Below are 138,567 nucleotides of genomic sequence, written 5' to 3' on the forward strand. Positions count from 1 at the left end.
AGATTTGGGGATGTGAAGTCTACGTCAAACGATTAATTTCAGACAAACTTCATCCAAAATCTGACAAATGTATCCTTGTGGGCTATCCAAAGGAAACAAAGGGGTATTACTTCTACAATACATCTGAGAACAAAGTGTTTGTTGCTCGAGATGGTGTCTTTTTGGAGAAAGATCACATTTCCAAAATGACAAGTGGGAGAAAAGTAGACCTCGAAGAAATTCGAGTCGAACAACAAACTCTAGAGAATGCTCAAGATGACATTCAGGATGAAACTCAGAGATCTTTAGAAGAATCTGGTGAGAATCATGGTCAATCTAGAAATGTTACCCCGCGTAGATCGCAAAGATATAGATCTCAACCGGAAAGGTACTTAGGTATTTTGACGAACGAGAGCTATGACGTTCTATTACTTGAAAGTGATGAACCTGCGACTTACAAGCAAGCTATGACGAGCCCTAGCTCCAAGCAATGGCAAGAAGCCATGCAATCTGAATTAGACTCCATGTCTGAAAACCAAGTATGGGATTTGGTCGATTTGCCAGATGGCTACCAAGCCATTGGAAGCAAATGGGTTTTCAAACTGAAAAAGGACAAGGATGGGAAACTTGAAGTTTTCAAAGCTAGATTGGTTGCGAAAGGTTACAGGCAAGTCCACGGTGTGGATTACGATGAAACCTTTTCACCAGTTGCAATGCTAAAGTCTATTCGAATAATGTTAGCAATCGCTGCATATTACGATTACGAAATATGGCAGATGGATGTCAAAACTGCTTTCTTAAACGGCGTTTTAACAGAAACTGTGTTTATGACACAGCCTGAAGGTTTTGAGGATCCAAAGAATGCTAAAAAAGGTATGCAAGCTAAAGAAGTCAATCTACGGATTGAAGCAGGCATCCAGGAGCTGGAATATACGTTTTGATGAAGCAGTCAGTGACTTTGGTTTCATCAAGAACGCGGACGAATCTTGTGTATACAAGAAGGTCAGTGGGAGCAAAATTGCTTTCCTAGTATTATATGTCGACGACATATTGCTTATCGGAAATGACATTCCTATGTTGAACTCTGTCAAGATTTGGCTTGGGAAATGTTTTTCGATGAAGGATCTAGGAGAAGCACAGTACATATTGGGCATCAAGATTTACAGAGATAGATCTAAAAAGATGATTGGACTTAGTCAAAGCACTTATATCAATAAGGTGCTTGATAGGTTCAAGATGGCGGACTCCAAGCGAGGCTACCTACCCATGTCTCATGGAATGACTCTAAGCAAGACTCAGTGCCCAAAAACACTTGATGAGCGTAGACGAATGAATGGGATTCCATATGCATCATTGATTGGTTCAATAATGTATGCTATGATATGTACACGCCCGGATGTTGCGTACGCACTCAGTGCTACGAGCAGATACCAGTCAGACCCAGGAGAGGCGCATTGGACTGCTGCCAAGAATATTCTGAAGTACCTGAAAAGGCACAAAGATGACTTCCTGGTCTATGGTGGAGATGATGAATTAATTGTTAAAGGCTATACGGACGCAAGTTTCCAAACCGACAAAGATGATTTCAGATCACAGTCTGGGTTTGTCTTCTGCCTCAACGGAGGAGCAGTAAGCTGGAAAAGTGCTAAGCAAAGCACCATTGCGGATTCTACAACTGAAGCGGAGTACATTGCTGCACATGAAGCAGCAAAGGAAGCTATATGGCTAAGGAAGTTCATAGGAGAACTTGGTGTAGTCCCCTCCATTAAAGGACCAATAGCCCTGTATTGTGATAATAACGGAGCTATTGCACAGGCAAAAGAGCCTAGACACCACCAGAGAGTCAAGCATGTACTTCGTAGATTTCACCTTCTACGAGAGTTCGTTGAAAGAAAAGAAGTCGAGATAAGCAAAATTGGAACTGATGACAACATATCAGATCCATTAACTAAACCTCTGCCGCAAGCGAAGCACAACTCGCACACTGCAGCTATGGGAATCAAGCATATTGGAGAATGGCTTTGATGTCTCTGTTTAATGTTTTAAAGTTTTAGAGTTTAAATCTTTGTAAAACATTATTGGTTAATCATTCACAATAAATGAAAGGAATTCATTTTTCCATTTAATTTGTGGTTTATTAAATGATGAGTCCCTTCAACTTGACGATATATTCAAGATAGACTGTCAGGACCAGTCCTGTGACTAAGAAATGTCTATCAAGTGAACTTGAATGTCAAAGGTTGAAAATGGTCCCTAGTCGGAGTTTTCTATAAAATTGGACGCATAGAAAACGTTAGACGATTAGAATGCAAGATGACTAGTAGTTCTGTTTCTTGAACTATGTGGACATGGCAATGTCATAATCATTTGCATAGATACTTACTTTGGGAAGACTAGTATCGGACAAGACCTATGAAACTTTACTGTAAGAGATGAAAGTCTGTCATAAGTAAATTTCATTAAATTATTAGACACTAAATCCTCAATACCTGAGTGATTTGAGATTACTTGTTTGAGAACTGGTTGCTTTGACGTTGACCAACCGTCGCACCGTAAAAGGAGGCTATAAAGGCAACGCTCAGGTAATCACCTATCAAACGAAGTCTAATCTCAAGATCGCAAGATTGGGATTGTCCTCCCATAAATCGGGATGAGATGCTTAAAAGTTGTACAAGGCCACTCGGAGAGCTAGAAACTGTGAAATGCATGGCCGTGCTCGGATGAATCATAGGCTATGATTATCTGTTTATTTGATCAGTTGAACTCTGAAACCGAGGAACACCTCTGGACATAATAAGGATGACAACTCTTACCTTATGTTCAAGAGCAAGCATCGAGCGACAAAGGAATTAGGAAATGCACACTTATCCCTAAGGACAAGTGGGAGACTGAAGGAAATATTGCCCTTGGTCCAAGTATGCATTCTATGTTAAGTCTAATAAATGCGGTTCAGTATTAATTAACAAGTTAATAATTCAGTGAGATCAAGTGAGCTGAATGCCTAGCTAGAGGCCGCTTCAGTTCAAGTGGAATTAATGATATTAATCCACAGCTTACTCTTGACTGAACCCGTAGGGTCACACAAATAGTACGTAAACGGATCAAGTATTTAATGGCATTAAATACTCCATCTATGAATATTCGGAACCGACGGATCTTGGTTTCAGTGGGAGCTAAGATCGTCACAGGCAAGAAATGAATACTCCGAAAACGATGATATTGCCGGAAACGGAAATATGGATCGTATCGGAAATATGAATATTATCCAAGTCGTAGATGTTGCCGGAAACGGAAACATGGTACGTATCGGAAAATATTATTGGAAATGGAAATATTACCAGAATCGGAAATATTGCCGGAAACGGAAATATTGTCAGAATCGGAAATATTACCGGAATCGGAAAATAATTCCGGAAACGGAAATATTAAATATTTGTTCGAAACGGAAATTAATTCCGGAATCGGAAATATTGAATATTGTTCGTATCGGAAATAGATTCCGGAAATGGAATTTTAATCGGAAGCGTATCGTACGAATTAGCATCGGACGAGGCCTGCCGGACGAAGGCCCAGCACGAAGCCAGGCCATCGCCCAGCAAGCACGCACGCCACAGCCCAGCGCGCACAAGGCCACGCATGCGTGGGCCGCGCTGCGTGGGCTGCTGCTCGCATGCGTGGGCAGCCCTTGTGGCTGCCGTGTGTGTGTGAGTTTGAGCTCATGCGAGATTCCTGAATCTGCAAGAGTCAGTGTATGATTAAATGTCTATTCCTATTGGATAAATTGATTAAGTAGAATTCATGTAGAATTCTAATTCCAATTAATTCGCATCCTACTAGGATTACGATTCCTTTTCCATAACTCTATAAATAAAGGCCTAGGGGTCATAATTTATACAACAAGTTTCAAAGTATTCAAAAGTGAGTTTTTTGAGAGAAAATTCAAACACCCATCTTGCCCCAAAAGTGCCGAATTTTCTGAGTACCTTAAGGGCGATTCTAGTTGGTCAATCTTAAGGCGGATCCGGACGTGCTGTGGACTTTCTACGGAGGGACGACACTTGGAGTCCTAAAAGACTTGTTCTTGTTCGGTTCGGGCGCAGCTAGGGAAGGCACGCAACAAAGAGTATGCATCTAAACTATGCTAAATGATTATGTGTAAATAATATGTTTCCTGGGTTAATGGTTGTTTCCGCATGATCTATGTAATGTCATATGTATCATAACCTAACACGCAAGGCCAAGCCCAGCCAAGGCCAAGGGCGCGCGCGCGAGAACACAGCAGCAATGGGCCGAGCGTTGTGCGCCTGCCGTGGGCCGCAAGGCTTGCGCGGGTGTACGGTGCTCGTGCAATGCTCGTGCGGGAATCCTAAAGCAATCGGGATTCGAAATATGATTAAATCCTAAAACTATTAGATAATGATTATTTGATAGAGTCCTAGCAGGATTCTAATTAAACTAATTAATATCCTAATAGGATTATAATTCCTTTTCCATACCTCTATAAATAAGTGCCTAGGGTCATAATTTATAGACACAATTGAAGTATTCAAAGGGTAAGTTTTTGAAAGAAAAATCAGCCATACACTTGCAAACACAATAGCCGAAATTCCTAGTAACCTTAAGGGCGATTATAGTTGGTCTAACTTAAGGCGGATCCGGACGTACTGTGGACTATCTACGGAGGGACGACATTTGGAGTCCTAAAGACTTGTTCTTGTTCTTGTTCGGTTCGGGCGCAGCTAGGGAGGGCACGCTACAAAGTGTATGCTCCTAAATTATGCTAAATGATTATGTGTAAATAATATGTTTCCTGGCATTACGGTTTTTCCGCATGATTTATGTTTTGTCATATGTATCATAACCTATCAGTGGTATCAGAGCCTCTTATTATTTTCATAATCTAAATTGCATGAACATGGTTAAATTATACAAATTTGCAAGAAATTAAAAGGGGTGATTAATTTTCGTAATTGTTAATTAATTGCAAATTGCGTTTATTTAATTATATGAACGCAGTTTTTCGGCAGAATATTCGTTACTCAACCAAATCGAGTGATTTTTGTGTCAATTTCGCATGTAAAAGGCATTCTAAAATTTTTACAAAAATATTCATTTTCGGCCGAACCAGAATTCTCAAATTCGAAGCCTAACTATGACTTTTCGGAGGTTTTAGTTTTTCGAACGCAAAAGTTTGTAAATTTAAGATGTTAAATTAAGTATTTGCGATTCTTGTTGATAAATCTTGAATTTTTTATTAACCTACTGTATATGTTTAACAAGTTTGAATGCCTAGCCTTGTTAATTATGCAATCTAATTTGTAATTATGATTAATTGTTGAAAATTGGAATAATTTAGAATTAATTTGATTTTCATAATTAATTAATAATTTAATTAGATACCTATGATTAAAAACCACCATAAAAATTGTAAATTTGTGTTAAATTTTAAATTTTTATGACCTAGACTTGAATCCATGTTAATCGGAAATCAATTAATTAATAAATTTTCGATTTTTCGCCCTAAAATTATGAAATTAATATGATTTATTAATTTGTCATTAATTTTGAAAATAAAATTTTTAATTTTTATGCGATTCGCTCATATAACTTGCACGCACAAAGCAATGGAAGCTACGTGTTACCCTTAAGGGGTGTTGTATAGTGCGGGCATGCGACGACGAGCAAGGGAGCTCGTCGCCCATGCGGTACGAATGGAGCGAGCAAGGCTATGGTGCACGAGCACAAGGCAGCAGCCCTGCCTTGTGTCGTGTGCTATGTGCGATGGGCGAGTGGGAAAGGGCGAGAGCAAGGCAGCGACAGTCGCGTGTGGGCAGCAGGCGAGCTGCGCCACGACGCAACTACCTCGCGCAACGTGCGAAGCCTCGCGCACAGCGAGCGCAAGCTCGAGTGCGACGAGCGCTACGCCCAGCGACGAATGCTCGCGCGCAGCGAGCGTTTGGTCGCAAGCTACGAGCACTGCCTCGAGCAGCGAGCGCAAGCTCGCGTGCGTCGAGGGCAGGCGCGCGCAGCGAGCCAGAGGCCAACAAACCTCGAGGCGCCTTGCGATGGTGTGCAGCGATGGATGTGTTTGGTTATGATACATATGACAATTCATAAATCATGCGGAAAAACCATAAAGCCAGGAAAACATATTATTTACACATAATCATTTAGCATAGTTTAGATGCATACTCTTTGTTGCGTGCCTTCCCTAGCTGCGCCCGAACCGAACAAGAACAAGTCTTTAGGACTCCAAGTGTCGTCCCTCCGTAGATAGTCCACAGCACGTCCGGATCCGCCTTAAGATTGACCAACTAGAATCGCCCTTAAGGTACTATTATTTTCGGCACTTTATAGGCAATTGTGTGACTGAATTTTGCTCTCAAAAACTCACTTTGAATACTTGAATTCTCGATGTAAATATGTGACCCTAGGCACTTATTTATAGAGTTTGTGGAAAGGAATTATAATCCTATTAGAATACAAATCTATTTAATTATAATCCTACTAGGACTCTAATTAAACAAACTTTATCTATTAGGATTAGATTTAATCATATTACGAATCCCGGTAGCCTAAGGATTCCGAGTAACACACACGAGTGGCGCACAAGCACCGCACACCCGCACGCAGGCCTTGCGGCCCACGCCGAGCGCACAGCGCAATGCCCACTGTCGCAGCCTTGTCCGCGCGCGCGCCCAAGCTTCGGCTGGGCCTGGCTTTTGCGCTGGGCCTGGTCGTATGCTTGGCGTGTGGTTGTTGCGCTTGGCTTGCTGGGCGATGGCCCGGCTTCGTGCTGGGCCTTCGTCTGGCAGGCCTCGTCCGATGCTAATTCGTACGATACGCTTTCGATTAAATTCTCGATTCCGAAATTCATTTCCGATACGAACAATATTTAATATTTCCGATTCCGGAATCAATTTCCGTTTCGAACAAATATTTAATATTTCCGTTTCCGGAATTATTTTCCGATTTCGATAATATTTCCGATTCTGACAATATTTCCGTTTCCGGCAATATTTCCAATTCCGGCAATATTTCCATTTCCAATAATATTTTCCGATACGTACCATGTTTCCGTTTCCGGCAACATCTACGACTTGGATAATATTTATATTTCCGATACGATCCATATTTCCGTTTCCGGCAATATCATCGTTTCCGGAGTATTCATTTCTTGCCTGTGACGATCTCAGCTCCCAGTGAAACCAAGATCCGTCGATTCCGAATATCCATAGATAGAGTATTTAATGCCATTAAATACTTGATCCGTTTACGTACTATTTGTGTGACCCTACGGGTTTAGTCAAGAGTAAGCTGTGGATTAATATCATTAATTCCACTTGAACTGAAGCGGCCTCTAGCTAGGCATTCAGCTCACTTGATCTCACTGAATTATTAACTTGTTAATTAATACTGAACCGCATTTATTAGACTTAACATTGAATGCATACTTGGACCAAGGGCATTATTTCCTTCAGGATGCGACGCAGCACATAGGCTGCGCGCACATGGCCAGCGATGGCTGCGTGCGTATGGCCTATGGCTGTGCGTTGCGTGGTGATGTTGCGTACCTTGTGTTACGATTAGATCGTTTTAAAAAATTTAATTTGAAATTTTCAGTTTATGTAATTTTAATTAATTTTAAAATTAAAAATTTAAATTGTTTTCTTGGATTTTAATTTTGAATATTATAATTATAATAAATTTCATTTATTCTAATTATTTTACTAAAATTAAAATCATGGAGCGGATTCATTTGTAAATTTATATGAGCTTTAAATTTTAATTAAATTTGTATGTTTCCGGTTAGAATAGAAATACATTTTTATGTTTAAAATTAGTAAAGCGTATGAATTTATTGGTTTTAGTGGGAGCATTTTTAGTCATAAACTCTTAATTAGGTCTACAAATCCCTTAAGGTTAAACAACTTGATTAGAATTAATAAGGACTGAATAATTGGTAGATTATTGGTGCCCTTGATTAATTGCTGCAAATATTTATGTGATGCATAACGTGTTTTACTAACCAGCTATGTGGGCCATTCATGATAATGAATGGGTGAATGGTATATATTGTATATGTACTATTTTGCAGGTTATGAAGTGACTAGTATGGCCCAAATAGGATAGAAAATATGGTCTGCGTACCATTAATTTGAATGTAATTGGTCTAAAGTACCAAAATTGTTTTTCAATTCAAATATGGTCTGCGTACCATCACATAGTTGTAATTAGTTTAATTATAGCTTATCCTATTTGAAGAAAATGGTGCCTCCCACGGAGATTTTCAAGACGGACTTTGAAGTTGAAGCTTCAAGATGAAGTCGGACCATACTAGATCACATTAATCTTATGCATGTTTTAAGTTATTTATTGCTTTTAAATATGTCTTAAATATGCATGAGATCAAAGCTTGATTATGTTGCATGATTAAGGATTTTAGTTCACTTAAAATCTAACCAACATAGTAAGAGCCTTAAGTTCCAAACTTAAAATTGAGTTAAAAAGTGCCATGCCAGAATAACACTTACTTGGATATCCTTTCTTCATCGATCTTAGTAATAGTTTTCCGCCATAGCGAGGTGTTACTTATCGATACTAAAGGGGTAAGGTACACAAATAATTGTGAGTACATGTTAGTTTTGGTGAAACTCAACGATATAAGTAAGGAGTCCTTTTATGTCGTGGCAAAATCGATAGGTTTACCTAATAAGTTCTTAGACGTGCCTATCAACCAAGAATAGTTTCTAGACTATTAGCAAATGGCTTTTGCTTACCTAAAAGATTTTAGAATTAAGTCTAAATACATAATGTGCTTAATTCTTCAATGGATTTTAGGATCTTGGAATCATTTTATTCACACCTGCCGGAACACATAATTTGAATAAAATGCTTAATGAACATTGAATTATGCATGTATGCTAGAATTGAAGTTTATTAAGAGAAACTGTGAATGATTATTTATTTGTTTATTCTTTTTCAATTTTAGTTTTAATTATGGCAAACAACAATTCATTCAACATTCGATCAATTCTCGAAAAGGAGAAGTTGAGCGGGAAAAACTTCCTTGACTGGCAAAGGAACTTGCAAATAGTTCTTATGCAGGAAGAAAAGGAGTATGTCCTGGAAGAGGCGATGCCCGAAGCCGCAGGCGAAGGGGTCACTCAAGCAGCCCTCAATCGTTGGATTGATGCCAACAAGGATGTGAAATGTCTAATGCTCGCCACCATGAGTGCAGATCTGCAAAAAACGTTCATCAACTCAGATGCTTTCACAATCATCAGTGAGTTGAAGAACATGTTCCAAGATCTGGCTCGAGTCGAAAGATTCGAGACTCATAGGCAAATTCTTGAGACCAAGCTTAAGAAAGGCGAGCCCGTAAGTCCACATGTTCTCAAAATGATTGGACTCATTGAGAATATGAGTCGGCTGGATCAGCAATTCTCTCAGGAAATGGCTGTAGCCACCATCCTCCATTCTCTTCATAGCGGGTATGATCAGTTCAAACTGAACTATAGTATGAATAGTCTGGACAAAACGCTCACTGAGCTTCACGGTATGCTGAAAACCGCTGAAAAGACGCTCAAAAGTGATAAGCAAGATGTGCTTAAGGTGCGTGGGGGCAAGTTCAAGAAATCTGGAAAGAAGAGGAATGCTAAGAAAGGTGGCAACAAGGCCAGCCAGACTGAGCAACCAGCTGGCGCCAAATCTGAAAAGAGGAAGGTCAGTCAACCCACTTCTGAATTCGAATGCTTCTACTGCAAGAAGAAGGGGCATTGAAAGAGAGATTGCTTGAAGCTAAAGGAAGATCAGAAGAACGGAACAGTCGTTCCATCTTCAGGTATTTTCGTTATAGACTGTACACTTGTTAATTCAACTTCTTGGGTATTAGATACAGGTTATGGCTCACACTTATGTTCCAATTCTCAGGGACTAAGAAGAAGTAGAAAGTTAAGCAAGGGTGAAGTCGACCTACGAGTGGGAAATGGAGCACGGATTGCTGCATTAGCTGTAGGAACTTATTATTTGTCGTTGCCCTCTGGGCTAGTTTTGGAACTGGAATAGTGTTTCCATGTTCCAAGCCTTACTAAAAACATCATTTCAGTTTCTTGCTTAGATGCTAAGGGATTTTCCTTTTTAATAAAAGACAATAGTTGTTCGTTTTATTTTAAAGAGATGTTTTATGGATCTGCTAGATTAGTCAATGGACTTTATTTATTAGATCACGACAAACAAGTTTATAACATAAATACCAAAAGGGCCAAAAAGGATGATTCAGATCTCGCCTATCTGTGGCATTGTCGATTAGGCCATATTAACTTGAAACGCATGGAAAGACTTCAAAAGGAAGGAATTCTAGAACCATTTGACTTAGAGGATTATGGTAAGTGCGAATCATGTTTACTTGGCAAAATGACAAAGCAACCTTTCTCTAAAGTTGGAGAAAGAGCAACTGACCTATTGGGTTTAATCCATACAGATGTATGTGGACCAATGAGTACAAATGCTAGAGGTGGTTTCAGCTACTTTATCACTTTCACTGATGACTTCAGTAGATATGGTTATGTCTACCTAATGAAGCATAAGTCTTAATCCTTTGATAAATTCAAGGAATTTCAGAGTGAAGTAGAGAATCAATTAGGCAAGAAGATTAAAGCACTGCGGTCTGATAGAGGCGGTGAATATCTGAGCTATGAATTTGATGACCATCTGAAAGAATGTGGAATTCTATCAGAATTGACTCCTCCTGGAACACCACAATGGAACGGTGTGTCGGAACGGAGGAACAGAACCTTGCTGGACATGGTCAGGTCAATGATGGGTTAGGCCGAACTTCCATTAGAATTTTGGGGACATGCACTAAATACAGCTGCACTCACTATAAATAGAGCTCCGTCTAAAGCTGTCGAAAAGACTCCATATGAGTTATGGTTTGGAAAGCCTCCAAAAGTGTCTTTTCTTAAGATTTGGGGATGTGAAGTATACGTCAAACGATTAATTTCAGACAAACTTCATCCAAAATCTGACAAATGTATCCTTGTGGGCTATCCAAAGGAAACAAAGGGGTATTACTTCTACAATACATCTGAGAACAAGGTGTTTGTTGCTCGAGATGGTGTCTTTTTGGAGAAAGATCACATTTCCAAAATGACAAGTGGGAGAAAAGTAGACCTCGAAGAAATTCGAGTCGAACAACAAACTCTAGAGAATACTCAAGATGACATTCAGGATGAAACTCAGAGATCTTTAGAAGTATCTAGTGAGGATCATGGTCAATCTAGATATGTAACCCAGCGTAGATCGCAGAGATATAGATCTCAACCGGAAAGGTACTTAGGTATTTTGACGAACGAGAGCTATGACGTTCTATTACTTGAAAGTGATGAACCTGCGACTTACAAACAAGCTATGACGAGCCCTAGCTCCAAGCAATGGCAAGAAGCCATGCAATCTGAATTAGACTCCATGTCAGAAAACCAAGTATGGGATTTGGTCGATTTTCCAGATGGCTACCAAGCCATTGGAAGCAAATGGGTTTTCAAACTGAAAAAGGACAAGGATGGGAAACTTGAAGTTTTCAAAGCTAGATTGGTTGCAAAAGGTTACAGGCAAGTCCACGGTGTGGATTACGATGAAACCTTTTCACCAGTTGCAATGCTAAAGTCTATTCGGATAATGTTAGCAATCGATGCATATTACGATTACGAAATATGGCAGATGGATGTCAAAACCGCTTTCTTAAACGGCGTTTAACAGAAACTGTGTTTATGACACAGCCTGAAGGTTTTGAGGATCCAAAGAATGCTAAAAAGGTATGCAAGCTAAAGAAATCAATCTACGGATTGAAGCAGGCATCCAGGAGCTGGAATATACATTTTCATGAAGCAGTCAGTGACTTTGGTTTCATCAAGAACGCAGACGAATCTTGTGTATACAAGAAGGTCAGTGGGAGCAAAATTGCTTTCCTAGTATTATATGTCGATGACATATTACTTATCGGAAATGACATTCCTATGTTGAACTCTGTCAAGATTTGGCTTGGGAAATGTTTTTCGATGAAGGATCTAGGAGAAGCACAGTACATATTGGGCATCAAGATTTACAGAGATATATCTAAAAAGATGATTGGACTTAGTCAAAGCACTTATATCAATAAGGTGCTTGATAGGTTCAAGATGGCAGACTCCAAGCGAGGCTACCTACCCACGTCTCATGGAATAACTCTAAGCAAGACTCAGTGCCCAAAAACACTTGATGAGCGCAGACTAATGAATGGGATTCCGTATGCATCATTGATTGGTTCAATTATGTATGCTATGATATGTACACGCCCGGATGTTGCGTACGCACTCAGTGCTACGAGCAGATACCAGTCAGACCCAGGAGAGGCACATTGGACTGCTGCCAAGAACATTTTGAAGTACCTGAAAAGGCACAAAGATGACTTCCTGGTCTATGGTGGAGATGACGAATTAATTGTTAAAGGCTATACGGACGCAAGTTTCCAAACCGACAAAGATGATTTCAGATCACAGTCTGGGTTTGTCTTCTGCCTCAACGGAGGTGCAGTAAGCTGGAAAAGTGCTAAGAAAAGCACCATTGCGGATTCTACAACTGAAGCGGAGTACATTGCTGTATATGAAGCAGCAAAGGAAGCTATATGGCTAAGGAAGTTCATAGGTGAACTTGGTGTAGTCCTCTCCATTAAAGGACCAATAGCCCTGTATTGTGATAATAACGGAGCTATTGCACAGGCAAAGGAGCCTAGACACCACCAAAGAGTCAAGCATGTACTTCGTAGATTTCACCTTCTACGAGAGTTCGTTGAAAGAAAAGAAATCGAGATAAGCAAGATAGGAACTGATGACAACATATCAGATCCATTGACTAAACCTCTGCCGCAGGCGAAGCACAACTCGCACACTGCAGCTATGGGAATCAAGCATATTGGAGAATGGCTTTGATGTCCTTATTTAATGTTTTAAAGTTTTAGAGTTTAAATCTTTGTAAAACATTATTGGTTAATCATTCACAATAAATGAATAGAATTCATTTTTTCATTTAATTTGTGGTTTATCAAATGATGAGTCCCTTCAATTTGACGATATATTCAAGATAGACTGTCAGGACCAGTCCTGTGACTAAGAAATGTCTATCAAGTGAACTTGAATGTCAAAAGTTGAAAATGGTCCCTGGTCGGAGTTTTCTATAAAATTGGACGCATAGAAAACATTAGACGACTAGAATGCAAGATGACTAGTAGTTCTGTTTCTTGAACTATGTGGACATGGCAATGTCATAATCATTTGCATAGATACTTACTTTGGGAAGACTAGTATCGGACAGACCTATGAAACTTTACTGTAAGAGATGAAAATCTGTCATAAGTAAATTTCATTAAAATTATTAGACACTAAATCCTCAATACCTGAGTGATTTTAGATTACTTGTTTGAGAACTGGTTGCTTTGACGTTGACCAACCGTCGCACCGTAAAAGGAGGCTATAAAGGCAACGCTCAGGTAATCACCTATCAAACGAAGTCTAATCTCAAGATCGCAAGATTGGGATTGTCCTCCCATAAATCGGGATGAGATGCTTAAAAGTTGTACAAGGCCACTAGGAGAGCTAGAAACTGTGAAATGCATGGCCGTGCTCGGATGAATCATAGGCTATGATTATCTGTTTATTTGATCAGTTGAACTCTGAAACCGAGAAACACCTCTGGACATAATAAGGATGACAACTCTTACCTTATGTTCAAGAGCAAGCATCGAGCGACAAAGGAATTAGGAAATGCACACTTGTCCCTAAGGACAAGTGGGAGACTGAAGGAAATAATGAGCTGAATGCCTAGCTAGAGGCCGCTTCAGTTCAAGTGGAATTAATGATATTAATCCACAGCTTACTCTTGACTGAACCCGTAGGGTCACACAAATAGTACGTAAACGGATCAAGTATTTAATGGCATTAAATACTCCATCTATGGATATTCGGAATCGACAGATCTTGGTTTCAGTGGGAGCTGAGATCGTCACAAGCAAGAAATGAATACTCCGGAAACGATGATATTGCCGGAAACGATGATATTGCCGGAAACGGAAATATGATCGCATCGGAAATATAAATATTATCCAAGTCGTAGATGTTGCCTGAAACGGAAACATGGTACGTATCGGAAATGGAAATATTGCCGGAATCGGAAATATTGCCGGAAACAGAAATATTGTCAGAATCGGAAATATTATCGGAATCGGAAAATAATTCCGGAAACGGAAATATTAAATATTTGTTCGAGACGGAAATTAATTCCGGAATCGGAAATATTAAATATTGTTCGGAAATGAATTTCGGAATCGGGAATTTAATCGGAAGCGTATCGTACGAATTAGCATCGGACGAGGCCCGCTAGACGAAGGCCCAGCACGAAGCCAGGCCATCGCCCAGCGAGCCACACGCACCATCGCACGCCAAGCCTCGACCAGGCCCAGCGCAAGGCCAGGCCCAGCCAAGGCCTGGGGCGCGCGCGCGAGAACACAACAGCAATGGGCCGAGCGCTGTGCGCCTGGCGTGGGCCGCAAGGCTTGCGCGGGTGTACGGTGCTCGTGCAATGCTCGTGCGGGAATCCTAAAGCAATCGGGATTTGAAATATGATTAAATCCTAAAACTATTAGATAATGATTATTTAATAGAGTCCTAGCAGGATTCTAATTAAACTAATTAATATCTTAATAGGATTATAATTCCTTTTCCATACCTCTATAAATAAGTGCCTAGGGTAATAATTTATAGACACAATTGAAGTATTCAAAGGTTAAGTTTTTGAAAGAAAAATCAGCCATACACTTGCAAACACAATAGCCGAAATTCCAAGTAACCTTAAGGGCGATTCTAGTTGGTCTAACTTGAGGCGGATCCGGACGTACTGTGGACTATCTACGGAGGGACGACATTTGGAGTCCTAAAGACTTGTTCTTGTTCGGTTCGGGCGCAGCTAGGGAGGGCACGCTACAAAGTGTATGCTCCTAAATTATGCTAAATGATTATGTGTAAATAATATGTTTCCGGGCATTAAGGTTTTTCCGCATGATTTATGTTTTGTCATATGTATCATAACCTATCGATTTGTTGGTGAACCTACTCCCTAGATTCCTTAGTATATTGATTCTTATTCGTTTAATTATCGTAGTAGTTTTAGCAAACCATCAAACCAACTCTTGTTCCCAATAGTCTAGTCTGATTGATTAATAGTAGAAAGAACACTGTTTCCCTGTGGATTCGATCCTGACTTCCCTTGCTACCTAGCTAGTGGACTTAGGTTATTTTTTATTAGGTGATACAACTTTAGCCTGTCACTCCTAGAATTTTGTACTATTTGGAACTTGTAGAATTTTGAACTTTTCCTTGAATTTTGTACTTTGTAGATATATAGTGACCCCACTGGTGACCTTGTACGGTCTTGTAGAAGAGTAGGCTAGGATGGCCTAGATGTTGTTGGTAGACTTTTTGAATATTGGCTTCGGCATGGATAGCTTAGGCGATGGTGTAGAACTTGTATTCCTGCTTCGGCATGGATAGCCTAGGCGTTGGGGTAGAATTTTCTTTTGAAGTAGAGGTCCCTGGCTAAACTTGTACTGCCACTGGGGATTTTTTGAACCTTGATTTTTGTACGGGCTAGTATAGGATAGCCCCTAATCTTGAATGTTGATAATTTTTTGTATTTCAAAAGCTTTAGCATGCCTCGTCATACCCGGAGGAAGCTCGTCGAACGTTCGGCAGTTCGAGCTGCTATGGAGGATGCTTCGGATGATGAAGCGGCGACAACGAATGTGCTGGAGCCAGGCATGGTACCGCGGAGAGCCCCTACCTTTGACGGCAATGGTTGACGGCCTTCGGATCTTGCATTTCGGCCGGAGTTTCATCTGTCCCAGCGGCCGCGCGCTGGTTTGGTAAGTCTAGCTTGTACTGTGCTTTGAATCTGTCTCTTGAATTTGTATAGATCTTGAACTGAACCACCCATTTGTAGGCTGACGGGGAGCCGATGCGCACATTTTGGTCTTTGAGGGATCTTTATAATGTTTTCCTGGCTGTCTATGACGATGCGGAGGCTCGAGCGATCTAGATGCAGACGGGTCTGGTTGATTTCTGGCATGCTTTAGGAGACGCTCAAGGGAGGACGGGCATCAAAGCCCAACTACAGGCCCTGCTAGAGCGGTGGTGGGATATCACCAACACTTTTCATATGGTGTGGGGGGAGATTACCATTACCCCTTTCGAGTTTGTTATGATTACATGCCTCCCCTTTTCTGAGAGGGAGGTGACTTCAACTCGAAGTTGACATGGCATTCGAATGAAACTCAATTCATGATATACAAATGAATACCATATGGTCCGGGGGGACATGGCATTTGAAAGAAACTCATTCGAATAATCATTAAATGTCTAATGATATGATCCAATTCATGATATACAAATGAATATTAGGTTCTTTAAACTTGTTATGACTACTAGTAAATTGAAGAATTGTTGTGATAAGTTATACGGAGTAGTTGTTTAGCTGTATTTGGAGTATATGTATGATGTATGTTCTTATACACTATAACCGTTAATTATTTTGTAAGTTGGATTTCGTCTCAACTTAAAGAGTTATATTCTTATAGATTTATATATATTGTGTAGTGTAGTGTTTACATATGGTTCTCGTTATATAAGTATTAATCATCTTTACGATGTTGTAATTCAGTAAATTAAAAATACTGACGTAGATTAATAACTTATTAATTAGAAATAGAATAAAAACATTAATTGATAATGGCTTGAAAAAATCCAGAAGGAAATTGAACCAACCCGAGACCTAACTGAAATCGAACTGGTAGTGAATTGATCCGAGTCAAAGTTGTTAGGTTATGATACATATGACAATTCATAAATCATGCGGAAAAACCATAAAGCCAGGAAAACATATTATTTACACATAATCATTTAGCATAGTTTAGATGCATACTCTTTGTTGCGTGCCTTCCCTAGCTGCGCCCGAACCGAACAAGAACAAGTCTTTAGGACTCCAAGTGTCGTCCCTCCGTAGATAGTCCACAACACGTCCGGATCCGCCTTAAGATTGACCAACTAGAATCGCCCTTAAGGCACTACTTATTTTCGGCTAAATGGGCAAGAGTTATGGCTGATTTTTCTGCTTAAAAATCCTAGCTTTGAATACTTGAAAACTTATGTATAAATAATGACCCTAGGCCTTTATTTATAGAGGTATGGAAAAGGAATTGGAATTCTATTAGGATACTAATTTATTTAATTAGAATCCTGCTAGGACTCTATTTAAATAAACTTTATCTAATAGGTTTAGGATTTAATCTTTTATCGAATCCCGATAGCTTTAGGATTCGCACACGAGCATCGCACGAGCACCGTACACCCGCGCAGGCCTTGCGGCCCACGCTGAGCGCACAGCGCTCGGCCCATGCTACTGTCCGCGCGCGCCCATGTCTTCGGCTGGGCCTGGCTTGCGCTGGGCCTGGTCGAGGCTTTGGCGTGTGTTGGTGATGCGTGTGGCTTGCTGGGCGATGGCCTGGCTTCGTGCTGGGCCTTCGTATAGCGAGCCTCGTCCGATGCTAATTCGTACGATACGCTTCCGATTAAATTCCCGATTCCGGAATTTATTTCCGATACGAACAATATTTAATATTTCCGATTCCGGAATTAATTTCCGTTTCGAACAAATATTTAATATTTCCGTTTCCGGAATTATTTTCCGATTCCGATAATATTTCCGATTCTGACAATATTTCCGTTTCCGGCAATATTTCCGATTCCGGCAATATTTCCATTTCCGATAATATTTTCCGATACGTACCATGTTTCCGTTTCCGGCAACATCTACGACTTGGATAATATTTATATTTCCGATACGATCCATATTTCCGTTTCCGGCAATATCATCGTTTCCGGAGTATTCATTTCTTGCCTGTGACGATCTCAGCTCCCACTGAAACCAAGATCCGTCGATTCCGAATATCCATAGATGGAGTATTTAATGCTATTAAATACTTGATCCGTTTACGTACTATTTGTGTGACCCTACGGGTTCAGTCAAGAGTAAGCTGTGGATTAATATCATTAATTCCACTTGAACTGAAGCGGCCTCTAGCTAGGCATTCAGCTCACTTGATCTCACTGAATTATTAACTTGTTAATTAATACTGAACCGCATTTATTAGACTTAACATAGAATGCATACTTGGACCAAGGGCATTATTTCCTTCAGTCTCCCACTTGTCCTTAAGGACAAGTGTGCATTTCCTAATTCCTTTGTCGCTCGATGCTTGCTCTTGAACATAAGGTAAGAGTTGTCATCCTTATTATGTCCAGAGGTGTTTCTCGGTTTCAGAGTTCAACTGATCAAATAAACAGATAATCATAGCCTATGATTCATCCGAGCACGGCCATGCATTTCACAGTTTCTAGCTCTCCGAGTGGCCTTGTACAACTTTTAAGCATCTCATCCCGATTTATGGGAGGACAATCCCAATCTTGCGATCTTGAGATTAGACTTCGTTTGATAGGTGATTACCTGAGCGTTGTCTTTATAGCCTCCTTTTACGGTGCGACGGTTGGTCAACGTCAAAGCAACCAGTTCTCAAACAAGTAATCTCAAATCACTCAGGTATTGAGGATTTAGTGTCTAATAATTTTAATGAAATTTACTTATGACAGATTTTCATCTCTTACAGTAAAGTTTCATAGGTCTTGTCCGATACTAGTCTTCCCAAAGTAAGTATCTATGCAAATGATTATGACATTGCCATGTCCACATAGTTCAAGAAACAGAACTACTAGTCATCTTGCATTCTAATCGTCTAACGTTTTCTATGCGTCCAATTTTATAGAAAACTCCGACTAGGGACCATTTTCAACCTTTGACATTCAAGTTCACTTGATAGACATTTCTTAGTCACAGGACTGGTCCTGACAGTCTATCTTGAATATATCGTCAAATTGAAGGGACTCATCATTTAATACTAAACCAAGATTAAATGGAATATGAAAATACATTTCATATATGATAAATGTTCAACCCTAATGTTCTACAGCCATGGGCCTCGAACCCATCCTTAAAACAGTTCATGGAATTCAAAGCTATGCTTGATTTCCAGTGCCACAATGTGAGTGTTGTTTCTCACTTGTTGCATAGGTTTAGTTATCATGCTTTGCCAATCTTAATATCTTTTCATCGAATGTTCTTCGAGATATGATGATAAGATCTTTTGAGTGTGTTTATTTTGTGATCTATTCCTTCTAGCTACAAGAGTAGTTCTACGCATTTTGCAATGAAGAACCATCAAGTCAGAAGACATATGATCTACCCAAGTTCGGTGAAGAACTCTTTAACATAAACAAACAACCCTGTTTTATTGCTTCTTAGGCAATAAGTACTTTTACTTCAACTGTTTAGGTTGCTAGTGATGCTTTGTTTGGATTTACTTATCCAAGCAGTTCACAGATATGTGGAAGACTTTCCAGTTGTATCTTAGAACATAGAAATTAATATTTAATTTCCCACGCAACAACTCATGGTCTCCAATCCATGTTGCCATTTCAAAACACGATGCTCTATAGCTCGTCCTTATCAATGGTTAACTCCGAAGGGTCTTTCTTGATCCTTTGCCAGTGTTTATGCGTGTAGCATCAATATTTCGCATATCTTTATTTCCTTGAATCAAGAACTATTCCTATGTACCTTTTCAAGTACCATAAGTATTCTTGATCTCAATCTAGTTGATCTTCACTTAGATCAATAGAGATTGGTATATGTTCGTCATGCATAAAGCCATACGATACGTTTTGGCGATCCTCAGATTATATCATACATGATAAATTCTTTTGCAGAATAATTCCCAATTGAATTCTATTCATGTAACTTTAGCTCATCTAGTTTCAGTAGATACTAAATCCAGCTAAATTCTTTGACATATAATATAGGTTAAGAATCTTACTTAGATCCTTTGATGTTTAACTTAGTAAATGCTTATACATAGTTCAAACATTCTTTACTTAGATTTATTCACATGGGTCGAATATCTCCAATGGAGTCTTTCGTGTTTGATTTAGTAAATGCCATTACTTAATCTAAAACATTAATATAAGATCTTTGTAAATAGATCTTAATACCCAGTATGTACTAAGTTTCGCCTTGGTCCATCATTGATGAATAATTTCAAATCTAAGTCATTAGTATTTGAATGTTATTTCACAATAGAGAGATATGTGTGTGATACACATAGGACCAATTAAGTTTTATGTACTCCCACTAAACTTCTTATATATCTATAAGAATCATGTACATTTTATGAAACTAAAATACTTATTAGCTTCACTAAAATATAGTTCTAATTCCCAATTGCTTGCTTAAATCTGTACTTAGATTTTATAAACTAGCTTTTCTTTTCAAGCATTTATTTGGATCCACAGATCCTATGACATACCATGTACATAGTTTCTTCCAACATTTGACTGAGGAAGATGTTTTGTCATCCAATTGCCATATGTACCAATATGCAATCATTGCTTGAATTATAGACTTAAGCATTACGATTTTGCATGAGGTTTCAACACAATCCACATCGTGAATTTGCTTGTAACCTTTAGCAACTAATCTAGCTTTGTGTGTGAACACAATTTCATGTTTGATGGTTTTTATCCTTAAAATAAACTTGCAACCAATAGGTGTGAAACTATTCTTGCAAATCAACAAAATTTCAATTTTGTCATCAAAACATTGAGTATGTTTTATGGCCTCTAACCATTTAAAACATTTGAGTCTATATATGGCCTCTAACCATTTTAGGGAATCTGGGTTTCGTCATAGCTTTCTTACAGGTCACAAACTCATTAATAGTTTGACTGCAAGTTGTAGGTTTCTTTACTATCTAATAGAAGAATTTCATAGTTTCAGTGACTTGAACTCTATGCCTACTTGGGTATAGAACATCAAACAATAGAATATCAATAGCCACTCGAAAGTCTTTTGAATATTCTGTTCTCCTTGAAGCACTTGTAAAGTCTTCTAAGAGATGTCTATTCTTTAAAAGCCACTTCTAAAGTCCTTAAAGAATAAGTTCGGATTTTCTGAAGCACTTCGAAAAGCCTCCTGAATGTCCGTTTATGTTTGTTGTTCGCCTCGAAGACTTTCGAGGTCTATTTTCTCCCACTTGTCATTTTGGAAACGAATCTCCAAAAGGACATTATTTCGAGCAAACAAACATTATGTTCTCAAAAATTCGTGGTAGAAACAATACCCTTGTGTCTCATTTGAATAAATCACAACGAAACATATATCTATACTTGGGCCTTAGTTTGTTGAATAACAAACACTAAGCTCCCACTGAGTTTATGAACTCTTTAGATATATTATGAAAAGATATTCTGAAATTACTTTTCAATAGCTTTGACGAATTTGGTTTAGTTTGGTGGTAGTTGAGCATTTTGTTTTAGAAATTATAGGAAAAGTCTTTATGATTCATCATTGATCGAATCAAGTATTAATCGACTTCGATCATTCCAACTTAGATATGCCATATCTTATGGAGCTAGATTGTGAATTTTATTTCACACAATCATTGATGATCATTCTTGACTTAAGTAATCATCAACATGATCTAACCTAGATCTTTATGATTTCTTGCCAAGTGGATTTTATACTTCTGAATCTTTGAACTAGCCAAACAGATTCAACTTATATCACATTTGAGTAAATAAACCTATATTCACTCAAATCCATGTGAAATAATAAAGTCATAAAACCTTTCTTTATCTTTGAACTCTATCGTCTAGGCGTTCTAACAATAGTTCATATTCTTTGTTACTTTCAACAAGTAAGACTAGTTGTCTTAAATTGATTTAGAAATCAATCAACTTTCAAAAGTCCATCAAAATAGAGCTTTTGAATGTTAACTTGTTGATATGGTCTAAGCAACAATGCCAAAGATTAGTGGAACTCAAATCAAGGGGTTGATTTGAACCTAGTAAAGTTCTTTAAAGAGTTGTTTGTTTTAATCAAGCATATTGACTCAACCCGTAATTGACCATTTCATTCAAATAAACAAACAAACAAGCATTGTTTTTGTTCTTCTGAATGTGAGTCTTTCTGTGTTTGAAGCAGAAATTTAGGTATGCTGATTATGGAACAAAATAGCCATTAAGTTCCAGCCTTTGAAAGGACTTAAAACAAACTAGATGACCCTACAAGTAATGTAGCATTGCCATGCTTCATTTCCCACTTGTAGGTCATTAGTGTATCCTAGCTTCCATTGTTTGAGTTATTACCGAAGTAAGAACCTCAAGCGGTATATGATACCAAGGAAGTTTGATTTCTAGGTCACTTCTCTTTAAACATAAACTTATAGGTAGAAACGGAATCGTAAATTCCTTTCATTTGTTCCTCATTTTCCTATTTCTTGTACCCTTTCTTATAGTCTTAAGAATTGAATTCTTTAGTGTTGACTTTTATACTTTGTTAGACATGTCCAATGTCACCCCAACAAGGTTCTTACCATTTAATTTATGTTGAATATTAAGTTTCAACTAGATGATCTTACCAGAAGCTTCTAAAGTTCTCTAAGCATCGATCTATTCGAATGTCTAGGGACTAGACTCATTCGAGAATTAAATGGACAAAGATATTAGGTTGTTTAACCATTGGTAAAGCTGAGCGTATTAAACTCAATGCTTTATGATCTCAAAACTACAGTGTATTTTGAATTCACAAGCACCAATTGGTTTGCCATTCGACTTTGATGTTCGAAAACAACCATAAAAGTCGCTATAAGAAACGTACATTTTAAATTGCTCACTTTCTCTCATTTCCGTGAATCGTTCTTGGATTCACTACCAATCGAGGAAATTTACTGTTACCTTTCTAAAAGGATTTACTGCAGTGCAAGATATTTAATTATAAACAATAATTAAAACATACATTGAAGCATGCAAAGTCTAAACATTTATCATGAATAATAACTTGAAAATGAAAGCAATCATGCAATTTAAACAAGTCATTAGCATTTTATTCGAATTATGTGTTCCGGCAGGTGTGAATAAAATGATTCCAAGATCCTAAAACCATTGAAGAATTAAGCACAGTTTGTCGACTCAATTCTAAAACATTTTAGGTAAGCAAAAGCCTTTTGCTAATAGTCTAGAAACTACTCTTGGTTGATAGGTACGTCTAAGAACTTATTAGGTAAACCTATCGATTTTGCCACGACATAAAAGGACTCCTTACTTATATCGTTGAGTTTCACCAAAACTAACATGTACTCACAATTATTTGTGTACCTTGCCCCTTTAGGACCAATAAGTAACACCTCGCTGAGCGAAAACTATTACTAGATTGATGTAAAGGATATCCAAGCAAGTGTATATTTTGGCATGGCACCTTTTAACTCAATTTTTAAGTTTGGAACTTAAGGCTCTTACTATGTTAGTTAGATTTTAAGTGAACTAAAATCCTTAATCATGCAACATAATCAAGCCACAATCTCATGCATAATTAAGACATATTTAAAGCAATAAATAACTTAAAGCATGCATAAGATAAATGTGATCTAGTATGGCCCGACTTCATCTTGAAGTTTTAACTTCAAAGTCCATCTTGAAAATCTCTGTGGGAGGCACCATTTTCTTCAAATAGGATAAGCTATAATTAAAACTAATTACAACTATTTGATGGTACGCAGACCATATTTGAATTGAAAAACAACTTTGGTTCTTTAGACCAATTACATTCAAATTAATGGTACGCAGACCATATTTTCTATCCTATTTGGGCCATACTAGTCACTTCATAACCTGCAAAACAGTACATATACAATATATACCATTCACCCATTCATTATCATGAATGGCCCACATAGCTGGTTAGTAAAACACATTATGCATCACATAAACATTTGCAGCAATTAATCAAGGGCACCAATAATCTACAAATTATTCAGTCCTTATTAATTCTAATCAAGTTGTTTTAACCTTAAGGATTTGTAGACCTACTCAAGAGTTTTATGACTAAAAGTGCTCCCACTTAAACCAATAAATTCATATGCTTTACTAATTTTAAACATAAAAATGTATTTCTAGTCTAACCGGAAACATACAAATTTAATTAAAATTTAAAGCTCATATAAATTTATAATTGAATCCACAAAGTTTAATTTAATTTCAGTCGTATTTAAATTAATTCATGATTTTAATTTTAGTAAAATAATTAGAATAAATAAAATTTATTATAATTACAATATTCAAAATTAAAATCCAAGAAAATAATTTAAATTATTAATTTTAAAATTAATTAAAATTACGTAAACTGAAATTTTCAAATTAAAATTTCAAAACGATCTAATCGTAACGCAACAACCCCACGCAACGCACGCCCATGGGCCATACGCACACAGCCATCGCTGGCCATGTGCGCGCAGCCCATGCGCTGCGTCGCATCGCTGCTGCTCACCATCGCAAGGCATCACGCGAGCTGGTGCTCGCTGCGCGCGCCAGCGCTAGACGCACGAGCATGCTGCCGCAGCCCATCGCTGGGCGCAGCGTTCGTCGCACGTCGCAACACGCAAGCTGCTTGCCATCGCTGGGCGCAGCGCTCTTCGCACGTCGCAACAAGCACGCTGCACGCCATCGCTGGGCGCAGCGCTCGTCGCACGCACAATAGCGCTCGCTGCGCGCGAGCGATCGATGCTGGGCGTAGCACTCGTGGCACGCGAGCTTGCGCTCGCTGCGCGCGAGGCTCCGCACGCTTGCGTGAGGCAGTGCTCGCTGTGGCGCAGCTCGCTTGCTGCCCACACGCGACTGCTTGTGCCTTGCTCTCGCCCTCGCCCATTCGCCCATTGCACACAGCCCACGACACAAGGCAGGGCTGCTGCCTTGTGCTCGTGCACCATGGCCTTGCTCATTGCATTCGTACCGCATGGGCGACGAGCTCCCTTGCTCGTCGTCACATGCCCGCACTATACAACACCCCTTAAGGGTAACACGTAGCGTCCATTGCTTTGTGCGTGCAAGTTATATGAGCGAATCGCATAAAAATTTAAAATTTATATTCAAAATTAATGACAAATTAATAAATAATATTAATTTCATAATTTTAGGGCGAAAAATCGAAAATTTATTATTCAATTGATTTCCGATTAACATGGATTCAAGTCTAGGTCATAAAAATTTAAAATTTAACATAAATTTACAATTTTTATGGTGGTTTTTAATCATAGGTATCTAATTAAATTATAATTAATTATGAAAATCAAATTAATTCTAAATTATTCTAATTTTCAACAAATTAATCATAATTACAAATTAGATTGCATAATTAACAAGGCTAGGCATTCAAACTTGTTAAACATATACAGTAGGTCAATCAAAAATTCAAGATTTATCAACAAGAATCGCAAATATTTAATTTAACATCTTAAATTTACGAAATTTTGCATTCGAAAAACTAAAACCTCCGAAAAGTCATAGTTAGGCTTCGAATTTGAGAATTCTGGGTTCGGCCGAAAAGTACTATTTTTGTCAAAATTTTAGAATGCCTTTTACATGCGGAATTGACACAAAAATCACTCGATTTGGATGAGTAACGAAGAAACTGCCGAAAAACTGCGTACGTATAATTAAATAAACGCAATTTGCAATTAATTAACAATTACGAAAATTAATCACCCTTTTAATTCTTGCAAATTTGTAATATTTAACCATGTTCATGCAATTTAGATTATGAAAATAATAAGAGGCTCGTGATACCACTGTTAGGTTATGATACATATGACAATTCATAAATCATGCGGAAAAACCATAAAGCCAGGAAAACATATTATTTACACATAATCATTTAGCATAGTTTAGATGCATACTCTTTGTTGCGTGCCTTCCCTAGCTGCGCCCGAACCGAACAAGAACAAGTCTTTCGGACTCCAAGTGTCGTCCCTCCGTAGATAGTCCACATCACGTCTGGATCCGCCTTAAGATTGACCAACTAGAATCGCCCTTAAGGCATTACTTATTTTCGGCTAAATGGGCAAGAGTTATGGCTGATTTTTCTGCTTAAAAATCCTAGCTTTGAATACTTGAAAACTTATGTATAAATAATGACCCTAGGCCTTTATTTATAGAGGTATGGAAAAGGAATTGGAATCCTATTAGGATACTAATTTATTTAAGTAGAATCCTGCTAGGACTCTATTTAAATAAACTTTATCTAATAGGTTTAGGATTTAATCTTTTATCGAATCCCGATAGCTTTAGGATTCGCACACGAGCATCGCACGAGCACCGTACACCCGCGCAGGCCTTGCGGCCCACGCTGAGCGCACAGCGCTCGGCCCATGCTACTGTCCGCGCGCGCCCATGGCTTCGGCTGGGCCTGGCTTGCGCTGGGCCTGGTCGAGGCTTTGGCGTGTGTTGGTGATGCGTGTGGCTTGCTGGGCGATGGTCTGGCTTCGTGCTGGGCCTTCGTATAGCGAGCCTCGTCCGATGCTAATTCGTACGATACGCTTCCGATTAAATTCCCGATTCCGGAATTTATTTCCGATACGAACAATATTTAATATTTCCGATTTCGGAATTAATTTCCATTTCGAACAAATATTTAATATTTCCGTTTCCGGAATTATTTTCCGATTCCGATAATATTTCCGATTCTGACAATATTTCCGTTTCCGGCAATATTTCCGATTCTGGTAATATTTCCATTTCCGATAATATTTTCCGATACGTACCATGTTTCCGTTTCCGGCAACATCTACGACTTGGATAATATTTATATTTCCGATACGATCCATATTTCCGTTTCCGGCAATATCATCGTTTCCGGAGTATTCATTTCTTGCCTGTGACGATCTCAGCTCCCACTGAAACCAAGATCCGTCGATTCCGAATATCCATAGATGGAGTATCTAATGCCATTAAATACTTGATCCGTTTACGTACTATTTGTGTGACCCTACGGGTTCAGTCAAGAGTAAGCTGTGGATTAATATCATTAATTCCACTTGAACTGAAGCGGCCTCTAGCTAGGCATTCAGCTCACTTGATCTCACTGAATTATTAACTTGTTAATTAATACTGAACCGCATTTATTAGACTTAACATAGAATGCATACTTGGACCAAGGGCATTATTTCCTTCAAAAGTCTACCCGATCCAAAGTTATCCGACCCGAGTTTGACCCGACCAAACCCGTTTAGAACCCGACAAGGGATCACCTGGTTCGTTTTTGACCTGAACCGAACTTGACCCCACCCGAAATTTACCCGAATCGGACAACAATTAACCCGAAATCGACCCGAAATAAATAGACCCGACACAAACCCGATCTGATCCCTAAAACTCTTGACCCGAATTGAACAGACCCGAACTATCATGGTCAACCCATAATCCATCTGGTGATCCGATTTGACACCTCTACCCAACTACAGAAGTGACAAGTCAAAAAAAAAAAAAAAAAAAAAAAAAAAGTGACAAGTCATAATCATAAGACTCCTTTCTTCGTCCATTTTAACAGTTGCACACTTGCACAGTCCTGCTAAAACCCCACGCAGAAGAAGAAAGAAAAATGGGGAAGAAGAAGAGCAGCCAAAACCCTAAACCCCAACAACAACAACAAGACGACCTACTTTCAACCTTAGGAGACTTCACCAAGAAAGAGAATTGGGACAAATTCTTCACTCTTCGAGGCGCAGATGATTCATTCGAATGGTATGCTGATTGGCCTCAGCTCAAACCTCCTCTTTTCTCTCTCCTCTCTCCATCATCATCTTCATCGTCTTCGTCGGAGAAGTTGCAGATTTTGGTTCCTGGTTGTGGCAACTCTAAACTCTCAGAGCATCTCTACGATGCCGGATTTCACGACATTACCAACCTCGATTTCTCTAAGGTTGTCATCTCCGAAATGCTTCGCAGAAATGTCAGAGACCGGCCTCGGATGCGGTGGCGTGTCATGGACATCACTTCTATGCAGGTACTAAATTCTACATTGTGGGGAGATTGGTTTCAGCAGAGGAAAATTAAAAAATGATGAGTTTAATCCGAAACGGAATTCAAGTGTATGTTCTTGGCGAAATGTTACTGATTGTATTTGAATTACTTGCCAATTAAAACGTTACTGATTTGCAAATGCAACTGAATTTGAAGTAATTGCCAATTGAAAACCGATTTCGTAATTTCAAATTTAGGCAAAATGTTACTGATATTGCAAATGCAACTGAATTTGATGTAATTGCCAATTGAATGTTATTGGTTTGCAAATGAAGCTGAATTTGAAGTAATTGCCAATTGAAATACGATTTTCGTAGTTTCAAAAGTGTGATTAGATAATCTTCCTCGGTTTGTACTGTAATAGGGAGCTTAATTAAGTTGTTTTTAGTAGTCCCGATTAGCTTTGGTGAATAATCCTTGACTTTCGGTGTTAAGTAGCTGTAATTGTGTTAACTCTTCTTTGGTACTTGTTAACAGTTAGCTGATGGGACTTTTGATGTCGTTCTGGATAAAGGGGGATTAGATGCATTGATGGAGCCAGAGTTTGGTTCGAAGCTGGGTGACCAATATCTATCAGAGGTGTTCTGGTATTCCATATAAGTATAATTTTCTCACACTTATTGCATGTGCTTCAAGATTCGTGGTGTCACTTTAAGCTATTTGGTTGATTTTCTGATGAGGCTTCTAATTTTAATTTCATAATTCAATTCTTGCTGTGGGTTTGACTATGAATTTGGCGTCTCATCAGGTGAAGAGGGTTTTAAAACCAGGAGGGAAGTTTATCTGTCTCACATTAGCGGAATCTCACGTCTTAGGTATTGATTTGTTAAGTTTCATTCGAGTGTGGTAACAAGCTTCTATTTTTAGTTTACACATGCTTAAAACCTTTTTCTGAAACCTGATGGTTGGCATTGTTCTCTCCTTTATTTCCTCAGGATTACTTTTCCCCAAATTTAGGATTGGGTGGAAAATAACTCTTCATTGCATACCTCAGAAACCGTCTAGTAAGCCTAGCCTTAATACATTCATGGTGGTGGCTGTAAAAGGCGACTCTTCGGTTGTGGATGAGATAGTGTCATCTTTTGACCAATCCTCAATTGACTGCAACAAAGAACAGGTAAAGTCCTAATTCTTTTCTATTGTTTACTCTCTGGTTATCTGTATCTATGGAGGAATTAGCTATTGTAATTTGTTACCAATAACAGGATGCATATCATATAGTTGTAGTTGTAGATCTGTGTAGTGGTCTAGAATACAGCTAATTACATTGGGTTGGTTTAGAGATAAATTGAGTTGGTTTGTCTTGGGAAGGTATTAATCTCAGCCCTCTCAGGTGTTGAGTAAAATGTAAGGAAATTCCTTTTCACTACTACAAAACGCGCCTTTTATGGACGCTTTTTTGAAGGTTTTTCGACGCCAAAAGGCGTCAAGAAATTTAGCCTCGACGCTTTCCCTAAGCGTCGAGAAAACGAAAGTCGAGAATATTCTCGACGCCTGGAGGCGTCGACTACTTCGACGCTTGTTGTCGACCACCTTTTATCTTCAGCGTCGACAACCTCGACGCTTTATACCGTCCAAATGTCTGATTCAAGCGTCCACAAGTTGTTTTCCCGCTTTGCCAACATTCTTCTATTTAAAGTCCTCGACGCCCACTGGCGTCCATGTTTTCTTCATGAGAAGTTTGATTTTTGGCGTCCCCAAGATTTTTCCTGCTTTGCCCATTATTTTCCTGTTTGATGTCTCGACACCTACAAGCGTCCAGAAATTTGAATTGGCGGGAATTTAATTCAAAATTAGCACGATAATACGACCCCAAAAAACGTCTAGATTTATTTGTATAATTAAGCTTTTTTTTCACCTATTCCTGTATCGCATATAGGCTCTTTTTATTCCACCTATTCCTGTATCATATCGCATATTTAATAAATATATAATAAAAAACTATTCAATAAAACATGAATTGTGAATACTTGGTCTTTAATTAACAATAAAATTAACTTACAAAAACTTAAGTAGTTGAAATTCATAATACGTACACGTATGTTTCAAACCAGAATCCAAACATACACGCATCTATATCACTAACCGAAATCTTAACCAAATAGTCTAAAACATCATAAATCAAACCCAAGAAAAACTAAAACTTAGAAAAACTAAAACTTAGATCGATGGCAGTAGCTCATATGAAGCTCAAGTGTCTTGGCCTTCATTTTGCTTTTGCACCTTATCACGTTGGACGACCTTCAAAGAAAAATACAAAATGTAATAAATACATAATAAGTCGGAAACCCAAACTACGAAGGAAATTAAATACAACATGAGGAGAATTTCCTACAAATTTTTGTTGTCTATACATCAAAATCTCTTAGAACATCACCTATTAATTACCTTTTCTTGTATTGGTTACTTATAAAGAGTTGTGTGTGTAAGTGTAGTGCAAATATTTTGTGTCAAGTATTTAAGGGGAGACTAGCTGCATATCTGAGCGTTTGATTAAACTAGTGTCCATTTCAGCTTCGTATATAAAGAAGTCACAAGTCCTATAGATGCATACATATAGATGCCTGAGCAATTAGAGAGTATTAGGCATACATATTAATCGTCAACAATTTAGCTTTGACCAATTAGAGAGAGTATTAGGCATACATATAGATGACTGAGCAAGCTAACTCATCTGATGTAAGTACCGAAAAAAATAAAAATTGCAGATCTACTCTTTTAATTTCCAAGCTTTCCCCTGATAAGTTTACCATAACCATCAAAGTTTTATTCAGAATCTGGGTGTTCAGAACACTAACATTATTTCATAAAGAAGGCAGAAACGGTCAATTTCAATGCTGGTAGAAAAGGCATCAAAGATATATAGAAAGCATGGCACGGATAAGATGTGCTCAGAAGAGTATTCTAAAGGCTATTTGTCACACTTGCAAGATCTTTTATGTCTAGGGAACAATACAGATGTGTATATGATACTAAAACTAAGATCTGATGCCCTATCAAACACCATAAGTAATTCCCAGAAGATTCATTTCAGACACTGACAAAAAATGGAAGTGTCCCTAAATATAAACCAGGTCAGCAGCCAGAACCGCTCAAATTGGCATTGACATCATGAAGCCCGTAACACCCTGTCAAACACCATGGTAATTAGTAAAGGCCACAGTCCACGTCCATTCCAAAGCCAATAATCCATCACTCCTAGACGATCTAACCCTGAAAACACCATCTTATGAAACACATCCAACATGTATGTATTGCAAAAAGGAAGTTGGAGGAAACCTGCAACAGTCGTTCGGAGTCCACATGATTATTAATTTTTTTTTTATTCTTGCAAAGGTCACATATACTGCTCGGAAGATGCATTCTACAAGGAAGTATCTTAAACTCCAAAACAGCCGACTAACAATGACCTAGACAATATTGGTTGTAAGCACCATATATGGTGCTGGACGATAATAACCCTCGGAAACCTATTTAGAACACTAACACTATAGCTCAGCTCACACCTACAACTCTATGATTCCTTATCTAAGGCCATAGTGCCGCCATACATAACCTAGAGGAATGTTTGGTGCATATTTGGGAGAAAAGTCCTACATTAGCTTGCTACTACTTGTGGAAGATCCATCTCAAAGACACCTGAAACCTAGAGACCGAATATATACTGCCCTTGGAAATCTCTGATGACTCCATGTGAATTCTCCAAGACACCTAGTATGGTTTGGGGCCACATTATTCATCAAGATGTATGGCACTCGACAGACACATGGAACTAGAATTGGCTTATAAAAGAACTAAGGCCAACTATTATGATTTCCTGAGCACAAAGTCACACCATGTGCATATTTTTAAGTTATGCCATATATTATCCCAATCTCAATCTAAATTGCAGTTCCAGACCACTATCGCACCCTTTATTAACTTAATCCACACCGAGTCATCGAGCCACTAACCATATGAAATAGAACCACAGTGAACTCTGATCTAAGCTGCCCTTCACTCCAGGGTTTCTATAAACCAAAATTGAGCTCAAGAATCCTACATTACCCATCAAAATCCTTTTGTTTTAAAGGTCAACTCTCGTCATATTTCGAAAATTATGGCTAATTAAATCGGAGATACTATTAATTGAATCAATAAGCACAATTCAATTGAACATAAAATTTTCCACAACGAACGTTTTTAATCAATATGAAAATGCAACAAGAAGTCTAACAAGAACACTGAAATTATAGAAGAGTCAAATGCATAAAGAGTTCAACGAGAAGAAATTAGAATAATTACCCTTTGATGTGCCATTCCCAAGACTTGTTGTGCACAATCAAGAGCTTTTGTTGAAGCAGTTCCCGTACGAACTTGACCTACAAGTTGAGAAAATTGCCCAATAAGAGTTTTAAGCAGCCAATTATTCTCTTTCACTTGCTCTTGCAGCTTTCCATTTTTCTTCTCCAGTGTTTCATTTTTCTTGTTGATAGCTGATACTTCTTCTTTCACATTTTCCATCACCACGGTCCTATGACGGATTTTTCCATACCCACTCTTCCTTAGCACACCATGCACTCCATAAACGTCGCTCTTTCGAACTCCAAGTCCGTAACCTACAGGACGTTCTGGTATCTTTCCACCATGCATAGTGTCCTCAAAGGCTTCATTTTCGAGTTCTTGTTGAGACTTAGAAGGATCTACAGTCTTCAGCGATTCAACCTTGGCCTTTGCATCATCCTGCACAAAAAAATAGGATAACAATGCAAGATGAATTTCAGAAACTGTTCGGGAATTACATTTGGTGCAGTATGCACTGTAAGTATTTCAATCAAATAGCTTAATAATATGGACTCATACAACAAAATCTTCAGTGAGTGTGTTTGGAAGAAAGGTCCCGTCCTTGCCCGAATGAGTCTTTATCCAAAGGGCTAATAAGCTCATTTTTACTCCATGCTCGTCTTCCTATATATGAGTAGCAATGTAAGAAGTATAAAGAAAATCTAGAAATATGACACCATCCTAAATAAATAAAAAAATTCATGATTTGTACATAATCAGTTTGTTGGTTCGCATAGCTATTAGAACCAGATCTGTGAATTGAGTTTGGGAGGCTCGTGCTTCTTTTCCACATTCTGACAATTTCTGCACTCACATCCAAAGAGATTTATTAAGAAAATAATTATCTTTTTCAAATAATAAACAAAGATCAATTAAACTTCAATTAAAAACGTGGTACTTACTTTCCCTTTATCTGAATACCAATATCTAACTAACTTTACCCACTCTTTACCGCTAATTCCATGTCGCGGCACTGCTTCTCTAACCATCTGTTCTTCTGTTTTCTCCTCTGGTTTGTAGTAATCTTTCTTGAGAGAGTATTTATAGTGCTTCCAGCTTTTATTGGCACGCTTGAGAATTTGCGTGACGTATACCGAACCATCAGGAATAACAAAGCGATCCTTTAAAAAAGAATTTACCACGATCAGCATAGGAATCAAGAAAGGGTTCCAAGTCAAAATTATAAAGAATTCACCTGTATATGAGAATTCACCATTCATAGAGGTTACAGTAAGAAAACTAAAAATAACAGCATCATTCGGCAGTAAAAGATGGTGGCAACGTACTGGCAAGCACTATTAATAGTAGCTACAGGAGAAGTGTAGTGTAGGTATTCTCATATACAGGTAGCAATGAGAGAGTTTGGTAGGCTTTGTTGCCACATTACTTATTTATTTGCAGCAAACCTCATCTCCCACTAAAAGTTTCTGAGGTCAACTAGCAGAGTTAAGATAATTTCGTTGCACAACATTGAATTTGCATGAATCTTCTTATTTTTAAAAACCATAATTGAAAAGTTGCACCCTTCTCGTTGTCACCATTCTCGAAATAAGTGTCATACAATGAGAGTATTAAAGAGGAGTAAAGAAAGAATTAAAAGGGAGGAATTTCTCTTTAGAATCATTTTAACAGAAGAATATCTCATATATTGGCTAGAATAAAACCCTGTCTCCCCGTCACCGTATAGAATAACATGCAAGGAAAGAAAAAAGAGTGAAGATGCAGCTTAGATCAACTTCCATGGGCTAGTATGAGTCTTGTCACGTATCCCAATTGCCTCACGAGGCTATGTTAAATATTTGACTTTTCAATACCTTTGTGCCTCAAAAAGTGTGCTATTAGAACATTTATTTTGCAAAAATCAAAATCGTTTTGGTAAAGTAGCTAGGTTCAGTAAAAAATTTGACAGTAAGGATACTAACTATGGTTGTTTCTCTTTTTATAATCCCAACTACTTCGTATATGTTATCCCCAGATTTCAGATTTTTTTTCTTCTTTTCCTTTATTAAAATTTCTAATAAATTTCTAATCTAACAAACACCAGGTATCAAAGGCATATTAGATTTCAGATTAAACTGTCATATTTCAGATTGAAATAGATGATTTACTAAGATTATACTTACTTTTATCTCGTCTATCAATTTTCCTTTTAAAGCCCCATCGACATCTTTCCAATCTGTTTCTCCAACTGGACAGTAAGGCTCCATCTTTGCAAGGCTATCAATGAATTTGACCAGGATCTGTCCACCTTTCCTAAGCGGTTGACATAAGTCATTGAATTCAACAAAGTACTTGACGCCGTTGTTACTCCAGACATCGATTGCCTGAATAGGACCACTCGCCACTCCATAATTTCCCTTAGCATCTGCATAAAAAGAGTTTAGTATAATAGCAATGAACATACAATAAGGGAGTACACCAAAGCTGAAAACAAAATATGACCAGCTGTTTATCTGTTGCCGGAAATACTCTGTTGCGGCTGTTTAAACATTTCAGATTCTTTTGGTTTTACATTCAGAAATACATTGTATTGGTGTATTGCCTGGTCCATGATCAGATTAGCTATAGACTTAGGTAGGAGTTATTTATTGTTTTGGGATGTATGATGGCCTATTTTTTGTGACAGAGATAGTAATCAGGAATTTCTAGGTGGTAATGGTCTAGATAACTATTAATTAAGATTCAGCTGTATATATGAGGCACTAATTGAGGCAAACCTGCAAAGTCACCCATGGCTTTCTTTCAAGGCCCTACCAAACTTGTTCTGAACAGTCTCGTTATCAAAGGGAAATGCTTAGCTAAAATCAGAATAAGAATACTAGGAGCAGTACTAAGTGAACTTACCAATGGTCATAACCTCTTCCTTGTCATCAAAATCTACATTTTCGCGCCAATCTGGATATTCCCGCAAGGACTTCGATTTTGTTGAGTTCTCCTTTGGTTCTTGAACACTTTTTTGTTGTGATTGAGAATCTCTTGCTGATGTTTTAGTATGACTAGAAGGCGGCACAAGAGGTGGCATATTAGGTGGGATCTGACCGGAGGAAGTAGAAGGGTATTTCAGTGGTTTTGAAGGTGGGATATTAGGTTGAATTGAAATCTTGGAAGTAATCTTAGGTGGAATTTTATTTTTAGTTGATGCCTCGAGTGAATTTGATGCTGATCCAGTAGGTGGTGTTTTCCATATAGCTTGCTGCGCACTTTTTGCAGTACTCGAACATGGAGGTGCAACCATCGATGTAGTTGTACCCGGTGGAGAGAATGGTCCAAATATAATAGACTTAGGAACCTGAGATGGTTGTGATTGAGTAGCATGCTTTTTGGTTGGTTGTGATGCAGCTTCGCTCAAAGATGAGGTACGTGAAGGTAGCGACTTTGATGCTGATCCAGTAGCATCTGTTTCAGCAGTAGCTCGAACCCTCTTGCGATAAGTCATCCCTTACTATATAGCAACTGCAAGACAAGTCACAAAAAAACAGAATATCAGCAAGCAAGGCAACAGAACAACTGAACTAATCAGAACAACTGAACGGACTGAACTAATGAAAACAACTGAACTGAACAAAAGAACAAATCAGAACAAACTGAACTGAACAAATGAACAACTGAACTGAACAAATGAACAACTGAACTGAACAAATGAACAAATCAGAACAAACTGAACTGAACAAATGAACAACTGAACTGAACAAATGGACAAATCAGAACAACTGAACTAATGAAAACTGAACTGAACAACTGAACTGAACAAATACATTATATTCATACCTTGTTGTATCCAGTTATATATTCAATAGTCCATAACTCCATACCCATTGTATTAGTCTGATTTCCTAATTCTAGCTAATACAAATATCTGCTACCCTATTTTGTTTGGCTTTCTTTTCAGTCGAATACAATATCAGAAAGCACAGAAAATCAGGTTGATTCTTACCACACCCCTGCTTGAGAAAGCACAGAAAATGAGGCTATGTGCTAAGTGCTAAATGCATTAAACTAAGGTCTAAGGAGAGCAGGGTAAGAAATCATCACCAGACTCTTCCTGTTCTTGAAATAATAAGCTACAACATTGTCAAGAAGATCTAAATAACACGAGCCTGAAATTCAAGACCCAAGTCCAAACAAGTCCAGTTCACCCAGTTCAGGATCACACAAGTCCAAACAACATGAAATGTCATCTTGTGTAGCTATGGCAGATAAGTAGTCCTCTGATTCTAGAGATTCGCAGACAGCAAGTTGGCACTAAATCAAGCAAGGAGAAAAATCTTTGATGGAAAGCAGTTCAAAGGACTAGTACATATTATGACCAAGAGCCGGCCCACCATCAAAAAATCTATCAGGAATTAAGGAAAGACGACACATGCCACAAAAACCATCCCCAAGGAATAAAAAAAGTATCCAAGAACTAAGTAAATGGCAGCCATTAGTCTCCTAATTAGCAGCTATGTAGTTACATAAATCTAGCCTAGAATATTGCTAATTCGTAACTGTTAACTTGTATATATTCATACTACACGATCAATGAGAAGGCAGGGAAACCAATTCTCACATTTAGTATTGAGTATTTTACAAAACACAGAAGCAACATGAATAAATACACAATGAACCTACTGCAACAGAACGTACAAACCCGTCCTTAGCCCAATCGATCATGTAGAACAGAACACTACAACATGAAGGGCACCCAGCAACCACAGAAGCACCCAATTAGAGCTGTCAAAAATCGACCCGACCCGAAAACCGACCCGAACCCGACCCGAAAATACTGGATCCTGAACAAGATTTTGTGACCCGTAACCCGATTTTATCCGAACCCGAGCAACCCGAAAAGGAATGGGTCAAAACCCGACCAAACCCGTTTTGGACCCGACCGATTGAAAATCATTGTATTTATAGTAATAAATGACATTATGAGAAAATTTAAGCATAATAGACACGTTGTTTTTACTATTGTTGTGTGTAATATGATTTTAATTTGAATTATACGCCATTTTATGGTTGAATTTGACTAAATATGAATTTTCGTAGGAAAATTTGTTAATTTGTGCCAATATTTTGTATATTTATCACATAAATTAATGAAAATATAATGCGCGTTTTAAAATCTCTCAACCCGTTGGGTCAACCCGAACCCGAAAGTTCTGGGTCTTGAACAAGCATTTGTAAACCCGAACCCGAAAGTGACCGACCCGATTCAACCCGAACCCGAAAGTAATTTTTTACAACCCAACCCGACCGACCCGTTTGACAGGTCTACACCCAATACCCCCTTGCAGCAACAACACCACATAATTTATGCTTTCAAACAGAATTGACAGTCACATTGTTGTTCTAGCAATTGAAGTTCTTTTTGGATCGGTTTATGCATAAACAAACTAATTTTCTAACAAACTGATTTTATCAATAAATTTAAATGCTAAACATTCATAAGATAATACCATGTCAGTACCAAACCAACTAGAGAATCAAAAGTTATCAAAATTAACATAATAATGTTTGAAATTCATAGGTTTCTACATAATCACATATATAGCAATCAAAATGAAAATATCAAAGAGAATTGAAAGAACAGGAAAACACGAATGGACAAGATTGAATGTGGTACCTCGAAAATTCCAACACAAAGCCGCGAAATTGAATGTGAATTGAAGAAGCTCTAATGGTGTCCGCGACTGTGACTCGTGGAATTCATGAGAAAGATGAAGAATATAATAAAAAAATAAAATTATCAGATTGAGCAACAAAAGAAGAAAGAAAAAACAAAAGCAAAGGAATTGGCGATAAACCTGAGATGAATTGACGAAGAGGTGGTGATCGAATTAGCGAGAAGATTGGATTTGCAGAGTATAAATCAGTTTAGGGTTTCTGTTGGGAGAGTGGTGGTAGTGGGTCGAGTTGGGCGGTTAACTCGAAATTAGAAGATTCAGCGGGCTTATCCCTCATGTACAGGGGCACGTGTTTTATGGACCCAGTGCACATGAATTATGGACGACTTACGTAGTCGGTCACATCTCGACGCCAAACACCGTCCAGGAAACACGGAATTTCTTTTTTTCCCCTGACGCGATGCCGCACGCGTCGAGGATATGGCGTCCAAATGTGGCACGTTTTGTAATAGTGTTTGGTAATGAAATCATAATATTTGACTGATTTTAGTTTCACAAAAAGGACGTTAGAACTGCATAATTTTTTCCTAATGTGGGTTGTATTTCTCTGCAAATCTTGCTCTAAGAGGCAATATGAACAAGCTCAGCCTGGGACTGAACTGGGAGGGGTTGGTTCTCTGTTTTTCATGTCTAGAGTTTAACTCATACTTTCAATGATGTGAAACGAGATAAATGGTTACTCACTTTTGTTATGATAGCAAGTTGGTTGTCCTATTTATACGAATAGAATACCGGTCCAGTGTTTTATTTTATTTTATTTTACTTATACAAATAGAATACAGTTTATTCTTCTTTCTGTTTCCTACATAACCTGATTCCTTCAACCTAAGTAATATTGTTCTGTAAAAGTCAGTAAATCCATTTAACAAAACACTTGTGAATCAGCTTTGACTAGTAAATATCAATTTTAATCATAAAAATATTCTTAGTTCAGTGTGAAGAGAACAGGCTTCAGTCATACTTTCAAAAAAAATGATTTATGTGAGGGGTCAAATGTCTGCAACTTCTCTCCTTGAGTTAGTAACAAATACTTCGTATTTTTCTTTCTTTTAGATTAAGGAAATAGATCAATTAAGAGTAATAATAGTAGGTTAGAGCAAAAGGTTTGTTATTTGTGTTGGATCCTGACCATGTCAGTCGTTTTGTGATTTGCGTGCGGAGGGGGTGGGGGGTGAGAGGATAGTGGTGACTAGAAAAGTGGTGGGTGGTCCGGGGGCAGTATGCTTAAATATTTGCATGACAACGGGAGAAATTCCAATAGAAGTATCTGTACATATGTAATTATGGGAAAGCAAAAAAGACCTCAAAGTTCTACCAACTTGCAAAGTACACGAGGTATGTCCTATCAAGAAGACTATCTACTGCTATGGCATGTGTTGAAAGTAAAAAAAATCACTTCACTGAAATAGCATGTGATCCTTCTCATTTGGTAACTTAGTAGGTGAGATGAAGTTCTTGAGTATCATTCTCCATAGTATGTATTTAGTGATTGCAGTTATTGGTAGGCTAGATTTTTTTACTCATATTGTAGGGATGGACTGTGGGATACTAGTCTTACGGCTTAGTAGTGTCCATTCGCTGGAGGGTTTAAGTATGCTACTCCCTCCGTCGCCTTTTACTTGCCCCGTGCTACTTTGCATAAGATTTTAGGAGAGTGAAGAAGTAGAAAAGAAAATAATTGGTTAAGGGTGGAACCCAACTCTTAGAGAAAAGTAGAGAGAAAAAATTTACCAAGAAGGAAACGGCACAAGTAAATTGGGAGTATGGGACACCCCATAAAAGAAAATGGGGCAAATAAAGTGTGATGTAGGTAGTATTATGCATCCGACTAGCACAAGCTGTGAAGTAGTAGAAAAATTGGAGTTCAGAAAGCATGCTGGAAATCCTTTTCTTTTTGAAAGAATATAGTGAAAACTAAAAATGGTTGGGAAGTGAGGCAGATAAATTTTCCCCTGGGACATGATAGAGGTAAATACTTGAAGTTGTCTATAGAAGGAAACCATAATGAGTTACTAAGTATTAGTACCATTAAATATATAAATACTTACCATACGTGTGAAAAATACTTCGAGGTCAATTTTTTATAGGCCTTATTAGGTTTCACCAGTAGGCAGTAGTGTTGATGATGTCTGGAATATTGGGCATAGCAGGGGCTGTTCTTTTATTGACTATTAAATCCATCACTTTGATATACATGTTGCTATATGATCAAAGTCAAACCACTTTGAAAGTCGATAAATGTTCATCGAGAAGCCAGCTTGGCTTATGATAATTAAACACTATTGTATTCCAGGATGAAATAGTACATGTTGAATTTGTCGATGGATGTGTGTGTGTGTGTGTGGTTGTTTATGCAGGCAGAGTTCTAGTGAATTTCCAACCAGATGAATGTCCTTTTACGTTCTAATTAAGTAAAAAAATTCCACAAATTACCAACAGAATCTTTCTTATATGACAGGTTCGAGGACTCAATGCTGCACTAGAAGCTGAAAATGAAGTTCGCAAAGCACATTTGGATGGTTCTGATTTATTGTACTCTCTTGAAGATCTGAAACTAGTGGCTAAGGGTGATCTGATGGAGCTTACTCCTGGTCGACGTGTTCAATTGATTTTGGGTGGAGTAGGCTCCCTTTTTCGTTACAGAGCTGTGGTTCTAGATGCTCAACCACAGTCTCTCCCCTACTCATACCATTGTGGAGTTCTACTTGTGCCCAAGGTTAGTTCATGCTCTACAGCTTGCTTAAGATCATTCCTAATAGTCATAGAACTCATAACAGGCGCTGGTAATTGGATTTCAAAATTTATCGTTCCTTATTATTTGCAGACAGGGTGAATTATCTACTCTTCTTTCTCATCCTTGAATTAAAAGTTACTTTATAATGACCACTTAACTCTGTTACAAATTTACTTTAACAATGGCTGTAACCCTCTTCTTCCTGGTGCTGCCCCTTTAACTTTTACTTGGATATGGTCTTGGTGAACTTAGGGCAAAGAAAATTTTCTCTCTTGGCTTTTTTAAGCCAGTGAAATTTCAGATAGAAAATGGAAAATGTATTGCATCTAGATTAATTTTAAAACTTTTGATGTATACTTCTGCATATCTATATTTTCTGGAACTGTATTATTAGATATTGGTGACCTAAACTGTAAATTTTTACTTTCTATTTTCCAGGATAGGGTTCGTGAATGGCTATTTTCCTCGGAAGAAGGGCAATGGATGGTGGTTGAGAGTGCAAAGGCTGCTCGACTGATAATTGTAATTTCTTATTTACTTATCTCTAAGCTACAATTAGGTTTTATAATTGTTGAATTTTGCTGCTGGGAGTGCCCATTTTTTAACTAAAGAATTGTGGATCTTTAGATTTTTTTGAACTCCAGTCATGCTAACCTCAGGATGGAAGAAATTCAGGTAGAGCTAGTTTTTTCAAACAAGAAATATTAAATTTCCATCATAGTGTTTTGATACTAATTAGTCACTGATGTCTGTTCTGCATTTGACAGAAAGATCTCTCTCCTCTCGTGAAGCTGTTGGAACCTGAGAACCATGACAGTGGGGCACAAATTCCGTATGTGTTATCTTCTTCGTTTCTTTGTATTTGGCTTCCTCCTCTCTAAGTTTTGTGGATATCTTATTATGACGATTTATTGGAATATGTGTATCTTCTTGAATCTTCTTAGTTTATAATTGTCTTGGATCCTTGTAATGAGCCATGCCTATAGATGAGTAAAACGAAGCATCATGCTGTGACGAGTAATAAAGGTCCAAACATCCATGGGGTGCGGGGGAGGGGGTTACTAAATGCAGTGTTATTGTCCTACAAAAGAGAAGTCTTCTTGCAAACTTCTTCACATCTGCCACTCTATTACTATGTAACATTGTAACCTAAGCTCAAACTTACTTCGCCTGGGTACAAAGCAAAGTAACCTGAGCTTGGACGGAAGGAACAAGAATAGAGTAGCAGACATGTTTGCAAGAAAATAACATCTAATTTTTGTTAAACCCCTCACCCCCCTGTTTGGACCTTCATTATTGGATATGTTTATAGGTTCTATGTATTTGTCAAACATAAGATGTTACACCCAAATATGAGGTAATCATCATATTAATATGATATTAACTCGGTTAATCATTATTAACTTTTAGATGAAACCAGACTTGAAGATTAGTACTAGCATAGTAACACCTGGCGCATGCAGTAAATCTGGGTGAAACTAAAAAAAGATTTTTTTGATGCTCCTAGTTGCTAGTTGTACTATACTGAACAGGGAACCTATATTCTTATTTCTGCAAAACCTGTAAATCATGCATGGGATGGTTATTTCTGTTATTAGCGAAAAGGTTTCAGTAATAACAATGAGGTCTTGCAATTTTAAGAAGCTGATCATAGGTTCATCTTTACAATGGACCATCAGATTCAAGACTGCCCTGCTGGCTACTTTGAAGGTTACATGAGGGAGTCTTAATGAAAACTACTGTTATGTATCTCAAGGTTGTCCAATGGCTAGTTAGACCATTGTTTATAACAAATAAAAGATTGATTACCATGGAGGTATGGATGAACATTGAAAGTCCCGTGACTCCCGTCATGCCCTAAAAAGGTCTAAAATTTACAACCTTTGTTTGACAAAACTGAGATAAGTCTCGCTCTGAGATAAAGGTTGTTATTTGTTGGACTTTATATCCAACATTTTCACTGTAGATGTTATAAAACCCAAAATCACTCCTTAGGAGGCTATGGCTCAAACCTTGAAGAATCTTTTGAGGCCCATAGAAGCCTCTTCTGATCTTAAATATCCACCCCCATAAATATTTTGAGTATTGAGGTACCACTTATCTACTAGGAGACCTTGTGTCCCTTTAGATCGACATATTATTTCTTATATAGACTAGTACCAGGCATACGTTTGTACATTACTAGTTGTTGGACCGCGGGCGCAGCGCTATCCCCCAAGATATTGGAATCCATTAGCAAAAATAACTGCGTAAATAGGTGGAATAATTAGACGAGGAGTAAATTATTTATCAAATGTTAAGTAAATATGTTGTGGTTGCTAATAATACCTTGCAAATGAAGGAGTCCGATATTTCATTTGTTATATAAATATATAATCTAAGCATACCAAGATAAATAAATTATTGAAAAGAACGTAAGAGAAAAAAAAAGGGGACAAAAGGGATCAGGTCATCAGATAGAAGGAGAAAGAAAGAAAAAGAAATAAAATGAAATGAAATGTTGATGGATGCATTTGAACCTCAGAACAAAGGAAACAAGCATTTAGAGCTTACAAAGGGAAGGTTTGGAAATTTTGCTCCTTTTGAATAGTGCATTTCAAGGAATCCTCATTCATATCACTATTGATAAGCATAGTACTCAAAACACATGTATTTTAAAGGTTTCGGAAGTCTGTTTAAAACAAGCGGGCTTAAAGCGCACCGAAGCGCGTAGCCCTATGGAAAAGCGCTTAATTAGGTATGAGCGAAGCATTTGTGATTAAGCGCGCTAAATTCTTCTTTTTTTAAATTACTTTACGTTGAAAGAATTTTTTTTATGTTGTTATTATATTTTGGACCACACCTATTAATCCTTAACAATAGAAAGTGGGCCAAGAGTCCAAAAGAAAAGGAAAAAGAAGAAAAGAAGAAGACAACAGTCATAGCAGCCGGCCCTAGCTTCTTGATAAACACTATGTTATATGCTTTCTTTTTGTTATAACAAAGAGTAATATATTTTTGGAAGCAAATCTGATGTTTATATAATTTTTGTGGTTATTTTAGTAAGACATATATGCATAATAGTAAACAAATCTTTAATTCTTAAAAAGTGTGCTTCACTTCGATGAAGCGCACGCCTTGCACTTGCGCTTTCCGCTTAGGCTTTAGGACTCGTATTGCTTTAGTGCGCTTTACGCTTTTTTATACACTAATTGGAAGTAGTAGTCAGTTAGTCACTACTTCTATGGCCATTAACTCATTAAGTGTATGATCATTCTAACATCATTGCAAACAATATTCTTTCTTTTTGGTAACTTGGTTTAAAGCTAGCTAATGTCATTTGGTTGCTATGCTTGAGTTCCCGATAACCAATTTTCTAGCCGTCCATGTTCTCGCACCATATTGGAAAATATGTCCACTTTTATTCCCAGTATCATGGTATTTCATCTGATCAACCAACCCTACTCTTCCCCTCCACTCAACACTCTATATCTTTTTCTTTTGTTACTGCATAACTGTTCTACATTTCCCCTCTTTTGTAACGTTCAATTCCTGAATATCCTTTATTTTCATAATTTCCTGTACTCAGGATGAGTATATGAACAATAATAATTTTTGTTCCATTTTATTTTTAAACTAATCATGGACTTACTTTGAGAATAGTTTCACGGGAGCCACTAACACCAGTTACAATGATAGATTGCTTCCTTTGATGGTTGTGCATGCTTTGTTTTTTGTTTGTCAACATTCTGGTTATCTGTGCTTTTAGTAAATGGTGAACTTTTAGTCAGTCTATTAATTTTTTGGTCTTATGCATATTTTCTTGAGGTGTTTTCTTACCAAAACTGTGGGCAGGTTTATGACTGCTGGTGATGGGATCAAGCACCGAGAAATTGTTCATGAGGTTTGAAGTTAATGTACTTCAAGTATAGATGTCAATAGTTTCCTTTACTATGCTGTCGTTGAATTCCTTTATCACTTATTTTCTAAATGCGTGCTCGCCAAAGCGCTGCTTGCTGCTTGAGGGATAAATTTTTCACATCATACAAAATGTTTTATCTATTTCTGGTTAACAACTAGATACCACAGCAGTTAACATGGTTCTGTTTCTAGCACAAAAACTAATATTTTTCCCCGTTCTTTTAATGTCTATTTCAAGAGAAATCGTATAAGTTGCTTTTTTTTGCTTGCTTTATATTTTCTAAGGGGTGGCACATTTAATGTTTGTACTAATTGATTTGTAGTCAATATCAGGAAATTCATGCAAAATTTTACTTAGCTTTCCATTTTCTCATCCAGAATAAATTGATCATGATCTGTTTGCTTGTAGATTAAATTTTATGATAACGTGATAGACTGTTGAAACAGATTGATGCATTGTATTATCTGCTGAGTAACTTGTGTCAATTTTCATGCTATCCTGTTTTCCGTGGTGGTCTATGTATAAGGATCCTTCATGCTTTGCACGGTGGCTGTTATGTTGTTTCAGTATATTTATATAGTCATATAACTTCTCAGTAAATGTTCTTTTTTTCTCTGGAAGGAGAAGGTTATACAAAGTTTAATCTACTGCATCCTTATTATCTCCAGTATCTTGTGCCTTTGTAGGTCACTTCTAAATTAACTGGCCCAGTAGTCGTCGAGGATGTTATATATGAAAATGTCGACGATCATCTTGCTTCCGTCTGCCCATCAAAGGAACCTGTATTCCGTCGACTTATTTTCCAAAGGACTGAGAGTCTAGTTCAATCAGAAGCATTGCTTATTAATAAAAGATCTGAGGTATGTAACGGTGAAACTGGAAGGAAGAAATCCACCACAACTACGAAATCTAAGTTTAAAGAAAAGGAGAAGCCAAAGCAATCTGAACAGTCTAAGATAGGCGGTAAGGAATGACATATCAATCTCTTTCCTTATCACTCAGTTTCTTCTCATTTGAAGTATGCATGTGTTTTGTGTTTATTTGATTATTTTAAGATGGAAAACTAAGAGCAACTCCAATGGTTGGAAAATAGACCTGCGCACGAAAAAAAAGAGTATATGAGCAGGTATCTCACCATTGTTGCAATAATGACATCAGCAGCTACGAAAACATTGTAGCTATTTTGGGCGGGTAGCTCACAAAATAAAAGGGGAAAAAATATGAATTAAATATTATAGGGAGCTACAAGGGATTGTAGCCCACCAATATGAAAGTTTGTAGCTTAAAATAATTGTAGCTAGAAATATGATGTGGCAAAGTTAGCTACATCACCTTGTAGCCCACCATTGGAGTTGCTCTAAGAGCATACTCTCTGATAAAAGAGAATTGACCAAGGAAATTACTGTAATTTTTGAAGTCACTTCATTGTCAGCATCTGTGTTCAATCCAAGAATTTACCAGTACAAAAAGAACATAAAGAGATGAGTCAAAGATTGGCATAAAGGGATAAATCTGGCACACCGCCTAAAAAAAATTTAGAAAGTGAAAAGACAGGATTAATAAGATATATATTCAAGATACATGTCCCTAACGGTTTTTGTTTTAAATTACTTTGTATACATGTATATATAGAGTGTATAAGAAAAGGGTGACTGGTAATTAAGAGCCTTGTTTATTCGAAGGTAATTTGCTTGCTTTACTATGGTTTTATAGTCAAGTCAAGAAATGAATGCATCGCATGACCATTTGCTTGATTTAATATGGCACTATGGCAGTATGGTTAAGTCAAGAAATGACTTTCTACGTATGTTGATTTTTTGTATTATTGTATTATGATGGCAAAGTTGTATGATATCTAGGATGCAAAATGTGTTAACTAATTGTGCAAAATGTTGCACCCTCTAACCAACCCTATGTCCCATATTAGTTTGCACACTTTCCTTAATTGGATGTCCCAATTTTATTGCACACTTTTCTTTTCAAGTAACCACCATACTACTTCTCTGTCTATCCACAATTCTTTACCTCCTAGCCAATTTTATATGTGCAAAATTATATGGGACAGGAATATTGTGTTTCTTGAGTCTTGACCTGGACTGTGAATTTACAAATTTGCATGTGACTGAGCGTGTATTCATTTTCTTCAGTTGCCATTAATATTATTCTTGAATGGCCTACTTGCTTATTCTGTTTGCGTGGGAAGATTTGTAGGTTTTTGTGATTTTGAAGGTAGAAAACCTTCATCGAAGTAACTATTGACATACCCGTTTGATGTTCTACCTGAAATATGCACAGATACCGTTAAGAATATACAATATTGTTGAAAGTCAGATGGTTAGGCATCCGTCTAGAAAGCCTGAAAGTGGGAAGAAGATTAAATAGTCTCATAACTTATAGTGATCATTGGCTAAATTTTGTATGCAAAAAATTCTCTAAAATTCCAAATACCAAAATAACCTTCTATAAAATCCCTGCGAGGTCGAAGAACCTCTAGGTAACATCACAGAAAGAACCCTTTTTCCCCTCCATTAGGAATTATTACAAAGTTCCTGAACCTAATAATTTAATAGCACATATAGTGTTTTGGTGTTTACAAGAAAGTGAACAACTAAAAAACTGAATTGATATTGTGAATGTCTGCTGCAGAGGTGTTGGACTATGACACTCTGCCTTCATTAGATGTAGAGGTTTAAAGCAAATTATCCTAGTCACTGTTGAACATTTGAATACAAATAAATTTTGGTATTCCGAAACTCTCCCTCTTAATTTCCTAATCCTGTATTCTTTTCCCCTTGATTTCACAGAGCTGAACAACAATGTGGAAGTTGATCACACCTTTGTGGCTAGCTCATACCATACAGGAATTGTTGCTGGATTCACGCTGATCTTACCTTACTTAGAAAGTATGGTATCTAGTGAGGAAAAAGTAAGAAAACTGTTCATCGGACCCTCTTGTTCAATATATGTAAAAAAAGAGGATACCAAAAAAAAACTGTGGTGTTGAGACTGTTGTAATTGGTCTTGTAGCTGATGCTCTTTGCATTATTTCTTTTGTGTCACAGGTTCAAACTGTTGTAATTGGTCTTGGAGCTGGTCTGCTTCCAATGCTTCTCCACAAGTGTATGGACTTCCTGCAAGTTGAGGTAGCTTACTTTCTTGTAATTTAGAGTATTTGTATAGTGCAGAGGTTGAATGTTTTTTGGGTGCTTATTCCAGGCAGTTGAATTGGATCCGGTGATGTTAAGTCTTGCAAAAGATTACTTCGGTTTTTGTGAAGATGAGCGTTTAAAGGTATGTTTCTGAATTTTTGAGATGTGTTATTGCTGCTTTTTAATTATTTTTTAATAGTTATGTTTTCTGTGCATGCTCATGTGTATTATGGATTGCATTAGTTAAGTTGTTGAACCTAGTTACTCAACTCCTTCGGCAATGTCATTGTGCTACAGCTTTATTTGTTTTTGGTCATGCCGGGATGGCTTAATCACCATTATTGTCCTAAGGCTGCAGTGTTTAAAAAGTTTGTTTATTCCAATTTCCCATGATTTCCCATATGATGGTTTTCTTTAGTCTATTTGTGTCCAATTCGCTGCTTTCCTCCTACTATTCGCTATAACTTGTGTTACCTTCTTTCTGATGGTTCTTAGGTTCACCTTGCTGATGGGGTTCAGTTTCTCAAAAATCTTACCATTTCCAGTCTCCAAGAAGGGGTTAATATCACTGGATCCAAGGAGAGTATTAGTGGTAGTAGTCTTGGTGCATCTAATGTGAGACACCAGCCTGTCCAGAAATTTGACATAATTGTAGTTGATGTAGATTCATCAGATTCAAGGTGATTATTTTTTCATTTTCTTTTGTTTTAAATACATATTTGTATATACTAGTACTCTAGTAGTAATCAGATTCAAGGTAATTATTTTTCATATTCATTTCTTTTAGTAAATTTTTATATACTAGTAGTAATTAGAGGATCCCTGTTTCTGGTTTCTTGTAACAGCTCTGGATTATCTTGCCCTGCTGCTGATTTCGTAGAAGATTCTTTTTTTGCTACTGTAAAGGATGTCCTTTCTGAGCAGGGGCTTTTCGTCATTAATTTGGTCTCAAGATCTCCTTCCATAAAGGAAGTGATTGTATCAAGGATGAGAACGGTAAGAAAATTAACTGGGAATTTGGTATAATTTCAGTAGAAGCTGTGTGCGAACTATGAATCAATAGTTAGTCTGCCAGCAGATTCTTTCCTTGCTGGACATGTTTACTGTTTCAAATTTCGATAGTGTTTGGCCAAGCTTGAAACTGAAATTTGGCAAACAAGGTGTTCCATAGAAGTAGAAACACTTTTCCTAGAAGCCCAAATGGACCCAAAATAGTTTCTAGAGGGTGTAGAAGTATAAACTCCAATTTGGAGCTTCTGAGAACAGTTTCTTGCGGGCTCTAATTGCTCATTTAATGAAATTTTTTCTTGCCCAATATTACCCTCTCACAATTCAGAAAATCCACAATTGCCCCAAAAACCCATTTCTAACCGTACTTCTTCCTCACTTCTCACCTCTACTAAATGACGGGACAAACTCCCCTCATCCCACAAAAGTTGAGACCTAAATACTAAAATGCAAACCCAATACCAAACAAATGAACCCCCTTTCGTTCAACCCAAAAACAATTGTTTGATTTAGTTGACTAATTTCTCTTTTTATTTAATTCCATTAGTAGTATCCATCGCTGTTATTCATAATTTTGGCGGCGGCGACGTTGTTGAATGTTTTGGTGGTTCTAATTGAGAGAACTAGAAGGGGTGAAAATAAAGGTTGACGGTGGTGATATCATTGAAGGTTGTGGTGAAGCCTATAAGGTGGTGTAAAGGGTGAAGGGATGACGGCAATTTGATTATATTTTTTTCCTGAAATTAGTGAAAGAGAGGGTGGTAGGCTAGATGATTTTGGTGGTTGACATTTGAGAGCGAGGGTAGTTGACTGAAAACCTGGGAAGTTATTTCTTTTTTTTGGGTGAAATATTTTTGATGGTTTGTGTATGTGAGCTCTGGTAACTGGTTACTTCATATATACTCTCTCCGTATGTTTTTAGGAGTTACATGTTGATCGGCACAAAAATTAAGGAAGATGAGTTGATTTTCTTATAATAATGATGCAAGTGATGTATGTGTTAATTATTTTATTGTAAATGTTTGATAGTAAGTGAATGATTTATGGTGAGAAAAGATGATGCGAGTATGTGTGGGGGGCAAGAGGGAGAGAGGTAAATTATAAACATTGAGGGAGTGGGGACACTAGGTGTAATATTTTAATAACAAAGAAAGGAAATGTAACTCTTAAAATAAATACGGCTAGAAATGGTATATGTAACTCCGAACAAAATACAGAGGGAGTATCAATTCAAGGCTAAACATTTTTTATGGTTTATGTGTTTTGGATTTTGTGATATATATATATATATATATATATATAAGCATATAAAATAATTACAGGCCAAACTTTTTAATGGTTTATGTGTAATATTATTCGTATTCCACTTGTATGTTTTTGTTGTCAACATTGTTTTAGTTTAACTAATTGATAACAAAAAATTACTACTCCGTATAACTTTTTACAAAAGGTCTTCCACGCACAAGGTGGACAATAAATTTATTGTGTCCACCATAACCTAGTTTTTTGTAACTTTTAATATGTTTTGATTAACTTTTATGTTACAAAAAAAAAGTTGATGGATAAACATTATAGTGATTTTGGAAGAATAATTTTTATTAGAATGAAAATTTTTTCCACTAAAAAATAGATAACTTTTACATAGCAGGGTAACTTTTAAGCATTTTGAGTTACCTTTACTACGGTTATACACCACTTTTGAATAAGAATTTGTGAACCTTTTATTTTTAAAGAATACATCATAAACTAGAAACTCCAAAAATATAGAATGGGCCAAACAATATAAATTTGTTTCTATTTCTTAGAAATAGCTCTCAAAATTTGTGGCCAAATACTTCTGTTTATCAAAAGTGTTTCTCTAGAAACAGTTTTTGTAGAACTACCTATAGGAAAGAAAAGTTGTTTTCCAGAAGCTTGGCCGCCAACCAGGCCCCTTCAGTTGTTAGTTTAACCTCTAGACCCTAGTTTCAGTAGCAATTGGCATGACTGCATGACTGAGGCCAAAACTGCTGAACTTATTAGCTCCAGTCCAAACTGACTTAGCTTATTAGTTGTTATTAGCATTGAACTGAACTTATTAGTTGTTAGTTCTCAACAAAACTTGTCTACCCTGACTTTAGTCTTTAAGTTACCTACTAAACTTTTAGATTTTAAACTTATTTTTTAAGGAGAAAAGTAGTAGGATTAATTCAAACGTGTTAACCAATATGTACTTTGCTGTTAAGTAGCAAGCCAGTCGAAGCCTTTTGCTGAACATTGTTTTAATATATAGCTAGTGCGTTACACAAGTGTGCCTTGATCTTACGAACCCTCCACCAGACCCCAGATTTGGAGCTTCATGAGTAACCTTTGGGTACAATGTTATGGTTTGACTATTGAATTATGATAGGAATTATATTTGGGCACAGAAGAGAGTTCAATTAACGCTAGTGTAGTTTGTATTTGACCGTTTCTTGGGGGATGTGGGTCTAAGGGTTCACAGGGGAACTAATTGTAATTTGTTCTCTTGGTACAGGATACCCATATATTAACCCTTTGAGATACTGATATATTATACTCTAATTCTTGTTTTTTATATTCAGGTTTTTAGTCACCTTTACTGCCTTCAACTTGAGGGTGATGTGAATGAAGTTGTTTTTGCTGCAAACTCAAATACGCGTGTTATGGATGAAAACATTTCTGAAGCAGCAATCCAGTTTCAGAAGTTGTTGAAATTTGACAATCCACAGCGAAGCCAAGGCATTGTGGATATGGCTAAGCAAATCAAGCGCCTAAAGTGATACTTTGCTCAACGAATGGAATTTTGCTGATTCAAGCACGTTCCCATCAACCAATGCATATACTGAGACTGGAGTCGGCTTGGTAGCTGAATTCGTTCAACTCATATGGTTCCGAACTTCCAAGCTCGCAAATTCAAGAGGTGAAATTTTGAACAATTTATCAGAAAAAAAAGAAGCGACAGAGATACTGTATCGGGCCTTGATGAAAATTGCTTTGCTTGTAATCCGTACTACATGTTTGCTAGTTTCGTGTAATGACCCTCAGAGAGTCAGAGGTAGCCACATAGCTTCCTAGTTTGTTGCTTCTCTTTTCTTCCATCAACTTAATTCATTCTCTTTTTGCCACCAGTTTTCCGGCTTGGTAAATAGTGAACATGAACAGAGGTAACCCGATTTCGGTCATGATAGATACTCTGTACTTCTAAGATACTATCACATTCAAATATCCCAAGTACGTAGTAATACAATTATGATATTTGTATAAATGTACAATATGTTACTTGTGTCTTGAATCTTCTTGTACACATAATAAACGGCGTTACCTATGATAAAAGCTAAGTTCTAAACTAATAAGTTCAGATAAGTAAAAATAAAACACACTATAATTACAATCTTCTATGTAAATAAAAAATTTCCAAAACGTGAAACCAATATCTACATTTTAGTCAGGTTTAGGTGTAGTCGTGTAAGCTACAATGACATTTTTTAGTTCAAAAAGTCTTGCATGCACAAGGTGTACACTAAATTTATTGTACACCAACATAACTTTTACCCAGTTTTTTGTAACTTTTACCCAAATTTCTCTAACTTTTATATTATTCAAAAAAAAAGTTGATGCATAAACATTTTAAATGGCTAAATGATAAATGGTATATATTATTAGTGATTTTAAAGAAATATTTTTTATTAAAATGAAAAGTTTTATCAGTAAAAAGTAGATAACTTTTATATATGTAAGGGTAACTTTTAAGCATTTTACGTTAACTTTAAGTTTGGTGCACAATATTTATCGTACACCTCATGTAAATAAGAATTTGTATTTTCAGTTTTTAGAAAAATCACTACAATAGAATAATTTCTAATTATGAGGAAAATTAAAATGTACTGACAATTAACGCAAGCAACCCGTGCACAACGAGATTAACAATTTTATTATTTTTTTAATCCGTGTTGCTTATTATTTTATTTTTTTGAAACTAAAATTAATTCATTAATAAAGAGTCATACGACATCTACAAAATAAATTTGAATCTATCAAATACATAACAAATTGAATCAAATAAAACTCGTTTTCTTCAAAACTACGATCATCTCGCGTCGAACATCTTGTATACCCTCTAACACATCGCTGTTTGATACAGCCTTCAACGAGGGGGTCTACTGATCTGTTGTAGTTTTGATTTGAATTAAATCAGATTCAATTGATTGTAGACGTAGAACTGACCTCTGTTATGGACACCGCATAAATCTTCATTGTGAGAAATATTTGCCGTGATTTCTCATTAACTTTGTCAGAATATATACATCACTAGATTAGGGTTTGTAGCTAAGGCTAGTAAAGTAATTACAACATTACAAGAGAATTAATTTACTTTAATATCAACATATATATTCTATCACACCCCCGCAGTCGAAGCGGGAGGTTTACGTACGGTTAGACTGTCCCGAAAATCATCGAAGAGAACGCGCGGAAGCCCTTTGGTGAAAATATCGGCAATCTGATATCGAGACGGAACATGAAGAACACGTACCTCTCCACGTTTGACCTTCTCACGGACAAAGTGGATATCCATTTCTATGTGTTTAGTGCGTTGGTGTTGTACCGGATTTCCAGAGAGATAAATAGCACTCACATTGTCACAATAAACCATAGTGGCTTTTGTGACTGGACAATGTAGCTCAAGTAGCAAGTTACGGACCCAACAGGATTCGGAAACAACATCGCAACACCTCTATATTCGGCCTCGGCACTAGATTTAGACAATGTGGGCTGACGTTTGGCCGACCAATAAACTAAGTTGTCCCCAAGAAAAACACAATAACCTGATGTAGAACGTCTGGTGTCAGGGCAGCCGCCCCAGTCAGCATCCGTGTAGGATACTAGAGAATGTAGGGACGAGGGATGTAAGTGTAGACCGAAATCAGACGTACCTCGAACATAACGGAGAATCCGTTTCAATGCATCCATGTGCTCGACCATAGGATTGTGCATGAATAGACAAATTTGCTGGACTGCATAGGAGATGTCTGGCCGAGTGAATGTCAAGTACTGTAGTGTTAGGTTATGATACATATGACAATTCATAAATCATGCGGAAAAACCATAAAGCCAGGAAAACATATTATTTACACATAATCATTTAGCATAGTTTAGATGCATACTCTTTGTTGCGTGCCTTCCCTAGCTGCGCCCGAACCGAACAAGAACAAGTCTTTAGGACTCCAAGTGTCGTCCCTCCGTAGATAGTCCACAGCACGTCCGGATCCGCCTTAAGATTGACCAACTAGGATCGCCCTTAAGGTACTACTTATTTTCGGCTAAATGGGCAAGAGTTATGGCTGATTTTTCTGCTTAAAAATCCTAGTTTTGAATACTTGAAAACTTGTATATAAATAATGACCCTAGGCCCCTTATTTATAGAGGTATGGAAAAGGAATTGTAATCCTACTAGGATGTGGATTTGTTAATTAGAACTTTATTAGGACTCTAAATAACAAAGCAAATCTAATAGGATTAGGATTTTAATCTTCGCACGAATCCTAATAGAATTAGGATTTCCCGCACACGCATCGTACAAGCCGTGCACCTGCGCAGGCCTTGCGGCCCACGACAAGCGCACAGCCCATGTGCGGTGCTGCGCGCGCGCGCCCTTGGCTGGGCCTGGCCTTGCGCTGGGCCTGGTCAAGGCGTGCGTTGCTGCGTGCGGCTCGCTGGGCGATGGCCTGGCTTCGTGCTGGGCCTTTGTCTAGCGGGCCTCGTCCGATGCTAATTCGTACGATACGCTTCCGATTAAATTCCCGATTCCGGAATTCATTTTCGATACGAACAACATTTAATATTTCCGATTCCGGAATTAATTTCCGTTCCGAACAAATATTTAATATTTCCGTTTCCGGAATTATTTTCCGATTCCGATAATATTTCCGATTCTGACAATATTTCCGTTTCCGGCAATATTTCCATTTCCGATAATATTTTCCGATACGTACCATGTTTCCGTTTCCGGCAACATCTACGACTTGGATAATATTTATATTTCCGATACGATCCATATTTCCGTTTCCGGCAATATCATCGTTTCCGGAGTATTCATTTCTTGCCTGTGACGATCTCAGCTCCCACTGAAACCAAGATCCGTCGATTCCGAATATCCATAGATGGAGTATTTAATGCCATTAAATACTTGATCCGTTTACGTACTATTTGTGTGACCCTACGGGTTCAGTCAAGAGTAAGCTGTGGATTAATATCATTAATTCCACTTGAACTGAAGCGGCCTCTAGCTAGGCATTCAGCTCACTTGATCTCACTGAATTTATTAACTTGTTAATTAATACTGAACCGCACTTATTAGACTTAACATAGAATGCATACTTGGACCAAGGGCATTATTTCCTTCATGTAGAGCACCGGCTAGGCGTCTGTAATGCGAGGGATCCGCATATGGTGTGCCGGACTGGGAGCTAAGCTTGCCTTTAGTATCAACAGGAGTGAGGCAAGGCTTGCATTGGGACATGCCGGCACGATCAATAATATCTTCTGCATATTTCTTCTAAGACATAAAGAGACCATTCTTATCCCGATAGACCGCAATTCCCAAAAAATAGCTCAAAGGGCCCAAATCTTTCATCGCGAATTCGGAACTCAATTGGGTGATGATGGTGCGCCGGAGAGAATCAGAAGAAGCAGTCAAAATAATATCATCCACATACAATAAAAGATAAGCAATGTCTTTTCCACGATGATAAATGAATAGAGAATTATCATATTGGCTGTGAGAGAAACCAATGTTAGCCACATAGTCTGCAAACCGCTGATACCACGCCCGCGGGGCCTGTTTCAAACCATAAAGAGATTTACGCAAAAGGCAGACATGATTGGGCTTCGTCTGGTCGCGAAATCCCACAGGCTGATACATGTACACAGTCTCATTCAAATTTCCATGTAGAAAAGCATTCTTGACATCCAATTGATGAATAGACCAAGAGTGAAATAGAGCAATACTCAGAACCACCCGAATGGTAGCCGGTTTGACAACCGGACTGAAAGTCTCATCACAATCAATTCCTTCCCGCTGAGTCTGTCCGTCACCTACAAGACGGGCCTTATGCCTCTCAAAAGAACCATCAGATTTCTTTTTATGCCGAAAAATCCACAAAGACCGAGTCACATTGACATTAGAAGGACGAGGTACAAGATCCCAAGTCCCATTTTCAATAAGAGCATTATATTCATCTTGCATAGCATGTTTCCAGTTATGGTCATTGAGAGCAGTGATTGGGTTTTTCGGTATTGGAGAAATGGAAGGTGAGGTGGCAGCTAAGGCGTGGTCCGTGTACCGTAAATTGGGCTTGAATATCCCGTGTTTGCTGCGGGTTTGCATACGGTGTGTAGGAGGGGAAGTAGAGGGAACAGAACAGGGCTGGGGAGTGAGTGAGGAATTCGGTGGAGCATTGGGCTGGAGTGTAGGCCCACCTGGAGAGGAGTGAGCTGACATGGGGTTGGGCCTGTGGTCCTGAATCGTGTTGGGAGAAAAAGGAGATTGGAGGTCCAACTGCTGATTAGCGTGAGTATGCGGCAAGGGGTGGGCCAAAGGACCTTGGGCCGTTTGGTCTTGGGCCACTGGAGGGGGCTCGGAATTTGCCAACTGATGCAAATAGTGAAACTGGAGTGGAGATGGTCCGTCCAGTAAGAAGTCATAGGATTGAGGAGTGGATTTTTGTAGTGTTGCAAAAGGAAATTGGGTTTCATCAAACCATACATGCTTGGAAATTATAATCTTTTGGCTCGATGGGTCGTAACACTTATATCCCCTATGATTTTTCGGATACCCAAGAAAGACACACGGGGTGGACCGTGGTTGAAGTTTATTGATTTGGGTGGAGGGAAAGAGAGGAAAGCATAAGCACCCAAAAACCCGTAGATGAGAGTATGTGGGATCCTTTTGATAGAGAATTTGAGTTGGAGATTTATAGCCCAAGATTTTGGTGGGGAGAATGTTGAGAAGGTATGTAGCCATTTCCAACGCATGATGCCACAAGGTAGGGGGGAGAGAAGCATGACAAAGAAGAGTACGAACGATATTATTTATGGATTTTATTTTACGTTCGGCCTTGCCATTTTGTGGAGATGTGTGAGGACAGGAGAATCTAAAAGACATGCCATGTTGTTCACAGAATTTATGAAATTGACCATTATCAAATTCACCACCATTGTCACATTGAAAGATCTTTATTTCTTTTTCAAATTGGGTTCGGATGTGTGTCCGGAATGATAAAAATAGATTGTACACTTGAGACTTTGTAGAGGTGGCAAAAGTCCACAAGAAATTACTATAATTATCTAGAAAAAGAACATAATATTTATGGCCCGAAGTACTGACAATTGGGGATGTCCATAAATCACTGTGAACTATATCAAAAGGCACAGTAGTAAATGACATAGAATCGTAAAAAGGCAATTTCATTAGTTTTCCCAATGGGCAAGAATGACAAGTTTTGGACGAAGCCTTATTACATTTGATAAAATCATTACTACGTAAATTTTGAAGAATAACAGAACCCGGATGACCCAACCGGGAATGCCAAATGTCCGAGGAGATAGCAGAGAATGCAGAAGGAAGGGATGATGATGTCTGGAGGTTGGTGAGAAGAGGGTAGAGATTTCCCGAGCTTTCACATCTCATGAGGTGATTCCCCGTCCGCAAATCCTTCACGGAAAACCCAAATGGATCAAATTCAACAGAAACCATATTATCAGTAGTAAATTTACGAACGGAAATAAGGTTTTTGATTATTTTGGGAGCATGCAAGACATTAGACAAGGTTAACGGATGGTGTGGGGTAGGGAGAGAGGTACTGCCATAACCAGTAACAGGAATCATGCTGCCATTGCCAACAATAATTGCATTATTTTTATTTTTGCTCAAATGAAAATAGGACGAGAGAGTACCTTGAGAGGACGTCATGTGTGACGTGGCACCGGTGTCCATGTACCAATTATCATCCGGAGGTTGCATTTGCATAGTGTGCATGGCGTGGTCAATGTCAGTCGGGGCATAGCTCATTGGAGGAGGAGTAGCCGTGTAGTAGGCGTGTTGTGGGCGGGCACCAAGAACACCGGCCTGCTGGGAGGGTACTGGACGTGGGCTGGGGTTTCTGTACTGCCAACCAGAAGAAGGGTATGGGCAAGGAGGAGTGGCCCAAGGTTGGGCCTGCCAGTGTCCGGTCCATGGTGGAAAGTGCCAGTAAGATGGAGCCCCATTGTATGGCTGCTGTTGTTGTTGGTCGTTGGACCGAGAATTGTTGTTACGTCCACCTCCGTTACCACCGTGACCTCCACTGCTATTACCGTGGCCGCCGTTGCCACCACCGTGACGGTGGTTATTGCGGTGGTTGTTTCCACCACGTCCACGGTGGTTCTTTTTCCCACGGTAATTAGAGTTGCTGTTATGATGCCGATGATTATTCGAAGCATTCTGTTCCTGACCAGCACTCACAGAATTATCAGAATGGGAATTGAAAAGAGCAGTGTCCGAACCTGAATCAAGAGTACCGTCGGCGTGGGACTCCTCCTCAAATTCCAGCATGGTGCGGACCTCATCGAACGGAGGTAGAGGGACTCGATGTTGGACGTTGGTGCGGAACGTCTTGAAGTCGCCAGTTAGTCCTTGAAGAAGGCGGAGAACCATACGATCTTCCGAAACGGGTGCCCCAACGTTTCGAAGATGGTCAGCAAGAACCTTGATGCGGGTGCAATAAGGCTTGACGCCAGAGAATTGGTCCAGTTTGGTGTTGGTGAATTGAGTATCAAGGTAAAGAGCCCTAGCAGTCTTGTTTCCTTGAAAGAGACAGACCAACCTGTTCCACGCATCATGAGCCGAGTCCTCTTGGTTGAGAATGGTGTTAAGAAGGTCATTGGAAATAGTGCCATAAATCCATTGACGCACAATGTCATCGAGCCGCTGCCATTGCTGTTTCGCGGCAGCTGCTGTGTCGGAGTCCTGGTCGGTCGTGGTTGTGGTGGGGGAAGGAGGCAGAATGTGATCGACGACCAGGTTAGCACGACAATGAAGGAGAAATAGAGCAGACCAGTTAATGTATTGAGTGCCCTCATAATCCAGAGTTATGGGAATACAGGTCTTGATGTTAGAGACAGTAGTTGCGGGGTGGAGTTTTGTGATGTCTGCCATTGGAAGAAGAAGAAGGAGAAGAGAGAGGAAGAAAAACGGCTGCTAGGGTTGAGAGGAAAGGAAACCTAGTCTCCTGATACCATGTGAGAAATATTTGCCGTGATTTCTCATTAACTTTGTTAGAATATATACATCACTAGATTAGGGTTTGTAGCTAAGGCTAGTAAAGTAATTACAACATTACAAGAGAATTAATTTACATTAATATCAACATATATATTCTATCATTCATCGCTAAAACAATTTCTCCTGCGAAATTAAATAGTATTCTTCCCTCGTACACCAGAAGTTTAAGATACTCTAACCGAACAAAATTCTCCCTAAAAGGAGAAGAATTCGTGTTGCTTAATTGCGTAAACAAGACAGTTAACCGCCAAAATTTCCTGCCAGTAAACTTGGAAGAAGGTTTAAAATTGAAGACCCTGTTTGGCTAAAGGCCCCACTAAGACTAAGCCAGTATATTGTCACCAGTTAATACGGTCGGGGTCAATGTGTTTGTCCCCCCACTCCCCAAACGCGGTGGGTTACCTTCTTCGTTGGCTTCTCCACACTAAATATCTGGAATTTATTGCACTCTTTTCTTCCCTTTTCTTATTCTCTCTCATCAACATTTTCTTCTCAAACATTAAAATTCATAATCTTCTTTATTTTATTATTAGCAAAAAGAAAAAAAAGGAAAAAAGTTGCAGCTTCCAGCAAATTAAACATGGCAGTGAGTAATTGAGTATTAATCTTTTCTTTCTTTGTTAATGTATTTGAATTTTCTGGGTTTTTTTTTTGCTTAAATTTATGATTATGATTTATATCTGTTGCTATCTGAATTATGCTTTTTTGCTTTATTTATTTATTATGTGGGGAGATTTTAGTTCATGGTAATATAAGTAACTATAACTTTGATTTACTGGTAATTTGGGTTTAATTTTTTGTAATTAAGCTTGTTTTTCCATTTATTATAGTTGTCAAATGTCAGTAAACTCTATATTGAAAATATTACACAAACAAGATACAGGGATCAAACCTATGACCTAGTGTAAGTAGGCACTTGATCATCACACCAAGAATCAATACACTGTACTTTCTAAAAAATGTTATCAATTTCTGTGTTAGTTAGTTAGTTATTCTTAGATGATTTGGGGAAGAAATGTTATAGCTCTAAATTTGATGGGTTTTCTTCATAAGGTTCAAGAACATAGTTTTTCAACTCTGTGGAAGAAATGTTAGGTTGTAATATTTCTGTACTTGCCCCTTGACAATTGAAAAAGAAACTAATCAAGTTCTTAAACAGTGATGTGTAATCTTCAATATTTTCTGTCTTTGCGTTGGCTCTTCTGTAGTGAGTCATACGTCTTGATTAGCTGCGCATCAGTGGAGTTGCTATCCAGGAATATTAAAATTTGTCTTACTGTCTTAGATCAAGTAGGGATGTCAATGGGGCGGGGCAGATGCGGATGCGGATGTATGTTCCTCCATCCCCATCCCCACCTAAAATTTCCATCCCCTTCCCCGCCCTAACGGGTACAAACTAAAATCCATCCCCGCCCCACCACCCGCCTGGGTATCCATCCCCGTCTCATCCCCGCCCCATATCCGCGTCAATACCCACCTTGTTTTTCTTATTTCGCCAACATTATGGAAAAAAGTAACTTCCATAACAAAAAAATTCAAACACATAAAATTAAAAGTCTCGCAATTTGAATATTTATTGAAAATCTAAAGAACATTGAGAATGATTTCAATGTACATTTACTAGTGAAATATTTAAACTATACGTTCTATGGATTTGAACTATATGTTCATTAGCTATATGTTCTTTGGGTATGAACAATATGTTATTTGTATTTGAACTATATGTTCATTTAAAAACAGGGTGCACAGTGAGCATTGTGCACCCGGGTGTATAAACCATCTTTTGTAAAAGTCTTGCCTTAATTCATAATATTACATACTACAACCCAATCCAAAAGCATTAAAAAAATTGTTCAACTTTTTATGTTCTTTAAAATTTTCAATTCACGTGGGGAATGATATTCGGATAGGGTTGACGAGTATCAAGCGGGCGGGAGGATAGAGCGGGTCCAACACAAAATCCACACCCGCCCCATCACCTATGGCGGATGTGATTTTTATACCCATCACCCGCCAAACCTCCCTCTATCCCCGCCTACTTGGGGCGGATGCGGGGCGGGTCTCCCATAAAACCCGCCCCACTGACATCCCTTAGATGTGTTCAAATGCAGGCTGTTAAGCTAGAATATATACTGTTTTTATCCCACTATTTGCTGGATTTTTCCTACATTTTAAGAGGAAATGAGACAAATGAAGAGCGGTTGTTGAGCTAATCTTGGAGAGTTGTTGGTGTGAACAAATAAAATAGTAGTACCTCTTTTCTAGGTTTTATACATTGAAAGGATTGTGGAGTTGAAACTCTGTACCTTATCGGACTTTTTCTTAACTTTTACTGATCTTAATTAGTACTAATGAAGGTTTTTGAAACATATATTCACGGTGAGTTTCTGATAAATGTATCATCCCGTGGCAGCGAACAAATGTGCCAAAGTTTGGAAATTGGGAGACAGAAGAAGATATCCCATACACGGCCTATTTTGAAAATCCAAGAAGGGTTTCTTCTAGTGAAAAGGTGAACCCAAATAAGTCTCCTGATAATCCTAATTTGGTGTCGAGATTTGAAGCACGAAGAGGATCAGAAAAACAGGAACACATGGTAAAGCAGGAAGATGGTGAACATAATGTAAGGTCATATGATTCCCCATCACGCCCTAATGGAGGACGTAGAGCTTCAGTCAATTCACCCAAAAGAGTTGCAAGGATAAATGGAGGAGGGTTTCGCAGTGCTGACAATTCCCCTATGCATCCACATTACCAGGCAAAGAAAGGAAGCACGGTTTCTTCTCCTTCACGGGAAAGGAAGGGTCCTTCGGATGGAAATGGAAATCTTGGTTTGGCTCCATCCACTCCTGGAAGGTCCCGTCTGAGAACTGTTGTTCGAGGCAATGAAACTGTAAGAAGTTTTTCTTTCTTCTTATGGTCTTCAATTATGTACAAAATTAACAACCATCCACTACCTGACTATGCGAAGATTGATCCTACTATGCTAGGTTACTCAAATCCTTCATTTTTGAGCCATGAACTTGAACTTTCCATAGAATGACCATATACACTTCATGGTTTTACTCTTGTAGGCTTGTAGCTGTCTCTGAATTATATATAGGCAATTACACGATTATGCTACTGTTGTCAGACTCAAAACTTGGGTGGTTATAAGAAATGTATGCTACTATCTGTTCTTTCATTGTCTGTTCATCTTAAACCTTTATGTCCATGGAATCTTGCTCATGTCTTCTCAACAACTAGCCTGTTCTTCACAGCGAAAGCTTCTTTCAGTCCTTAGGTGAACCATTAGCTGTCCGCCAGGATACTCACAGATTGACCACAGCTTACATGAAAATGTTTCTCCCATTAGTATTCCATGTAAGATCTTGTAGGTTAATTTACATGCATAGGTTAAGGTTAATTGTTGAAATATATGTTTTGACTTTTGAGAATTGTTAGCATATATAATAATAATAATAATATTGCAGCCTGATCGAGGTGCTTCTGTTCCGAAATTTGGGGAATGGGATGAGACAGACCCTTCATCAGCCGATGGATTCACACACATTTTCAACAAAGTGAAAGAGGAGAGGCACGGCAGCACAGGAGATTCGAATGCTACAGCAGTTCAAACCCAACAATCTGATAAAAGTAAAAAGTCCAAATCCAAGGTATGTTTCTTTTGTAATCCTAAAATATTATGTACTTTTATGATTGTTGCCGTTGGCTGTTTGAAGCCAACTTTGTTTTTTTTCTCTATCTCTCTCTCAGGGTTGCGGGTGCTTTCCTTGGTAAGGAAACTGATGCAGCTACTTGCATATATTCATTCTTTGTGAAAACGTTACGTTTGTCTGTTGTATACCATGAAATTTTGTTCCATTTCATTCTTTCTAATGTGAATTCTATCATCAGTATAAAATCAGTGGCTAAAGTAAAAGCAAATATATTTTTTATAGTGATTTTATTGTTTATGCTGTCACTTTGATATGCATATTCATCTTTTTTTACCAGCATTCTTCAACATAAATCACAATTAACCATTTTTATCCAATTAAAAGTGGACTGGTCATGATGCAAAAGCTCCTACTGTATGCACCTGTCTGACCTTGAGGTGACTTGTTATTTCATTGGAGATTGACTCTGTTTATTTTGAGTGGATGGCTTGTTATATTTGCGCGTTTCACTCATAAATTAATTGGACTAGCTCCAAAGTACAAACCTTCTGAGTACCTTAAACAACCCCAGGTTTTCTTGGTCCAAAAGGTCTTGCGCGCACAAGGTGTACAATAAATTTATTGTACACCAAGATAACTTTAAACCTTTTTTTTGTAACTTTAACCTAGTTTTGATTAACTTTTATATTAGTAAAAAAAATTGATAGATAAATATTTTCAAGGGTTAAATGATTAGTTTTATTCATTATTAGTGATTTTGAATAAATAAGTTTTACTAAAATGAAAAAATTTATCACTTAAAAATAGATAACTTTTACATATATAAGCTTAACTTTTAAACATTTTGAATTAACTTTTACTCCGATATACAATATTTATTGTACACCCATTGTAAATAAGAATTTGTGTTCTCGGTCTAAGGGTTTTCTAGTATGGTTTTCAAAAACGTTATCAGTTTCTGACATGAGAGGTCATAGAAATTATTGGATACAATATATTTATATTTGTATATTTTTTTGCGGTCATAGTTGGCGATAAGAAAAACAAAGAGGGAAGAGAAGTGAAAACAGGAAACAGAAATATAGAGACAAATATATCGGCTTGTTACATTTGGTGACTTCATAAATTGGGTGAAATCGGTTGCACTAAGATCTTCTGAATATCTTAAACAACCCCAAGTTTTCAGATACACAGTATAATGTGTGTGGTCTATAACTGCTTTTCCATGATTATTCATCACAGAAATTTTTGGATACGAAATACTAAAAATTTGTATCGTTTTCTTGCGGTCATAGTTGATGATAATCAAACAAAAGGGGAAGATAAATGAAAAAACGAAATAGGAAGCAGGAATATAGAGACAAATGTGTTATATTGATGATCCAAACTAGTACCAACAATTAGCATACTACTTAAACGTAGCTTCTATAGAACAGTAACAAAGCAAAATCAAATCCACAATACTCAACTCATGCTCCGGCTCTACGACCAATTTGAGCTCGAAATACAGCTGTGAGGAGAGAAACTGATCGTCCAGAGCCACACTAGAACAGGTTGAATGAGTTAAGTTAGTTTCCCAAATTAATGAATGAATTTATGCCTGTTTAGAATGCAATATGAATGTGTCTATACAACAAATAAAATGACAGTATTAACCTTCAACCTCATAATATTGCCACTCGTAAATAACAAGGAAGCTTGAATGGGAAAAAAAATACTAGCAGATAAAACATGGTATTGTGTCCTATTTTCATCAGTTACCTGATTGCATCTGAGAAACATGAGACGATTTTCCTTGTGAAGATTTGTATTAGAACTCTTACAACCATTGCAGACAACATATTCATCTGAAAATGAAGAAGAAATATCAGATTACCCAATAAACAGTTGTATCGTAAGACATTTTCATCATTTTAAATAAAGCCAAAATAAGGAAGGGAAAATGCAGGTGTACTTACTGGCATAGTTTCTCAATATTTTTTCAAAGCTCTTAGGTTGAAATCTTCCATTAACCACTAACTGCTTACTTTCATTGAAATTCACATTTGCTAACAGTTCAACCTCCATGAATCTTGAAAGATGATCTGGTTGCCTATGCATACTGAAAAAACCATGCCAAAGTAATTAAGGATGAAACAAACAACACTTCATATAAATAAAAATAAAAATAAAAATAAAAAAACAGAGGAATTATGAATTGTGAATTGTGCAGAAAACTCACGCTCTGCAACAATCCATGAAATTGACAAGAACCGTCTTTTTAGAACCTTGACGCAGCACCTGTGGAACTGGTAGCTTCATAAGTGTGTTATGCCTTTCTCCAACACCTCCGTAAACCCTATTTAGCAGCTACACAAAGTCCATCCAAGTAATAAGATCTAACAATCATAATGAATTTAATAACAAGTGATGATCAAAACAGCTTACCTCTTCATACAGATAATCGCGGTCAGTTCCATCCCAGGGACATAAAGGTTGCTGTGACTGCTGCTCATGGCTTCTCACTTCCTCCACCTTAGTGTTGTCTACTTAAAAGATCAAAAGGCATTTTAAAAAATCAACAAAATTCGAAACTAAAACATACATATATTTTAAAAAAAAGTATTATCTTTGTTTCATAAAGTTCTTTAGTACTATTTGCACGCAATATTTAACTACTAATATATCTAATATCGTATGTGAAATTTTTTATAAAAAGTTGATACCGAGACCAATCTAACAAGATCTTACATGTAACGTAATAGTGAGAATTTACGGTTTTCATACTTTTGGACACATTTTCCAAAACGTAAACAACTTTCGGAAACGAAGATAGTATATTGTATACTAGACGGCTCAAGAAGACATCAATTACTCTGCAACATCTGTAACACTTTGTCACTCATTCTATCATTAATAGTCAATCGTAAGCCATTGTTATGAAAAAGTCACATCATTTTTAAGACTAATCAATCCATGGTACTAGTACGTATGTAGGTCTATTACATTATTTTCAGACAAAGAGATCCGTATAATCTTGGATTACAACAACAAACAATAAGATCACAAAATAACATACTTTATTTAGAAATACAATAATACCTGATTTACTCTCTGATATCACATTATCTGCAAAAGCAACTCTTTTCTTCTTTTTCTTCTTACTCGGATCAATTGGTGCTATATTCTGTCAAAACCCCCATAAATCGATCAACATCTAGTTATATGTAGCAAATTAAAAGTAACATCATCATATCGGATTATCTATCACGATTATATTATCATAATCGTAATCGTTGTTTATTTGTAATTCGTGATGCCCTAATGGCTCATTTGCTTCCCAAAAAAAAAAGTGTAGAATTCGGTAAAACTGACCTCAGGAAGATTAATCTTGTCCATAACAGTGTTGTTAGCTTCTTCGCAAATCATGTTTAACTGCAATTAAAAGAAAACACATTCATAAACGAACGAAGAACTCCAATTGGATCTTTTAGATAATTATTTTCTAATTATTAAAACAAATTAATCATTACACATAAAATTCATTGATAAATATTAATAAGTACATATAAATTTTCGAATACCTTCTTTGGAAAATTGATTCCTATGGATGAATTGGTAGAATTGATTGTAGTTCGAAAAAAAAGGGCAAGAAAACGTCGTCGAGTTTATTGATGTGTAGCAATACAAGTGTACGGGACGGTTTATATAACTTGCGATTCCTTGCGACACAAGAATCTTCTCACCTCTACAGCTGTACTACAACCAAATATTGTACGCCGTAAAATTTAAGTTTTAAAGTTACGGAGTATTACTGTATTTTTTAGGATAAAACTAGGGGTTTTTTTAGAGCGATTTTCTTCAATATTGTTTAAAGAACGTCAAATTCCCAAAATGCGCCACTTTTTAACTTAATTCCCACCATATCGTCCACGTCAGCATTAAAACCGGTCTCTTTTTTTTTTAACGAAGCGACACTAAACCGCTATCTCGGGTAGCGGTTGACTTAAGTAAACCGCTATCTCATATAATCACGTAGGTAGTACTATTTATAAATGGTTAAAAAAAAAAACACATCAGGTAGGATTCGAACCCACGACCTCCTGCGTGGAAACAACACACTCTATCCACTGAGCTATAGACACAATTGATGTCATAAGAGGTTACTTCTAAATTATATTTCCATTTAAACTGTAATTCATGTTAAAAATAATTTACAATTAAGTAAACCGCCATCTGAGATAGCGGTTTTGTTTTAATACAAACCGCTATCTGAGATAGCGGTTTATAACATTGAACCGCCATCTGAGATGGTCAGATGGCGGTTTGCTTTAAAACGAAACCGCTATCTCATATAGCGGTTCAATGCTGAACCGGAAAAAAAATTTACTTCTCTTTCTCCCTTGCTTACGTGGACGGTATGGTGGGAAATAACTTAAAAAGTAACGTATTTAGGGAATTGTTGGATCTTTATGCAATATTGAAGGAAATCGCTCGTTTTTTTCTAAAATGAAACAAGCTTCTATCGTTTTAATAATACGTTATTACTTTATAACTTTAAGATGAAATACCGGGTTCAAAATTCATTCCCTGATTAATATTCAGATTGCTAGTGACTTAGTTCAATTGACGAACAATTTACCCCTAGCTATTTATTCGGAGTAAGAGGTAACAAAAGGAGGGAATAAGCTAATGAAAACTTTTAAATAAAAAAATAGAGTTTGGCGGCAACAATAGGACATTTAGATATGCTAAGCAAATAAGTTTTGCGGCAAATTAAACATGTAATTATTACTAGCATTAATAAGAATTTGATCTTAAGATTTGCGGCTAAGTGCTTAAGTGGGGAAAATAATTTGTTAATGTTTGATTTAGATTCATATTAGAAAATTGGTTAAAATAAATCCAGTGAAAAATTAGGAAAAAAATTGATAAAACTAGTTAGAGTTAAAATATGGTATGTTTTATTATTTCACAAATCAAATATTTAACATACCTTTTATACACTTGAATATATTCTTTAATATCAAATATTTATTATGTACAAATTTTTAAAAACGGCGGTCTGACCTGTCAGACCACCCTATCCACGGGTTTTTATAATTTTCGCGGGTCAAAAACATGGAAATGGGTCCTAAATTTCGGGTCATATAAAAATATATTTCATCCCATTTTAAACCCTAATTCATTTTCTCTTTCCTCACAATCTCTCTGTCCCTCTCTCTCTCCTCAAAATCTCTCTCCTCCGTTTCCGTCGGCCTCCTTTCGCCGGCACCAACGCTACAACGAAGGTGAAGGTGCAGCGGCTTCGTGCTCGGTTGTTCCTCTCCGGCGGTCTGTCTTCGTCTCCCTCAAACTCTCCGCCTCTCCTCGAATGGCCGCCGCCATTCTCCTTCATGAGAACGAGAGTAAGATCGGTGAATCGGCAACGTTTTTGTCGCCTACTCCGACGAAGAGGATGTGGTTAAGGTTTCTATGATCTTTCATCTTTTTAATTATTTTTGTTGATTTTACAATTTAGGTTTTGTTTGATTTTTTCGATTTTTCCGATTTTCCTAGCATGAAGGTGGCGCCGGTGATTTGCCTTGTCGCATCAGCCATTGGAGATGGAAGGAGAGCCGAATGGAGCGGAGGACTGAACGGCGGTGGCGGCTGAGTTGGAGAGAGAATGAGCGGCGAAGGAGATAGAGAGAGAGTCGCGGGAGGAGAGGCGACGATTAGCCACCTCGCAATCTGCCTCGTTCCCTCGGTATTCAGTGTGGCTGGAGGTCGTCAGCTCCTCTTCGCGAGCCTGTTGGTGGCTGTGGTTTGGGGCTCCTCTTCACTCGTACCATGCTTTGGGCTGCTGCATTTTGTTTTATCGTTTTGTACATTATTTTGCGTAACTATTTTGTTCAGTCAAGAGTAATTCACTTTTAGTTAAGAATAATGATGTTTTAGTTATTATCTATTTTGCTTTAGTTAAGAATAATATTGATTTAGTTATGATTTATTTCACTTTAGTTATTATTATTTTGTTTTAATTATGATAATTTCATTTCAGTTGTATAATGGTTACATTTAGTTATGAAATATAATGAGTTTGAACTTTTTGTATTTACGTTAATTTTTGTGTTGGTTATATTTTGCATTTAAGTTATTTTTTGTGGTTTAGTTAAGTTTATATGAGTATTAGTTAATCATTTGAATTAATTAGTTAAGTAATGAAACCAATTAGTTAAGCACTTGAATTAATTAGTTAAGTAATGAAACCAATTAGTTAAGCACTTGAATTAATTAGTTAAGCAATCGAACTAATTAGTTAAAGCAATGGAACTAATTAGTTAAGCCTAAAATTCAATTAGTTAAGCCTAAAATTCAATTAGTTAATCCCAAAATTCAATTAGTTAAGTTTTGGAACCAATTAGTTAAGCAATAAAATCAATTAGTTAAGCACTGTAATTAATTAGTGAACCGTTGAAATTCAATTAGTTAAACATTTGAACCAATTAGTTAAGCAATCGAACTAATTAGTTAAGCATTTGAACCAATTAGTTAAGCAATCGGACTAATTAGTTAAGCATTTGAACCAATTAGTTAAGCAATGAAACCAATTAGTTGAGCACTTGAATTAATTAGTTAATCAATCGAACTAGTTAGTTAAGCATTTGAACCAATTAGTTAAGCAATGAAACCAATTAGTTAAGCACTGGAATTAATTAGTTAAGCATTTGAACCAATTAGTTAAGCAATGAAACCAATTAGTTAAGCAATCGAACTAATTAGTTAAGCATTTGAACCAATTAGTTAAGCATTTGAACCAATTAGTTAAGCAGTTGAACCAATTTGTTAAGCAATGAAACCAATTGGCTAAGCACTTGAATTAATTAGTTAAGCAATGAAACGAAATGGTTAAGCACTTGAATTAATTAGTTAATCAATCGAACTAATTAGTTAAGCATTTGAACCAATTAGTTAAGCAATGAAACCAATTAGTTAAGCACTTGAATTTATTAGTTAATCAATTAGTGTAACGTTGAAATTCAATTAGTTAAACATTTGAACCAATTAGTTAAGCAATGGAACTAATTAGTTAAGCATTTGAACAAATTAGTTAAGCAATCGAACTAATTAGTTAACCATTTGAACTAATTAGTTAACCATTTGAACCAATTAGTTAAGCAATGAAACCAATTAGTTAAGCACTGGAATTAATTAGTTAATCAATCGAACTAATTAGTTAAGCTCTGGAATTGATTAGTTAAGCAATCGAACGAATTAGTTAACCTTTTGAACCAATTAGTTAAGCAATGAAACCAATTAGTTAAGCACTGGAATCAATTAGTTAATCAATCGAACTAATTAGTTAAGCATTTGAACCAATTAGTTAAGCACTGGAATTAATTAGTTAATCAATCAAACTAATTAGTTAAGCATTTGAACCAATTAGTTAAGCAATGAAACCAATTAGTTAAGCAATGAAACCAATTAGTTAAGCATTTGAACCAATTAGTTAAACAATCGAACTAATTAGTTAAGCATTTGAACCAATTAGTTAAGCAATGAAACCAATTAGTTAAGCACTGGAATTAATTAGTTAATCAATCGAACTAATTAGTTAAGCATTTGAACCAATTAGTTAAGCACTGAAATTAATTAGTTAAGCAATCGAATGAATTAGTTAACCATTTGAACCAATTAGTTAAGCAATGAAACCAATTAGTTAAGCACTGGAAATTAGTTAATCAATCGAACTAATTAGTTAAGCATTTGAACCAATTAGTTAAGCACTGAAATTAATTAGTTAAAGCAATCGAACGAATTAGTTAACCATTTGAACCAATTAGTTAAGCAATGAAACCAATTAGTTAAGCACTGGAATTAATTAGTTAATCAATCGAACTAATTAGTTAAGCATTTGAACCAATTAGTTAAGCACTGGAATTAATTAGTTAATCAATCGAACTAATTAGTTAATCATTTGAACCAATTAGTTAAGCACTGGAATTAATTAGTTAATCAATCGAAAGTATTTGTTAAGCCTAAAATTCAATTAGTTAAACAATGGAACCAACCAGTTAAGCATAATTTCGTTTTAACTAAAACAATATTAATTTTAACTAAATCGAAAATATGCTTAACTAAAACAATTTTAATCATAATTAAAACATATTAATCTGAACTAAAACTAATTTAATTATAAATTAAACAATAAAACTAAAATGGAGAAAAATTCAGCTAAATCATTTTATTTCTTAACTAAATATAACAAAATTGCAACTAAAACAATAATCGACTTAAATGTAACGAAATTATGACTAAAACAACATAATTCTTAACTAAAATGATGTCTTGCTTAGGAGAATTATAGGCTCGATCTTAATTTGAACACCATGGTGTCCTTCATACTTTTCCTACAGCCCTCGTAGGATACTGATCGTATCAGGAACACTTGGTTCAGCAAAATACACTTGCTGGAAACGCCGCTCAAATGCAGCATCCTTCTCCACATACTTCCTATACTCCTCAACGGTTTGCACCAATGCAACGAAGTTGACCCCTGGCAAGCATAGGCTTAAACACGTTTGCTGCATCCATCGACCTTCAGTTCTTCCTGCACCTAATACAAGATGGCTTTCATCAATGAACAGAATGACATTCCCTTCGGCTTCTTCCACCTCTTTCAGCAAGGCCTTCAGCATTTCTTCAAATCACCCCTGTACTTAGCTCCAACAACTAGAGCTCCCATATCCAATGAAATAAGCCTGAAATCAGAAAGGTTACCAGGAACATCACCACTCACAGTCCTATGAGCCAGGCCTTCAACAACAGCAGTTTTACCCACACCAATCAATACAGGATTTTGACAACCCTCCAAATCTCCTCACCGCGACCAATCACAGGGTCTAGTTTCCCAGCCTACTCGACCAAATCATGACCATAAGTCTTAACGGGTTGGAAAGTAGTGTCTCCAGTGGCACTTTCCACTTTATTCCCGTCTTTTCCTCAAAGCTTCTTAACCTCAGTCTTCACTCTGGCCATTGCAACCCCAGCTTCCTTGAGCAAATCACTGATCTGAGAATCCTCAATAATCCCCAAGATCAAGTGATCAACAGCCAAATGGGAACCCCCATGGGACTTCTGGAGAGACTGAGCACGCTTGTAAGAGTCGTGCTTGCTGGGACCTCATCAGGTGGAGGGCTTTGATTCAGTTACAGTATGGTCAAGAGCACCAAATTGAAGGAAATAATGCCCTTGGTCCAAGTATGCATTCAATGTTAAGTCTAATAAATGCGGTTCAGTATTAATTAACAAGTTAATAATTCAGTGAGATCAAGTGAGCTGAATGCCTAGCTAGAGGCCGCTTCAGTTCAAGTGGAATTAATGATATTAATCCACAGCTTACTCTTGACTGAACCCGTAGGGTCACACAAATAGTACGTAAACGGATCAAGTATTTAATGGCATTAGATACTCCATCTATGGATATTCGGAATCGACGGATCTTGGTTTCAGTGGGAGCTGAGATCGTCACAGGCAAGAAATGAATACTCCGGAAACGATGATATTGCCGGAAACGGAAATATGGATCGTATCGGAAATATAAATATTATCCAAGTCGTAGATGTTGCCGGAAACGGAAACATGGTACGTATCGGAAAATATTATCGGAAATGGAAATATTGCCAGAATCGGAAATATTGCCGGAAACGGAAATATTGTCAGAATCGGAAATATTATCGGAATCGGAAAATAATTCCGAAAACGGAAATATTAAATATTTGTTCGAAACGGAAATTAATTCCGGAATCGGAAATATTAATATTGTTCGTATCGGAAATGAATTCCGGAATCGGGAATTTAATCGGAAGCGTATCGTACGAATTAGCATCGGACGAGGCCCGCTAGACGAAGGCCCAGCACGAAGCCAGGCCGTCGCCCAGCGAGCCAACGCGCACCAGCGCACGCCAAGCCTCGACCAGGCCCAGCGCAAGGCCAGGCCCAGCCAAGGCCTTGGGCGCGCGCGCGGAGCATAGCGTGGGCCGAGCGCTGTGCGCCTAGCGTGGGCCGCAAGGCTTGCGCGGGTGTACGGTGCTCGTGCATTGCTTGTGCGGGAATCCTGAAGCAATCAGAATTCAAAGTGTGATTAAATCCTAAAACTATTAGATAATGATTATTTAATTAGAGTCCTAGTAAGGTTATAATTAAATAAATTAGTATCCTAATAGGATTCCAAAACCCTTTCCATAACTCTATAAATAAGTGCCTAGGGTCACATATTTTGATAGATTAATTCAAGTATTCAAAGTGAGTTTTTGAGAGAAAATTCAGACACATTTCTTGACCATAAGTGCCGAAAATCTTTAGTACCTTAAGGGCAATTCTAGTTGGTTAATCTTAAGGCGGATCCGGACGTGCTGTGGACTATCTACGGAGGGACGACACTTGGAGTCCTAAAGACTTGTTCTTGTTCGGTTCGGGCGCAGCTAGGGAAGGCACGCAACAAAGAGTATGCATCTAAACTATGCTATATGATTATGTGTAAATAATATGTATTCCTGGCTAAATGGTTTTTCCGCATGATTTATGAATTGTCATATGTATCATAACCTAACAGTGGTATCACGAGCCTCTTATTATTTTCATAATCTAAATTGCATGAACATAGTTAAATATTACAAATTTGCAAGAATTAAAAGGGGTGATTAATTTTCGTAATTGTTAATTAATTGCAAATTGCGTTTATTTAATTATACGTACGCAGTTTTTCGTCAGTTTCTTCGTTACTCATCCAAATCGAGTGATTTTTGTGTCAATTCCGCATGTAAAAGGCATTCTAAAATGTTAACAAAAATAGTATTTTTGTGCCGAACCCAGAATTCTCAAATTCGAAGCCTAACTATGACTTTTCGAAGGTTTTAGTTTTTCGAATGCAAAATTTCGTAAATTTAAGATGTTAAATTAATTATTTGCGATTCTTGTTGATAAATCTTGAATTTTTGATTGACCTACTGTATATGGTTAACAAGTTTGAATGCCTAGCCTTGTTAATTATGCAATCTAATTTGTAATTATGATTAATTTGTTGAAAATTAGAATAATTTAGAATTAATTTGATTTTCATAATTAATTATAATTTAATTAGAAACCTATGATTAAAAACCACCATAAAAATTGTAAATTTATGTTAAAGATTTTAAATTTTTATGACCTAGGCTTGAATCCATAATAATCGGAAATCAATTGAATAATAAATTTTCGATTTTTCGCCCTAAAATTATGAAATTAATATTATTTATTAATTTGTCATTAATTTTAAATATAAATTTTAAATTTTTTATGCGATTCGTTCATATAACTTGCACGCACAAAGCAATGGACGCTTCGTGTTACCCTTAAGGGGTGTTGTATAGTGCGGGCATGCGACGACGAGCAAGGGAGCTCGTCGCCCGTGCGGCACGAATGCAATGAGCAGGGGCATGGTGCACGAGCACAAGGCAGCAGCCCTGCCTTGTGTCGTGGGCCACGAGCTATGAATGAATGGGCATGGGCGAAAGGCAAGGCATGGCAGTCGCGTGTGGGCAGCAAGCGAGCTGCGCCACAACGCGCACTGCCTCGCGCGTAGCGAGCGCAAGCTCGCGTGCCACGAGCGCTGCGCCCAGCGTTGATCGCGCGCAATTGCTCGCGCACAGCGAGCGATGGCTCGCGTGCATCAAGCGCTGGAGCGCGCGCAGCAAGCGCTGGCGAGCGCGCACAGCGAGCGATGGCTCGCGTGCGTCGAGCGCTGGCGCGCGCGCAGCGAGCACCTCTTGTGCGATGGCTTGCGATGGAAGATGCAGCAGCTATGCGACGAGCGCATGGGCTGCGCGCACATGGCCAGCGATGGCTGTGTGCGTGCGGCCCATGGGCGTGCGATGCGTAGGGTGTTTGCATTGCGATTAGATCGTTTTGAATGTTTAATTTGAAATTTTCAGTTTACGTAATTTTTAATTAATTTTAAAAATTAATAATTTAAATTATTTTCTTGGATTTTAATTTTGAATATTGTAATTATAATAAATTTTATTTATTCTAATTATTTTTCTAAAATTAAAATCATGAATTAATTTAAATACGACTGAAATTAAATTAAACTTTTTGGATTCAATTATAAATTCATATGAGCTTTAAATTTTAATTAAATTTGTATGTTTCCGGTTAGACTAGAAATACATTTTTATGTTTAAAATTAGTAAAGCATACGAATTTATTGGTTTAAGTGGGAGCCCTTTTAGTCATAAACTCTTGATTAGGTCTACAAATCCTTAAGGTTAAAACAACTTGATTAGAATTAATAAGGACTGAATAATTGGTAGATTATTGGTGCCCTTGATTAATTGCTGCAAATGTTTACGTGATGCATAATGTGTTTTACTAACCAGCTATGTGGGCCATTCATGATAATGAATGGATGAATAATATATATTGTATATGTACTGTTTTGCAGGTTATGAAGTGACTAGTATGGCCCAAATAGGATAGAAAATATGGTCTGCGCACCATTAATTTGAATGTAATTGGTCTAAAGTACCAAAGTTATTTTTCAATTCAAATATGGTCTGCGTACCATCAAATAGTTGTAATTAGTTATAGCTTATCCTATTTGAATTAAATGGTGCCTCCCACGGAGATTTTCAAGACGGACTTTGAAGTCAAAGCTTCAAGATGAAGTCGGGCCATACTAGATCACATTTATCTTATGCATGTTTTAAGTTATTTATTGCTTTAAATATGTCTTAATTATGCATAAGATTGTGGCTTGATTATGTTGCATGATTAAGGATTTTAGTTCACTTAAAATCTAACCAACATAGTAAGAGCCTTAAGTTCCAAACTTAAAAATTGAGTTAAAAGGTGCCATGCCAAAATATACACTTGCTTGGATATCCTTTACATCAATCTAGTAATAGTTTTCGCTCAGCGAGGTGTTACTTATTGGTCCTAAAGGGGCAAGGTACACAAATAATTGTGAGTACATGTTAGTTTTGGTGAAACTCAACGATATAAGTAAGGAGTCCTTTTATGTCGTGGCAAAATCGATAGGTTTACCTAATAAGTTCTTAGACGTACCTATCAACCAAGAATAGTTTCTAGACTATTAGCAAAAGGCTTTTGCTTACCTAAGATGTTCTAGGATTAAGTCGACAAACTGTGCTTAGTTCTTCAATGATTTTAGGATCTTGGAATCATTTTATTCACACCTGCCGGAACACATAACTTGAATAAAATGCTTAATAAACATTGAATTATGCATGTATGCTAGAATTTAAGTTTATTAAGAGAAACTGTGAATGGTTATTTATTTGTTTATTCTTTTCAATTGTAGTTTTTAATATGGCAAACAACAATCAAAACATCATCATGGGTTCTGAGCTTATGGTCAAGCTGAACCTGGCAAATTTTCTTGAATGGGAAGCTAAGCTAGTTGAAATAGTCAAACTCAATGGACTTGAGTATGTACTGTCACATCCCATGCCAAGCTACTATGCCAGAGACATGACCCCTGAGAGATTTTACGCCTGGGATGCGGATCTCAAAAAGGTTATGAGTCTCATGCTGAACAATATCCCTGATGATTGGGCTAAAAGGTTTGTAGCCTATGAACCTTTTACGCTCATCAAGAATCTGAGGGATATCTGTCGTGGAAGCACGGAGGACAGGGACCTGAACGTCCATGAGTTGATTGAATCAATGTCTGGTCTAAAGGTTAGTTCTCCCAACAGGTGTTATAGGATGGAGGTCCAAGAAACACATGTTCAGCTCCTTCGCACTAAACAGAGGGTAGGCGTCCCACTGAGGTTCCATGTGGATCTTATGCGTTCATACTTTGATCGCCTAAGTCTACTAGGAACACCAATAAGCGAAAGGATGGCAGTCTCTATCTTGCTCAATTCACTACACAGTGGGTTTGGTCGCTTCAAGAAACTATACCTAAGTGAACCAAGAGAAGAAACAGTTGCAGAATTTGTTCACCTTGTCAGAAAGGCTGAAATAATACTGGACTGTGAAGCCAAAGATTTACTCAAGGCTAGAAGGAGACCGTTCAAGAAAGGTGGAAAGTCCAAGGGCAATGCTAAATTAAAGCAGGACAAGTCCACATCAAGCTGTCTTTATTGTGATGGAATAGGCCATTACAAAAGAGAATGTCCAAAGCTAAAGGAAGATCAGAAGAACGGAACAGTCGTTCCATCTTCAGGTATTTTCGTTATAGACTGTATACTTGCTAATTCAACTTCTTGGGTATTAGATACAGGTTGTGGCTCACACTTATGTTCCAATCCACAGGGACTAAGAAGAAGTAGAAAGTTAAGCAAGGGTGAAGTCGACCTACGAGTGGGAAATGGAGCACGGATTGCTGCATTAGCTGTAGGAACTTACTATTTGTTGTTGCCCTCCGGGCTAGTTTTGGAACTGGAAGAATGTTTCCATGTTCCAAGTCTTACTAAAAACATCATTTCAGTTTCTTGCTTAGATGCTGAGGGATTTTCCTTTTTAATAAAAGACAATAGTTGTTCGTTTTATTTTAAAGAGATGTTTTATGGATCTGCTAGATTAGTCAATGGACTTTATTTATTAGATCACGACAAACAAGTATATAACATAAATACCAAAAAGGCCAAAAAGGATGATTCAGATCTCACCTATCTGTGGCATTGTCGATTAGGCCATATAAACTTGAAACGCTTAGAAAGACTTCAAAAGGAAGGAATTCTAGAACCATTTGACTTAGAGGATTATGGTAAATGCGAATCATGTTTACTTGGCAAAATGACAAAGCAACCTTTCTCTAAAGTTGGAGAAAGAGCAAATGAACTATTGGGTTTAATCCATACAGATGTATGTGGACCAATGAGTACAAATGCTAGAGGTGGTTTCAGCTACTTTATCACTTTCACTGATGACTTCAGTAGGTATGGTTATGTCTACCTAATGAAGCATAAGTCTGAATCCTTTGACAAATTCAAGGAATTTCAGAGTGAAGTAGAGAATCAATTAGGCAAGAAGATTAAGGCACTGCGGTCTGATAGAGGCGGTGAATATCTGAGCTATGAATTTGATGACCATCTGAAAGAATGTGGAATTCTATCAGAATTGACTCCTCCTGGAACACCACAATGGAACGGTGTGTCAGAACGGAGGAACAGAACCTTGCTAGACATGGTCAGGTCAATGATGGGTCAGGCCGAACTTCCATTAGAATTTTGGGGACATGCACTAAATACAGCTGCACTCACTATAAATAGAGCTCCGTCTAAAGCTGTCGAAAAGACTCCATACGAATTATGGTTTGGAAAGCCTCCAAATGTGTCTTTTCTTAAGATTTGGGGATGTGAAGTATACGTCAAACGATTAATTTCAGACAAACTTCATTTAAAATCTGACAAATGTATCCTTGTGGGCTATCCAAAGGAAACAAAGGGGTATTACTTCTACAATACATCTGAGAACAAGGTGTTTGTTGCTGGAGATGGTGTCTTTTTGGAGAAAGATCACATTTCCAAAATGACAAGTGGGAGAAAAGTAGACCTCGAAGAAATTCAAGTCGAACAACAAACTCTAGAGAATGCTCAAGATGACATTCAGGATGAAACTCAGAGATCTTTAGAAGAATCTGGTGAGAATCATGGTCAATCTAGAAATGTTGCCCCGCGTAGATCGCAAAGATATAGATCTCAACCGGAAAGGTACTTAGGTATTTTAACGAACGAGAGCTATGACGTTCTATTACTTGAAAGTGATGAACCTGTGACTTACAAACAAGCTATGACGAGCCCTAGCTCCAAGAAATGGCAAGAAGCCATGCAATCTGAATTAGACTCCATGTCTGAAAACCAAGTATGGGATTTGGTCGATTTGCCAGATGGCTACCAAGCCATTGGAAGCAAATGGGTTTTCAAACTGAAAAAGGACAAGCATGGGAAACTTGAAGTTTTCAAAGCTAGATTGGTTGCAAAAGGTTACAGGCAAGTCCACGGTGTGGATTACGATGAAACCTTTTCACCAGTTGCAATGCTAAAATCTATTCGGATAATGTTAGCAATCGCTGCATATTACGATTACGAAATATGGCAAATGGATGTCAAAACTGCTTTCTTAAACGGCGTTTTAACAGAAACTGTGTTTGTGACACAGCCTGAAGGTTTTGAGGATCCAAAGAATGCTAAAAAGGTATGCAAGCTAAAGAAGTCAATCTACGGATTGAAGCAGGCATCCAGGAGCTGGAATATACGTTTTGATGAAGCAGTCAGTGACTTTGGTTTCATCAAGAACGCAGACGAATCTTGTGTATACAAGAAGGTCAGTGGGAGCAAAATTGCTTTCCTAGTATTATATGTCGACGACATATTACTTATCGGAAATGACATTCCTATGTTGAACTCTGTCAAGATTTGGCTTGGGAAATGTTTTTCGATGAAGGATCTAGGAGAAGCACAGTACATATTGGGCATCAAGATTTACAGAGATAGATCTAAAAGGATGATTGGACTTAGTCAAAGCACTTATATCAATAAGGTGCTTGATAGGTTCAAGATGGCGGACTCCAAGCGAGGCTACCTACCCATGTCTCATGGAATGACTCTAAGCAAGACTCACTGCCCTAAAACACTTGATGAGCGTAGACGAATGAATGGGATTCCATATGCATCATTGATTGGTTCAATAATGTATGCTATGATATGTACACGCCCGGATGTTGCGTACGCACTCAGTGCTACGAGCAGATACCAGTCAGACCCAGGAGAGGCGCATTGGACTGCTGCCAAGAATATTCTGAAGTACCTAAAAAGGCACAAAGATGACTTCCTGGTCTATGGTGGAGATGATGAATTAATTGTTAAAGGCTATACGGACGCAAGTTTCCAAACCGACAAAGATGATTTCAGATCACAGTCTGGGTTTGTCTTCTGCCTCAACGGAGGAGCAGTAAGCTGGAAAAGTGCTAAGCAAAGCACCATTGCGGATTCTACAACTGAAGCGGAGTACATTGCTGCACATGAAGCAGCAAAGGAAGCTATATGGCTAAGGAAGTTCATAGGTGAACTTGGTGTAGTCCCCTCCATTAAAGGACCAATAGCCCTGTATTGTGACAATAACGGAGCTATTGCACAGGCAAAGGAGCCTAGACACCACCAGAGAGTCAAGCATGTACTTCGTAGATTTCACCTTCTACGAGAGTTCGTTGAAAGAAAAGAAGTCGAGATAAGCAAAATTGGTACTGATGAAAACATATCAGATCCATTAACTAAACCTCTGCCGCAAGCGAAGCACAACTCGCACACTGCAGCTATGGGAATCAAGCATATTGGAGAATGGCTTTGATGTCTCTGTTTAATGTTTTAAAGTTTTAGAGTTTAAATCTTTGTAAAACATTATTGGTTAATCATTCACAATAAATGAAAAGAATTCATTTTTCCATTTAATTTGTGGTTTATTAAATGATGAGTCCCTTCAATTTGACAATATATTCAAGATAGACTGTCAGGACCAGTCCTGTGACTAAGAAATGTCTATCAAGTGAACTTGAATGTCAAAAGTTGAAAATGGTCCCTAGTCGGAGTTTTCTATAAAATTGGACGCATAGAAAACGTTAGACGATTAGAATGCAAGATGACTAGTAGTTCTGTTTCTTGAACTATGTGGACATGGCAATGTCATAATCATTTGCATAGATACTTACTTTGGGAAGACTAGTATCGGACAAGACCTATGAAACTTTACTGTAAGAGATGAAAATCTGTCATAAGTAAATTTCATTAAAATTATTAGACACTAAATCCTCAATACCTGAGTGATTTGAGATTACTTGTTTGATAACTGGTTGCTTTGACGTTGACCAAACGTCGCACCGTAAAAGGAGGCTATAAAGGCAACGCTCAGGTAATCACCTATCAAACGAAGTCTAATCTCAAGATCGCAAGATTGGGATTGTCCTCCCATAAATTGGGATGAGATGCTTAAAAGTTGTACAAGGCCACTCGGAGAGCTAGAAACTGTGAAATGCATGGCCGTGCTCGGATGAATCATAGGCTATGATTATCTGTTTATTTGATCAGTTGAAATCTGAAACCGAGAAACACCTTTGGACATAATAAGGATGACAACTCTTACCTTATGTTCAAGAGCAAGCATCGAGCGACAAAGGAATTAGGAAATGCACACTTGTCCCTAAGGACAAGTGGGAGACTGAAGGAAATAATGCCCTTGGTCCAAGTATGCATTCAATGTTAAGTCTAATAAATGCGGTTCAGTATTAATTAACAAGTTAATAATTCAGTGAGATCAAGTGAGCTGAATGCCTAGCTAGAGGCCGCTTCAGTTCAAGTGGAATTAATGATATTAATCCACAGCTTACTCTTGACTGAACCCGTAGGGTCACACAAATAGTACGTAAACGGATCAAGTATTTAATGGCATTAGATACTCCATCTATGGATATTCGGAATCGACGGATCTTGGTTTCAGTGGGAGCTGAGATCGTCACAGGCAAGAAATGAATACTCCGGAAACGATGATATTGCCGGAAACGAAAATATGGATCGTATCGGAAATATAAATATTATCCAAGTGGTAGATGTTGCCGGAAACGGAAACATGGTACGTATCGGAAAATATTATCGGAAATGGAAATATTGCCAGAATCGCAAATATTGCCGGAAACGGAAATATTGTCAGAATCGGAAATATTATCGGAATCGGAAAATAATTCCGGAAACGGAAATATTAAATATTTGTTCGAAACGGAAATTAATTCCGGAATCGGAAATGAATATTGTTCGTATCGGAAATGAATTTTCGGAATCGGGAATTTAATCGGAAGCGTATCGTACGAATTAGCATCGGACGAGGCCCGCTAGACGAAGGCCCAGCACGAAGCCAGGCCGTCGCTCAGCGAGCCAACGCGCACCAGCGCACGCCAAGCCTCGACCAGGCCCAGCGCAAGGCCAGGCCCAGCCAAGGCCTTGGGCGCGCGCGCGGAGCTTAGCGTGGGCCGAGCGCTGTGCGCCTAGCGTGGGCCGCAAGGCTTGCGCGGGTGTACGGTGCTCGTGCATTGCTTGTGCGGGAATCCTGAAGCAATCAGAATTCAAAGTGTGATTAAATCCTAAAACTATTAGATAATGATTATTTAATTAGAGTCCTAGTAAGGTTATAATTAAATAAATTAGTATCCTAATAGGATTCCAAAACCCTTTCCATAACTCTATAAATAAGTGCCTAGGGTCACATATTTTGATAGATTAATTCAAGTATTCAAAGTGAGTTTTTGAGAGAAAATTCAGACACATTTCTTGACCATAAGTGCCGAAAATCTTTAGTACCTTAAGGGCAATTCTAGTTGGTTAATCTTAAGGCGGATCCGGACGTGCTGTGGACTATCTACGGAGGGACGACACTTGGAGTCCTATAGACTTGTTCTTGTTCGGTTCGGGCGCAGCTAGGGAAGGCACGCAACAAAGAGTATGCATCTAAACTATGCTATATGATTATGTGTAAATAATATGTATTCCTGGCTAAATGGTTTTTCCGCATGATTTATGAATTGTCATATGTATCATAACCTAACACAAATTTCTTTTACAGAGAAGCTTGAATAATTCCTAGTTCATAACTAAAGTATCCTAATTCAAAACTAAAAACATGAAAAGCATAACTAAATAAAATAAACAAATTCACAGCAAAACAACCCACACAACAACAAAAATAATCAAAGAAGATCATCAAAATCAAAAACCTCAATCGCAACTAGAAACACAAAATTAAAAAAACATGTAAACTAAATTCAACCCATATATAACTAAAACACTAAAATTCTTAACTAAAACGAAATTAAATGAATCAGATGGTGTTCAGGACATGAAAATCAAAATCCTAAATCAAAATCTTAAATCAGAAACCTAAACATAAAAAAAAAATACCTAAATCAAAACCCCTAATATCTCAAGATGCCCAAACTAATTGATGAGATTTCCAAATTCCAAAATAAAACCAAATTAATTGAGATAGAAAGAGTTACCGGTAAAAAGAATGCAGAAGTCGGAATTCAGAGATTCACCGGATTGAGAAAATAGAGGATCGGGAGAGCGGAGCTCCTCTCACTGCTCGCCGTCGTGACTGCAAGATATTGAGAGATTATTCGGCGGCCAAAGAGGTAGAGCGCCATATCACCAAGGATCAGCGTGGCGGAGGTGATGAAGTACAGCGGTGGAGGTTGAGTAGAAGAGAGGAGAGCGAATCGCGAAATAATTTTCGCGGAAGGAGAGAGAGCTTGTTGGTTTCGCTGAAGAAGACGGTAATGAAAATGGAAGAGAGAGACAAAAATGTTTTATGTCTGCGCGTGAAATCACGCGCGCGTGGGCAAGTCAACCGTCTGACAGGCGCGTGGCTGTCAGGCGGTCTGACAGGAAAGCAACTGTTTATTACGAATTTGTTTTGTTAACGTGTGCCCGTGGGCACACGTTAGAAAAACTGTTATACGAAATATGGTAGATAATAATCATCAAAATATAGCTTATAGATTCTTCAAATTAAAATAATGATGGATAAATTTATTATTGTTCATTCGGTGTCTTATTTATTAAAACAAATAAAGTTACATAGATTCAATTGTTTTCATTCTCATTCACCACTTGTGAGTTGTGTCAAGCATAAATGTATACGGTCCACCCTTCATTTCGATAGTAATACTCACTTAATTAATACTTTCACAGTCGCCCTATCAACCTAATTACCAGATCACTTAACACAGTCGCTCTATCAACCTTATTACCATATAGTATTAATATTATGGATTAATGCTAGATGCACCATCATTTTCTCCATTAAACATTCTTTACTCTAACATTATTTCAATAATATTAATACTTTATTCGGTCCACCCTTCATTTTGATAGTAATACTCACTTAATTAATACTCTCACAATCGCCCTATCAACCTCATTACCAAATCACTTAACACATTCCTACACCATTTACTTTATTTAGTTAGAGATTGTTTTGAGGTGAGGCCCGCACACTCATACCTGCATACGTACAATTATTATCCCCTCCATCCACGACATGAACGATACCCACCCCTCTCAAGTGTATTAAAACCACCCTCAAACCCACCCCTGGTCTCAACTTCATTTTTTTTGTAAAAGAATCTTGAATTTTTAAACTCTATTTTAGATTCTTTGACAATTCATTCGTCTGATTAGAGTAATTGAGTAAATAAATAGTAAATTATAATATGTTTAGTATTAACTTCATTTTTAATATATCCACAATCAATTAGATTATGGAGTAGCAACACGGTATGATCCAATCTAAAATCGATTCTCGCCCCGTCATCCGCGACGAATACATTTTTCAAACCCATCACAGCCCACTTGCGGCGGATGATCAAATGGAGGGGGTCTCCCAAAAAAACTACCCACTAACAATTTGACATCCCTATATTCGATAAATTATCTACTTTTCTTTTCAACAAACTTTTAAATATATTGACATAAGTTTATTACGGAGTATTAAAATTGATTGTATTAGCTATAATAATATTAATAAAAATATTTAAAACCGACATACATAATTATGATTGGGTGAGTATTCTCAAATCCAATCTATTCAAACTCGCCCTATTACCAGGTGGGTACATGTTATCCTTATATCCGCCCACAAATAACAAATCTCTATTTGTTAGTCAACATTAGTCTATCATCTATGTTTATCTTTGTCGCTGCCCAATCTAAGTTTCTAACTCGCACCATCATCAAGTGTCATGCACCATTTACATATAAAATTATTTTTTCACGAAATTTTAAAGTGATATAGCAATCATTTACATTAACATATAAAAAATATTTTATTGTTGTAAATATATTAATAGTAAGGAAACTAATCATCTAGATCTTACGATTTCGGAAATAGTTGATTACGATATATTAGTAAAAATTTCAATCAACATGCCTTTAAAACTTCAATAATATGAGCGAATAAATTGTTTAGCCTAAAATATATGGAGGAGTTTTTTTAAGTAGAGGGGACCTTGTGTTAGCTGCACATAGAGTTTCTTGTTTACTACTTTTTTTTTTATATTTTTTTGGATAAATCACTTTTATTTAAAAAAATGATAGTATTATGTAAATATTTAGACAAATCCAACAAAATGTTGCAGAGTACATGACTACATTCATCATAAAGTATTAATAATTTGCATCAAAAAATAAAGTATTAATTAATAATCACCAAAAAAATAAAAACAAAAAAGTGGAAAGGTGTGTGTGTGAACATAATAGCTAGTGTAAAAATCAAAGAGTTGCATCTAAAAAAATATAGTTAAGTGACATCAACTATTAATATCTTAAATTATCAATTAGGAAAATTATTTAAAAAAGGTAGTATTATGTAAGTATTTAGACAAATCCAACAAAATGTTACGGAGTACATGACTATATAATGTATTAATAATTTGCATCAAAAAATAAAGTATTAATAATCACCAAAAAATAAAAACAAAAAAGTGGCCGGAAAGATGTGTGTGTGAATATAATAGCTAGTGTAAAAATCAAAGAGTTGCATCTAAAAAAATATAGTTAGTATACTATATAGACTACATCTTTGGACTCAAATATCTTGGAAGCAATTTACAGAATACTATATGTAATCTATATAATATACTAAAAGAGAGGAAATCGATGTGGTGATAAAAAATGTCACTACATGATTTGCCTCTCTTAAAATAATAATTAATATTTTTATTCAAAATTAGTTTGTCTTATTTAAGGAAAATATGCACGGCAAATATAATTGATTTCAATTATATATCTTCAAGTTTCCGTGAACAACAATTATCCTAAAATATTCATGTATTATGTCTAACAATATTCATATATTTACCCATAAAATTGTCATAAGAAAATACGTATAATTGAAAGACCAACTAAGCTATGTTCCATGTATGATACATTTCAAAATCTACTTCCAACCTGTAAAGTACAAGGAGCTTCACAAATACTAATTGCAAATCGAAGTTCAGTTATACATAAAATAATTTTCAAAAAAGATACAGATTTTCAAATCCTAGAGACAGTAACTCGCATGTAAAACCACTAAATCAAAATTCATTATAAATTAGAATCAACCAATAAGATCTCGAAACCAATTTTAAAAATTAAGTCCTGAAGTTCTAATATTTCATTAACTATCTCAAGCAAAACCTCAACAATTAACCACATATAATCGACGATTACTTAATTGATTACAATGTTGCATATATTTTTTCATTTATATATTACTAAAGAGAGGAAATCAATGTGTAGCACATAAAATGTCGCTCTCTGATTTACCTCTGTTATAAATATAAAAAATAAAATACTATGGTGATATGGAGGATTCTTTCCATTACCCCCCTATATATTGTCTCTTTTCAAACAAAATTAGAGCATGTTTGGTATATTATTTCTGAAGGATGGAAATAAAAACATTTAACTATTTCTATTACCTAATGTTTGGTATGAGAGCTATGATAACAGAATCCCTTTTTTAATGGTATCCACTACCACCATTTCTTACCTCTCAACTTTATGGTAACAAAATTGTTACCTCCTCCATCACTATTTGTTAAAGTGACTCTTTTTCCATGGTATATCAAACAACTTATCCATCAATCTATATTTATATATTTATATACTCTACTAAAATACATGGCACTCAGTCTGACGCTGAGAAGTGTCCCCGTGTATTTTTTTTATTCTAATAATTAATGTCTTAAGTGATTGCTAATTCAAAAAAATTGTCCTATCATATCGAATATCCATATCTTTTACTTACACTCACAATCCGGTTGAAAACCTCTTTGGGATGACAACTATATATGGATATGTATTAACAATCTTTTAATTGTAGTTAAAATCTTGATTATTAATCCCAAAAAGAATATTTATAATGATATTATATGACAGGTACGTACTATATTAACAAATTTTGCATATTTTGAAGACAAAAACTTAAAAAATAGGTGAATTAAAATAGACAATTACGTACTTAAAGATAGTTGAATCTTAAGCTTGCCGTGTAATAGTAAAATTTGTGAGAATATTAATTTGACAGTCAAATATTATAAATAAGTAATACCTACTTCATTATTTTAATATCATAGAATATTTTCATAAATATTTTGAGATATCTATCTATATATTATACTAAAAGAGAGAAAATCAAAAGGAGGGTAATAAATCCAAGGAAAAAGTGGATTTTCTTGGAAAAAGTGAATTTCTTCCTTGAATTTATCATTTGCCGTAAAATAGTACCAGAATCTTAATTATAGAAAATAAAATGATATTGTACCCTAATAAGTAATTAGGATATGCAATATAATATTTCTATCGAATATTTCTTGGCATATTAAAGAAACTAATATTGTATCATAATTACAATACTCCGCATGCAATATATTTTTTCTATCGACAATTTCTTTGCAAATTTGTAGACTTATAATATACTTGGCCAATGGGAATATTCCTTTTATTCAATAGTTCCTTAATCTAAACAATGTAAGAGATTTTTAGTTTCATTTTATATTTTAAGCCTCTCTGTCTTTGATCATTTGGTGGGTAATATATTTGCCTTTATTTTACATTGCAATTTAATGAAAAAAATTTCCCCGCAATTTCGGATAACGAAATCGATGTGGAGCTATGTCGCTCTCTGATTTTCCTCTCTTATACTTGATTCGATCTAAAATAAAATAATCCACTATCTCTTAGGATACCTATTTTCTATTAAATTAAAATATATAAGCTTACAATAATTTATCGCATAAAACTCCATAAAAAGACCATTGAAATGATTAAATTTGACGGAGAGAGTACATGTTATAATGTTTTGTTTACTACTCCTTTATTCTAATAAGACATTGGAGTAGTACAAGACTCTGTAATATAATTTTAAAATTCAAAACTCTATTACCAAAAAAAAAAAGAGGTTGAGTCCAGGGTTAGCTTTTAGGCGAGTGTGTTGTGGATACACGGGTAGTGATAGATCGGGGGATTAGTTATATCTTTTACCCTTTAAGAAAGAGATTGTGAGGGGTGAGTACATTTTCTATCGTGGGAGACAGGGATAGGGATGAGAATTTTAGACGAGTACGATTGTGGATACCTCGACCAACCTCAAAATCATGACTAGCTGAATAAAGTAAATAGTGGAGTAGGTGATAAGTGAACGGGTAATGATGTAAATATAAAAGGATTAAGTAGGTATGACTATCGAAGTGAATAGTGGATGAGAATAACACTATGATTGACACATGTGATGAATGGAGATATACATAATTTTATTTGTGTACCCTTAATTGTGTTTTTTTTAATAAATAAGACACGGAATGAGGGAATAACAAAGTTATCCCTCATTAATTTTAATTAGGAGAATATCTATAAGGTATATTTGTCCAAATTATAGTGTAATCATATCAGACAACCAAATTGTGAATATAGTTTTAAATTCAGATCTCTCTTAACAAACAATAATGTCGGGTCAAGCCGTCTAGGACTAGGTTTGACACATGTGATTAGTGGGGATGAAATAATTTTTTCTATGTATCTGTATTTGTTTTTTTTTCTTTTAATAAATAAGACACTAAATGGGGCAATAACAAATTTATCTATCATTAGTTTTAATTAGGAGAATATCTATAACCTATACGTGTCCAAAGTATAATGTAATCAGACAACCCAATTATACTCATAGAGTTTTAAAATTCAAAACCCTCTTATCAAAAAATGATGTCGGGTCCAGTCGTTTAGGGATTGGTTTGAGGCGGTGTGGATACACGGACGGGTGATGAATCGGAGTTAATTTTATTTTCTGCCCTCGAGGCGGGGAATAGGATGGGGATGAGTATCGTACCTAACGTGGTGGGGTATCGGATATGTGTTAAATGATTGGGTCATGATGTAGATGATAGAGGAGTATTAAGTAGGTATGCTTATGGAAGTAAAAAGCTGATGATAACAAATTCATGTTTGACATGGGATATGAAAGGAAGAACGTAAATTTATCTATGTACCCTTATTTTATTTTATTTTTAATTAGTTAAATAAATAAGACATGGAATGGGGCAGTAACAAATCTATTCATCATTATTCTTAATAAGAAGATTATTTATAAGCTCTATTTTTACGATAATTGTCTATAGCTATATATAGTTTTGATATGCAAATTTAATATTCATATCATAAATCGTGCATCGCACGAGTACTATACTAGTTACGTATCCTAAGATGCAATCTTTTGGACACAAATGTTTTGAAATTAAATTTTTATCGCCTGCTGTCATTTATATCACATACGAAGTATATAGATGGTAACACTTAGTATGTATATAAAATATTCTTTTAAGAGTAGTTAAAAAATTATAGTCCGTATGCAATAATGAATGAGTCTACAGTGAATGACGTGTACCGCTATATACTGAAACTACAATGTATTGCTATGAGCCTATGATATATTATATTTTTATGTAAATTAGATTATGTAAATGAAATAATTTATGTACATTTTAAATTTAGCATGTAGATATCTTGTATATCCTTAGCTAGTTTTTTGTTTTTATTGGTAATATTAGCTAGTTAGTTCCCATAACAACAACCTAAATTAATTTAGCTTAATTAGTAACATTATATATTTGTATATTACGGATCAAACTATTGACCTCATAACAACATCCTAAATTGTAGCTTACTCACGGATATTTACTTCATTAACCTCCCACTCTTATATCATGTCATGTACCGCCTGTATTATATTGATTGGGAAATCCTTAATGTTCTGTTTTTTTTTCCTTCTAATTATCTATTAAAACTTATAGTCGTACAAAGTAATTGACTATATTGGTCTTTAAATTTAAATGCTTGAGATCCATCGATAGCTATTGAAAGTCTTATTATAAGTGGTAAATAGCGGTAAATGTCATTTATTGTAGAAACATATTATACTTCAGTATTTTTATAACAAAAATAAACAATCTATAAATGGAATATTATTTTAATTCTTTTTCAAATATATTATATTTATATTAAAAGAGAGACGAATCAATGAGTGACATTTGTCATCACCACATTGATTTCCTCTCTTTTAGTATAATATATATATATAGATTTTAAATTTTAATAAAAAATTATTTTTCAAAATCAGTAATAACATATTAAATTAATCATTTACACTGTGTTTGAGAATCAATCTAATGTCAAAATGTGTGGGAAAGTAAAATTGTGGAAATCTAAAGAAAATAAAATCCACATAAATCAATGAGAATATCTAATTTCACTTGTTTGGATTGTAAACAAGGAAAACTATGGAAAATTGAGGATTATCCAGTTTTCACGTGAGAGAAGTAGGGTGAAAAAAGATTTTATTTTATGGGAAAAGAAAATTTACCTGGGAGAAAAAGGGTGAATTTTTTTTTTTTTTTTAAATAAATATTTTGCTTTGCTTAGATTTCCACTGTTTTCCCATCACTGATGAGGTAAAACTATGGAAAAGAATATTGGCAAAAGATAACTACACAATTTTCACAGATTTTCTTATATTTACTTTTCCTCACTTTTCCATTATAATAACTAGATTTTAGCCCGTGCGATGCACGTTTTCTATTAAATTGTTACGTTAAAATAAAATTCCTATATATATATCAACTGCTATATTTTATATATTAGATTAGATTGTTTTTTTTTTTGGATTGAATTTTATTTAGATTTATTTTTTAATTATTATAGTGTTTGATTTTGGATGAAATCGTATATAAAAATTAATAATAATTAATTAATAAAAATATCTACGTGGCATTCGACTTTTTAATTCAAATATAATTTTGAAGTCTTATTTTTCATTGGCCGAAACCATTAGATTTCCTACGTGGCGCTCTAATATTGGATTAATGTTTGATTTTGGATTGAATTTTATTTTAGATAGTGTTTGATTTTGGATGATATTTATTTTAGATTTATTTTTTAATTATTAGAGCGTTTGATTTTGGATGGAATTGTATTTATTAGTAATTAATTAATTAATTTAAATATATATGTGGCAACTAATTAATTATCTACATGGCACTTAATTTTTTTAATTCAAAAATAAATTAGAAATCTTATTTTTCATTGGCCGAAACCATTAGTAATCCTAGGTGGTGCTCTAATAGTTTAGCAAATATGCCTCCTTTATATATATATATATATATATATATATATATATATATATATATATATATATATATATATATATATATATATATATTTGATTAAACAAGATAAATTTTCTAGGGTTTATTTTCTTGGCCGTCGTCACCTTTTACCATTTTGTGCGCTCGCCGCTCTCCCATCCTCTCTCCCTCTCCATTTTCTAAGGTTTATTTTCTTGGCCGTCGTAGGCCTGAAATTAGACTATCTCAGACCCTTTCCCTTCATTTAATTCAGTTATTGTCTCCTAAATTCAATAAATTTTCACCATATGGGCAAAGTCCGTCCTTGTTTGTTAGTCCCTGTGAGGGGGTCGAAAAAGCACGAGGCTAATGCGTGACCTCGTCCCTCGTGGGCGTGACGTTTCTTTTTGTCAAATCAAGTGTAATTGGATTTCCTGTGAGTTTACACCCAATTGGCTAGTAATATAGGAGTCGCCATTCAGTTTTTAACGACAATGAGAAAAACTGACAAAACCCGGTTATCGTGACATAAAGGGAGTGCAATTATGTTTGACCACGACGGCCATAGGTTCCCTTGTGATCCCTGGTGTGGGGATCGCTCAACGTACACCCGCAGGGCAGAGATTGAGGGTTCGGGGGACTGTAACTACCGAGAGGAGTACTCGCTCTTCGATAACTCCAGAGGCAGGATATCCTTACCAGCTCAGCATAAATAATTGAAGGGACATGCGTTAACTATTAAACTAATCTGAATTGATTTTAGCAATATGCAACACATAATACTAGATCGATCGTGATTATCTTGTTTAGATTGATTTAAGGGACCTAGCCTGATAGTTCAATTGTCCAAGATATTATCTTTATTAGGCGTGATAGAACAATCAGATTTAATAGTTTAACAGTTTTATAAAAAGGTGAGGAAAGCGATTAAATCATGCGAAGGGACACATTACGACGCACCCTTGAGAGGTGCGTCATGGTTCTCAGAAAACTAACCACTTTGGCTTTGCTATTTCTCCTTTTATTTAACGAATCTCAAGTTTCCGGGCTTAATTCTTCAGCTACAAGGGGCAGGATACGTTCTGTTCGATTTTTGGATCGATTGCGACAGAACGCGGGATCAATTTCGCAGCTTGAGGCTTAGGCTTAGGCTTAGGGGTCGAAGTCAATACTCAGAATATGAATTTTGTCCCCCTTTTCACGTCAAATTTGGGGCTGTATTTATAGAAAAGAGTTCGTGGAAAGATAGAATTTTAGAGTACTAATCCAAGAAGAATTAGGAGAGAGCACGTACCAAGGTAATTTTAGCGCCCAGGGCTGGGCGCCGAAGATTTCAGTGCCCAGAGCCAGGCGTTGGAAATAGGGTCTGGGCCGTATTTCCTTGTCAGATTTGGACTCGTGGAATACGGAGTCTTTGAGACTTATCCGAGTCTTTTAGTGCGCATTAACTTTATGACGGAATGCGTATGGGCCCGTTACGAACTCTAGGCTCGTTAGGATTTTAATTAATACGTAACTCTTATTTTCGAATTATACTAGGAACAGAATTCCTCTTGCAAATTATATTTCTTTTAGGATTTATGTTGGAGTGCAACACCTAATTTTGACAGGTTTCTATCTTTTATGTCTTGCCACTTTTAGCAACTACCCGTTACGGCAGCTACTATTTTTAGCAGGTTTCTATAAATAGCAGTTTTAGTTGAAATGAAAAGGGTGATTGAGGTTCGTTATTTTATAGGAGATGCGTTGCCAAGTGGAGATTTATGTTCTCATCATCGAACCTTCCCTTTCGGGAATGGGGACAAAAGTAGGTGTCTACAGTTAGCCCCCACTTTGATTGAGTCTCGGGATGAGACAATGGTCAAAGTACTGGACGGAGTGCGTCACACAAGCCATAGTGTATGTGACTTGTTTTGCGAGGATCTCACGAGCCCCCGAGTGATAACATTTGACTTAAGGGTCATCACTTGAAGTGTCGATATATCCCTCACGTGTCATTAGGATTTGTCAACGGATAGTATAGAAACTCCCTCACTTTGTCATTGGAAGTATCTAAGGATATGTAGAAACTCCCTCACTTTGTCATTGGAAGTAGCTACAGATGTTTTCGAAATCAAAGCTATAAAGTGTAACTGGGCCTGGCCAAGCCCAATCACGAGGTAAAATGTTTTTACAGATTCTCATTTTCAGGGTTAGCTAAACGAGAAAACCCCCTTGTTTTTATGGGACGTAAAACGAAGGAAAATCCGGCACATCGTTCTTTTTTGGAAAAACGGAAAACCAATCCTTTAATTTTTGGAAAAAGGGAAAACCGATTCTTTAATTTTTGGAAAAAGGAAAAAACCGAAAAATGTTATCGCTACGACGACTAAGGACCTGCGCGGTTAGTGGCGCAGACCCCGCCGGCTAAAGATGGCGAGCCTGTCCGCTGAGGGTGGACACCCCATCCGATAGAAGTTGACGAATCTATTTTGAAATTTGTTTGTATTTTTTTGAAAATAAGGACCTACGCGGTTTGTGACGTAGACCCCGCCGGCTGAAGATGGCGAGGCTGTCCGCTAAGGGTGGACACCCCGTCCTATAGAAGTGGACAAATCTGTTTTTATGTTTTGAAAATAAGGACCTACGCGGTTTGTGACGTAGACCCCGCCGGCTGAAGATGGCGAGCCTGTTTTTTGTTTTTGAAGATTTTTTCGAAAACTGAGGACCTGCGCGGCTAGTGTCGCAGACCCCGCCCGCTGAAGGTGGGCGAGCCCTGTCCGCTGAGGGTGGACGTCCCTGAATTCGTTTTTTCAATTTGGAACTCGCGTGGTTCGTGACGCGATCTTGCCCGCTGAAGATGGGCAAGTTCCTATTTCTTTTGTTCATCGTGATTTCTTTTAAGAACTTCTTTTCTTATTCATTCTCGCAGGAGCGAATTCTTTCGAGGGATGCTCGGATTTAGTTGCAACCTGAATGTGGGTTGACAACGGGCTTAGACGGACCCTTGTCTTGTGGTCATCTTCTTTTGTGGTTTTGAGCTAGTCTTTACGGCTCGATTTTGCCACCACTTGGTCTTTGATCAGAGGACCATGTACAAGTATCAACGACGACCTTTATTCTGAGGTCGAATACGTTTTTCTTTGAGATTATCCAAACACGGGACTGTGTATAGCGTAGTCCGGGGATATGATTTTAACTTCGCATACTCTCCGCTGAAGTTTATGTCTTCTTTCGAGCCACCAAGCACTCGTGCTTGATCGTCATTTCTTGCCAAGAGAGGTACGTATTTTATAACGCCCTTTAATCATGTTTGGGATCGTGCTCGTATGTGCGAGCGACCTTTATAGTGGTATGCTATTTTGACGAAGTCGTGGAGTGCGACTTCATTTTCCGGGCGACAAGATTTATAATATCAGGTTAAGCTTGGCCCGGATTAATCTTTTGACAAACAAACATTTTTTTATTTGAGAAACCAACGAATTAATAATATTTTTTGGTGTTTCGAAGAACGACCTTTATATTTATTTTGCTTATATTTGTTTTGAAAAAATGTACACGTATATTCCTTGAGACGAGTCTAAGTTTCGACAAGTTTTAACATTCATTTTCACTATTTGGGTGCTAAAGGTGCTTTTGGGCTTGATCTTGATTTCAATAGGGCCTCGTGTCTACCAACACGGTTTTAAGTCCTTTCCTGTTCCGCGTTTTGCGAGATCCGGGCCTTGGGCTGCATTTTCGGCGCCCAAGGCTAGGCGTTAATCATTTAGGCGCCCAGCCGTGGGCGCTGAAAGTTTTATCCTGGCAATTTTTGGTTTTCGGATTTCTTAACGCGTTTCCGAATGGGATCAGGATGTCACTTGATGTCTTCAGGTATATATAGGGGTTAGATACGTCCTTCTTTTCCATCACTCTCAATCTTCTTCTCTCTTGTAATTGCTTAGCTTTAATCCTTCCTTGCTTTTGTCATGTCGATTCCTCCCTTCTCCCTCCAACGAGCTGTTAGGCGTTGGCTAAGAGCCCTTACTCCTACAGAAAAGGCTTTGTTGAAAGAATACCACTTAGAGGCACTTTTAGGCTTACAACAAATTAATATTGATTATAACTTTCTGTACTCAGCCCTGAGCTTTTCGGATTCCGATCACCATGTTTTTGTCTTTCGGGGCAATGAAATATGTCCTTTGCCAGATGAATTTGCTGCGATCCTTGGTTATCCTACTAATGCTACTCATGTACCGCCTCTATTATATTGATTAGGAAATCCTTAATGTTCTGTTTTTTTTCCTTCTAATTATCTATTAAAACTTATAGTCGTACAAAGTAATTGACTATATTGGTCTTCAAATTTAAATGCTTGAGATCCATCGATAGCTATTGAAAGTCTTATTATCAGTGGTAAATAGCGGTAAATGTCATTTATTGTAGAAACATATTATACTTCAGTATTTTTATAACAAAAATAAACAATCTATAAATGGAATATTATTTTAATTCTTTTACAAATATATTATATTTATATTAAAAGAGAGACGAATCAATGAGTGACATTTGTCATCACCACATTGATTTCCTCTCTTTTAGTATAATATATATAGATTTTAAATTTTAATAAAAATTAATTTTCAAAATCAGTAATAACATATTAAATTAATCATTTACACTGTGTTTGAGAATCAATCTAATGTCAAAATGTGTGGGAAAGTAAAATTGTGGAAATCTAAAGAAAACAAAATCCACATAAATCAATGAGAATCTCTAATTTCACTTGTTTGGATTGTAAATAAGGAAAACTATGGAAAATTGAGGATTATTCAGTTTTCACGTGAGAGAAGTAGGGTGAAAAAAGATTTTATTTTATGGGAAAAGAAAATATACCTGGGAGAAATAGGGTGAATTTTTTTTTTAAATAAATATTTTGCTTTGCTTAAATTTCCGCTGTTTTCCCATCACTGATGAGGTAAAACTATGGAAAAGAATGTTGGCAAAAGATAACTACACAATTTTCACAGATTTTCTTATATTTACTTTTCCTCACTTTTCCATTATAATAACTAGATTTTAGCCCGTGCGATGCACGTTTTCTATTAAATTGTTACGTTAAAATAAAATTCATATATATATATATATCAACTGCTATATTTTATATATTAGATTAGATTGTTTTATTTTTTTTGGATTGAATTTTATTTAGATTTATTTTTTAATTATTATAGTGTTTGATTTTGGATGAAATTGTATATAAAAATTATTAACAATTAATTAATAAAAATATCTACGTGGCATTCGACTTTTTAATTCAAATATAATTTTGAAGTCTTATTTTTCATTGGCCGAAACCATTAGATTTCCTACGTGGCGCTCTAATATTGGATTAATGTTTGATTTTGGATTGAATTTTATTTTAGATAGTGTTTGATTTTGGATGAAATTTATTTTAGATTTATTTTTTAATTATTAGAGCGTTTGATTTTGGATGGAATTGTATTTATTAGTAATTAATTAATTAATTTATTATTAATTTTTATTAATTAATTAATTAATTAATTTGGATTTGTTCACCTTGGCTCTGCCAGGTTCTGCTTCTTGGGTTCTTAAGAAGATTTGGGGGTGTAGAGATTTGCTGGATAGGGATCCTATGTGCAAGCAACTGTTTTTTGCTACTGGTGGTTACTCTATCAAGAAGATGTACCTATGTTTGTTGGGTCAGTTTCCTAAAGTTCAGTGGAGGAGAGTGGTTTGTAATAACTTTGCTAGCCCTAAAAGTCTTTTCATTTTGTGGCTTGCTGTTCATGGGAGGCTTTCTACCAAAGACAGACTCATGCAGTGGGGCATAGCTACTGATGGTGTTTGCAGTTTATGTGGTGTTGATCCAGAATCAGTGCAGCACTTGTTCTTTCAGTGTTCTTATGCTAGACAAGTCTGGCAGAAATTCCTACAGATTCTGAATATCAATAGGAGCAGCCAAGCTTTTGATCAGGAGCTCCAATTTGCTATGAGAATGAGTAAAAAATGTACTGCTGTGAGCAAACTTCTCCTTGCTGGTTTTGCTGAAGCAGTTTATTGCCTGTGGATTCAAAGGAATCAAAGAGTCTTTGCTGGTCATGTTCAATCAGCTGAGCAAATTGTTAAAGAAATTGTGTTTAAGGTTGCTTGCAGATGTAGAGATTCAGACATTGCTTTGTTGCTGTATTAGGCCTGTTGCTGTCAGGTTCTAGTTTAGGTGGTTTTGTTTTGTTCCTGCTGGGGAACTAGTGCTCCAGTTGTTCTGGTGCTTGTAATCTTTGAGCTGTTGCTCTTTCCTTTTGGTTTATAAAATTTTTATTTGCCAAAAAAAAAAAAAAATAATTAATTTAAATATATATGTGGCAACTAATTAATTATCTACATGGCACTTAATTTTTTTAATTTAAAAATAAATTAGAAATCTTATTTTTCATTGGCCGAAACCATTAGTAATCCTAGGTGGTGCTCTAATAGTTCAGCAAATATGCCTCCTTTATATATATATATATATATATATATATATATATATATATATATATATATATATATATATATATATATATATATATATATATATATATATATATATATATATATATATATATATTAGATTAAACAAGATAAATTTTCTAGGGTTTATTTTCTTGGCCGTCGTAGGCCTGAAATTAGACTATTTCAGACCCTTTCCCTTCATTTAATTCAGTTATTGTCTCCTAAATTCAATAAATTTTCACCATATGGGCAAAGTCCGTCCTTGTTTGTTAGTCCCCGTGAGGGGGTCGAAAAAGCACGAGGCTAATGCGTGACCTCGTCCCTCGTGGGCGTGACGTTTCTTTTTGTCAAATCAAGTGTAATTGGATTTCCTGTGAGTTTACACCCAATTGACTAGTAATATAGGAGTCGCCATTTAGTTTTTAACGACAATGAGAAAAACTGAAAAAACCCGGTTATCGTGACATAAAGGGAGTGCAATTATGTTTGACCACGACGGCCATAGGTTCCCTTGTGATCCCTGGTGTGGGGATCGCTCAACGTACACACACAGGGCAGAGATTGAGGGTTCGGGGGACTGTAACTACCGAGAGGAGTACTCGCTCTTCGATAACTCTAGAGGCAGGATATCCTTACTAGCTCAGCATAAATAATTGAAGGGACATGCGTTAACTATTAAACTAATCTGAATTGATTTTAGCAATATGCAACACATAATACTAGATCGATCGTGATTATCTTGTTTAGATTGATTTAAGGGACCTAGAATGATAGTTCAATTGTCCAAGATATTATCTTTATTAGGCGTGATAGAACAATCAGATTTAATAGTTTAACAGTTTTATAAAAAGGTGAGGAAAGAGATTAAATCATGCGAAGGGACACATTACGACGCACCCTTGAGAGGTGCGTCGTGGTTCTCAGAAAACTAACCACTTTGGCTTTGCTATTTCTCCTTTTATTTAACGAATCTCAAGTTTTCGGGCTTAATTCTTCAGCTACAAGGGGCAGGATACGTTCTGTTCGATTTTTGGATCGATTGCGACAGAACGCGGGATCAATTTCGCAGCGTGAGGCTTAGGCTTAGGGGTCGGAGTCAATACTCAGAATATGAATTGTGTCCCCCTTTTCACGTCGAATTTGGGGCTGTATTTATAGAAAAGAGTTCGTGGAAAGATAGAATTTTAGAGTACTAATCCAAGAAGAATTAGGAGAGAACACGTACCCAGGTAATTTCAGCGCCCAGGGCTGGGCGCCGAAGATTTCAGTGCCCAGAGCCAGGCGTTGAAAATAGGGTCTGGGCCGTATTTCCTTGTCAGATTTGGACTCGTGGAATACGGAGTCTTTGAGACTTATCCGAGTCTTTTAGTGCGCATTAACTTTATGACGGAATGCGTATGGGCCCGTTACGAACTCTAGGCTCGTTAGGATTTTAATTAATACGTAACTCTTATTTTCGAATTATACTAGGAACAGGATTCCTCTTGCAAATTATATCTCTTTTAGGATTTATGTTGGAGTTCAACACCTAATTATGACAGGTTTCTATCTTTTATGTCTTGCCACTTTTAGCAACTACCCGTTACGGCAGTTACTATTTTTAGCAGGTTTCTTTAAATAGCAGTTTTGGTTGAAATGAAAAGGGTGATTGAGGTTCGTTATTTTATAGGAGATGCGTTGCCAAGTGGAGATTTATGTTCTCATCATCGAACCTTCCCTTTCGGGAATGGGGACAAAAGTAGGTGTCTACAGTTAGCCCCCACTTTGACTGAGTCTCGGGATGAGACAATGGTCAAAGTACTGGACGGAGTGCGTCACACAAGCCATAGTGTATGTGACTTGTTTTGCGAGGGTCTCACGAGCCCCCGAGTGATAACATTTGACTTAAGGGTCATCACTTGAAGTGTCGACATATCCCTCACGTGTCATTAGGATTTGTCAACGGATAGTATAGAAACTCCCTCACTTTGTCATTGGAAGTATCTAAGGATATGTAGAAACTCCCTCACTTTGTCATTGGAAGTAGCTACAGATGTTTTCGAAATCAAAGCTATAAAGTGTAACTGGGCCTGGCCAAGCCCAATCACGAGGTAAAATGTTTTTAAAGATTCTCATTTTCAGGGTTAGCTAAACGAGAAAACCCCCTTGTTTTTATGGGACGTAAAACGAAGGAAAATCCGGCACATCGTTCTTTTTTGGAAAAACGGAAAACCAATCCTTTAATTTTTGGAAAAAGGGAAAACCGATTCTTTAATTTTTGGAAAAAGGAAAAAACCGAAAAATGTTATCGCTACGGCGACTAAGGACCTGCGCGGTTAGTGGCGCAGACCCCGCCGGCTAAAGATGGCGAGCCTGTCCGCTGAGGGTGGACACCCCATCCGATAGAAGTTGACGAATCTATTTTGAAATTTGTTTGTATTTTTTTTGAAAATAAGGACCTACGCGGTTTATGACGTAGACCCCGCCGGCTGAAGATGGCGAGGCTGTCCGCTAAGGGTGGACACCCCGTCCTATAGAAGTGGACAAATCTGTTTTTATGTTTTGAAAATAAGGACCTACGCGGTTTGTGACGTAGACCCCGCCGGCTGAAGATGGCGAGCCTGTTTTTTGTTTTTGAAGATTTTTTCGAAAACTGAGGACCTGCGCGGCTAGTGTCGCAGACCCCGCCCGCTGAAGGTGGGCGAGCCCTGTCCGCTGAGGGTGGACGTCCCTGAATTCGTTTTTTCAATTTGGAACTCGCGTGGTTCATGACGCGATCTTGCCCGCTGAAGATGGGCAAGTTCCTATTTCTTTTGTTCATCGTGATTTCTTTTAAGAACTTCTTTTCTTATTCATTCTCGCAGGAGCGAATTCTTTCGAGGGATGCTCGGATTTAGTTGCAACCTGGATGTGGGTTGACAACGGGCTTAGACGGACCCTTGTCTTGTGGTCATCTTCTTTTGTGGTTTTGAGCTAGTCTTTACGGCTCGATTTTGCCACCACTTGGTCTTTGATCAGAGGACCATGTACAAGTATCAACGACGACCTTTATTCTGAGGTCGAATACGTTTTTCTTTGAGATTATCCAAACACGGGACTGTGTATAGCGTAGTCCGGGGATATGATTTTAACTTCGCATACTCTCCGCTGAAGTTTATGTCTTCTTTCGAGCCACCAAGCACTCGTGCTTGATCGTCATTTCTTGCCAAGAGAGGTACGTATTTTATAACGCCCTTTAATCATGTTTGGGATCGTGCTCGTATGTGCGAGCGACCTTTATAGTGGTATGCTATTTTGACGAAGTCGTGGAGTACGACTTCATTTTCCGGGCGACATGATTTATAATATCAGGTTAAGCTTGGCCCGGATTAATCTTTTGACAAACAAACATTTTTTTATTTGAGAAACCAACGAATTAATAATATTTTTTGGTGTTTCGAAGAACGACCTTTATATTTATTTTGCTTATATTTGTTTTGAAAAAATGTACACGTATATTCCTTGAGACGAGTCTAAGTTTCGACAAGTTTTAACATTCATTTTCACTATTTGGGTGCTAAAGGTGCTTTTGGGCTTGATCTTGATTTCAATAGGGCCTCGTGTCTACCAACACGGTTTTATGTCCTTTCCTGATCCGCGTTTTGCGAGATCCGGGCCTTGGGCTGCATTTTCGGCGCCCAAGGCTAGGCGTTAATCATTTAGGCGCCCAGCCGTGGGCGCTGAAAGTTTTATCCTGGCAATTTTTGGTTTTCGGATTTCTTAACGCGTTTCCGAATGGGATCAGGATGTCACTTGATGTCTTCAGGTATATATAGGGGTTAGATACGTCCTTCTTTTCCACCACTCTCAATCTTCTTCTCTCTTGTAATTGCTTAGCTTTAATCCTTCCTTGCTTTTGTCATGTCGATTCCTCCCTTCTCCCTCCAACGAGCTGTTAGGCGTTGGCTAAGAGCCCTTACTCCTACAGAAAAGGCTTTGTTGAAAGAATACCACTTAGAGGCACTTTTAGGCTTACAACAAATTAATATTGATTATAACTTTCTGTACGCAGCCCTGAGCTTTTCGGATTCCGATCACCATGTTTTTGTCTTTCGGGGCAATGAAATATGTCCTTTGCCAGATGAATTTGCTGCGATCCTTGGTTATCCTACTAATGCTACTCATGCCACCCCTGGCACCATTGAAGAGGGTAAAACAACCATTAGGGGTTTCCTAGGACTAGATGCCAACATGCTCGCTGAGATTGTTGTGGGTGATGAGGTTAATTTGGCAAAGCTTGTAAAACATCACTTTAGACCTAGTAAAAATATGACCGAATAGAAATTGAACATTCGGGCCCTTGTATTTTTCTTGTTGAATCATTATTTGCTGTCGAATAACAATGGCGAGTTCGGTGACATAAGGTTGATCCCCTTGATTAGCCAGATGGAAAGTTGCTATTCTATTATGCCGTTGGTTGTTGCTATTCTATTATGCCGAGACTTTGTTGAGTGCGGATGAGTTGAAGAAGAATGCCAAATCTGAATATTTTAAGGGGAGCCCCCTATTGCTGCAGGTAATTGATCTTTCTTTTGCGCACACATATATTTTTATATTTTTTCGTTCGTCCTGCCTGGAGCTGATTTTCAGCACCCAGGGCTGGGCGTTAGAATTTTTGGCGCCTGGTCCTGGGCGTTGAAACTGCGCACCAGGTTTCGTTTGTTTATTTATTATTTTTTGATCTGATCGTACCTGTTCCTTTTGCACATTTGGCTCATGGAACGACTTAGGCTTTTAGAACCTCCTGCCGATCCTAAACATTATCGTCTTATAGCCTTGGGTAATCGAAAGTATTTGCACCGAGGCCAGGCAAGGCCGAGTGGGCTTCCTTTTTTACTCGTGGTATCTGTTCTATTAAGTGGGTGGTACCGTGGTGGGGTTTGACTACTATGACGGGGGGTTCTGATGTGTCAGTTTATGTATCTTTGCTGGGGCTATCTCGGACCATTTATATCTTTCCTTACCGAGTCACGCGTCAATACGGCTTAAGGCAGACTATCCCATTTTCTGATACAGTACCACCTAAAGTAGCGGCCTTTTCACAAGCACGGGTTCAAGCATGGGCTAAGTATTATGATGGTCTCCCGCGTTGGGCTGTGGCTACAAATGGCTTTGTGGGTCTTTCCGAAAACTACAAGTTGTGGATGAGTTCCGATGATAAAGCTGTGAGGACCGAGGCTCGAAATGGTGAGCCGGCTGAGCTTTTGATACCTCGTATTCGGGTTAGGTATGAGGGCCGTGATTCTGCCAATCCTCGCACCATAGTATTAAGACTGTGAAAGCTCGTCCTGATCGAAAGCGAAAGGAAGTTCCTCCCCGTTCCAGTTCTAGGCCTAAGAAGATGCCTAACATGAAGGGGCATGCCGTTGCTAAAAGAAATGCAAGCTCTCGCGGAGATCGTCGCCGGAACAATGTATGGGTTAGGAAAGCTCAACCGCTAGTAGAACCAGTGACTAATCCAGTTGATGTTGATAATCCTTCCCCCACCATTGTTTGTGCCCTTGGGGCTGAGCGGGCTATAACTGTTCAAACTGAGAATGTTTCTGAAGCCTTGGCATCTTTGGAAGTTAGTGTCCATGAGTCGGTTCTTATGGAGGTTGATGTAGGAGCAGCGCAGGAACCTGTGGGGGTGGACCCCGCGAACATTGCCCTCTACAAGACTTTATTTGATGATCCGGAAGAAATAGAGTAGTGTAGTTCTTGCTAGGGTGTAGGTGCCCTTTATTTATTTCAGTTGTGTTTGTTTTTCATTCCTTAGCACTTTTGTTTTCCTTCTTATCATTTTTTAATAAAAGCGTATTTTATTTTTACTTTCATTTTTTGCTTCTCCACTTTTTTCGTTTTTTATATATTTGCTCATGTCTAACACTTTTGCACAACGTATATATATTTTTTACTTGTTTGGACCGAATCCATAAATAGGATTGCCTACGTATCTTTGTTAAATAATCTTAACTTTGAATCAGGTCGCGCGTAGTTCTAGCTAGAATAAATTCTAGGATGCCGAATTTAATAGATATGCTCTGAGGTGGAAACATATTATTTGATCGGTGAAATGAGTGAAGTTTTATCATTATTTTAATCTGCTGTTTTTTTTGCGGTAAGCCGTGTATCTGCACATAAAAATGAAATTCCATGCGTTTTTTTGTTTTTTTTTGTACGGCTATTTTTTGGTACGTATATCTGAATACGTGCTGTACCCCCCAAGTGTTCGTTATTTTTCTGTTATGTGCGGATAAAATGACGAGCACTTCTGGGCAAAATTTGGCAGGCAGAGAGTTTCAACGCTCAGGCTGGGGCGTCAAAGTTTTCGGCGCCCAGCCCTGGGCGTTGAAAATGATTTCTGGGTGGTCTTTTTTTCGACGCTTTGCTTCACATGTTCTTGCATTTATTTTTTTTCTCTTTTTTTTGTTTTACTTTTTTACTCGTATTGAAATCAATTTTGACGTTATTTCGGAGGCTTTTTGACTGTTAGCGTGAGACGCATTTTTGTCCGGATTAATTTTTTCTATTCGTGACTCGAAATGGTTTTGAGAATGGGGTTAGTGTGCGGAAGATATGAAGATCTTTGTGCAGGCTTTTTGAGTGGGCCGAGGTGCGCGTTGACGTGGGGTGCGGTGTTTATTTTTTTATGAATTTTTTTGAGCAACATTTGCATTGTTTGGATTTGATTTCCTTTTGATTTCTTTGGGTTGCATGGGTTAGACCCTTATGTTTTGGCAATGTGATAGTGTGGTTCATTTTGGATATTTTTTTTTTTTTTTTTTTTGAATTTCAATGTCACGATTCAAGACCGAGTGGGCCTTGTTTATTGGGCCTAGAGTGGGCCGCTTCTTTGTTTTTGTATTTGCAAGTACGTTTAGTGCTTATTTAGTGTTAGAATAAAAGTTTTTAGGAGAAATCTTACGCCTTTATTCATTTGGAAAGTAAGGAAAACACACTGAAATAAAATTTGCCTATATTCTAAGGGGTCTTAGGACCATCTAAAGCCTTTATTTTTTCTATCAATCTAAAGAACTACTAGGCGTTTTTCTTTACTAAGGTGCTCTCTATGGCTCAAGCCTTGGGTTTAGTCTCGTAAAACTTTGGTCCTTCGCCGGTACTCATCTTGAATTCTATTCCCTTTGTGTTGACCCACTGACATGTCTTCACCCATCCGTTCTCAGCCTCTTCTAGTGTTGATGCAGGAGCGATTAACCGGGTTGGATCGAAACCTTCATCTTGTAAAGCTAGGGTAGTCATCACAGTCTCGTCCTCCATAGGCCTTGATTCGTTAAACAATGTCCATAGAGCCTGGTTGTCCAATATTTCAGCTGTTTTGGTCTTGGTGAGGTAAGGTGCCTTATCCAAGGTATGTCAGTCATGGAAAATTTCAAATCCGGGTTTTAGCAAGCCATCCTAAACGAAGGGTTCAGGGAAATCACAGCATGGGTGTTCTACTCCTTCCCGAACGAATATTCCGTTAAGAGTTCTTTGATACGGGGAAAGAAGGGTGGTTTGTTTGGCCTTTGCTGGGTTAAGGCGTAGCCCTGACAAGCGGTCAGCAATATCTTCCTCCGTTGGTTCATAGCCTAGGCCAAAGGGAGTAGATTTGTTGGGTAGAGGATGGAATGTGCATTCCTTCTTCCTTATGCCCAATGGGGTTCCTGGGAAATAACCTTGAGCTAACAGCATTTTAGGGATGAGTCGGGATGCGTGTGGGTCTAGGAATGCTGGATCATAGTCCTCGATGAATTGGATGGCTTCATCCATTTGAAAACCGTAAAGGTCGTCTGCAGTTTCGGCCGTTCCAACCATGGTACAACTGATGTCGAGAGGAGGGCGCGGATTTCCAGAATTACCCCGTTATGGTTAATTTTAACCATTTGGTGCAAGGTAGAAGCCACACCTCCTAAGTCATGGAGCCAAGGTCGCCCTAAGAGGAGGTTGAAAGTGGGCTTGATGTCGATTATTTGAAACTCCGTGGTGCGTGCCACAGGCCCGGTTTGTATTGTAAGGTTGATTTTTCCCAACACAGGCCTTCGAGAGTAATCATAAGCTCGTACTCCTGGCGTGGAGGTTTGGAAGTCATTGTTTCCTAGCCCCAAGCAATGGGCGGTTCGCAATGGGCAAACGTTAATTGCCGAACCGTTATCTACAAGCGCTAGGGGGATATTTTGTCCCTTGCATCCAACAACTAAATAGAGGGCCTTATTGTGGGCACCCCCTTCTTTGGGCAAGTCTTTGTCATTAAAAACTATAGCCTTTTCTCCAGCATCTCTCGTGACGTGGTTGACCAATGAGTCAGGTGTGATATCCGTAGGTACTGAGATGAGGTCAAGTGAGCGAATAAGTTTTTTCGCGATGCTCCTTTGAAGTACACATGAGATCCCAAATGGTAATCTCGGCCTTAGTTCTTTTTAGTTGCTTCAAGAGAGGATTTTCAATGACTTCTGCGACGGTGGTGTGCCGTCCATTCTCAGGAGTTTGTCTGACTGGGATATCGTCCATGGGAGGTGGGCGAATATCCGGTTGGTATATCCTTCCGGATCGGGTGAGATTGTCGACTTCGGGCTCCTGAGGGGTGGTGTCAATGAGAGCATAACAGGGCCAAGTTTCGGTAAAGAGGTCCTGCCCCAATACTTGAGATAGGTAGATATCTTCAGCATCATCATCCCACACACCGCACACTTCTCTCTCGATTCGATCCATAGGGACCACAGCGAGTGGTGCACCTTGAGGTGTAATGTACACCGTAGGGTCGAAGTTCTTATTTTCTGGTTGGTCGAGAGAGATGTGACAAGAGCTGAGTGGGCTTTTATTGTTGTTGGGTTTGCTAACGTTAGGGAGAGGTATTACTTGATCCTCTATCATGTCCTGGATCGTGTTTTTTAGATTCCAGCAGTTTTCAGCGTCATGCCAATTTCCTTGATGGAATTTGCAGTAAGTACCTTCGACCCAATATTTACTTTTGACAGGAGGGTCACGGGTGGGGCCTATAGGCCTCAACTTTCCTTGATTAGTTAGTCTTTCGAAGTCTTGTACCAAAGTCGACCCGAGTGGGGTAAACTTTCGATCTCGGACCCATCTTCCAGGGCTTCTTCGGGCGGGGGTCTCCTCTACGGCATGGACTTCTTGGGCTTGGGATGTGTGGCCCCTGTTGTAGGTGTTACTTTTGTATGCGGGTTTGCTTTGTATTGTTTTTGCGAGGTCATCCTCGATCTTTATTCCCACATCATAAACTCTTTTGAAAGTATCAAGGCCCAGGTACCTAAGGTGTTGTTGTAAGCCGGGTCCAGGTTGTTAATGAATTTTTGGACCAATTCTGTTTCGGGAGGCCTATTGATTAGTTGGGCCGTTTGGTCCCTTCGTCTAGCAAAGTAGGTTGTGAAACCTTCATTTTTCTTTTGGAAGAGGACTTCCAGCTCGCGCATGGTGACTTGAAAATCCATATTCGACGAGTATTGCTTGATGAAGACATTGCCAAAGTCCTCCGAAGTGGGGAAGAGCTTAGGGTCCTGGTGGTAGTACCATTTGAGCGGCACAGGTTCCAAGGACAAAGGAAAGGCAGGTAAATACATGGACTTGTCCACGCCTTTCAAGTTCATGGCATTCACGAAGCTCAATAGATGATCACGGGGATTGTCCGTGGCTTTGAACTTTGGTAAGTCAGATGAACTAAACTTTTCTGGTAGTTTGCCAGGAAAAGGTTCAGGATCGAGGAAGAAGTACTTGCTCCCCATGGTTTGCTGTAGAACTATTTTTTCAATCCTCTTCTCGTTATCGAGGTCGTTTTTGGCTTGCGCAGCTGCTAAGGCTTCGTTTTCCATTTTCAGTTGGCTCATGAGTTGGGTCATTTGGACCATCCGGTCTCGCAATTCTTCGATGGACATGTTTGAGGGTGCGAATCGAGGTTGGGGGAGCGGAGATCCTTGAAAGGGGGAATGACGGACGGAGCTTGGAGTTACTAAACCTTGCGTTGGTGATATAGCTTTGAGACGCACTAACTTTTGTTTTTCAGATCGGCACCAAGTGACAGGACCAGCCCTATGCATAAGATAAGCTAAAGTTTAGGCCCCAAAGTTTTAAGCATTACTTAGTCTAGACTTTTGACTCTCTCTATTGGGTTTTTTTTAATTCTCTCCTTTGTTGGTACACTTTTTGGTTTTTTTCCTTGGTCATTCTTTGGATTTTCGAAACACTTGCCCGTGTGACATTCATAGTTATTAGCACGCTCGGTTTTGGTGCCGAACATTGTCGTCGTAGGAGGCCTATCAACGACACAAAGAGTTATTAAATATTATTTTTTAGTCACTTTAAGAAATGAGTGCCTTTTCATACGCCCTCCCAGCATTTTTTTTTTACGAAAAGTTTTTTTTTTTGCTACGTATTTTTTATGCGCTGGGACCGAGGCTGCTGTGCCTGACCAAAAGGCCAGGCAGCAACTTGAAGGAAATAATGCCCTTGGTCCAAGTATGCATTCAATGATAAGTCTAATAAATGCGGTCCAGTATTAATTAACAAGTTAATAATTCAGTGAGATCAAGTGAGCTGAATGCCTAGCTAGAGGCCGCTTCAGTTCAAGTGGAATTAATGATATTAATCCACAGCTTACTCTTGACTGAACCCGTAGGGTCACACAAATAGTACGTAAACGGATCAAGTATTTAATGGCATTAAATACTCTATCTATGGATATTCGGAATCGACGGATCTTGGTTTCAGTGGGAGCTGAGATCGTCACAAGCAAGTGAATACTCCGGAAACGATGATATTGCCGGAAACGGAAATATGGATCGCATCGGAAATATAAATATTATCCAAGTCGTAGATGTTGCCGGAAACGGAAACATGGTACGTATAGGAAAATATTATCGGAAATGGAAATATTGCCGGAATCGGAAATATTGCCGGAAACGGAAATATTGTCAGAATCGAAAATATTATCGGAATCGGAAAATAATTGCGGAAACGGAAATATTAAATATTTGTTCGAAACGGAAATTAATTCCGGAATGGGAAATATTAAATATTGTTCGTATCGGAAATGAATTCCGGAACCGGGAATTTAATCGGAAGTGTATCGTACGAATTAGCATCGGACGAGGCCTGCCGGACGAAGGCCCAACACGAAGTCGGGCCATCGCCCAGCAAGCAAGACGCACGCCAACACGCACAGCCCATGGCAGCGCCAGGCCCACCGCAAGGCAGGCCCAACGCGCCAAGGCGTTGCTGCGTAGCGTGGGCTGTGTAGCGTGGGCCAAGCGCACGCACGCGTGGGCGCCCTCGTGGCTCCGTGCGTGTGTTTGTTTGTGTCCATGCACAATTCCTAAATCTATTAGGATTTGGTGTATGATTAAATTACTATTCCTAAAAGGATTATTTAATTAATTAGAGTCCTTGTAGGATTCTAAGTTTAATTAAATCGTATCGTACTAGGATTCCAATTCCCTTTCCAAACCTCTATAAATAAGGGCCTAGGGTCATAATTTATGTACATGAGATTGAAGTATTCTAAGGGTAAGTTTTGAAAGAAAAATAAGCCAAACACTTGCAAACACTTAACCGAATTTCCTAGTAACCTTAAGGGCGATTCTAGTTGGTCTAACTTGAGGCGGATCCGGACGTACTGTGGACTATCTACGGAGGGACGACATTTGGAGTCCTAAAGACTTGTTCTTGTTCGGTTCGGGCGCAGCTAGGGAGGGCACGCTACAAAGTGTATGCTCCTAAATTATGCTAAATGATTATGTGTAAATAATATGTTTCCTGGCATTAAGGTTTTTCCGCATGATTTATGTTTTGTCATATGAATCATAACCCAACAGTGGTATCACGAGCCTCTTAATATTTTCATAATCTAAATTTCATGAACATGGTTAAATTATACAAATTTGCAAGGAATTAAAAGGGGTGATTAATTTTCGTAATTGTTAATTAATTGCAAATTGCGTTTATTTAATTATATGTACGCAGTTTTTCGGCAGAATGTTCGTTACTCAACCAAATCGAGTGATTTTTGTGTCAGTTCCGCATGTAAAAGGCATTCTAAAATTTTGAAAAAAAAGTTTTTTTCGCCGAAACCCAGAATTCCCAAATTCGAAGCCTAACTATGACTTTTCGGACGTTTTAGTTTTTCGAACGCAAAAGTTGGTAAATTTAAGATGTTAAATTAAATATTTGCGATTCTTGTTGATAAATCTTGAATTTTTGATTGACCTACTGTATATGTTTAACAAGTTTGAATGCTTAGCCTTGTTAATTATGCAATCTAATTTGTAATTATGATTAATTTGTTGAAAATTGGAATAATTTAGAATTAATTTGATTTTTATAATTAATTAATAATTTAATTAGATACCTATGATTAAAACCACCATAAAAATTGTAAATTTGTGTTAAATTTTAAATTTTTATGACCTAGAATTGAATCCATGTTAATCGGAAATCAATTAATTAATAAATTTTCGATTTTTCGCCCTAAAATTATGAAATTAATATGATTTATTAATTTTCATTAATTTTTATGCGATTCGCTCATATAACTTGCACGCACAAAGCAATGGACGCTACGTGTTACCCTTAAGGGGTGTTGTATAGTGCGGGCATGCAACGACGAGCAAGGGAGCTCGTCGCCCAAGCGGTACGAATGCAGCGAGCAAGGCTATGATGCACGAGCACAAGGCAGCAGCCCTGCCTTGTGTCGTGTGCTATGTGCGATGGGCGAGTGGGCAAGGGCGAGAGCAAGGCAGCGACAGTCGCGTGTGGGCAGCAGGCGAACTACGCCACGACGCAACTGCCTCGTGCAACGTGCGAAGCCTCGCGCGCAGCGAGCGCAAGCTCGCGTGCGACGAGCGCTACGCCCAGCGAGCGCAAGCTCGCGTGCGACGAGCGCTACGCCCAGCGACGAACGTTCGCGCGCAGCGAGCGCTTGCTCGCAAGCTAAGAGCACTGCCTCGAGCAGCGAGCGCAAGCTCGCGTGCGTCAGCGCGCGCAGCGAGCCAGAGGCCAACAAGCCTCGAGGCGCCTTGCGATGGTGTGCAGCGATGGATGCGACGCAGCACATAGGCTGCGCGCACATGGCCAGCGATGGCTGCATGCGTGTGGCCTATGGTTGTGTGTTGCGTGGTGATGTTGCGTACCTTGTGTTACGATTAGATCGTTTTAAAATTTTAATTTGAAATTTTCAGTTTATATAATTTTAATTAATTTTAAAATTAATAATTTAAATTGTTTTCTTGGATTTTAATTTTGAATATTATAATTATAATAAATTTCATTTATTCTAATTATTTTACTAAAATTAAAATCATGAATTAATTTAAATACGACTGAAAATAAATTAAATATGTGGATTCAATTATAAATTTATATGAGCTTTAAATTTTAATTAAATTTGTATGTTTCCGGTTAGACTAGAAATACATTTTTATGTTTAAAATTAGTAAAGCATATGAATTTATTGGTTTAAGTGGGAGCCCTTTTAGTCATAAACTCTTGATTAGGTCTACAAATCCCTTAAGGTTAAACAACTTGATTAGAATTAAAAAGGACTGAATAATTGGTAGTGTAGACACCTACTTTTGTCCCTATTCCCGAAAGGGAAAGGTTCGATGATGAAAGCGTAAATCTCCACTTGACAACGCATCTCCTATAAAATAACGAATCTCAATTCCCCTCTTCATTTCACCCGAAACCTGCTATTTATAGAAACCTGCTAAAAATAGTAACTGCCGTAAAGGGTAGCTTCTAAAAGTGGCAAGTCATAAAAGATAGAAACCTGTCAGAATTAGGTGTTGCACTCCAACGTAAATCCTAAATGAGATGGAAAACTGCGAGAATCCTATTCCTAATATGATTCGGAAATAAGAGTTACGTATTAATTAAAATCCTAACGAGCCCAGACGCATCCCGTCACAAGGTTAATACGCACTAAAACACTCGATTAAGTCTCAAACACTACGGATTTCAGGAATCCGAATCTGACTAAGAAAACAGCCCAGACCCTATTTTCAACGCCTAGCTCTGGGCGCCGAAATCTTCGGCGCCCAGGCCTGGGCGCTGAAAATACCTGGGTACGTGTTTTTTCCTAATTCTTTGTGGATTAGATCTCTGCAATTCTATCTTTCCACGAACTCTTCCCTATAAACACAGCCCCGAATTCGACGTGAAAAACACACACACACAATTATATTCTGAGTATTGACTCCAACCCTTAGCCTAAGCCTCACGCTGCGAAATTGTTCACGCGTTCTGTCGCAATCGATCCATAAATCGAACAGAACGTATCCTGTCCCGTAATTTGAGATTCGTTAAATAAAAAGGAGAAATAGCAAAGTCAAAGTGGTTAGTTTTCTGAGAACCGTGACGCACCTCTCAAGGGTGCGTCGTAATGTGTCCCTTTTCGATGATTTAATTGCTTTCCTCGCCCTTTTTATGAACTGTTAAACTAACTAAATCTGATTGTTCTATCACGCGTAACAAATATAATATTTTTGGGAAATTGGATTATCATGCTAGGTCCCTTAATGCAATCTAAATCAGATAATCGCGATCGATCTAGTATTATATGCTGCATATTGTTAAAATCAACTCAGATTAGTTTAATAGTTAACGCATGTCCCTTCAATTATTTATGCTGAGCTAGTAAGGATATCCTGCCTCTGGAGTTATCGAAGAGCGAGTACTCCTCTCGGTAGTTACAGTCCCCCGAACCCTGAATCTCTACCTTGCGGGTGTATGTTGAGAGATCCCCACACCAGGGATCACAAGGGAACCTACGGCCGTCGTGGTCAAACATAATTGCACTCCCTTTATGTCACGATAACCGGGTTTTGTCAGTTTTTCTCATTGTTGTTAAAAACTGAATGGCGACTCCTATATTACTAGTCAATTGGGTGTAAACTCACAGGAAACCCAATTACACTTGATTGAATAAAAAAGAATCGTCACACCCACGAGGGACGAGGTCACGCATTAGCCTCGTGCTTTTTCGACCCCCTCACAGTGGCGACTCCGCTGGGGATAGTGAAGGAAATACTCGTTCTTGTAGGTAATCAAAATAGCCGAAGGGTGAAACGATCCTACCCCGCGTTTATTTCCCCATCAAGTTGGGACGACCTGAAAATTAGCATATTAATGTGAACGGGCAGAACCGCATAACGAATCTCGGCTCCCTCGGGAGTTAGGACTAAGGATACCTTTTTTCGCCAATAGGGGGGTGCATACGCCGCGCATGTTTCCCACTTGGTACTTGTGCAGGTAGTACACCTATCCCGAACCCAATCGCTCGCTCATTAGGTCCCTCTCGCCTGCATGCCCCCTTGGCTTGCACTTGCGGGTTGGCCTCTTTAGCGAAATTCGTCTGTTGAAGACACTACCTCGACCGGGGCATGTGTTGGATCTACGATAGAAACGGTACCAAGCCAGGCGCAAATAACTACCCATAGAAGCCTATCATAAACTACATGACATGTTATTATCGCCTCATGATGAATGTTAGTTATGTGTAACGAAATATGTGATTGTGTGTGACAAGCTATCCTAGAAAAAAACCAACGACCTTAAAAATTGTCCAAACATTCATAGACTAATTTGCCAGAGAGTTATACCGAAATACGTGTTCCGCAAACCCGAATGATCGCCACAATAAAGCGACGCTCGGGATGGCCTGTAACGAATCCCACAAACGCTGCACAACGCGTAAAGGACGTTATTAGGCAAGCACGCAAATCGAAGTCGCATAAGCAGAATAGACGTAAACAGAAAACGAGAATCAGCCAGGGACGCATTTTCAACGCCACTGGCTGGGCGCCAGAATTTCTCACGCCCCTCGCGGGGCGCTGAAGTTGCTGCTTGGCCTTCTGGTCAGGCGCAACAGCCTCGGGGCCCGCGCAAAAGGGAAATACGTAGCACAAAAAATGTTCGTAAAAAGAATTGCTACGAGGGTGAAAGAAAAGCACTCGATTTCAAAAGCGACTCGTAAAAAAAATTAATAACTCTTTGCGTCGTTGTTAGGCCTCCTACGACGACAATGCTCGGCACTAAAAACCCGAACATGCTAACAACTATGAATGTCACACGGGCAAGTGTTTCGAAAATCCAAAGAATGACCCAAAAAAAAACCAAAAAGTGTACCAACAAAAGAAAGAGTGAAAAACCAATAGAGAGAGTCAAAGTCTAGACTAAGTAATGCTTGAAACTTCGGGAACCTAAACTTTAGCTTATCTTATGCCTAGGACTGGTCCTGCCACTTGGTGTCGATCAGGGAATCAACGGTTAGTGCGTCTCGAAGATACATCACCAACATCAGGTTTAGTGACTCCAAGTTCCGTCCGTCATCCCTCATTTCAAGGATCTCCGCCTCCCCAACCTCGATTCGCACCTTTCAAACATGTCCATCGAAGATTTGCAAGAGCAGATGGCTCAAATGACCCGACTCATGGGCCAATTGAAAATGGAAAATGAAACTTTAGCGTCAGCGCAAGCCAAAAATGACCTCGATAACGAGAAGAGGATTGAAAAAATGGTCCTACAGCAAACCATGGGGAGCAAATACTTTTCCCTCGATCCTGAACCTTTTCCTGGCAAACTACCAGAAAAGTTCAGTTCATCTGACTTACCAAAGTTCAAGGCCACGGACAACCCCCGTGATCATCTACTGAGCTTTGTGAATGCCATGAACTTGAAAGGCGTGGATAAGTCCATGTACTTACCTTCCTTTCCTTTGTCCTTGGAACCTGTGCCGCTCAAATGGTACTATCACCAGGACCCTAAGCTCTTCCCCACTTGGGAAGACTTTGTCAATGTCTTCATCAAGCAATACTCGTCGAACATGGATTTCCAAGTCACCATGCGCGAGCTGGAAGTTCTCTTCCAAAAGAAAAATGAGGGTTTCATGACCTACTTTGCTAGATGGAGGGACCAGGCAGCCCAACTAATCAATAGGCCTCCCGAAACAGAATTGGTCCAAAAATTCATTGACAACCTGGACCCGGCTTACAGACAACACCTTAGGTACCTGGGACTTGACACTTTCAAAAGAGTTTATGATGTGGGAATAAATATCGAGGACGACCTCGCCAAAAAAATACAAAGCAAACCCACATATAAAAACAACACCTATAATCGGGGTAACACATCCCAAGCCCAAGAAGTCCATGCTGTAGAAGTGACTCCCGCCCGAAGAAGCCCTGGAAGATGGGTCCGAGACCGAAAGTTTGCCCCACTCGGGTCGACTTTGGTACAAGCCTTTGAAAGACTAACCAATCAAGGAAAGTTGAGACCTATAGGCCCCACCCGTGACCCTCATGTCAAAAGCAAATATTGGGTCGAAGGTACTTACTGCAAATTCCATCAAGGAAATGGGCATGACACTGAAAACTGCTGGAATCTAAAACATACGATCCAGGACATGATAGAGGATGAAGCGATACCTCTCCCTAACGTTGGCAAACCCAACAACAACAAGAGCCCACTCGGCTCTTGTCACATCTCTCTCGACTAACCAGAGAATTTCGACCCCACGGTGTACATCACGCCTCAAGGTGCACCACTCGCTGTGGTCCCTATGGATCGAATCGAGAGAGAAGTGTGCGGTGTGTGGAATGATGATGCTGAAGATATTTACCTATCTCAAGTATCGGGCCAAGATCTCTTCACCGAAACTTGGCCCGGGTATGCTCTCATTGACACCACCCCTCAGGAGCCCGAGGTCGACAACCTCACCCGATCCGGAAGAATATACCAACCGGATATTCACCCACCTCCTATGGACGACATCCCGGTTAGGCACACTCCTGAGAATGGATGGCACGCCACCGTCGCAGAAGTCATTGAAAATCCTTTTCTGAAACAACTAAAAAGAACCAAGGCCGAGATTACCATCTGGGATCTCATGTGTACTTCAAAGGAACATCGTGAAAAGCTTATTCGCTCACTCGACCTCATCTCAGTACCTACAGATATCACACCTGACTCATTGGTTAGCCATGTCACGAGAGATGCCAGAGAAAAAGCCATAGTTTTCACTGACAAAGACTTGCCCAAAGAGGGGGGTGCTCACAATAAAGCCCTTTACCTAGTGGTCGGATGCAAAGGACAAAACATCCCCCTAGCGCTCGTAGATAATAGTTCGGCGGTTAATGTCTGCCCATTGCAAACCGCCCATTGCTTGGGGCTAGGAAACGATGACTTTCAAACCTCCACGCAAGGGGTACGAGCTTATGACAACTCCCGAAGGCCTGTATTGGGAAAAATCAACCTCACCATACAAACAGGGCTTGTGGCACGCACCACGGAGTTTCAAATAATCGACATCAAGCCCACTTTCAACCTCCTATTGGGGCGACCTTGGCTCCATGACTTAGGAGGTGTGGCTTCTACCTTGCACCAAATGGTTAAACTTAACCATAACGGGGTAGTACTAGAAATCCGCGCCCCTCCTCTCGACGTCAGTTGCACTATGGTTGGAACGGCCGAAACTGCAGACGACCTTTACGGGTTTCAAATGGAAGAAACAATCCAGTTCATCGAAGATTATGATCCAGCATTCCTAGACCCGCATGCATCCCGAGTCATCCCTAGAATGCTGTTAGCTCAAGGTTATTTCCCAGGAACCCCATTGGGCATAAGGAAAATGGAATACACATTCCATCCTTTTCCCAACAAATCTACTCCCTTTGGCTTAGGCTATGAACCAACGGAGGGAGATATTGCTGACCGCCTGTCTAGGCTACGCCTTAACAAAGCCAAACAAACCACCCTCCTTCCCCCGTATCAAAGGACCCTTAACGGGATGTTCGTTCGGGAAGGAGAGGAACACCCATGTTGTGATTTCCCTGAACCCTTCGTTCAGGATGGCTTGCTAAAACCCGGATTTGAAATTTTCCATGACTGCCACACCTTGGATGAGGCACCCCACCTCACCAAGACTAAAACAGCTGAAATATTGGACAACCAGGCTCTATGGACATTGTTTAACGAATCGAGGCCTATGGAGAACGAGACTGTGATGACTACCCTAGCTTTACAAGATGAAGGTTTCGATCAAACCCGGTTAATCTCTCCTGCATCAGCACTAGAAGAGGTCGAGAACGGATGGGTGAAGACATATCAGTGGGTCAATGCAAAAGGAATGGAATTCAAGATGAGTACCGGTGAAGGACCGAAGTTTTATAAGACTAAACCCCAGGCTTGAGCCACATAGAGCACCATTAGTAAAAAGCGCCTAGTAGTTCTTTAGATTGATAGAAAAATAATAGAGATTTTAGATGGCCCTAAGGCCCCTTAGAATATAGGTCAGTTTTATTTCAGTGTGTTTTCCTTACTTTCCGAATCAAAAAAGGCGTAATATTTCTCCTAAATTTTTTTTCTAACACTAAATAAACACCAAATGTACTTGCAAAATACAAAAAATAAAGAGGCGGCCCACTCTAGGCCCAACAAACAAAGCCCACTCGGTTTTGAAAAAGTGCCATGGGAACCAATTCCCGAAACCCACAAAATAAACCACACTATCCCATTCATATCCCCAAAACCTAAAAAGCCAACCAGTGTCATCATAAGAGTCAATCCATGCAACCCAAAATCAAAGGAAATCAAAATCCAAAACAATGCAAATGTTACCAAAAAACAGATTCATAAAACATAATTCCATCATACCCTTCACTAACAACACGCACTTCAACCCACCTCAAAAGCCTACACAAAAATCTTTATAACTTTCGCACCCTAACCCCATTTTCAAAACTGTTTCGAGTCACGAATAGAAAAAAAATTAATCCGGACAAAAACGCATTTCACGCTAACAGTCAAAAAAGCCTCCAAAATAGCCTCAAAATTGACTTTAAATACGAGCAAAATATCAAGGCACAAAAAAAAGAAATAAATGCAAGAACATGTGAAGCAAAGCGTCCAAAATTGACCGCCCAAGTCATTTTCAGCGCCTAGGGCTGGGCGCCGAAATTTCTGACGCCCCAGCCTGGGCGTTGAAACTCTCTGCCTGCCAAAAATTTTCTTTTCAGAAGTGCTCGTCATTTTATCCGCACACAACGGAAAAATAACGAACACTTGGGGGGTACAATACGTATCCAAATAGGCTTACCAAGAATATAGCCATACAAATTAGTCGAATTTCGAATTTCATATTTTACGCGACTTATGGCAAAAAAAAACGGCAGATGAAAATAATGATAATACTTCACTCATTTGACCGATTAAGTAATATGCTTCCACCTCAGGGCACATCTACCGAAATCCGGCATATTAGAACTTATTCTAAAGCTAGAACTACGCGCGACCTGATTCTGACAAGATGCGTAGGCAATCCTTACCAAGGATTCGGTCCAATAATAAAAAATAAAAAAAACACATATTCTTTGTGCAAAAAGTGTTAGGCATAATAAAAACATAAAAAAGAGGAGAAACAAAATAAATGAAAATGAAAAATAAAAATACGCCTTTATTGAAAAATAATAAGAAGGAAACCAAGTGCTAAGAATAAAAACAAACACAACTGAAATAAACAGAGGGCACCTACACCCTAGCAAGAACTACACTACTCTAGTTCTTCCGGATCATCAAATAAAGTCTTGTAGAGGGCAATGTTTGCAGGATCCACCCCCACAGTCTTCTGCGCTGCCCCAATATCAATCTCCATAAGAACCGGCTCCTGGACACTAACTTCCAAAGATGCCAAGGCTTCAGAAACATTCTCAGTTATAGCCCGCTCAGCCTCAAGGGCACAGGCAATGGTGGGAGAAGGATTATTATCAACTAGACTAGCCACTGTCTCTACAGGCGGCTGAGCCTTCCTAACCCATACATTGTTCCGGCGACGATCTCCGCGAGAGCCTGCATTTCTTTTAACAACAGCAGGCCCCTTCATGTCACTACAAGAAAAAAGGGTTATAGCAACGCCCTTTTATGCAACAGTTTTACTGGCGTTGCTATATCATAGCTATTGCAACAGTTAAATAATTATCAATTTGAGTAGACTTTCACTTTGAAAAAGTGTTGCTATAAAAAAATTATGGCAACAATTGTATATTATCACTATTTTATTGCAACAGTTTTTACTTTTTTTTTTATATTTAGATGAAATATTGCAACGGTTTTTGTCAAGTATCTAAAATAAGTTAAAAATTAAAAAATAATTAATAAAAATATTGGATTAGGTTATTGAATTTTTCCATAGATCGCAGTTTTTTTAGGATTCCCTCCTTTCCCACTTTTCACTATTTTGGTTATCCCCAAACCCTCTTCGTTCTTCTTATCTTCCATCCACATCGTGGCTCTTGATCCTTTCATAATCATTTCTTCAAGCAAGGCAAAATGGAGATTGGCGTTTCTGAATTTGCAATTGGGTCACTGAATTGGAGATAACGACAAAATCGCGAATTACATTTCCGATTTGGCGAGAAGAACAAGGTTAGACGGTATATATCTCTTCAAATTCGGTCTTCATTTTCACAATTTTGTTGTTCAAGTTATCAAGTGATTATAATTGATTTTATTTTTGTGTGGTTTTGAGACCTAAATTAGGGTTCTATAAGGGAATTAGGCTAATTAGGGAATTGGAGGTTTCTGAATTGGCGATTGGGACTCTGAGTTGGAGATACAGACAAATTAGCAAATTGCGTTTCTGAATCAACGAGAAGAACAAGGTTAGTTGGTATGGATCTTTTCGAATTTGGTCTTAAAATTCACGATTTAGCTGTTTAAGTTATTAAGTGATTATAATTGAATATTTTTTTGTGTGGTTTTTAGAGCTAAATTAGGGTTCTATTAGGGAATTAGGTTAATTGGGGAATTTATTTGATTTTTGTTCATGTATTTTTTTGATTCAATGGTTTATTTTGGATGAAATCTGTAATTATTTGTGGAGGGAGTCGGAGTAGATTGTTCATCATGATTTGTAGATAATTAAGATTGATCAATACAATTAATTTAGATTCAAGTTTGTTTCAAAGGGTGTATAAAGATACAAAGTCAATTAGTCATTACATTCATTTTTGTTGTTGAGTTCCCATGTTTAGCGTTTCTTCAGCTTGTACTTTTTCCCAATCAGTGTGTCTCTAAATAGTTTATAACAGGGGTTTGCAAATTGTCTTGGAACTTCCCATATTAATCCCCTAGCTCCCTGTACTTTCTCCTTGTAAATTTCCGATATTAGCCTGTGCTTTGCGTTTTAAGCACATCACAGTTATTGGGGCAGGCTGAATCTGCCTCTGGTTTGAACGGAGTATTGCAGAAGTTTAACTACTCTTTGAGTCTACATAGAAAATGAAAAACAAGAAAAATTACTTGAAAATAATGTTAAACAAACGATTGTCTGATCTAGGCAGAAATAATAGTGTACCTGTAATTGGTTTGTGATTTAGTGGTCACAGACTCACATACTCAATGCGTTGCTTAGTAAATATTCAGTTGTTTTGCTGCAGTTCTGTTTATTTCTTTTGTTGTCTTGATCAGTTAGTTGTTTGGTGATGATGTTGAGTTGCAATTTGCTGTACTCTAGTCTATACTACTGCTATAGTGATTTTGGTGTTTTTGACGATTGGAGTTGGTTGCTTTTTTGTTTAGTTGGTACTGTTGAGCTGCAGGTAACCTTATTGCCTTTTGTACCTCCTGATCTCACTATCAAATACCATGCCAACAACATGTACAAACCCATAGATACATAAGGTGCACGAGCCTAGCTTGATTTTGATAATTTAGAGGAGATGGGGACTGGCCTAGGCTATGTAACTTAGAGTCTTCCATCCACTGGTGTAAATGTATTAAGACATAAAATTTATGCATTTCAACCTAATATTTTCTGTTGTTGGTTGATCCACTGGTGGATGCTAGTTTGAACTTTCCATGCCTTAAGCAAGTAAACCAAAGGACACATTCTTGACAGGATATGTATTGACTTAAATCCAAAAAAGGCATGAAATGAGTACAACAAACTAATAGCCAACTAATAGTAGACACATTCTGATCTGGTTTTCTTTTTAGTTCTGCTCTGATTTGCTGCTTGCTATTCAGTTCTGTTCTGATATGCTGCTTGCTGTTCAGTTCAGTTATGATCTGCTTTACTGTTCAGTTCTGTTCTGATTTACTTTGCTGTTCACTTTCGTTTTGATCTTCTTTGTTGTTTAGTTATGTTCTGATCTTCTTTGTTGTTCAGTTTTAGGTGATTAATAGGCTAGCAACACAATGTTCATCAGTAATTAGCTATTTATAGATTAGAAAAAATCAACTTGGTCTCCTGAATGATAATTTGCTATGATTCTTGTTGAGTTTGGGTTTACAGCTTAACACTATGGCACCGACTTATTCTTGTTATGTTTTTCTCACTTGTTACATTTGATGTTGCCATCTATGTACTTTAAGCTTTTGTGTGCCACAAATCCATCCATTGTTTCTGTGAAGGTTGAAAATAGATTCCTCGCGTCTCATGGCATCATTGTCCCTCCTCAATTGGTCAAGGTGGTTCAATCCCATTAATGTTAACCTGGCTTCTATTATACAAAAAGATGTTTCACTCGAGTGTTTTTCTAGAGGCTAGCCTAGTTTTCTCTCGTGACAATTTGAGAAAATAATTTTGGTCACCATTGTATTTTCTTGTATTGTACTCGCATGTTGACAGGTTCTACCATGCCAACCATGGCCCATGTATTCGTTGTTTCACCATGACACCCTTCTGTAATGAAGCTGAAACGGCTTTGCCAATGGTGTACAGAAGGAACCTCTTGTTACTTGGGTTCATAAAAATATTCACGTTGGACTCCTATTACTACTTGTGTCCTTTGTCGAGCTTTTCTGTTCTTCTTTTTTCCAGTAGTTGCTGCTTTTTTACTTCGTTAATGTTTCGACTTGGGGATCTTTGGCATGCTTTGTTACTATATAGTTGTCCCTTCGAGCAGAAGTGCAGACCCCATAATATTTCTCCCCCCTCCCCTTTTTAAAGCAAATTCTCACAAGGAATAGAAGCCAAGCAAGAGCTCTATGTAACCATTTGCCCTTAAACTTAAAAAGTTTCATGTGGGTGATCTTTTGGAGACATTTGTGGAAGTCTTAGACTAATTAGGGTAAGGCTATGCACTATTGTATGTCTCCAGTCCTCTAGACCCTGCATCAACAAGACTTATATCGAGTGGCGAACTGGCGATGGTTGTTTCAGGCTTTCAGCAACATTTTCTTATAGCTTTTGATAACTTCAGTTGATTTGTCATGATCCTAAACACTGATTTGTACTGTAGCAATATATTGCAGGCAATATGTAATTCATGCTATTAATTCTGCAAATTATTTCATGGTTACTGATGGCAAGACACGAATGCAGGGTATATTGACAAATGAAACGAAGTGCCTGAGGCGTGAGACCGTCACAGTTAGAGACGAGACATTGTTCGATTTAAGTCTTGATATAGAACAGAACAGCTCCATCCAAGGTAATCTACGCTTTTGGCATCAGTACTCCGATTCTTGTAGATACCCCATCTTTTAAATTTCTTAAAAGAACTTCTAAGCACCTGTAGACCCCAAAAAACACAAACTTTAATTGATCATATTCAATATCAGGAAATTTTGGTCACATTCCATATCAAGCAACTTTAGTCACATTCAATGTCAAGTTATGTTTTGGAATACACATTCACCAATAGGTACACACAAAGTACATAAAATAAAAGAATACACAATTCAACTGTACTGATAGCGTGCTTTTGTAGCCGTTACTTCTGCAACAACTGCACTTTAATCATTGATAGCAACAACAACAGAACATCGGTATGTGCCTTGAATAAGGGTTTCAACCAAGTTACATGTTGTAGCGAGGAAGAAATAATACTGGTAACACAAAAGGAGTTGCTTAATAGAAAAAAGTGTTAGTTGTATGATGTACTCATATGAATTTCAACAAAAAGTGTGCAAACTAGTTTATTTTTAACAAGTCTTTATTCGTGATTATGTGATCCTTTTGAACTCTCTCATCACAAGTGAGTCATCAAGTTTCCTATGCTATGAATCTATTACTATTTCTGACCTTTTGCGTTTCCTTGTAGTGACAAATATCAGTAATTGCTATATTGTTGTTTCATTTCTTTTATTTTTATTAATTTTGTTTTACCCTTATCATTAGCTATGTGTTTTCTCTATCTAATACTATTTTATGAATTAAAGGCCTTTGTTCTTTTCATTCTTTAAAAATTATTAGGCAATATAAGTTGGTTAAGTTTTGGTTAGGGATTTTAAGTTAATTTTACAACCAATATAAGTTCGGATAAAGTTTAATAAGTTCAGATCCGTACTAAAAAGGCTATGTTTGGTTGAACTTTATTTAACTTAACTTAACTTATTTGAACTTTTTTTTTTGTACCTTATTTTTATTTGTCGATTTGTACAAATTTCTTGTGTTGGATTGAAATTATTTGTCATATGGATTTGGAACAGGTTTTAATTAGTTCTATTTTTGTGGATAGTTCAATTACAAATGGAACTCTGCCGGATTTTCCACTTTCACTATCAATTTATGTTTAGACTTTTGTAATACATAAGGGACTACAGTGGGAGTATTGATAAATTTACATGAATCATTGGGTATTGAAAAAAGTTGCCATTTACCTATTATTCTTAAAGTTTAGCTTTAGTCATTCATTTTCATGCTTCTTTTTTCTTTCGTATTTGGATTTTATTCATTGATTATAAGTTTCTCATGAAAATGTTACACTTGATTTGTTTGATGTGCAGGATGGTGCATGTATTCAAGAGTTACAAGCTACTTTAAATATGTGAAGATTTATAGGGTTTTTGGCACAAAAATATTACATAGTAGATAGGTTTAAAAAAATAGAGTAATCGGACCGTGATTGCAAGATTTTATTTTATTTTAGTGGATTTAGTTTTAGTACTTATGTTTTCTTTTTACTATTCAGACAATTGTAAAAGATATTATGCTTATGAATTTAAGGTATTTGAAATGTGTACATTTTTGAACTTATTTGTTATGAAATTTCTTATTATACGTAGTTCTTATTTATTACATGAATATGGATAACTAAAATCCATTTGCGAACGTAGCTTTGGACCAATTGAAAGTGTTTCCATAAGCTCAAATAAAAGCGTTATCATAAACTCAAATGAAAATGTTGCCATAATTAATAAATAAAAAACAAAAGGTTGTCATACACTCAATAGAAAGTGTTGCTATAAATACAATTCGATGTGTTACCATAAGTATAAGAAAGTGTTGCCTTAATTTTAAACTTCTACCAAAACCAAACTAATAAGTGTTGCCTTAAGTTAGCGAAAACTGTTGCCTTAAATGCGTAAATGTTGGCTTAAGTTGTTGAATAATTGTTGCCATATGTTAAAAGTGTTGCCTATAAAAAGTGTTGCCTTAGTTATTTATGGCAACGGTTTATCACAAGTGTTGCCTAAATCCGAGAAACTGTTGCCATAGACTTATAGCAACGCCCCCTATTGGTAACGGTTTTTAAACCGTTGCTATAGGCCTATTACAACGGTTAATTGGTCTATGGTAACGGTTTATTGCCGTTGCTATAATCCTGTTTTGTAGTAGTGTGTTAGGCACCTTTTTAGGCCTGAAACTGGAACGGGGAGGAACTTCCTTTCGCTTTCGATCAGGACGAGCTTTCACAGTCTTAATACTATAGGTACGAGGTTTGGCAGAATCAGGACCCTCATACCTAACACGAATACGAGGTATCAAAAGCTCAGCTGGCTCCCCATTACGAGCCTCGGCCCTCACATCTTTATCATCGAAGCTCATCCACAACTTGTAGTTTTCAGAAAGACCCACAAACCCATTTGTAGCTATGGCCCAACGCGGGAGACCATCATAATACTTAGCCCACGCTAGGACCCGTGTTTGTGAAAAGGCCGCTACCTTAGGTGGTACCGTATCAGAAAAGGGGATAGTCTGCCTTAAACCATATTGACGCATGACTCGGTAAGGGAAAATATAAATTGGACGAGATAGCCCCAACAAAGAAATATAAACCGATACATCAGAACCCCCTTGTCATAGTAGTCAAACCCCACCATGGTACCACCCACTTAATGGAACAAATGCCGTAAGTAAAAAAGGAGGTCCATTCGGCCTCGTCCTGGCCTTGGTGCAAGTATCTTCGGTTACCCAAGGCTATAGGGCGATAATGTTTAGGATCGGCAGGAGCTTCCAAAGGTCTAAGCCGTTCCGCAAGCCAAATCTGCAAAAACAGGGTACGATCGAATTAAAAGAATGAAAAGAAAAAAAAAACGGTCCCTGGGGCGCAGTTTCAATGCCTAGGACCAGGCGCCGAAAACTCCAGCGCCCAGCCCTGGGCGCTGAAACTCAGCCCCAGGCAAAAGAAATATATGCAAAAGGGGCGTATGCGTGCGCAAAGAAGAAAATCGATTACCTGCAGTAATAGGGGGCATCCCTTAAAATGTTCAGATTTGGCATCCTTCTTCAGCTCATCCGCGCTCAGCAAAGTCTCGGCAACAACCAACGGCATAATAGAATAGCAACTTTTCATCTGGCTAATCAAGGGGACCAACCTTATGTCACCAAACGTGCCATTGTTATTCGACAGCAAATAGTGATTTAACAAGCAAAATACAAGGGCTCGGATATTCAATTTCTGTTCAGTCATATTCTTACTAGGCATAAAATGATGTTTTACAAGTTTTGCCAAGTTAACCTCGTCACCTACAACAATCTCAGCAAACATGTTATCATCTAGTCCTAGGAAAGTCCCTATGGTTGTTTTACCCTCTTCAATAGTGCCAGGGTAACAGGAGTAGCATTAGTAGGATAACCAAGGATCGCAGCAAATTCATATGGCAAAGGACATATTTTGTTGCCCCGAAAGGCAAAAACATGATGATCGGAGTCCCAAAAACTTAGGGCAGCATGCATAAAGTTATAATCAATATTAATTTGTTGTAAGCCTAAAAGTGCCTCTAAGTGATTTTTTTTTAACAAAGCCTTTTCTGTGGGAGTAAGGGCCCGTAGCCAACGCCTAACAGTCCGTTGGAGTGAGAAAGTAGGGATCGACATGGCAAAAGCAATGAGTAATTAAAACACAGCAAAAAAGAGAGAAAGAATTTGAGAATGGTGGAAAATAGGGACGTATCTAGCCCCTATATATAGCTGGACGCACCCAGTGACATCCTGATCCCATTCGGAAACGTGTTAGGAAATCCAAAAGTCAAATATCACCAGGAAAAGACTTTCAGCGCCCACGGCTGGGCGCCGAAATGTTTAACGCCTGGCCTTGGGCGCTGAAAATGCAGCCCAAGGCCCAGATTTCACAAAACGCGGAACAGGAAAGGACTTAAGACTGTGTTGCTAAACACGAGGCCCTATTGCAAGTAGGATCAAGCCCAAAGCACCTTTAGCTCCCAAATAAGCAAATATAAACATTAAAACTTGGTCGAAACTTAGACTCGTCTCAGAAAATGCTTATGTACACTTTTCAAAAAACAAATTAAATATCATGGTCATTCTTCGAAACACCAAAAAAGTGTATCGTTAAGTCGTTGGTTTTCCAAATAAAAAATGTTTGTCTGTCAAAGGATTAATCCGGGCCAAGCTAAAACCGGATGTCGCCTGAAAACTAAAGTCGCACTCTACGGCTTCGCTAAAGTAGCACACTACTATAAAAGGTCGCTCGCACATACGAGCATGACCCCAAACATGATTACAAGATGCGAAAAACGACCGACGAGCCCCAGTGCTTGGGGGCTCGCGAAAAATAGACTCCAACAACGATCAAAATCACATTCCCTGACTGCGCCATACACCATATCATGTTTGGATATCTCAAAAAAAACAACAGGTTCGACCTCAGGGAAAGGTCGTCATTGACACTTGTGCACAGTCCTTTGATCGGAGACCAAGTTGAGCCGTAAAAAACTAGCTCAAAATCACGAAAGCAGACGGTCGCGAGACAAAGGTCCGTCTGAACACGTTGTCAGCCCACGTTCAGGTTACAACTAAATTCGAGCATCCCTCGAAAGAATTTGCTCTTGCAAGAATGAATAAAAAGAAATTCTCAAAAGAAATCACAAAGAACCAAAGAAATAGGAACTTGCCCATCTTCAGTTGGCAAGATCGCGTCACAAACCGCGCGAGTTCCCAAATCGAAAAAAACGAATTCAGGGACGTCCACCCTTAGCGGACAGGGCTCGCCCACCTTCAGCGGGCGGGGTCTGCGTCACTAACCGCGCAGGTCCTCAGTTTTCCAAAAATGAAGTCTTCAAAAACAAAATGAAACAGGCTCGCCATCTTCAGCCGGCGGGGTCTACGGCGCAAACCACGTAGGACCTTATTTTCAAAAAAACACAAAACAAATTTCAAAATAGATTCGTCCACTTCTATCGGACGGGGTGTCCACCCTTAGCGGACAGGCTCGCCATATTTAGCCGGCGGGGTCTACGTCACAAACCGCGTAGGTCCTTATTTTCAAACTTCAAAAATAGATTCGTCCACTTCTATCGGACGGGGTGTCCACCCTTACAGGACAGGCTCGCCATCTTTAGCCGGCGGGGTCTGCGTCACTAACCGCGCAGGTCCTTAGTCGCTGCAGCGATAACTTTTTCTGGTTTTCCCTTTTCTAAAAATTAAAAGGATTGGTTTTCCGTTTTTTTCCAAAAAAGAGCGATGTGCTGGATTTTCCTTCGTTTTACGTCCCATAAAAACAAGGGGGTTTTCTCGTTTAGCTAGCCCTGAAAATGAGAATCTTTAAAAACATTTTTACCTCGTGATTGAGCCAGGCCCAATTACACTTTATAGCTTTGATTTCGAAAACATCTGTAGCTACTCCCAATGACAAAGTGAGGGAGTTCCTACGCCTCTTTTGATACTTCCAATGACAAAGTGAGGGAGTACTCTATACCATCCGTTGACAAATCCCAATGACACGTGAGGGATATGTCGACACTTCAAAGTGATGACCCTTAAGTCAAATGTTATCACTCGGGGGCTCGTGAGACCCTCGCAAAACAGGTCACATACACCATGGCTTGTGTGACGCACTCCGTCTAATACTTTGACCATCGTCTCATCCCGAGACTCAGTCAAAGTGGGGGCTAACTGTAGACACCTACTTTTTTCCCCATTCCCGAAAGGGAAAGGTTCGATGATGAAAGCGTAAATCTCCACTTGACAACGCATCTCCTATTAAATAACGAATCTCAATTCCCCTCTTCATTTCACCCGAAACCTGCTATTTATAGAAACCTGCTAAAAATAGTAACTGCCGTAAAGGGTAGCTTCTAAAAGTGGCAAGTCATAAAAGATAGAAACCTGTCAGAATTAGGTGTTGCACTCCAACGTAAATCCTAAATGAGATAGAAAACTGCGAGAATCCTATTCCTAATATGATTCGGAAATAAGAGTTACGTATTAATTAAAATCCTAACGAGTCTAGAGTTCGTAATGGGCCCAGACGCATCCCGTCACAAGGTTAATACGCACTAAAAGACTCGATTAAGTCTCAAACACTACGGATTTCAGGAATCCGAATCTGACTAAGAAAACAGCCCAGACCCTATTTTCAACGCCTAGCTCTGGGCGCCGAAATCTTCGGCGCCCAGGCCTGGGCGCTGAAAATACCTGGGTACGTGTTTTTTCCTAATTCTTTGTGGATTAGAACTCTGCAATTCTATCTTTCCACGAACTCTTCCCTATAAATACAGCCCCAAATTCGACGCGAAAAACACACACACACAATTATATTCTGAGTATTGACTCCAACCCTTAGCCTAAGCCTCACGCTGCGAAATTGTTCACGCGTTCTGTCGCAATCGATCCATAAATCGAACATAACGTATCCTGTCCCGTAATTTGAGATTCGTTAAATAAAAAGGAGAAATAGCAAAGTCAAAGTGGTTAGTTTTCTGAGAACCGTGACGCACCTCTCAAGGGTGCGTCGTAATGTGTCCCTTTTCGATGATTTAATTGCTTTCCTCGCCCTTTTTATGAACTGTTAAACTAACTAAATCTGATTTTTCTATCACGCCAAACAAATATAATATTTTTGGGAAATTGGATTATCATGCTAGGTCCCTTAATGCAATCTAAATCAGATAATCGCGCCAAACAAATATAATATTATATGCTGCATATTGTAAAAATCAACTCAGATTAGTTTAATAGTTAACGCATGTCCCTTCAATTATTTATGCTGAGCTAGTAAGGATATCCTGCCTCTGGAGTTATCGAAGAGCCAGTACTCCTCTCGGTAGTTACAGTCCCCCGAACCCTCAATCTCTACCTTGCGGGTGTATGTTGAGAGATCCCCACACCAGGGATCACAAGGGAACCTACGGCCGTCGTGGTCAAACATAATTGCACTCCCTTTATGTCACGATAACCGGGTTTTGTCAGTTTTTCTCATTGTTGTTAAAAACTGAATGGCGACTCCTATATTACTAGTCAATTGGGTGTAAACTCACAGGAAATCCAATTACACTTGATTGAATAAAAAAGAATCGTCACACCCACGAGGGACGAGGTCACGCATTAGCCTCGTGCTTTTTCGACCCCCTCACAGGTAGATTATTGGTGCCCTTGATTAATTGCTGCAAATATTTATGTGATGCATAACGTGTTTTACTAACCATCTAAGTGGGCCATTCATGATAATGAATGGGTGAATGGTATATATTGTATATGTACTGTTTTGCAGGTTATGAAGTGACTAGTATGGCCCAAATAGGATAGAAAATATGGTCTGCGTACCATTAATTTGAATGTAATTGGTCTAAAGTACCAAAATTATTTTTCAATTCAAATATGGTCTGCGTACCATCAAATAGTTGTAATTAGTTTAATTATAGCTTATCCTATTTGGAGAAAATGGCGCCTTCCACGGTGAATTCAAGACGAAGTTTCCATTTTCGAGACGGACTTTGAAGTTGAAGCTTCAAGATGAAGTCGGGCCATACTAGATCACATTTATCTTATGCATGCTTTAAGTTATTTATTGCTTTAAATATGTCTTAATTATGCATGAGATTGTGGCTTGATTATGTTGCATGATTAAGGATTTTAGTTCACTTAAAATCTAACCAACATAGTAAGAGCCTTAAGTTCCAAACTTAAAAATTGATTTAAAAGGTGCCATGCCAAAATAACACTTACTTGGATATCCTTTACATCGATCTTAGTAATAGTTTTCCGCCATAGCGAGGTGTTACTTGTCGATACTAAAGGGGTAAGGTACACAAATAATTGTGAGTACATGTTAGTTTTGGTGAAACTCAACGATATAAGTAAGGAGTCCTTTTATGTCGTGGCAAAATCAATAGGTTTACCTAATAAGTTCTTAGACGTACCTATCAACCAAGAGTAGTTTCTAGACTATTAGCAAAAGGCTTTTGCTTACCTAAAAGATTTTAGAATTGAGTCTAAATACATAATGTGCTTAATTCTTCAATGGATTTTAGGATCTTGGAATCATTTTATTCACACCTGCCGGAACATTAAATTCGAATAAAATGCTAATAACTTGTTTAAATTGCATGAATGCTTTCATTTTCAAGTTATTACTCATGATAAATGTTTAGACTTTGCATGCTTCAATGAATGTTTTAATTATTGTTTATAATTAAATATCTTGCACTGCAATAAATCCTTTTAGAAAGGTAACAGTAAATTTCCTCGATTGGTAGTGAATCCAAGAACGATTCACGAAAATGAGAGAAAATGAGCAATTTAAAATGTACGTTTCTTTTAGCGACTTTTATGGTTGTTTTCGAGTATCAAAGTCGAATGGCGAACCGATTGGTGCTTGTGAATTCAAAATACAATGTAGTTTTGAGATCATAAAGCATTGAGTTTAAACGCTCAGCTTTACCAATGGTTAACAACCGAAAATCTTTTTCCATTTAATTCTCGAATGAGTCTAGTCCCTAGACATTCGAATAGATCGATGCTTAGAGAACTTTAGAAGATTCTGGTAAGATCATCTAGTTGAAAAGAATATTCAACATAAATAAAATGGTAAGAACTTTGTTGGAGTGACATTGGACATGTCTAACAAAGTATAAAAGTCAACACCAGAGAATTCAATTCTTAAAACTATAAGAAAGGGTACAAGAAATAGGAAAACAAGGAACAAATGAAAGGAATTTACGATTCCGTTTCTACCTATAAGTTTAAGTTTAAAGAGAGTGACCTAGCAATCAAACTTCCTTGGTATCATATACCGCTTGAGGTTCTTACTTCGGTAATAACTCAAACAATGGAAGCTAGGCTACACTAATGGCCTACAAGTGGGAATGAAGCATGGCAATGCTACATTAGTTGTAGGGTCATCTAGTTTGTTTTAAGTCCTTTTAAAGGCTGGAACTTAATGGCTATTTTGTTCCATAATCAGCATACCTAAATTTCTGTTTTCTAACACAGAAAGACTCACATTCAAGAAAAACAAAAACAATGTTTGTTTGTTTATTTGAGTGAAATGGTCAATTACGGGTTGAGTCAATCACAAACAACTCTTTAACAATAAAAACTTTACTAGGTTCAAATCAACCCCTTGATTTGAGTTCCACTAATCTTTGGCACTGTTGCTTAGACCATATCAACAAGTTAACATTCAAAAGCTCTATTTTGATGGACTTTTGAAAGTTCATTGATTTCTAGATCAATTTAAGACAACTAGTCTTACTTGTTGAAAGTAACAAAAGATATGAACTATTGTTAGAACGCCTAGACAATAGAGTTCAAAGCTAAAGAAAGGTTTTTATGACTTTATTATTTCACACAGATTTGAGTGAATATAGGTTTATTTACTCAATGTGATATAATTTTGAATCTGTTTGGCTAGTTCAAAGATTCAAAAGTATAAAATCCACTTGGCAAGGAATCATAAAGATCTAGGTCAGATCATGTTGATGATTACTTAAGTCAAGAATGATCATCAATGATTGTGTGTTGTAAATTCACGATCTAGCTCCATAAGATATGGCATATCTACGTTGGAATAATCGAAGTCAATTAGTACTTGATTCGATCAATGATGAATCATAAAGACTTTTCCTATAATTTCTAAAACAAAATGCTCAACTACCACCAAACTAAACCAAATTCTTCAAAGCTAATGAAAAGTAATTTCAGAATATCTTTTCATAAATATATATCTAAAGAGTTGCTAAACTCAGTGGGAGCTTAGTGTTTGTTATTCAACAAACTAAGGCCCATGTCTAGATATATGTTTCATTGTGATTTATTCAAATGAGATACAAGGGTATTGTTTCTACCACGAATTTTTGAGAACATAATGTTTGTTTGCTCGAAATAATGTCCTTTTGGAGATTCGTTTCCAAAATGACAAGTGGGAGAAAATAGACCTCGAAAGGTCTTCGAGGCGAACAACAAACATAAACGGACATTCCGGAGGCTTTTCGAAGTTCTTCAGAAAATCCGAACACGTATTCTTTAAGGACTTTAGAAGTGGCTTTAAAGAATAGACATCTCTTAGAAGACTTCACAAGTGCTTCAAGGAGAACAGAATATTCAAAGGACTTTCAAGTGGCTATTAACATTCTATTTGTTTGATGTTCTATACCCAAGTAGGCATAGAGTTCAAGTCACTGAAACTATGAGATTCTTCTATTAGATAGTGAAGAAACCTACAACTTGCAGTCAAACTATTTTCATGTAGATTAATGAGTTTGTAACCTGTAAGAAATCTATGACAAAACCCAGATTCCCTAAAATGGTTAGAGGCCATATATAGACTCAAATGTTTTAAATGGTTAGAGGCCATAAAACATACTCAATGTTTTGATGACAAAATTGAAATTTTGTTGATTTGCAAGAATAGTTTCACACCCATTGGTTGCAAGTTTGTTTTAAGGATAAAAACCATCAAACATGAAATTGTGTTCACACACAAAGCTAGATTAGTTGCTAAAGGTTACAAGCAAATTCATGGCATGGATTGTGTTGAAACCTTATGCATAATCTTAATGCTCAAGTCTATAAATCTAGCAATAATTACATATTGGTACATATTTCAATTGGATGACAAAACATATTCCTCAATCAAATGTTGGAAGAAACTATGTACATGGTATGTCATAGGATTTGTGGATCGAAATAAATGCTTGAATAGAAAGCTGGCTTATGAAACCTAAGTACAGATTTAAGCAAGCAATTGGGAATTGAAAATGTATCTTAGTGAAGCTAATAAGTATTTTAGTTTCATAAAATGTACATGATTCTTATAGATATATAAGAAGTTTAGTGGGAGTACATAAAACTTAATTGGTCCTATGTGTATCACACACATATCTCTCTATTGTGAAATAACATTCAAATGCTAATGACTTAGGTTTGAAATTATTCATCAATGATGGACCAAGGCGAGACTTAGTGCATACTGGGTATTAAGATCTATTTACAAAGATCTTATAATATTGTTTTGGATTAAGTAAAGGCATTTACTAAATCAAACACGAAAGACTCCATTGGAGATATTCGACCCATATGAATAAATCTAAGTAATGAATGTTTGAACTATGTATAAGCATTTACTAAGTTAAACATCAAAGGATCCAAGTGAGATTCTTAAACCTATATTATATGTCAAAGAATTTAGCTGGATTCAGTATCTGCTGAAAACGAATGAGCTAAAGTTACATGAATAGAATTCAATTGAGAATAATTCTGCAAAAGAATTTATCATGTATGATATAATATGAGGATCGCCAAAAAAATGTATCGTGTGGCTTTAGGCATAACGAACATATACCGATCTCTATTGATCTAAGTGAAGATCAACTAGATTGAGATCAAGAAAAACTTATGGTACTTGAAAAGGTACATATGAATAGTTCTTGATTCAAGGAAATAAAGATATGCTAAAAATTGATGCTACACGCATAAACACTAGCAAAGGATCAAGCAAGACCCTTTGGAGTTAACCATTGGCAAGGACGAGCTATAGAGCATCATGTTTTGAAATGGCAACATGGATTGGAGACCATGAGTTGTTGCGTGGGAAATTAAATATTAATTTCTATGTTCTAAGATACAGCTGGAAAGTCTTCCACATATCTATGAACTGCTTGGATAAGTAAATCCAAACAAAGCATCACTAGCAACCTAAACAGTTGAAGTAAAAGTACTTATTGCCTAAGAAGCAATAAAACAGAGTTGTTTATATTAATGAGTTCTTTATTGAACTTAGGAAGATCACATGTCTGTTGACTTAATGGTTCTTCATTACAAAATGCGTAGAACCACTAATGTAGCAAGAAAGACTAGATCACAAAATAAACATACTCAAAAGATCTTATCATCATATCTCGAAGAACATTCGATGAAAAGGATATTAAGATTGGCAAAGCATGATAACTAAACCTATGCAACAAGTGAGAGACAACACTCACATTGTAGCACTGGAAATCAAGCATAGCTTTGAATTCCATGAACTGTTTTAAAGATGGGTTTGAGGCCCATGGTTTTAAAACAATGAGGTTGAACATTTATCATATATGAAATGTATTTTCATATTCCATTTAATCTTGGTTTAGTATTAAATGATGAGTCCCTTCAAATTTGACGATATATTCAAGATAGACTGTCAGGACCAGTCCTGTGACAAAGAAATGTCTATCAAGTAAACTTGAATGTCAAAAGTTGAAAAAGGTCCCTGGTCGGAGTTTTCTATAAAATTGGACGCATAGAAAACGTTAGACAACTAGAATGCAAGATGACTAGTAGTTCTGTTTCTTGAACTATGTGGACATGGCAATGTCATAATCATTTGCATAGATACTTACTTTGAGAAGACTAGTATCGGACAGACCTATGAAAATTTACTGTAAGAGATGAAAATCTGTCATAAGTAAATTTCATTAAAATTACTAGACACTAAATCCTCAATACCTGAGTGATTTGAGATTACTTGTTTGAGAACTGGTTGCTTTGACGTTGACCAACCGTCGCACCGTAAAAGGAGACTATAAAGGCAACGCTCAGGTAATCACCTATCAAACGAAGTCTAATCTCAAGATCGCAAGATTGGGATTGTCCTCCCATAAATCGGGATGAGATGCTAAAAGTTGTACAAGGCCACTCGGAGAGCTAGAAACTGTAAAATACATGGCCGTGCTCAGATGAATCATAGGCTATTATTATCTGTTTATTTGATCAGTTGAACTCTGAAACCGAGAAACACCTCTGGACATAATAAGGATGACAACTCTTACCTTATGTTCAAGAGCAAGCATCGAGCGACAAAGGAATTAGGTAATGCACACTTGTCCCTAAGGACAAGTGGGAGACTGAAGGAAATAATGCCCTTGGTCCAAGTATGCATTCAATGATAAGTCTAATAAATGCGGTTCAGTATTAATTAACAAGTTAATAATTCAGTGAGATCAAGTGAGCTTAATGCCTAGCTAGAGGCCGCTTCAGTTCAAGTGGAATTAATGATATTAATCCACAGCTTACTCTTGACTGAACCCGTAGGGTCACACAAATAGTACGTAAACGGATCAATTATTCAATGGCATTAAATACTCTATCTATGGATATTCGCAATTGACGGATCTTGGTTTCAGTGGGAGCTGAGATCGTCACAAGCAAGTGAATACTCCGGAAACGATGATATTGCCGGAAACGGAAATATGGATCGCATCGGAAATATAAATATTATCCAAGTCGTAGATGTTTCCGGAAACGGAAACATGGTACGTATCGGAAAATATTATCGGAAATGGAAATATTGTCGGAATCGGAAATATTGCCGGAAACGGAAATATTGTCAGAATCGGAAATATTATCGGAATCGGAAAATAATTCCGGAAACGGAAATATTAAATATTTGTTCGAAACGGAAATTAATTCCGGAATCAGAAATATTAAATATTCTTCGTATCGGAAATGAATTCCAGAACCGGGAATTTAATCGGAAGCATATCGTACGAATTAGCATCGGAAGAGGCCTGCCGGACGAAGGCCCAGCACGAAGTCGGGCCATCGCCCAGCAAGCAAGACGCACGCCAACACGCACAGCCCATGGCAGCGCCAGGCCCACCGCAAGGCAAGCCCAGCGCGCCAAGGCGTGGCTGCGTAGCGTGGGCCAAGCGCACGCACGCGTGGGCGCCCTCGTGGCTTCGTGCGTGTGTGTGTTTGTGTCCATGCACAATTCCTAAATCTATTAGGATTTGGTGTATGATTAAATTCCTATTCCTAAAAGGATTATTTAATTAATTAGAGTCCTTGTAGGATTCTAAGATTAATTAAATCGTATCCTACTAGGATTCCAATTCCCTTTCCAAACCTCTATAAATAAGGGCCTAGGGTCATAATTTATGTACATGGGATTGAAGTATTCTAAGGGTAAGTTTTGAAAGAAAAATAAGCCAAACACTTGCAAACACTTAACCGAATTTCCTACTAACCTTAAGGGCGATTCTAGTTGGTCTAACTTGAGGCGGATCCGGACGTACTGTGGACTATCTACAGAGGGACGACATTTGGAGTCCTAAAGACTTGTTCTTGTTCGGTTCGGGCGCAGCTAGGGAGGGCACGCTAAAAAGTGTATGCTCCTAAATTATGTTAAATGATTATGTGTAAATAATATGTTTCCTGGCATTAAGGTTTTTCCGCATGATTTATGTTTTGTCATATGAATCATAACCCAACACAACTTTCAGCGCCCAGCGAAGGGCGTGAGAAATATTGGCGCCCAGCCAGGGGCGTTGAAAATACGTACCTGGCTGGCCCTCGTCTTCTGTTTGCGTATATCTTTTCGTTTATGCGACTTGATTTTGCGTGCTTGCCTAATAACGTCCTTTACGCGTTGTGCAGCGTTTGTGGGATTCGTTACGGGCCATCCCGAGCGTCGCTTATTTTTGTGGCGACCGTTCGGGTTTGCGGAACACGTATTTTGGTATAACTCTTTGGCTAATTGGTTTATGAATGTTTGGGCAATTTTTAAGGTCGTTGGTTTTCTAGCATTATTCGTCACACACAATCACATAATTCTCTACACATAACTAACATTACATCATGAGGCAAAATAATAATATGTCATGTAGTTTATGATAGGCTTCTATGGGTAGTATTTGCGTCGGCTTGGTACCGCTTCTATCGCAGATCCAACACATGCCCCGGTCGAGGTAGTGTCTTCAACAGACGAATTTCGCCCATGAGGCCAATCACGATGTAAGCCAAGGGGGCATGCACCAATGAGAGGGACCTAGTGGGCGAGCGATTGGGTTTGGGACGGGTGTACTACTAGCGAAAAGTGCCGAGTGGACAACATTCGAAGCGTATGCACCCCTCGGTTGGCGATGGGTATCCTTAGTCCCAACTCCCGAGATGAAACATCCAAGGGAGCCAAGATTCGTTATGCGGTTCTGTCCGTTCACATTAATATGCTGATTTTCAGGTCGTCCCAACTTGATGGGGAAATAAACGCGGGGTAGGATCGTTTCACCCTTCAGCTATTTTGATTACCTACGAGCACGAGTATTTCCTTCACTATCCCCAGTGGAGTCGCCACTGTGAGGGGGTCGAAAAAGCACGAGGCTAATGCGTGACCTCGTCCCTCGTGGGCGTGACGTTTCTTTTTGTCAAATCAAGTGTAATTGGATTTCCTGTGAGTTTACACCCAATTGACTAGTAATATAGGAGTCGCCATTCAGTTTTTAACGACAATGAGAAAAACTGACAAAACCCGGTTATCGTGACATGAAGGGAGTGCAATTATGTTTGACCACGACGGCCATAGGTTCCCTTGTGATCCCTGGTGTGGGGATCGCTCAACGTACACCCGCAGGGCAGAGATTGAGGGTTCGGGGGACTGTAACTACCGAGAGGAGTGCTCGCTCTTCGATAACTCCAGAGGCAGGATATCCTTACTAGCTCAGCATAAATAATTGAAGGGACATGCGTTAACTATTAAACTAATCTGAATTTATTTTAGCAATATGCAACACATAATACTAGATTGATCGTGATTATCTTGTTTAGATTGATTTAAGGGACCTAGCATGATAGTTCAATTGTCCAAGATATTATCTTTATTAGGCGTGATAGAACAATCAGATTTAATAGTTTAACAGTTTTATAAAAGGTGAGGAAAGCGATTAAATCATGCGAAGGGACACATTACGACGCACCCTTGAGAGGTGCGTCATGGTTCTCAGAAAACTAACCACTTTGGCTTTGCTATTTCTCCTTTTATTTAACGAATCTCAAGTTTCCGGGCTTAATTCTTCAGCTACAAGGGACAGTATACGTTCTGTTTGATTTTTGGATCGATTGCGACAGAACGCGGGATCAATTTCGCAGCTTGAGGCTTAGGCTTAGGGGTCGGAGTCAATACTCAGAATATGAATTGTGTCCCCCTTTTCACGTCGAATTTGGGGCTGTATTTATAGAAAAGAGTTAGTGGAAAGATAGAATTCTAGAGTACTAATCCAAGAAGAATTAGGAGAGAACACGTACCCAGGTAATTTCAGCGCCCAAGGCTGGGCGCCGAAGATTTCGGCGCCCAGAGCCAGGCGTTGAAAATAGGGTCTGGGCCGTATTTCCTTGTCAGATTTGAACTCGTGGAAAACGGAGTCTTTGAGACTTATCCGAGTCTTTTAGTGCGCATTAACTTTATGACGGAATGCGTCTGGGCCCGTTACGAACTCTAGGCTCGTTAGGATTTTAATTAATACGTAACTCTTATTTTCGAATTATACTAGGAACAGGATTCCTCTTGCAAATTATATTTCTTTTAGGATTTATGTTGGAGTGCAACACCTAATTTTGACAGGTTTCTATCTTTTATGTCTTGCCACTTTTAGCAACTACCCGTTAAGGGAGTTACTATTTTTAGCAGGTTTCTATAAATACCAGTTTTGGTTGAAATGAAAAGCGTGATTGAGATTCGTTATTTTATAGGAGATGCGTTGCCAAGTGGAGATTTATGTTCTCATCATCGAACCTTCCCTTTCGGGAATGGGGACAAAAGTAGGTGTCTACAGTCCCCCTATGGTGGAGTTAGTACGTTCAGTGGATTTATGGAGAATTGGTTCGTTCGTAAAGTTTTATGCGGGATCGCAACATATATCGAATTTTCGAGTACATTCAGATGAATCAAGTGGAAATCATCCTCACGGCTACAACAAATCGTT

General features: G+C 37.9%; 6 protein-coding genes and 1 long non-coding RNA gene across 13 annotated transcripts; 4 read left to right on the plus strand and 3 right to left on the minus strand.

Moving 5' to 3' along the window:
- The first annotated feature begins 27,543 nt into the window (after positions 1 to 27,543).
- Positions 27,544 to 52,068, plus strand: LOC110776427 (uncharacterized). The gene is made up of 16 exons (XM_021980990.2): positions 27,544 to 28,005; positions 28,500 to 28,601; positions 28,771 to 28,837; positions 28,958 to 29,139; positions 40,470 to 40,727; positions 41,184 to 41,267; positions 41,373 to 41,420; positions 41,513 to 41,577; positions 44,580 to 44,628; positions 45,333 to 45,609; positions 47,451 to 47,572; positions 47,709 to 47,789; positions 47,863 to 47,937; positions 48,291 to 48,475; positions 48,641 to 48,791; positions 51,386 to 52,068. The coding sequence occupies exons 1-16, from the start codon at positions 27,601 to 27,603 to the stop codon at positions 51,581 to 51,583; spliced, it is 2,349 nt and encodes a 782-aa protein (XP_021836682.1). The 5' UTR covers positions 27,544 to 27,600; the 3' UTR covers positions 51,584 to 52,068.
- On the minus strand, positions 29,793 to 32,967 carry LOC110776428 (uncharacterized). The gene is made up of 3 exons (XM_056834949.1): positions 32,865 to 32,967; positions 32,307 to 32,744; positions 29,793 to 30,263 (listed from the first exon to the last, which is right to left on the minus strand). The coding sequence occupies exons 1-3, from the start codon at positions 32,946 to 32,948 to the stop codon at positions 30,213 to 30,215; spliced, it is 573 nt and encodes a 190-aa protein (XP_056690927.1). The 5' UTR covers positions 32,949 to 32,967; the 3' UTR covers positions 29,793 to 30,212.
- On the minus strand, positions 33,087 to 35,670 carry LOC130466241 (uncharacterized). Its single transcript, XM_056834950.1, has 2 exons — positions 34,469 to 35,670; positions 33,087 to 33,466 (listed from the first exon to the last, which is right to left on the minus strand). Exons 1-2 carry the CDS (start codon positions 34,745 to 34,747, stop codon positions 33,218 to 33,220), a joined length of 528 nt encoding a protein of 175 aa, XP_056690928.1. The 5' UTR covers positions 34,748 to 35,670; the 3' UTR covers positions 33,087 to 33,217.
- A 7,419-nt stretch (positions 52,069 to 59,487) lies between the features above and the next one.
- Positions 59,488 to 68,865, plus strand: LOC110776430 (RPM1-interacting protein 4). Of its 4 annotated transcripts, none has more exons than XM_056834952.1 (4): positions 59,489 to 59,707; positions 61,535 to 62,014; positions 62,595 to 62,777; positions 68,319 to 68,865. In XM_056834952.1, exons 1-4 carry the CDS (start codon positions 59,702 to 59,704, stop codon positions 68,445 to 68,447), a joined length of 798 nt encoding a protein of 265 aa, XP_056690930.1. In that variant the 5' UTR covers positions 59,489 to 59,701; the 3' UTR covers positions 68,448 to 68,865. The 4 variants fall into 4 exon arrangements, with proteins under 4 accessions (XP_056690931.1, XP_056690929.1, XP_056690930.1 ...); XM_021980992.2 differs by lacking the exon at positions 68,319 to 68,865 and adding an exon at positions 62,878 to 63,093 and having other exon boundaries at positions 59,491 to 59,707; XM_056834953.1 differs by lacking the exon at positions 68,319 to 68,865 and having other exon boundaries at positions 59,488 to 59,719; positions 62,595 to 63,093.
- On the minus strand, positions 64,136 to 66,586 carry LOC110776431 (eukaryotic translation initiation factor 2 subunit beta). 2 transcript variants are annotated; one of them, XM_056834954.1, is made up of 8 exons: positions 66,344 to 66,586; positions 66,135 to 66,194; positions 65,862 to 65,946; positions 65,208 to 65,308; positions 65,002 to 65,129; positions 64,739 to 64,881; positions 64,542 to 64,627; positions 64,136 to 64,324 (listed from the first exon to the last, which is right to left on the minus strand). In XM_056834954.1, the coding sequence occupies exons 2-8, from the start codon at positions 66,186 to 66,188 to the stop codon at positions 64,250 to 64,252; spliced, it is 672 nt and encodes a 223-aa protein (XP_056690932.1). In that variant the 5' UTR covers positions 66,189 to 66,194; positions 66,344 to 66,586; the 3' UTR covers positions 64,136 to 64,249. The 2 variants fall into 2 exon arrangements, with proteins under 2 accessions (XP_056690932.1, XP_056690933.1); XM_056834955.1 differs by having other exon boundaries at positions 65,208 to 65,305; positions 66,344 to 66,582.
- A 27,700-nt stretch (positions 68,866 to 96,565) lies between the features above and the next one.
- Positions 96,566 to 97,123, plus strand: LOC130462604 (uncharacterized). The gene has a single exon (XM_056831255.1). The coding sequence runs from the start codon at positions 96,566 to 96,568 to the stop codon at positions 97,121 to 97,123; it is 558 nt and encodes a 185-aa protein (XP_056687233.1).
- A 21,507-nt stretch (positions 97,124 to 118,630) lies between these two features.
- On the plus strand, positions 118,631 to 123,409 carry LOC110798393 (uncharacterized). 3 transcript variants are annotated; one of them, XR_008926267.1, is made up of 4 exons: positions 118,631 to 118,859; positions 118,966 to 119,087; positions 121,754 to 121,862; positions 123,160 to 123,409. It is a non-coding gene; the product is annotated as an uncharacterized lncRNA (long non-coding RNA). The 3 variants fall into 3 exon arrangements; XR_008926266.1 differs by having other exon boundaries at positions 118,631 to 118,851; positions 118,955 to 119,087; XR_002536066.2 differs by having other exon boundaries at positions 118,631 to 119,087.
- Positions 123,410 to 138,567: the final 15,158 nt, after the last annotated feature.

Source organism: Spinacia oleracea, chromosome 1 (genome assembly GCF_020520425.1).
Source record: "Spinacia oleracea cultivar Varoflay chromosome 1, BTI_SOV_V1, whole genome shotgun sequence".
In the NCBI taxonomy this organism is placed as follows: Eukaryota; Viridiplantae; Streptophyta; class Magnoliopsida; order Caryophyllales; family Amaranthaceae; genus Spinacia; species Spinacia oleracea.

Coding starts and splice junctions, on each gene's coding strand:
- LOC110776427 (XM_021980990.2), top strand. CDS start 27,601: ATGGGGAAGAAGAAGAGCAGCCAAAACCCTAAACCCCAACAACAACAA. Junction 41,421..41,512: donor TCAGGATGGAAGAAATTCAG/GTAGAGCTAGTT, acceptor TGCATTTGACAG/AAAGATCTCTCTCCTCTCGT. Junction 47,573..47,708: donor TGGTATCTAGTGAGGAAAAA/GTAAGAAAACTG, acceptor TTTGTGTCACAG/GTTCAAACTGTTGTAATTGG.
- LOC110776428 (XM_056834949.1), bottom strand. CDS start 32,948: ATGAGCTTATTAGCCCTTTGGATAAAGACTCATTCGGGCAAGGACGGG. Junction 32,745..32,864: donor CACTCACTGAAGATTTTGTT/GTATGAGTCCAT, acceptor TTTTTTGTGCAG/GATGATGCAAAGGCCAAGGT. Junction 30,264..32,306: donor TGGGAATGGCACATCAAAGG/GTAATTATTCTA, acceptor TTTTCTTTGAAG/GTCGTCCAACGTGATAAGGT.
- LOC130466241 (XM_056834950.1), bottom strand. CDS start 34,747: ATGTTCATTGCTATTATACTAAACTCTTTTTATGCAGATGCTAAGGGA. Junction 33,467..34,468: donor AATTGATAGACGAGATAAAA/GTAAGTATAATC, acceptor TCTTTTTTAAAG/GATCGCTTTGTTATTCCTGA.
- LOC110776430 (XM_056834951.1), top strand. Junction 62,015..62,594: donor TTGTTCGAGGCAATGAAACT/GTAAGAAGTTTT, acceptor ATAATATTGCAG/CCTGATCGAGGTGCTTCTGT.
- LOC110776431 (XM_056834954.1), bottom strand. CDS start 66,188: ATGATTTGCGAAGAAGCTAACAACACTGTTATGGACAAGATTAATCTT. Junction 65,947..66,134: donor ACAAGATTAATCTTCCTGAG/GTCAGTTTTACC, acceptor GGGTTTTGACAG/AATATAGCACCAATTGATCC. Junction 64,628..64,738: donor AATATTGAGAAACTATGCCA/GTAAGTACACCT, acceptor CTTCATTTTCAG/ATGAATATGTTGTCTGCAAT.
- LOC130462604 (XM_056831255.1), top strand. CDS start 96,566: ATGTGCAAGCAACTGTTTTTTGCTACTGGTGGTTACTCTATCAAGAAG.